Source organism: Myxine glutinosa, chromosome 3 (assembly GCF_964187855.1).
Source record: "Myxine glutinosa chromosome 3, kmMyxGlut1.1, whole genome shotgun sequence".
In the NCBI taxonomy this organism is placed as follows: Eukaryota; Metazoa; Chordata; class Myxini; order Myxiniformes; family Myxinidae; genus Myxine; species Myxine glutinosa.
Genome location: NC_136263.1, coordinates 31953165 through 32097343, shown reverse-complemented (window position 1 = coordinate 32097343; position 144179 = coordinate 31953165). Strand labels below are relative to the sequence as shown.

Genomic DNA, 144179 nt, shown 5'->3' with positions numbered 1-144179 from the left:
TGTGTGTTCGTGTGTTTGTGAACAAGATATCTGGACAAGTTCTGAACGGATTTGGATGAAAGTTGGTGGGATGATTGCCCTTGGGATAAGGAAGAATTGATTAGTTTTTGGTGAATCTCAGGATATTATTCCGGATCCAGGAATTTTTTTGGGGAATTTTTTACCATTGGAAGATCGGGCTCATTTTTTAACATTATCTTCTATATATTCTATATTTAACATTGTGATATGAAAATAGTTTTTATATTTGTTGTAAATGTTTAAACTCGTGGTTATGCGTTAGAGCGGTGTATTGTTTAGCAGCGTCGTCTTCAATGTTCTTTTTTTTTTCTAATAAAGACATATTCTGTCATTTTAAAAACACCAAAGTGTGTATTAAGTTTCCCCGTTTCATAAAATGTATCGTTTGATACGTATAATGCTTTAAAACTGTTTTTTTTTCTTTTCTTTTACCTCAGAAGAGACATCAACATTTACCTCAGCGAATGTCAATCGCAGTGTCAGTATTTGATGAACTTATAAAGACTTAGGTGAGTTATAACAAATATAAGTGTGACGAACATGTGCACGGGATTCTTCCCAGAAGAATGAGTGGTCGCATTAGCTTGTACGAAGTAAAATGAGCGAGTTTTGTGTTGACGTTTGGGCCAGTTTTACATGTTGTATCCCTAAGGAATGAAACGAACGTTTTTCCTGGCTTACAATTTTATTTGAGGTCTCACACGCCTCAAAATACACTCACTTATATAGAACTGAACGCTGAATCCGAAAATGTAAGTGAAATTGCCTTACTTTTTTTTAAACATTATCTTCTATATATTCTATATATATATATATCTGTGCAGTGTCTGTCTTGTGTTGTCTTGTCTTGTTTTGTCACTGAACTACTTTCTCAAACCTTTGTGAAATCGTACTATTCCAACTTGACCCACGGCGGGAGTATGCGCTCTACTGAGTGGCGTACTAGTTGTTCCTGGTTTTAAACCACGCCAAGATATCAGAATGAATGTGGACATTATGTATCTAAAACTAGAACGGCACTCAGTAGAGAGCATACCTCCACCTGGTTGGCCATATCACTAAATGGTGAAGAATCACTTTAAAAATCTACTAGCTGGATCCGGGTCTCACTGACAGACAAAAATCAAGTATGTCACTCTCTGCAGATCTGGAATTGATTAAATGATGATCTGACAAATGGAATATGTATTTCCATCCTGACAATTGTAAAATGAACCTCGAGGCCTCACCATCAGCCACAATCTCTCCAGGGCTGATCATATAGCAAAGCTGGCTTCCAAAGCTTGCCACAGACTGAGCATCCTCTGTTGTTCCATGTCCTTACTTGAAAAATCAGAACAACTCATGACCTAAAAGATAGGCCATCATCCATAGCCCAATGGAAACATTCATAGCTCAATCCTTCAAAGATGCGTGTAGTTCAAGGGTATGATCCAGATGCCCGAGGAAATCTGGACCCGGTGCCAGATTGTGGAGACCAGCTGAATTGTGAGAATGATGAATGGTGAATGGTTTCACTCACTCACCGCAGGCAGGTAGGTGGTCTTTCTGTCTTCTACCGACTCCTCTCCGGCCTTGCTCCCCCAGCTCTCTCTGTGCTCTGTCCCCCAAATATTCCTGCAGGTCGCACAAGATCTGCCTGCAACCCTCTTATGGTTAAACTGCCAAAATCAAGACTCTCTGCTCACCTTCACTCCTTCATTCCTCTTTTCTCCCACCTCTGGAACAAACTCCCTCACTCTCTTCAATCCCACTCCTCCCTCCAGGTCTTCAAAACAGCTGATCACCACCATCTCTTATCTTCCCCCCATCCAAAACCTTGATGTCTTCTACCCCCGTTAATTCACCCCAGATCCACTTTTTTTGAAATACCAACTTATTTCCTGGAAGTTCTAGCAGTGTCCATGTGTTTATACCTCTCCCAACACCCCCCTGACCCCCTTCCCATGCCACCTCCCCCCAAGCCCTCTCCCTCCCACGGATCTGCCGTTGTCCCTGTTCTCTGTTGTTGTGCTTGTGTGCTTCCTTCTCTCTCCCCATCTTGTCTCCCGCTCCCTTCATTGTATGTTTTGTGTGTCCGTTGTTTTTTTTTGTGATTGATGTTAGCTCTTGCACGAGCCTCGATCTTGTATACAAAAAAAGGAAAGAAAATAGAACATGTACCCAAGAACGTGTGATTTTAGTCGGTTGAAACGCATTACCATTGTTTGGCTGAGGATGCCTCGTTGATCCTCTGAGCTCTATTTGCTCCATACACATCTCTGTAATTAGCTCTCTTAGGATTCATTTTTCCTTGATCCTGACGGGTGTAAGTATCCCTATTGGGTCATAGATGGAGCTTATGGTGGCCAAGACTCCCCACCATGAGAACTGCTTCTCTTGCAGGTCTACCTTGAAGGTGAAGGTGTTGAGCTGCAGACATCAATGGATGCCCAATGATCATTGTGTGGGCGGTACTTATTGGTTGAAGTCCAGGCTCTGCAGGTAAGTTCTCTGATACAGTGTTCATCACCTCCTTGCCGTTGGAGACTAAGTGGACATTCCTAGCAGCCTGTGAGTCTCATTCTCTTGAAGAAGCTGATGTTCGCAGTGTTCAAGGGCCGGGAGGTTTATCCATTGTCGACCTAAAAGTCGGTGTACATGAATTCCTTAAAGTTGTCTCTGAAGGTAGGCTGGCCTTCATTGGCGATCATCTTCAGACCGATAGTGGCTATAGCAGGTGAAGAGACATTCCCAAAAAGGTGAACGTTCATCTGGTATTTGATAATTGGCTTCTCTGGATGGTTATTTCGAAATCATAGTATTCTCTGTTGACATGAAAACTATGGAACATTTGCTCGGTCTCCCATTCCAGCTACCACTTCATGTCTGAACCTTAGCAGGATGCCGAGAAGGCTATTTATTTGATCTGGTCCTGGGATTAGTACATCGTTCGGTGAGATCCAGTTGAACTTAGCACTGGAGTCGAACAGGACCTTCATATGTGGTTTCTTCAGATGGTAGACCCCAAAGTGTGGGAGGTACCACACTCTGGACTGCTGATTTAGTATGGGGACAAGACGAGTGTTTTTGTGTTATAAGGCTTTCTCCATGAATTCTAAATACTGTCATCTATATTATAATAGCCGTAGATGATTCTGTCTGTCTGTCTGTCTATCTGTTGGGTGTCTGTCCGGGGTGTGGCTTACTCGGTTTGCAGAGTAGCTCCACCCATAGCTCCACCCATTCTGGGAGTGGCTATAAACAAATATCCACCATTTTATTAACTCGCATAGCTTTGAGTCCTGTTTTGTAGGCCCGTGGTGTCTTGCTCTCCCCCAGTTTTATTTCAAATCAAATTCGATAAATCATTTCATTTTTCACAGTCGCTAACATAGTTTTAGACTCGGTTGAAAAAAAACGGGAAGAAAATCCGATGAAAGTTGCCGTTTATAGAACGAAATGAATTCTCAAAGGCCTGTAACTTCAAGGCCATTGAGTCTCTCTCACGCCTTTATCTCCAATCTAACTCACCATATGATTTCATTTTTATCGATGGTTTTACTTTTAGACTCGGTGTCAGCAATAATTGAGAACAATCCACACACGCGGGAAAATGCAGAGATATATTTTTTAAAATCGCGTCATGGTGTATCATACACCGCCCAACATGACACCGCCGGCAATGTGTCGATATATATTAAAAATTCGCTTTTGCTTTTCCGTTATGATATATTACTATTTCGTTTGATGATAGTCGTCACAAAAACGTCAACAATGATGCCGACATATATTTCTTCGTTTTTATTTCATTCAACATATTAGCCGGAAGTAAAATATGTTTCAGGAAATTACCGAGATATTTCTTCGTTTTTTTTATTAGTTATGTGCGCATACACTTTAAATAGGTTTATTTGAAATCTTTAATTTTCCACAATATAATTTACTTGCCATTTATCATTTGATGATTACGAGACAAATTCCTCTTGAGGATCGTGACAATTCATGCGTTGCGTGGAAACTTCCATTTCCAAAATGAATGAGACGATCGATGAAGAACGACTCGGTGTCACCAACGCGGGAAAATGCAGAGATATATTTTTTAAAATACACCATATCACCGCACAACACCGCCCAACAGCCAACAAGTATCATACACCGCCCAACAGCCAACGAGTATCATACACCGCCCAACATAACACAGACAGCAACATGTCGACATTATCGCTTTTTCTTTAAACCGAGTGAACCGAGCCGAACCGAATACACCGCGTGAATTCACCGAGCGAATTTCAGCCAATTCCACCTATTTCTTCGTTTTTATTTTATTCGTTACCAGCAGAAGTACCCAGCGTTGCCGGGCGGGGGAGGGGGGAAGGGCACGTACACTTTAAACATGTATATACATGTGGGATGTGGGATATATACATGTGGGACATGTGTACGTGTGTGTACGTGTGTACGTGTGTGTGTGTGTGTGTGTGTGTGTGTGTGTGTGTGTGTGTGTGTGTGTGTGTGTGTGCGCGTGAATATGTGTGTGTGTGTATATATGTGTGTGTATGTGTATGTAGGCTAACCCCCGCTCTAGCAGGGAAAATGGCCTTAAAATGCATGTTGTTGTTGTATGTGTATATGTGTCTGTACGTGTGTGTGTGTGTGTCTGTTTTGTGTGTGTGTGTGTGTGTGTGTGTGTGTGTGTGTGTGTGTGTGTGTGTGTGTGTGTGTGTGTGTGTGTGTGTGTGTGTGTGTGTGTGTGTGTGTGTGTGTGGAGATGTATATATGTGTATATATGTGTATATGTGGATACATATGTGTATACATATTTGCATATGTGCATATGTGTATATGTGTCTGTACGTGTGTGTGTGTGTGTGTGTGTGTGTGTGTGCATGTGTGTCGATGTACGTGTGTGTGTATGTGTATATGTGTGTGGGTGTATATGTGTGTGTGTGTGTATATGTAAACATGGGCCGGTGTGTGTGTAAAGTGTGAGGAGGTATTGGAGAGGAAAATGCAGAGATATATTTTTTTAAATCGCGCCATGATGATAAACGAAAATACACCGCCTAAAATAACAGTCGACATATATTTGAAATTCGTCACACACATCCATGCCCGTGGGAATCCCACATGGATGTGTGTGACATTTCGACATATTGAGTTACATGCTGCGCCTGCACATTCAGTTATATAAAATGGTTACTGGCAATTGATCACATCCACAAATGATGTAATCCACACAACTTATGTACTTTACATAACGTTAATAGGAATACATGCCCGTGTAGATGGGAATGACATATAATTCACCGAAAACGTTGAAGCAACCGCATAATATTACGGTGATGTTTAACTCTGAGTGAGAATAGTTCTAAATTTAAAAAACTTTCTTCTGATATTTGTGATTTATTTCAAACAAACTGTATTTCCCAGCTACACGGGCATGTATTCCTATTAACGTTATGTAAAGTACATAAATTGTGTGGATTACATCATTTGTGGATGTGATCAATTACCAGTAACCATTTTATATAACTGAATGTGCAGGTGCAGCATCTAACTCAATATGTCGAAATGTCACACACGTCCATGCCCGTGGGATTCCCACGGGTGACCCCGCTAGTAGTGTCATAATCTCTGGTTTACAACGGAGCTGGCTCAGGGGTCTGTCGAGTCGGCCCGCAGCGAAAGGATGGTTGTTTGGCAGCCATACTGGTTCGAAGCTGAAGGGAAGAGGTAGTTAGTTAGTTCTACCTTGCCTTCGGAATTCACTTGGGCACCCTGATGCATCAGCTGGCAGAAACATTTGTTTTCCAGAGACATAGCTCTTCTGTTATCATTTGGAATTTGTCTGAAGACATCTTCACCGAGCTCCTTGCTGCTCAGTCTCGGTCAGATGTTATTTTACATGGATGTGGTGTTCACACTTTGCTTCTTGTCTGGTGTATTTTGTTGCATGGTACCTACTTTCTATATCTGCATGAATTGAAACCTCAGTAGTGAGTGGTACTGAGGCTCGGACTATGCCTCTGGGGCCCTGTACGTACACTTCGCCCGATACTGCCCATCCTTGGTCGGTGCATTCTGCCCAAGGTGAGATTACTGGTCCATTTATTGTGTCGGGGATCTCGAGGGACTCCAGGAAGTTTCTTCTTACAAGCAATGATATTCCTATCTCTTCTTGGTGCTCCAGTATTCCTCTCATGATGGGTTTGAGGTGGTCAAACATCTCGCACACTGCTGGACTCGGTATTTCCTCTTCTGTTGTTGAAATCCTGTCGTTGTAGGATGAGCAGTGGAAACTTCCTTTTCCCATTGATGGATTTGACAACCAAACCAAAACCTCGTCTACCTTTTCTCAACTCTCTGGTTCTGCTGTATGTGGATAGTTCGTAGTTGAGTTCAGGGCCTTGGATCTTTAATATGTCAAAGACACAGATGTCCCCCATACATGTGTTGGACTGGTGGTCTAGCACAGTGTACGTGTGTATGAAGTCTGTCGGGCTGTTTTGTCTGTAGACTTTGATGGAATTATTTTGCCACAGGAACGTCCAGACAGGCACTTGGTGACTTTTGCACATTTCACAATGGCAGCCTCAGTTACCTCTTATAGTTGCTTGCAAATTCGAAGATTTTCAAGTACGAGGTGTGTTCAAAAGGTATCCGACCTTTGTTCATAAAAAATACTCGTATCCAGATAAAACAAACTTATACTAATCTCCTTCAAAGTAGTCCCCTTGGGCTGCCACACACTTCTCCCAACGGTTCTGCCACTGTCGGAAGCAGCGCTGGAACGCCTCTTTTGGGATGGCGCGCAGCTGGTCCGTCGCATTCCGCATGATGTCTTCTCTGGACTGAAATCTGGTCCCTTTCAGGGGCATTTTCAGCTTGGAGAAAAGCCAGAAGTCACACGGAGCGATGTCGGGAGAGTAGGGAGCCTGACGAAGCACAGGTGTGTTGTGTTTGGCCAAGAAACTCTGTATCAAATGTGAAGAATGGGCGGGTGCGTTATCGTGATGGAGTTGCCAATTGCCCGCTGCCCACAGGTCCGGCCGTTTGCGTCGCACAGCGTCATGAAGGCGAAGCAGAACCTCTTGGTAATACTCCTTGGTGATGGTTGTGCCGTGTGGTGCGTACTCGTGATGAACCACGCCACTGGAGTCGAAGAAGACGGTCAGCATGACTTTGACATTGCTGCGGACCTGCCTTGCTTTTTTTTGGCCTCGGGGATGTTGGATGCTTCCATTGTGATGACTGCAACTTGGTTTCTGGGTCGTACCCATAAACCCAGGACTCATCGCCAGTGATCACTGTGTTGAGGAAGCTGGGATCGCTGTTCACAGTCTCCAGCATGTCCTGTGCGATCTCCAAATGGAGTTGCTTCTGCTCAATCGTTAGCAGCTTTGGTACGAACTTCGCTGAGATTCTCCTGAAGCCCAAATCCTCCTTCATAATGGAATGAACGGATCCAATGCTGACGCCCACCTCGTCTGCAAGTTCTCTGATCGTGATTCGACGATCCTGCATCACCAGGGTCCTCAATTGGTCAATGACGATCTCATTTCGGGATGTTGAGGGCCTACCTGAACGTGCTTCATTCTCCACTGATGTGCGGCCATCTTTGAAGCGGTTGTACCACTCCTTTATCTGTGTGGTGCTCATTGCTTCGTCCCCGAAGGCCTGTTGAATCTTGCGGATCGTTTCCACTTGGGAATCGCCAAGCTTTACACAAAATTTGATGCAGTAGCGTTATTCAAGTTTTTCCGTCATTTTGTCAAAAACGAAAATCCGATGGCGCTCACTTACACCTCCTCACTCATCGGCGGTCTGTCGTCGAATGACAGCTTCTGCAGGTGGGGAAAAATTCACGCGTGCGCATTAGGATCGCCTACATACGTGCACCAATCAACGCCTCCCTAGCTTCATTTGTTTACGCACGACAAATTAAGGTCGCATACTTTTTGAACACACCTCATATATTGGTCGGTTGCGTTTGTGGTTCTGTCTGTCTGTCTGTCTGTTTGTCTGTCTGTCTGTGTGTTTGTCACCGGCCTACAGGTCACAATTCTAAACCAATCGTCACGAACCTTCACCAAGGTGTATAGGTCGTCCCAATTGAGAAGCCTATTGTTTTTGGGGTCAAAAGGTCAACATAGGCCAAAGGTCACCAACTTTGCCAAATTTCTAAAATCCTCAATTTTCATCCGATTGACTTAAAATTTGAAGAGGACTTGCATATCTGGTCACGGAATTCAACCACCAAGTATATTTGAGGTCAACATAGGCCAAAAGGCCAACATAGGCCAAATTTCTAAAATCCTCAATTTTCATCTGATTAACTTGAAATTTGAAGAGGACTTGCATATCTGGTCACTGAATTCAACCACCAAGTATTTTTGAAGTCAACATAGACCAAAAGGTCAACATAGGCCAAATTTCTAAAATCCTCAATTTTCATCCCATTGACTTGAAATTTGAAGAGGACTTGCATATCTGGTCACTGATTTCAACCACCAAGTATTTTTGAAGTCAACATAGGCCAAAAGGTCAACATAGGCCAAATTTCTAAAATCCTCAATTTTCATCCGATTGACTTGAAATTTGAAGAGGACTTGCATATCTGGTCACTGAATTCAACCACCAAGTATATTTGAGGTCAACATAGGCCAAAAGGTCAACATAGGCCGCATATCTAAAATCCTCAATTTTCATCCAGAAATTTGAAGAGGACTTGCATATCTGGTCACTGAATTCAACCACCAAGTATCTTTGAGGTCAACATAGGCCAAAAGGTCAACATAGGCAAAATTTCTAAAATCCTCAATTTTCATCCCATTGACTGGAAATTTGAAGAGCATTTGCATATCTGGTCACTGAATTCAACCACAAATTATATTTTAGGTGAACATAGGCCAAAAGGTCAACATAGGCCAAATTTCTAAAATCATCAATTTTCATCCAATTGACATGAAATTCAAACAGGATTTGCATATCTGGTCACTGAATTAAACCACCAGCTATTTTTGAGGTCAACATCGGCCAAAAGGTCAACATAGGCCATGTTTCAAAAACCCTCAATTTTTATCCGATTGAATTGAAAATTAAACAGCATTTGCATAACGCCTCACTGAATTGGGAAACCAACTATTTGGAGGTCAAAAGGTCAAAGGTCAACTCAAAGTGAAACTTCTAAAATCACCAATTTTCATTTGAAAAATCGTCGTTTTCTTCATGTTGACTCGAGCTTTGATCAAGATTGTCAATTTTAATCTGGATGAAATGGACAATTTGATGGATCAATGGCATCCTTTTTTGGGGGGTAGGGGGGCGGATTTTGCAAGTATCGTGCTCTGCATGACGTCTTCTTGTTTTTCACATTACTTGGATTAAAGAAGGTTCCCACTGGACTTACCGCGGCCTGCTTTTGTTCAAGTATTAGTGTGTATGAACAAGACCTCGCCACATTAAAAAGAAATATGTCAAAGCGCCAGGTGGCCTGCATTTACTAAATGTTTACCACATTTACATCCTGCACTCTTATAATATAATAATAGCCTGGTGTTGGCTAAGTGGTTAGGGTGCCGGCTTGGGATCCTAGGATCCTGGGTTCGAATCCCGGTCGATCGCTGAATTAACACCAGGGGGGTTGACTCAGCCTGTCATCCTTCCGAGGTCGGCAAATTGAGTACCAGCTTGCTGGGATGAATGATCCCGGTGTGTACCCCGGTTTAGAATAGGTACACCGTATCCTTGCGCATCGTAAGAGGCGACTAAGGGTTGGCGTCAGGAAGGGCATCCGGCCATAAAAACATTGCCTCAAACAGGGAACCATGATTGTCATGGGGCCCGCAAAACTAACCCCTTCAAACCTTAAAAAATGGCCTTAAAACGATCATTCATTCATTCATTCATTCATTTTCGCTCTTAGAATATAATCTGGAAAATCCGCCCCGCAGGAGCGAAATATAACTCAAACCATTGCGGGCATTCAGCACAGCGGCCATATTATCATCATAAATAACTCCTTTGAATTTTGTAGAACCCAAGACTATCTATCACCATTCACCATTATTGGCATATTTCTCAACAAGGCCAAGGCACTTGGTTTCCTCCTGTAACATTCACCATAAACTAGAACGGCACCCAGTAGAGAGAGCATTCCTCCGCCAGGTGAACAGTTTACGTTTTGTATCCCAGAGTAGACCAGAAAATCACAATACAGAATCACATTTAATCAAAATAATTCGGCCACAACTTTTTGAGATATCCTGATATATATCGTTTTTGTTCTGTCTCCCAATGGTGAAGAATCACTTAAAAATTCTACTAGTCGGATCCGGATCTTCAATTTAAAATTGAATCGATTCTTCCTTGTCACACAGACAACCTACCCACCAAGTTTCATCCAAATCCGTCCATAACCTTTTGAGATACCCTACTATATGTTGGTTTTGGCCCTATCTCTCAATGGTGAAGGGGATCACTTAAAAAATTAAATAATCCTCATATCCGAATCCATATTCAGATCTTCACCAAAATCGAATCTATTTGTCCTTGTGACACACAACCTGTCCACCAAGTTTCGTCCAAATCCGTCCATAACATTTTAAGATATCCTTCTACTTATCGTTTTTGGCTCGATCTCCCAATGGTGAAGAATCACTTTAAAATTCCAGTAGCCGGATCCGAATCCGGATCTTCACCAAAATCGAATCATTTCGTCCTTGTCACATACGCTACATCTCTGCCAAATTTTGTCCGAATCCGTCCACAACATTTTGAGATATCTTGTTCACAAACAAACGGACAGACAGAAAGACAAAAAGACAGACAGACAGACAGACAGACAGACGTGAAAACATAACCTTTGGTGGCGGAGGAAATAAACATCCAAAGAATATTGTTCATGTTTGACTCAATAATTATTGTTTTTATCTATACTAATCAAAATGAAGACCATATACTGCATTGGAGTCATCAGAAGGAACCAGAATAAGTAAAGAGCAAAGATGGAGTCATCATGAGGAACCTGATAAGTCTGTCTGTCTATATCTGTCTCCATTTTTCTCAGAGATGGAAGAACGGATTTTCTTCAAACCATCAGATGTTCTGTAATGAGTGCCAGGGAGTGTTTGTGGCAAAATAATTTTATTGGAAAATGTGATAATATAAAAAACTTAGGCCCCCGAAATATTAGTGTTTTTAGGCCCCCAATCTTAGGCCCCCAACAAAAAAATGTTAGAAAACAATATTAGATTTCTTCCAAATGCAAACAGGATTAGAAAAGCTGAATTGCAGGGTACCAATGCGAGTCGTATACCATATTTGTCATTTTGTGCTATTATTATCATTCCTGTTGGTGTTAGTAATATTTCCTTTTCTCCAATTCATGTCTAGGGCGTCCTTGGAAGTTGAAATTTATATAAAAGAAAACGTTAGGACCCACCCAAACACTTTTACGTAAATACTTTAGAAAACGGTTGTAAAAATTATCGGTTGTTAAACATGTACTGATTGGCAGTTGCAATGTCCCTCCCGCTCCATAACACAATTGGATCGCTGTCGCTGTTGGATAAAACATGGCGCTCAGTTGCCGCTTGACCGAACTCTTCCGATTTTCGGATAGCTGTCGATTTTCCACTCTATTCAGCGCATCGCTATCTGATTTCGTTTGAATGACGATTTAGTGCAGGTTTGTCGGGCAAAATGTATTTTCATTCTGCTTAAATGATTGAAAAATATATATATATATATATATATATCAGTTGAGGTGCTTACGCCGGTTACACCGCCTCAACGGGGAATTATACATCACAACTCAAACGGATTTAGATACGTAGTGATTGAATGTTTATCTTTTTCTTTCAAGGTAAAATTGAGAAATAGACAGACGGTAATCGGTATGAGCATGCTTTACAGTGGAATGTGAAACATGTAATGTATGAGGTGATCGCTTGGCGGAAGTGTCGGTAATGTTTTTACGTTGCGAGGGGGGAGGATGTTCCGTTAAGCAAGCCGCGCCCAATATGGCAGTCCCCGCTGCCTGTTGTGGATTGAAGTAGTCTGTGGATCAGGTACCGAGTAACTATGACGAGCCTGGTTTATCGGCCGTGCTACAGAAGTTCCAGCTAAACCATGAATGGTCCTCCGGCTACTTGCGGGCGGAACGTTATTCTGGCGTGTGGCTCCAGGCACAACGGACGCTGTTGACGATGGAACATGAAGAGGTTAAGAGGAAGAGGAAAGTAAGTTGTTAATTATAAAGCTTGTTTTTTTTATACTGGTGAAGGAAAACTACCTTGTGTTTTTTTTTTTTGAATTCGACTCCTGATATGGAGAACGCGCTGCAATCTTTATACACCGCCTAGATTTCCTTGTGGCGATAACGTGTCGACCGACGGCCGACGCATTTCGCGGTTAAACGGTAACTGCGTGGACTTCACCTCATCGCCAGATGGGAAACCCTGATCACCGAGGTGTCCACAACCCATCCTGTGCCTTGGGTCGAGAGTTCAACAGGCGCGGTTTTAACTGATTACGTCATCTCGTACTCGAAATTGTACAAATTTATTCAAATCAAAAGATCCTTAAAAATTATTTTTGCAATTTTTCACAAGTTTCTTCAACCTGGAGTGTCAGTGTGTAGCATTCTGTGTGTTTTATTTTTCAATATTTATTTGTTTATTATATCACTGTATTTCCCCTTGACCAGATGGAATTGTTATTTATTTATAGCTATATTTTTCTAAATGAAACAGTTCCTGATTTTATTAACATCAGTGATAAAAGTTTTGCCACACTGGGTAACCCTACATAGATATTCTGCAAGCATACCTATGTTGTTCTTACTGCAGTCAATCAGTTTGAGCTGTCTCGTATGGGTTCGATTCCCGCCAACTTCCAAAATAAACTGGTGCTTCTCAGGCAGGGTGTTGAATCACCGTCTCTTTGATGGGCCTTAAGCCGGGTGTCCGTCTGCTAACATTAGCTGGGAACGTTAAAGATCCCACGGTGGCTTTTTCGAAGAGGTAGGTAAGTTAATTTATCATCAGCAACCTGAAAAAAAAAATCAATTTCTATTCATTTCTCGAAGAGGTAGGTTAGTTATCGACAACCTGAAAATAATAATCAATTTCTTTTCATGTCACAAAGAGGTAGGTGAGTTAATTATCATCGGCAACCTGAAAAAAAATCAATTTCTGTTCATTTCTCAAAGAGGTAGGTTAGTTATCATCGACAACCTGAAAAAAAAAATCAATTTCTGTTCATTTCTAAAAGAGGTAGGTTAGTTATTGACAACCTGAAAAATAATGATCAATTTGTGTTCGTTTCTCAAAGAGGTAGGTGAGGTAATTATCATCGGCAACCTAGTTTCTGTTCATTTCTCAAAGAGGTAGGTTAGTTATTGACAACCTGAAAAATAATAATCAATGTCTTCATTTCTCGAAGAGATAGGTTTGTTATCGACAACCTGAAAAAGAATAATCAATTTCTGTTCATGTCTCGGAGAGGTAGGTGAGGTAATTATCATCGGCAACCTAGTTTCTGTTCATTTCTCAAAGAGATAGGTTAGTTATCGACAACCTCAAAAATAATAATCAATTTCTGTTCATGTCTCGGAGAGGTAGGTGAGAAAATTATCATCGGCAACCTAGTTTCTGTTCATTTCTCAAAGAGGTAGGTTAGTTATCGACAACCTCAAAAATAATAATCAATTTCTGTTCATGTCTCGGAGAGGTAGGTGAGAAAATTATCATCGGCAACCTAGTTTCTGTTCATTTCTCAAAGAGGTAGGTTTGTTATCGACAACCTGAAAAAGAATAATCAATTTCTGTTCATGTCTCGGAGAGGAAGGTGAGTTAATTATCATCTGCAACCTGAAAAAAAAATCAATTTCTGTTCATTTCTCGAAGAGGTAGGTTAGTTATCGATAACCTGAAAAGTAATAATCAATTTCTGTTCATGGCTCGAAAAGGTAGGTAAGTTATCATCGGCAACCCGAAAAAATAAAATCAATTTCTGTTCATGGCTCGAAAAGGTAGGTAAGTTATCATTGGCAACCCCAAAAAAAAAATTCGCTTCATTTCTCGAAGAGGTAGGTTAGTTAGCATCAACAACCTGAAAAATAATAATCAATTTCTGTTCACAGCTCGAAAAGGTAGGTAAGTTATCATCGGCAACCCGAAAAAATAAAATCGATTTCTGTTCATTTCTCGAAGAGGTAGGTTAGTTATCGATAACCTGAAAAATAATAATCAATTTCTGTTCATGGCTCGAAAAGGTAGGTAAGTTATTATTGGCAACCCAGAAAAAAAAATTCGCTTCATTTCTCGAAGAGGTAGGTTAGTTAGCATCAACAACCTGAAAAATAATAATCTATATCTCTTTATTTCTCGAAGAGGTAGGTTAGTTATCATCGACAACCTGAAAAAGAATAATCAATTTTTGTTAATTTCTCAAAGAGGTAGGTTAGTTTTCATCGACAACCTGAAAAAATGATAATCAATTTCTGTTCATTTCTTGAAGAGGTAGGTTGAATAATAATCAATTTGTGTTAATTTCATGAAGAGGTAGGCTAGTTATCATCGACAACCTGAAAAATAAAAAATTTCTTGATTAAAATTGATTATTATAATAATCAATTTCTGTTCATTTCTTGAAGAGGTAGGTTGAATAATAATCAATTTGTGTTAATTTCATGAAGAGGTAGGCTAGTTATCATCGACAACCTGAAAAATAAAAATTTTCTTGATTAAAATTAATTATTATAATAATCAATTTCTGTTCATTTCTTGAAGAGGTAGGTTGAATAATAATCAATTTGTGTTAATTTCATGAAGAGGTAGGCTAGTTATCATCGACAACCTGAAAAATAATAATCAATTTCTGTTCATTTCTTGAAGAGGTAGGTTGAATAATAATCAATTTGTGTTAATTTCATGAAGAGGTAGGCTGGTTATCATCGACAACCTGAAAAATAATAATCAATTTCTGTTCATTTCTTGAAGAGGTAGGTTGAATAATAATCAATTTGTGTTAATTTCATGAAGAGGTAGGCTGGTTATCATCGACAACCTGAAAAATAATAATCAATTTCTGTTCATTTCTTGAAGAGGTAGGTTGAATAATAATCAATTTGTGTTAATTTCATGAAGAGGTAGGCTAGTTATCATCGACAACCTGAAAATAATAATCTATATCTATCTATAATTCCAGTAATCTCTGTCTGTACGTTTGTACGTTTGTACGTTTGTCTGTCTGTGACCGCTGTTTCTCGACAACCACGGGTCCGATATACTTTTCACTTGCCAGGTATATTGCTGGGGACCCGAGGATGTGCCTTTTCAAGGTTTCATATTAATCGGACAATTACTTACCGAGCTATGTCCAAAAAACGATTCAACCAATCAGAGAGCAGCGAACGATCGCGTGTGCCGAACGTGGCGGGCACACTCTGCCTCGGATGGCACATTTGAGAGCGTATTCATTTATTTCACGTTTGCAAACTATGTTGGCGTTAAACTATGTTTTACAACTAATAAAAACGAATTTGCGATTCATTCGCTTTCCTGCGCGTTTGTGCACGCGATGGCGATTTCTTTACCAAACTCCGGAAGCCGTTCGCTTTGGACCAAACCATTGCATGTAAATAGAGGGGGGGGATTGTCACCGTACTCGCAAGCCGTTCGCTTTGGACCAAACCATTTCATGTAAATAGAGGGGGGGGATATAATTTTAGATATATATATAGTACGGGCAATGCCCTAGTATCTATTCAAATCCCATTGAGTCAAACGTCAGAGATGGCCAGATTTTTGCAAAAGACTGGCCAAAAAAAACCGTTTTTGTACCCGATTGCACAAGGTGGGAATAATTGTAGGTGTTAAAAGATGTACTTTTAGTATTGCTATAAGTATCTACGCCACCGAAGGTGGACGGAGGTTATGTATTCACCCCTGTTTGTCTCTGAACAGGATATCTCAAAAAGTTGTGAACGGATTTGGACAAAATTTGGTGGAGAAGTTGGGTATGTGACCAGGACGAAATGATTAGATTTTGATTAAGATCCACACCTGGATACAATATTTTTTTCAGTGATTCTTCACCGTTGAGAGATAGAGCAAAATGATATCGCACGATATATATCAAAAAGTTAGGGACAGATTCAGACGAAACCTGGTGGGCAGGTTGGGTGTGTGACAATGATGAATTGATTCGATTTTGCTGAAGATCCAAATGCGAGAATTAAAAAAAATTTTTAAAAGTGATTCTTCACCATTGTTGACAGATAGGGCCAAAAACGATATAAAGCACGATATTTACCTCCGCCACCAAAGGTGGATGGGGGTTATGTTTTCACCCCTATCTGTCTGTCTGTCTGTTTGTTTGTGAACAGTATATATGAAAAAGTTATGGACGGATTCAGACGAAATTTGGCAGAGATGTAGCGTATGTGACAAGGACGAAAAGATTAGATTTTGGTGAAGATCCGGATCCGGCTAGTATAATTTTTTAAGTGATTCTTCACCATTGGGAGATGGGGTCAAACACGATATACAGCAGGATATCTCAAAATGTTGTGGACGGATGATTTTGATTAAATGTGAATCTGTATTGTGATTTTCTGATCTACTCTGGGATACAAAACGTAAAGTGTTCACCTGGTGGAGGTATGCTCGCTACTGAGCGCCGTTATAGTTCAAAAGGTTATGGACAAGTTATGACAAAACTAGGTGGATAAGTTGGTTAGGTGACGTCGTACATCGTACCATCGTAACAAAAAAGACATCGTACCAGTGACATACTCTATTCCCCTCATATCATGATACATATCACGTTCCTCTTCATTGCACTCTGTTTCATGATCAACCAAATTTTATATCCCAGCACAGACGCCTCTTTTTGAATTATCGTCGACACATTGATGTGAAGTGGTGTCATCAACCTCTTCAGCAGTTAGAAAACCTCTCCTGGGCTGGTTTTTCATTTTGGGGACGTTATTAAGAATAGCAAGGACTTATTGGTGAATTTTCCATTCTACATCACCATTAACTTAACAGTTTGTATGTCTTATTTGGGTTGGGAGGATTGCTTAGAGGTACACACACTCACCCCTAAGCTGCCTAGCTTGGGTTTGAATCCATACCCACCTATAAACTGCCATCCTGGTGTTTCACAGGCACGGTGATTCATCAATGTGTGTGCTATCCATCGGATGGACAGTGAACTGGCATCCGGTCTGCCGGCATGAGTTGGTGGATGTCAAAGATCCCACGGTGTCCTTGGCAAAGAGTAGGCGAGCTATCACCGGCACCATGAGCAAATTACAAATTCCTGACCTAACTACTGCTGGGAAGACAATGGCAAATTACATAGTATACCCCTCGCCAAGAAACTGCTTTGGCGGTACCGACGCCCTGTAACAGAGTATGGTACTCGTAGATGAGAATGTCTGCTTTACTGAAGCGTTCTGCTATGGCTACTTCCTCGGTACTCGATGCAATTATTTTGATTTGTGAAACGAAGTGTATTGTGAGAAATGTATTTACCAGATGTATCATTAAATAGTGAGACTCATGTCCATTGTCCATCTATTATGGTGATCACCTCCACCTCTGTTCATCATTTGTACTTCAAAGAAGTAATACGTTTAATAGAAAATAAATAAGTATTAAGATGTGGGGATGGCTCACAATGCCAAAAACTAGAAACAAGGTAGGGAGTATTGTATATCCACCAAATGAAACACAATTTCTTTATAACTATGTCTGCATCTCTGTCTTTATTTTTTTATTTTTTTTATTTTTAATACTTTCAATGAAATACGGATAGGATTCTGAACCATTACCAACAGCCGGATGTGTTGGCGATTGCGGTGGGTTGTGCGCTCGTGTTGTGATCACATGGAAAGTCAGTTCGGGAGCTTTCATCATGAAAAAGGCCGGGTGACTGATTGGAAATGTTTGCACATTTTTCATTTACATTGTGAGTGGTAAATACACCTTTTTATCTCCTCCTCAATGGTTTTGCAGAAATTCACCAAACTTGTTTTATATTGTTACGTTTGTAGGGGGTGGGCAATACCTTAGTCCAAGTATAATTGTATAGATTAGTGTGCTCAGACTGTCGTGAAGAAGAAGAAACCTTGATGTATCATACGTAGGAAATTTGTGTAGACCGGATGTCGTGTAAGTGTATCTTCGTCCCCATGAGAGGGGTGGGGTTTGTTAATTAGCGAGGGATTATGGGTAAATTAATCCCCTGTATGTAATTGCCTTTGTAATATTTTCCTGTGTTCCTCATGACACTGCACTACAGACACCTAGTAAGAAATCGGCCATTAACCACACTAATTAAAAACCAACCAGAAACCAGGCATCAAGCACTATCGCTGATAACACCGACTTGGTGAGCGCAGAGGCACAAAAGCTCCGTGAAGCCACGCCTCAAAGAGCAGTGATTGGCAGGGATTCGATTGGCACAGAGACTGCTAAGATGAGACTCGCTGATAGGAGTGGACACGGAGACGTCGTGGGATGACATCAGAGCCTGAAGTACAAAATAGGTGGAACGGCAGACATTCTCCCTTCTCGTTTTGAATCTGGTGGTGAACGGTCATGTGCCGACATTTTCCCTCCTCGTTTTGGCGCGCCCACGCAGTGCAGCAAGTGGATTTTCCCGCCAAGGCCTCTGACGATTCCTGACGAGATACAACAGCTGATTGGAGATAAGTGCCACAAATCACACCTATTTATTTTCCAGTTATTTTATCCTTTGTCTGGATTCGGGTCTGTGTGGGCGCGCTCCAATTAGGAATATAGTTTTATCGTGTTTTCTTTGTTACTGACATTTTCCTGCATAAATCCGGTATTTTTGTACATTTTAATTCCGTGTTGTTTGAGTTAATTTATCCAGGTGTGAAGTCGGGTGGAGGCCGTCCAGGTAAGTTCGTCATCCCCCTTTCCCTTGCATTTCTAACCAGAGGAAATAGTTGGACAGACTTCCCTGTGGACTAATTTCTGTGCCATTTATTCCACGCATGCAGCCATAGGCCGAGTGTGTCAGTATTGCGATGATCCCCTATGTGTATTTGTTTGCATTTGTTGGCAGAATATTTCGACGAGGGCGGTTAGAATCGCCAAATTTGGCACAGAGCTTCATATTGTGAATATCTCAGACTAATTCAACGTTGAGCTCACGAGGAAAAATATAAAATGAAAATGATTGCAGGACTATATTTGCTCATGACTTGGCCACATGGCAGTATAGGTTAGCGCCCTCTGGAACGGTATTTGATATTGCACTAAGAGAAACCAACCTCCATTGATTGCATTCTCGTGTCTAACTGCTCACAGGTCAGTTGCTTCCATTTCCAGTTTTTCTGCAAACAAGATTTCAAATACATTGAAAACTAGAACGGCACTCAGGAGAGCGCATATCTCCGCCAGGCTGAACAGTTTATGTTTTGTATCCCACTGATAGGCCAGATCTGGATTCGGACCTGAACCAAAATCGAATCGATTCGTCCTTGTCACACACCCATCCGGTCCACCAAGTTTCCTCCAAATCCGTCCATAACTTTTTGAGATGTCGTGCTGTGTATTGGTTTTAGCCGTGTCACTCAATGGTGAAGAATCACTTAAAAATTAAATAATTCTCGTATCCGAATCCATATTCAGATCTTCACCAAAATCGAATCGATTTGTCCTTGTCACACACCCAACCTGTCCACAAAGTTTCGTCCAAATCCGTCAACAGCTTTTTCAGATAATGTGCTACATATTATTTTTGGTCCTATTTCTCAATGATGAAGAATCGCTTTCAAAAAAATTATAGGATCTGGATCTTTGCCAAAATCGAATCAATTCGTCCTTGTCACACACCCAACTTGTCCACTATGTTTCATCTGAATCTGACCATAACTTTTGAGACATCCTGCCCACAGACAAACAAACAAACAGACAGACATGGGTGAAAATATAACCTTCCTCTACCTTTGGTAGTAAAGGTAATAAATATACTTCTGGTCTAAGCATTCATCAAGCAAGGTAACTAGCTCAAACCCATGAATGAAAGTGGACCTGATATTGAGCAAACTGAATGTAAATATGCAGATAATCACCTTTTTTGTACCAGGTGAGCTTAAACCTGTGCTCATCTGAAAAATAAATTAATTTGCACATTGTCTGTAGAACATCTCGCAATAAAGCGATTCGGCGCTATTTATCGTATCCTCTGATTGGTTGTTGGAGCAGTTTTTGCACACGGACAAACGCAAGGAAATTCATTTCTGCAGCCATTCCTGCATTGTCGTGTTACAGCCAATAACTGATAAACTTCCCATGACCCTGTATGTGGCTTACCAATACTTCAGTGTTAACCTGCCAATAGTGATGAGGTCTTGTGTGGTTTACCAATGTGGTGGTCTTTACTTTTCTCGTAAAGATGTGTGAATAGCAGATTGTGTGTTGGTCTTAGTCACAGTTTCATCGGTGTCAAACCTGTGTATCCCTTTCCTCCTTCCCAAAGAGCTTTTATTTCGATTTTGAAGGTGCTAAAAATCAAACGGTGTCCCATGTTGAATAAATAACGATGAACTTGTAAGGAAAATATAAACAAATAAGTTTGTTTATCAAAAAGTGTCATTTGCTGACGATCATGCTTTTGGCCTTGTTTGAGTACAATTCTGCAGAAAATATAAAGTTTTGCTTGGCAACTTGAAATTCAGCAACCTCTTGTGTTTTCTTGGCTTTATACAGTAGCTAAGACAGGGTGTGGTCTTCTTGGTTCCTCTTTGCCAGCTGTTTATTTTCTATGCAGGAAAGCAGCTTTGTTATGTGCCGGCTAGTTGCCACTAAGGCGACTACGTACCTTTGTCACAGTTGGTGTTTTTTTTCTTTTCTTTGTTGAAAAGCTTTCCAAGTCAGGGATAATTGATAAATATGCGGTTGAACTGAAGTCGATGAATGAAGTTGATGAAATTTCAATTTCTCTATTCAAATTTTAAACAAGTTTTAATCGTATAATTCATTCAATTTTTGTACTTAACTGTTTAGGTAACACACTATTTACCTCTTTCAGCTTGGTAATTGTGATGTGGTTATTTCTTTGTTTTCCATTGATATTTATAATTTTAGTCTTTAAGTGTAAAAAGTATGGGTTCTACATGCTGCCATTTCTAGATTATAGGGGCATATTCCCTTCAATTTCAAATGTTAAACTTATCTTTTAAAACAAATCAATCAAACAAGGAACAAAGCAAGTGTTATTTTTCTATCTCAAAAATATATTATACATTAGCAGTGATATATATATATATATATATATATATATATATATAATCAACGACATAACAGCGTGACGAGCGCTGTCCCGATCTCCTGTGGACCGAAGTCCTAGACCAAAGCGTCACCTCCGTCCCCTGTCAACAGACAGAGATTTATTCTTTGGTCCCCATTGGCTAAACATCAAGCAGAGCCGCCAATCCAGATTTCGGGCTTATTAACCTGTTTTGGGGCCACAGGGAAGCCCTGCCTTTTTTACTGTGAAAAAAGGTAAAAAGTCAAACATTTGAACAGCCTTGGACGTGCACCTTGACCCCATGGTCAAGGCACAACGTCAACAAGGCTGTCCCCATAACAATACACATGCACCTCAACCCCGAGGGGGAAGCACATGGTCATTCAAACGCATGCATCATGCCCCCCGAAGGGCCACAATGCATGGTCATACAGTTGGGACCACTCCTCTTAATAGGAGTGAGACCCCTTAATCCACCGGCAGGGCATTACTCCTGCCAGGTCCGATTTGCATGCAGTTCTACGCGTGTTTAGGGCCCACACGGAAGGCCTGCCTTTTTTACGATGAAAAAAGGTAAAAAGCCAAACATTTGAACAGCCTCGGACGTGCACCTTGACCCCATGGTCAAGGCACAACGTCAACAAGGCTGTCCCCATAACAATACACATGCGCCTCAACCCCGAGGGGGAAGCACATGGTCATTCAAACGCATGCATCATGTCCCCGAAGGGCCACAATGCATGGTCATACAGTTGGGACCACTCCTCTTAATAGGAGTGAGACCCCTTAATCCACCGGCAGGGCATTACTCCTGCCAGGTCCGATTTGCATGCAGTTCTACGCGTCGCGACAGGGCGGCACACTGCAAAAAATCTAACCAATGAGGACCAAACTCGTCTATTAAGTTGATCAAGGCACCTCCTAGCTTTAATGGTGAGCACCAGCCACAGATTATGTCTCACACGGTAAAAACCACATAACCCGCAAGGAACCAACAGCCTGTCTGCCACACAGACCATCGTTCCCGCCAGTGCAAACCAAAACCAGGGGGTGTGGTGCGATCGGTGGGGATAATAATCAACGACATAACAGCGTGACGAGCGCTGTCCCGATCTCCTGTGGACCGAAGTCCTAGACCAAAGCTTTGCCACGGATTATGTCTCACACGGTAAAAACCGCATAACCCGCAAAGAACCAACAGCCTGTCTGCCACACAGACCATCTTTCCCGCCAGTGCAAACCAAAACCAGGGGGTGCGGTGCGATCGGCGGGGATAATAATCAACGACATAACAGCGTGACGAGCGTCCTAGACTTCGGTCCACAGGAGATCGGGACAGCGCTCGTCACGCTGTTATGTCGTTGATTATTATCCCCGCCGATCGCACCGCACCCCCTGGTTTTGGTTTGCACTGGTGGGAACGATGGTCTGTGTGGCAGACAGGCTGTTGGTTCTTTGCGGGTTATGCGGTTTTTACCGTGTGAGACATAATCCGTGGCAAAGCTTTGGTCTAGGACTTCGGTCCACAGGAGATCGGGACAGCACTCGTCACGCTGTTATGTCGTTTATTATTATCCCCGCCGATCGCACCGCACCCCCTGGTTTTGGTTTGCACTGGCGGGAACGATGGTCTGTGTGGCAGACAGGCTGTTGGTTCTTTGCGGGTTATGCGGTTTTTACCGTGTGAGACATAATCCGTGGCAAAGCTTTGGTCTAGGACTTCGGTCCACAGGAGATCGGGACAGCACTCGTCACGCTGTTATGTCGTTGATTATTATCCCCGCCGATCGCACCGCACCCCCTGGTTTTGGTTTGCACTGGCGGGAACGATGGTCTGTGTGGCAGACAGGCTGTTGGTTCCTTGCGGTTATGCGGTTTTTATTGTGTGAGACATAATCCGTGGCTGGTGCTCACCATTAAAGCTAGGAGGTGCCTTGATCGTGTGTGTGTGTGTGTGTGTGTGTGTGTGTGTGTGTGTGTGTGTGTGTGTGTGTGTGTGTGTGTGTGTGTGTGTGTGTGTGTGTGTGTGTGTGTGTGTGTGTGTGTGTGTGTGTGTGTGTGTGTGTGTGTGTGTGTGTGTGTGTGCGTTGCGTTGCGTTGCGTTGCGATGTCACTGAACTACTCCCTCAAACTTTTGTGAAATCGTACCAAACTTCTGGTATGCACCTATCTCTCCCGTCGGTATGTCCTAAGAGTATTCTTTTTGAAAAAAATTCCAATTTTTTTTTTGGGGGGAATTTTTTTGGGAAACTTTTTTTTTTTAACTTAAGTTTTCAACTTCAATTGTTTATAAAATGTAATATCACGTATATCACAAATACTTTTGTGCATTATGATTGTTTGAATTATGATTGGTGTAAACCATGACAAAACAGCAACTCAGGTACAGTCATTTATCTATACTAGGGCATGCCCGTACTATATCTATATCTAAAATTATATCCCCCCCCTCTATTTACATGAAATGGTTTGGTCCAAAGCGAACGGCTTGCGAGTACGGTGACAATCCCCCCCCCCCTCTATTTACATGAAATGGTTTGGTCCATTCGCAAAGCCAAAGCGAACGGCAGTTACGAATCGCAGTTACGATGAATCGCAAAGTAGTTTTAATTAGTTTTAAAACATAGTTTAACGCCAACATAGTTTGCCAACGTGAAATAAATGAATACGCTCTCAAATGTGCCGTCCGAGGCAGAGTCTGTTCGCCACGTTCGGCACACGTGATAGCTCGCTGCTCTCTGATTGGTTGAATCGTTTTTGGACATAGCTCGGTAACTACTTGTCCGATTAATTTCAAACCTTGAAAAGGCACATCCTCGGGTCCCCAGCAATATACCTGGCAAGTTTAAAGTATATCGGACCGGTAGTTGTCGAGAAACAGCGGTCACAGACATACAAACATACAAACATACAAACAAACATACACACAGAGATTAGTGGAATTATAGATAGATATCTACATATCTGGGCAGTGTCTGTTGTCACTGAACTACTCCCTGAAACCTTTGTTTCCATGGTTGTGAAGTGTTTTTAATAATCTGGTGGGGTTTTGAATCATGTGGTGGTGAGGTATTTTCAATTATGTGGTGGTGAGGTGTTTTTAAATGACGTGGTGGTGAGGTGTTTTTAAATGACGTGGTGGTGAGGTGTTTTTAATTAGTTGGTGATGAGGTGTTTTGAATTACGTGATGGTGAGGTGTTTTGAATTGCTTGGTGGTGAGGTGTTTTTAATTACAGTGCATTCAGAAAGTATTCAGACCCTTTCACTTTTTTCACATTTTGTTATGTTGCAGCCTTATGCTGAAATCGTTTAAATTCATTTTTTCCCTCATCAATCTCCACTCAATGCCCCATAATGACAAAGAGAACACAGGATTTTAGAAAGTTTTGCAAATTTATTGAAAAGGAAAAACTGAAATATCACATTGACATACGTGGAAAAGTAAGTACACCCCATGTAAAGTTTTGACTTTTTCAACATATTTCAACATACAGCTATTTGATCTTCATTTCAACAATATTGATAGATAAAGGTGATTATAATATAACAAATATCATGAAACATTTACATTTTGTAGTCCATTGTATAATTTAAATAAACATAAATGCAAATTTCGCATGTGGAAAAAGTAAGTACAGCCTTGGCTCCAATAGGTGGTATTGCCCCCTTTGGCAGAAACAACCTCAAGTAGGCGTTTCTTATAACTGTCCACCAGTCTGACATCGACTGGGAGAAATTTTTGCCCACTCCTCCATGCAGAATTCTTTCAGCTGTGCGGTTTGAGGGGTTTCTTGCATGCACAGCTCGTTTCAAATCCCCCCACAACATCTCGATGGGATTTAAATCCGGGCTTTGACTTGGCTATTCCAGAACCCTCAATTTCTTTCTTTTCAGCCGTTCCTTGGTGGATTTACTGGTATGTTTAGGGTCATTGTCATGTTGCAAGGTCCACCTTCGGTTGAGCTTCAACTTTCCAACAGATGGCCTCACATTATCCTCAAGCACCCTCTTGTACAATGAAGAATTCATAGTGGATTATTTGATGGTGAGCTGCCCAGGCCCTGATGCAGCAAAGCTGCCCCAAACCATAATATTTCCACCACCATGCTTTACCGTTGGTATCAGGTTCTTATGGTCAAATGCTGTCTTTGTTTTTTGCCAAAAATGTCTTCTGGTACTGTGGCCAAATAGCTCTACCTTTGACTCATCTGCGCAGAGCACATTGTTCCAGAAGTGCTGGTCTTTGCCGAGGTGTTCATTGGCAAACTTTAGTCTTGCCCTGATGTTCTTTCTGGACAGCAAAGGTTTCCTCCTGGCACACCTCCCATGTAGATCAAATTTGTGCAGCCTCTTTCTAATGGTAGACTCGAGCACTTTGACATCAACAGTGGCAAGAGCTACCTGTAGGTCCCGTGATGACATTCTGGGGTTCTTAGAGACTTCTTTCAGCATCTTGCGGTCTACTCTCGGGCTGAACTTGCTGGGGCGGCCTGGCCTGAACAAGTTGGCAGTTGTTTGGAATCTTCTCCACTTGTAGATGATCTTCCGGACAGTCGAATGATTGATTTCAAATTGTTTGGAGATCTTTTTAAATCCCTTCCCAGACACGGAGGCATCGATAACCTTCTTTCTGAAGGCCTCAGAGAGCTCTTTTGATCTCGGCATGGTGACGCCGCACACTTCAACAACAAAGAGCAAACCAAACGAAATGTCTGAGGTTTAAATAAGACAGGTTCCTCCAAGATCCTCTCTAACGATGTTCTAATCATTTGTACCTGAGCTGGTGCACCTGATTCTAATTTTAGGTATTTGAAGTGGTGATAAATGTAAGGGTGTACTTACTTTTTCCACATGTGAAATTTGCATATATGTTTATTTAAATTAAACAATAGGACTACAAAATGTAAATGTTTCATGATATTTGTTATATTATATCACCTTTATCTATCAACTAGACGACCCATGACCCGTTGGGTCAATGTTATTATATATAATTAAGGGGTTACCATGGTTACAGTGGGGGTCAAAGGTCAACCTATGGCGAAGATATATAATTTTCTCACTTTCTAATAGAGAGGCAAAATGCCATATAAAACTAAATTTACTGGTTCTAATTGCTTTTATTTATCAATCCCCACATAGAAGAGCAGTTTTTAGTAATGAGCAGTGAGGAGAAGACCCCTCAGCCAATGATGCCACCCCGCAGCCAATGATGCCGCCCCGCAGCCAATGATGTCGCCCCTCAGCCAATGATGTCGCCCCTCAGCCAATGATGTCGCCCCTCAGCCAATGATGTCGCCCCTCAGCCAATGATGTCGCCCCTCAGCCAATGATGTCGCCCCTCAGCCAATGATGTCGCCCCTCAGCCAATGATGTCGCCCCTCAGCCAATGATGCCGCCCCTCAGCCAATGATGCCGCCCCTCAGCCAATGATGCTACCGCTCAGCCAATGATGCCACCCCGCAGCCAATGATGTGACCCCTCAGCCAATGATGTCGCCCCTCAGCCAATGATGTCGCCCCTCAGCCAATGATGTCGCCCCTCAGCCAATGATGTCGCCCCTCAGCCAATGATGTCGCCCCTCAGCCAATGATGTCGCCCCTCAGCCAATGATGTCGCCCCTCAGCCAATGATGTCGCCCCTCAGCCAATGATGTCGCCCCTCAGCCAATGATGTCGCCCCTCAGCCAATGATGTCGCCCCTCAGCCAATGATGTCGCCCCTCAGCCAATGATGTCGCCCCTCAGCCAATGATGTCGCCCCTCAGCCAATGATGTCGCCCCTCAGCCAATGATGTCGCCCCTCAGCCAATGATGTCGCCCCTCAGCCAATGATGTCGCCCCTCAGCCAATGATGTCGCCCCTCAGCCAATGATGTCGCCCCTCAGCCAATGATGCCGCCCCTCAGCCAATGATGTCGCCCCTCAGCCAATGATGTCGCCCCTCAGCCAATGATGTCGCCCCTCAGCCAATGATGTCGCCCCTCAGCCAATGATGCTACCCCTCAGCCAATGATGCCACCCCTCAGCCAATGATGCTACCCCTCAGCCAATGATGCTACCTCTCAGCCAATGATGCCACCCCTCAGCCAATGATGTGACACCTCAGCCAATGATGCTACCCCTCAGCCAATGATGCTACCCCTCAGCCAATGATGCTACCCCTCAGCCAATGATGCTACACCTCAGCCAATGATGCTGCCCCTCAGCCAATGATGTCGCCCCTCAGCCAATGATGTCGCCCCTCAGCCAATGATGTCGCCCCTCAGCCAATGATGTCGCCCCTCAGCCAATGATGTCGCCCCTCAGCCAATGATGTCGCCCCTCAGCCAATGATGTCGCCCCTCAGCCAATGATGTCGCCCCTCAGCCAATGATGCCGCCCCTCAGCCAATGATGTCGCTCCTCAGCCAATGATGTCGCTCCTCAGCCAATGATGTCGCCCCTCAGCCAATGATGCTACCCCTCAGCCAATGATGCTACCCCTCAGCCAATGATGCTACCCCTCAACCAATGATGATGATGATGCTACCCCTAGACGACCCATGACCCGTTGGGTCAATGTCAGTTTGAATAGATATGAGAATAGAACTAAAGCGAACGCTGGACATCATCAGGGAGATTATTTGGGCCAGCAAGCCATAAGGCTCACCTCTCCAGCGTTCTAAATCACTTACCTGTGACACGTGATTTCGGCCCTTATCTCCGATCACGTTGACGGAAATCACCACAGCATATCGTCAAGATCCCTCCAAAAGGCTCGTCTTTGTCACATACATCACGCAACGTGCGATCCACAGCCTCAAAACTCTCTCTCCTGATCATAGGACACTCATCCCACACGATGAGTTTTGTACTTCGAAAGAGGTCTGCGATAGTGGAATTTTTATCGATGTTGCATACGCCATCTTCCCTCGGTGTCAGAGGGATTTGGAACCTTGAGTGCGCTGTTCTTCCACCAGGCATGAGGGTAGCAGCTATGCCAGATGAGGCCACCGCAGGGGGCAACTTCTCCACTCGCTCTCACTTTAGAGAGAATCAGGTTAATAAGAAACGTCTTCCCTGTGCCTCCAGGCGCATCAATGAAAATCATTGATGACTGATTCGTGCGGATGTTGCTATTCGCGTCCATAGACGTGAGGTGCGATTCGTTGTCCGCGTCCGTAGCGCCGTCGGAGGGTTGATACGACATTCTTCCTGCAAATAGTATTGTGTTTGTGCTATCGTTTTGTCGATCATCAAATGACAAATAAATTACATTGTGAAAATTAAAGATTTCAACTAAACCTATTTAAAGTGTATGCGCATATAAATAATTAAAAAAAATCGAAGAAATATCTCTCGGTAATTTCCTGAAACATATTTTACTTCCGGGTAATAATGTTGAATGAAATGACGAAGATATATACTGTATGCCTGTTATTTTAGGCGGTGTATTTTCGTATATCAACGTGGCGCGATTTTTAAAATATATCTCTGCAATTTCCCGTGTGTGCGTGAATGTTCTCAATTATTTCTTTTACCGAGTCTAAAACCATCGATAAAAATGAAATCAGATGGCGACTTAGATTGAAGATAAAGGCGTGAAACAGACTCAATGGCCTTGAAGATACAAGCCTTTCAGAATTCATTTCGTTCTATAAACGGAAACTTTCATCGCATTTTCTTCCCGTTTTTTTTCAACCGAGTCTAAAACTATGTTAGCGACTGTGAAAAATGAAATGATATATCGAATTTGATTTGAAATAAAACTGAGAGAGAGAGCAAGACACCACGGGCCTACAAAACAGGCCTCAAAGCTATGCGAGTTAATAAAATGGTGGATATTACTACTCTCTCAAAGGGGTAAGCCACGCCCCTGGACCGATCGAATGTTACATACAAACACGCAAGATTTCAATTTTATAATTATATAGATAGATATTGTTGAAATGAAGATCAAATAGCTGTATGTTGAAATATGTTGAAAAAGTCAAAACTTTACATGGGGTGTACTTACTTTTTCATGTGACTGTAAGTATTCATACCCTTTTGCTATGACACTTGAAATTTACCTCAGGTACCTCCCATTTCAAGGCTTCGTTCAAGCGACGACTCTATGACCTTAGAGCCGCCCGCACCAGCACCAAGTCGTTTGGCGAGAAATCCTTTTCCTTTGCTGCACCTCTGCTCTGGAATGACTTGCCTTCCTCTGTTCGACATGTTGACTCTCTTCCTGCCTTTAAAACCTCCCTCAAAACCTATCTCTTTCACAAGTCTTTCAAAGTCTAAGTCATGTTTTCCCTTTGGTTTGAGGTGGGACAGAGATCGAGAGTATGTCTGTGTACATGTGCGGGGGAGGGAGGGGAGGAGGAGGGGGAGTACACATCTGTGGGTTTTGAATGGGGAGGGAGAGGAATAGGGCAAGAGTGAAGGTGTGTCTGTTGTGTGTATGTTTGTGTGTGTGTGTGTGTGCGGTGTGTGTGCGTTCGCATGATAATGTAAAGCGCCATGAGGGTAGTTTACTCTGCTTGATGGGGCTATATAAGACTCCTTTATTATTATTATTATTATTATTATTATTATTTCTCCTGATCATCTTTGAGATGTTTCTACACCTTGATTGGAGTCCACCTGTGGTAAATTCAATTGTTTGGACATGATTTGGAAAGGTACACACCTGTCCATATAAGGTCTCACAGCTGACGATGCATATGAGAGCAAAAACCAAGCCATGAGGTCGAAGGAACTGCCTGCAGAGCTCAGAGACAGGATTGTGTCGAGGCACAGATCTGGGGAAGCCTACAAAAAAATTTCTGCTGCATTGAAGGTTCTCAAGAGCACAGTGGCCTCCATAGTTCTTAAATGGAAGAAGTTTGGAACAACCAGGACTCTTCCTAGAGCTGGCCGCCTGGCCAAACTGAGCAATCGGGGGAGAGGGGTCTTGGTAAGAGAGGTGACCAAGAACCCGATGGTCAGTCTGGCTGAGCTCCAGAGATCCTGTGTGGAGATGGGAGAAACTTCCAGAAGGACAACCATCACTGCAACACTCCACCGATCTGGGCTTTATGGCAGAACATAATACTGTTATGTCGGGGGTAATGGAATAGCTAGAGCCAGGTAGATCTGTACTGTATAGGTAACATGCTTCGACTGTCGCGATAGGGAATCTACCCTGTAATAAGTTCTATGTGTAGTCCGGTTTGTCGGGATAAGCTGTATTGATGTTCCCGCTATGAGGAGCAGGGCGTGCTAAATAGTGCAGGGATTATGGATAAGATTCCTTTGTTCATCGTCCCCCCTGTCGCCAAACCTTTGTCCCTTATGGCAATGCATACCCATATAAACACTTCGATAGGCCCATAGTGCAACATTAAATAATTCCCCTTCCCTTGCAATGACCTTGGAAGAATACGGGCAGGAAGCCAGATCAAGGCACCGCCGGACGGCCGCCGCCAGCCGCACCTGGCAACATCGCATGAGACGAGCTGTAACCACGCCACAGGGAACGTGTGATTGGTTGGCGCGGAAGGCGTGAGCCTGGAGCCAATCAGTGCGGAAGGCACGAAGACACAACTGAGAAGCATATGGTTGATTGGAGGGAGGTGCGGCGGGGACGTGGGGAGGCGCTAGAAGGTTCAGTGGACGGCAGGAAGCTACGAGGCTCTGGTTGGTAGCGCGCCAGAACTGACGTCACATGCCAGGTTTCAAAAGGACTCGCTGGCAGGATTCTGGAAGCTTTGCTCTGGGGGATTGTGTCGTGCTGACGGTTCGCGCTTGGATTGCGTCGTGCTGATGCTTCGCTCTGGGGGATTGAGTCGTGCTGGTCCTTCGCTTGTCATTGTTCGTCCTTGGCTCTTGGCTCTTCGTCTTGAGAGGTCCTGGTAGTCGTTGGTTCGTCATCTGCGTGGTGCTTGGAGCAGTCCTTCTCGGTTCTTCGGAGCTTGGAGTGGTGCTGGGGCCTCGTATGCGATCGGCTTGGAGCGGTGCTGGCCGCGCGGGCCTGGCAAAGCGTGCGAGCGAGGCGGACGGAGGGTTCCTTCGCGCCGGAACTCGGAGCCGTGTTGGACGGTGGACAAGACTGCTGACAGATGAGACCGCACCACATTTCACACATACACGACGGACAGTTATTCTTGCAATTCATTCCCCTGTCTCGTATTTGGAAGTCGGTGTGCGGGATCCCGATTTAGGACATTTTATTACCGGCGCGTATTTCCCTGTCCCGCGATTCCTTGTAAATAAACCCTTGCATTATTTTCCCTTTCCATTCAAAATCTTGTCTCCGTTTTGAGTTAATTCCCCTGCAGGATCGGAGCTGTGGTTGGATCGCTATCGGTAAGCGCTTCCGCCTCTTCCTCTTCACTTCTTCCTCCCGCGGTTGATAGCAAAATCCGCATTTGGTCGTCGCCTCAGTTGAAGCCGTTCTGGTCATTCGCGAGACCTGGTATTAACCGGAGGGCATTCGCACGACAACTGGTAGTCAGGGGTGGGATAGAACCCTGTTATAAATTGGTGTCAAGAGTGTGGAGAATTTGGACGCAAAATTTTCATGGTCGGAGACGATAAATTTGGAATAGTTGATCGGTGCGCGGGACGTGAACAGCGCGTCAGTTAAAATTTAAATTTTATTCCTGGTAAAAGCCACGCGGGAAAGCGACCTCTTCTTTACGGATGGAAGAGGTGAGCGGTATGGAAGAAAGGATGGAAAGTGCGGATAGCCTTGGGGGTGAGTCGGAGGTAGTTGGGGTTGAGCATAGCGATGGAGCTACCCCCGCTATCAAGGCGGTCCTGAACGATAACCAGGCCTTAATGCAATTTATGGAGCGAATGAACGAGCAATTGAATAACAATATGCGGGAAATGAAAAATGGATTGGAAAATAAAATGTACACGATGAGTGAGCGATTGGAAAATCAAATTGACCGAATGATTAACAAAATGGATGCCCGGACGAATGAAGAATTAGAGGAGGATCGAAAGAATGCTGCCAACGGGGCTCAGGAGGAGCCAAGGGTGGCAGAATTTGAATCAGAACGGGGGAAGCCAAATTGGGAATTGCACCGGGAATGGCAAATGAAGGAAATTCACAGGTAAATGCTGGCCTGGAGGTTTATCGGGACCGGGTGGATGTCACAACACCTCAACAGGGGGATGAATTTGGAATGGTGCAGTGCAATAGGGGGTAGAGGTATTGGGGGTCCAAGTAATGGAACCGGACCGGGTATTTATTGGGAAAGAAGGCCTGTCGGAGCCAGAATTGATGGGGAATGATTATGAGGATGATGTGATACAGCGGCTGGGGACCTCGGACAGTCCCATGGAGGACAAGTTTGATCAGGCCCAAAGGATATCAATTCACGGACGGTACTGTGTTAAACTTCTGTACGTTTTCCAGAAGTATCTCTTTATTTTGCAGATTAGCCAAAAAAAATTTCAACAAAAACAAAAGCTAAATTATGACTGGGATTACGGACAGTAAAATTACAGTTCAGTACTTCGTGTAACCCCCACGAGCATTCAGGAGAGCACGTACACGTCGAGGCATGCTGTTCACGAGATTTGCCAAGGTTTGGACAGGAATCGCTTGCCATGCAGTGACAATAGTCTGCTGCAGTGCACGCACAGAGGTGGGCTGCTTGTCCAAGTTGTCGATTTGACACGTTAATTCTGCCCACAAGTTCTCTATCGGATTCATATCCGGGGACATGGCAGGCCACTCCATATGCTCTACACCACGGTCAGCAAGAAAGTGTTGGATCATGCGAGCACGATGAGGCCGTGCATCTTGGAAGACAAAGTTTCCTCGAAAGGCTGCACGAGCAAATGGAAGCAATGTTTCTTCCAGAATGACCCTGTACTTGAACTGGTTCAGGTTTCCATTCAGAACAACCAGGTCAATTTTGCCCCCTGCATGAAAAGCAGCCCAAACGGTCACCCCACAACCTCCAGCTTGGACTCTTGGCACTATACAATCTTCGTTGTGGGCTTCATGCACTTGTCTGCACACTCGGACGCGGCCATCTTGACGATAGACCAGAAATGTAGACTCGTCACTGAAGGTCACATGATTCCAGTGTCCTGGCTGCCATTGACGGTGCTCTCTGGCCCACTGCAATCGGCGCTGGCTGTGTTGTCTGGTCAGGCGTGGCTTTCTCAGGGGACGCCTGGCACGATAGCCTGCTTGAACCAGTCGTTGGTTGACTAGCCTTCTGGATACAGGCACATTTGTCAGTTGCTGCCACTCAGCCCTAAGCCGATTAGCTGACTTGGTACGGCCATTGCAGACTAACCGGTGCAGCTGGCGATCATCTCTCCTTGTGGTTCTGCGTGGACGTCCTGGCCTCGGTATTGGAGTAGGGACACCCCTCTGAGCATTTCGTTTCAGGATCTTTGACACCTGACCTTGAGTGATGCCATACTGCCGAGCAATAGCACGCTGTTTCATGCCAGAATTTAGTAAAGCCACCACTCCATGACAAACAGCATTGTCAAGTTGACGGACCATCTCCAGAGGAAGCGGCAATAACTTTTGTAGACGTGCAGCAGTTGTTTTCCACTAATACAGAACACAACAGCCCTTATATACCCGATTGTGAAGCCAATCGTCAAATGTACCTGTCCTTACATTTTGTCACGCCACCTGTGATATAATCCTGTTATTGACTTCTTGCTGCGAAAGACAATCAGTGACATGGTTCTTTCAACAAAGACATCACTGAAGGGTAAAAGAAACTCACCAGATTGATATACTGAGTTCAGAAAGTAAACCCAAGTCAAGAAAAAAAAAATATTCCATATTAAATGCCAAGTCTGTACATGGAGATTGTTTCTTCTTTGCGTTACACGGTCCATACTAAAACCTACACATTCTGAACTTTCTCATGAGATATTTCATGCCTACCCCCACAGATGTAACAACAAAAAAAAAATTATATATATTATATATATATATATATATATAAATAATTGAGCTCGTGGAGCAATGCGGAAGAAAGTCTTCCGGTCGCCTTGTTACAGAGCATATAAGAATTACTAACAATCTGGCACTTTCATCACCTTCTACATGTATTTTATCATTGCACATTTCAACCCAGCTTTGATTAGTTTATAGAATAACCAGCAGGAACCTACGGAACATCCGCACCTGTAAAATGTTCATTCAAGTCCTCAACACCCCCCCCCCCCTCCCAAACCCCAAGTCCTCAACCTCCCCCTCTCAACCCAAAGGCCATTCCAAGCTCTCAAATCCCCTCCACACTATTTTCCCCCCAAAACTCCTTAACCTCCCCTCCCACACCCACCAAAAGTCCTTAACCCCTGCCCCCCCCCCCCCTCCCAAGTCTCAAACTCTCTCTCTCAACTCGGTCCCATTTCCTCTGCACGGGTTGTAATCAAAATGTACCTTTATTTAATGATAGAAGACGAGTTGTTTGGCCTTCAAATGTATACCAGCGGCCTGAAATGTGAGGCCTACAAGTAGTGATCAAAATGGCGATTGCCAGGTGACAATTGTGGGTGGAGTCAGGCCAGCTGTCCAACCAATGGACGGATAGAGAGAAACAGATGGAGAAATTTGGCTTCTTTAATATGTAGATCATAATTTAATTCCTTGCAAATTTGCTTTATATCATATAGCCTGCTGATAAATATGCAAGCCAATTACGTGGTCATGGAAGGAATCCTCCATTTGCATTTGTTGGTCATTTTAATGATGGTTATAGCTTCTCGAATGAAATACAATGCAATTGAATTTTAAATTTCCTTTATTCTCTGAATGAAATGATGTGATGTGGCAAATTATTTGAAAGAAATTCAGTGCTGATTAAATCCTTGTTATGAATGGCTATATTTCACTCGTTGCTTTTACTCTATGTATCGGTTGCATAGCCATTTATTTATTACTTGGAGAAGAAATGTAATGTGACACTAAGTGTATGTTTATGAGTCCTGGGAGACATAAAGCAATTGTAGTGACTAATGGTGTTGTGACAACCAATTAGCACCTACAACAAACATGAAGAGCTTTAAAAAGAAAAGTGATCCATCAAACTAGTGTAAATGACTAATTGCTTTGAGGACAGTTTAAGGGAAAACGCTTATACAACCGGTAAAAGAAGAGGACAATGCCTGCCATGTACACATAGCTTTATTACACAGGAAGTCTTTATCCTCTTCGGGTTGTGTTTTTCTTTATGTGGGAATGTGCATGCTCTGCTCCTACAGCTTCTAAAGCTAAGATTACCATTCCAAATTATCTTGTCTAACTTATCGTTTGTGGCCTGCACTGTGAAATGTTTCAGTACTTATTGTCTTGTCTCTTTGTACATATTGTCACATCAGACGGACTGTTAACACAGACTGACTGAACAGGTGGTTTGATAAAGGCTTCTCTGCATTCCAAAACAGTGTTTAAATTTTCACGTTCAATTTATGCAGTTTTCCCAAAGGATTGCCCAAATTAAAGCGGAACCTGGCAGCAAAACGTGCAGGAGGCAAAAAGGTCGGAAGACGCTACTTATAATTAAAATTGTTTATTTAAATAAATGAGACACGGGGAGTCGAGACAACAATACATGGACATATATGGTACACGAGGACAAACAAATGCGGAAGGTAAGGGGTGAAAAGTCACAACTCGTGTGTAAGAGAAATAAATAAAGAACCCCCTAATGGTGCCAAAATACCGGACTCTTACATTAAGTATAAAGGGGTAGACGATGGCTTGTGGCAGGCACCAGTCAATATGTACGTACAAGTCTCCCTAACACAGAGTGAAGTGCAGCTCGGAGCAGAAAGGATGGCAGGAGCGATGCTGTCAGGGGACGAGAAGATTGCGGTGTCCACATGTCGCGCACTAGTGCGGCCACGGCCCTCATGAACCCTGAGACCACCTAATGCACAGCCGTATGGGCAGCACTATCGTTCGGGCTGTGCAGCAATGCAGGGTGGCCCCAGTAAAAAGCCTTCCATCCCTCTCCAGGACTCTATAGCCGACTTTGTTACCATGCCTTGCGGTTCACTAGCCAAACAGCCCGAGTAATGTTCCTTTTAATGCACGAAGCACGTTCCATTCCTCTTGTACTCGTAAGTCATCCACCTGGCCTTGCCTGTTTTATAGGAGGTTTTACATAACGCAGCCTTACTCTATGCCACTTTAAGGTGCCGACTCCTCGGCACACGTTTTACCAGACGACTTCCCTCTCGACAAATACCCTTATACAAGGGGAAATCTAACCCATGCGACCGCATAGTCGATACTAAAGTCTGAACACGATCTAGTTTTGGATCCCTCCACCACCCTCACCCCCAGTGATGCAGTGCCAAATTTTGAGCATAAAATTATTTTTATTTTCAGCTGATTGCCTTTATTTTAAGGTAATCAGCTTAAAATAGAAATGCAGCTTTTTGTATACATAGTTCAGGAATGAGCTTAAGCCTCGTGGAAGAGCTATAACACAGAATGGATCAGGATGCAACAGAACAAAAGGAACAGCAGCAAGAGAGGGTATACGCCAACAACACGGCCGAGGGACAAAATTGACGGAGACAGACAAACAAGGGATGTGGGTAAGAATGAGGGGTCGGGGAAGATGCAGGGGGTGGACAAGATGGATACACTATACTTATTTTGGCTTCTTCAAGCTGCATAATATAAAAGACTGTAAAACAGTTTGCGTCCACATATATGGTCAAGTAGGCCTGATAGCATTATTGCTACTCTTGGGTGTTAGAAAGGAAGAACACTTTAGAATATTGTGCCAGCGGTCTTGGCCTTTTTATGTAGATTATGATATAACCACTTTGTGTTGTGGATGGAAGGACTGTGTGACAGTAAGCATGAATGAGGGAAAAGCTTCGCATCCACTATAGGTAGGCTCCTGCTTGCTAACCTTACACAATTGTAATCTGCTTCAAGGAGAGAGCAGAAACTCTAGGCCTTTACGTTTGGGTGTGTAAATTTTGCAATCCCCATCTTCACGTTTTTGGTTTTTCTTACTTCCTTAATTCTCTCCTGGCATTTTTTTTTCCATAGGTTGGACTTTTTCTGCCATTGAAGCGAGCAATGGGCCGAAAGGATAAAAAGCTGGACGAGCAGACTGGTGAACGGCGGCACTTGCACACAATTACCCTCTCCCCACCTGGTTACAATCTCAGCCCGGATATATTGCTCGGAGATTTCATCGAGAAGGAGGCCAAGGTAGGAGTGCAGGAGTGCTTTTTCGGCTTTGTTTGAACGATGGAGTATTTTTATGCCATCGACGATGGCATTATGTTTTCAGGTTGTCCGTCTGGCTGTCTGTCCGTCCGTTCTGTGATAGATAACTTGAGAACGGCTGAAGGGATCTTAGTCAAACTTGGTGCAGGTATGTATAATGAGGTAAAGATGAACTGCTTAGATTTTGGGGTCACTAGATCAAAGGCCAAAGGTCAGAGGTCATGTTAGGTAAAAATGCTGTTACCACGATAACTTGTGAACCAGTGATGGGATTCTGAACAAATTTGGTACAATTATGTAGAATGATGTAAAGATTAACTGCTTCGATTTTGGGGTTAAAAGGTCAAAGGCCAAAGGTCAAAGTCTGTAATAGGTCTATAACTTGAGAACGGCTAAAGGGATCTAATTGAAACTTGATACAGCTTTGTATAATGATGTAAAGATTAACGTATTAGATTTTGGGGGTCCCGAGGTCAAATGCCCAAAGGTCAGAGGTCATGTCAGGTAAAAATGTGATAACTTCTGAACAGCTGAAGGGATTTAAATCAAAACTTGGTACAGGTATGCATAATGATGTAAACATGAACTGATTAAATTTTGAGGTCAAAGGTCAGAGGTCATGTCAGGTAAAAATGTGATAACTTCTGAACAGCTGAAGGGATTTAAATCAAAACTTGGTACAGGTATGCATAATGATGTAAACATGAACTGATTAAATTTTGAGGTCAAAGGTCAGAGGTCATGTCAGGTAAAAATGTGATAACTTCTGAACAGCTGAAGGGATTTAAATCAAAACTTGGTACAGGTATGCATAATGATGTAAACATGAACTGATTAAATTTTGAGGTCAAAGGTCAGAGGTCATGTCAGGTAAAAATGTGATAACTTGAGAACAGCTGAATGGATTTAAATCAAGTGCTTGGTACAAGTATGATAATGATGTCATAATGTGGGCGGAGGCATATCGGCGTCGTGACGTCGAAGAGTGTTCTAGTTTCATCTAGAACAGTTTCATAGTGTTTATTAAATATTTTGTTGTTTTATTTGGGCTTGCTTTGCTTATTGCATATTTGCGTATTCTGCAGACACCACAATGCTTAATGCATCTTCAAGAAAGTATTACCACCTACCTGCTGTATGCATGTAGGATAATCTAAATCAATCAATTGGTGAAGTTCAGCATATGTATTACTGAAAGGAGCTGCGTCCGTCCGTGTGTCACGCTGAGGAGGAGAAGCAGGAAGAGGAGGAAGAGGAGGAGGAGGGGGAGGAGGAGGAGGAGGATGAGGGGAGGAGGAGGAGGAGGAGGAGGAGGAGGAGGAGGAGAAGAAGAAAAAGAAGCAGGACCTCGAGCTCCAATATAGCAGTTCTTGTTGTCGTATAATAATAAGAACTGGGAATGTTGAAAAGCTAATAATAGATTTACTTGGAACAAAAATTCGTATCTGTTTAAACATAAACATATCTGTTTTAAAAGCACTCTTTTCGAGGTTGATGAAGAAGAAGCACGGCTCAGAGCTTAATGCAGGAGTTCCGGTCGCATTTATTATTCTACGACAGCAGGAACCCTTTGGAAGGACACAGGAGCACACAAACTATATATTTCTCGAAGCAATAGAAAAAAATATAAAAGTACATGGAAGTTGCATAAAAAACAACAACGACAACAGCAGCAGTAACAGCACAACTCAGTGTTTTATAATATCCTCTTTTATGCCTGTTTCACTTCATTTTACATCGTCATTGACATTCACAGATAGATGTGCAGCATGCTTGTGAAGTACTGTATACCATGCTGCCTTTTGACTAAACCCGTCAGAGAAGTGACTGGTAGGCACGTCTAGTATTTCATAAACAGTATTATATTCAAAATCTCATGTCAATTAAATTGTTCTCACTGCGGTTTTTTTTTTTGTCTCATAAAAAAGCACCAGGAAATAATGATTTAATTTTGTGTCATTAATGAACCTTGATGATTTGTTATTGATGTCATGACATGTTTATCACAAGGAATTCTGGGGGAAAATCAGGGATTCACAAAGAAATACGCAAGAAACTTGTACGCAGGTGGAGGCCATTTGGCCCACCAAGCCTGTGCTACATCTGCATCATCTTAATTCATTTTAACAGTTTATCAATGAAAAATAAACTGTGGGGAAGGGGTGTTGAGGATGGAGGAGTGGGAACGAGATCAATAGAGCAAGCACTGGCATTACCAGGGTGTTTTATATACACACGTGATATGACAAAATATTTATTATTAATATTATTATTTAAAATGATACAATAATTAAATTTGTATTTTATTTATCTTATTAATATCTTGTTTTTGGGGGGAGAGGGATGACAAACACGGTCCTAGGGTAAGGCAAGAACAAACACAGGCAGGACACCCCACCCACTGATGAGACCCTCCTATGTGCACACAATCACCCATCCATCCTTACCTACTATTCCTGCCAATATCCATTTCCCCTCTATCCCCAATGCTTATACGCACCTATATAATTCCAGTTTCCGGATCGTTCTGCATCCCAAATTCTGTTTCCAATACAAGCTAACCATTTACTCTTTGAAAACGTGTCTAAAGTGACCTGCTGCATACCCAAATGCATTGCAACCACCAAGATAACTCCCTTGTTACCTTTTTATCCATTACTATCCATTCCTAAGATGTGGGGTTTATGAGTGAGCTTGACTCACTCGGAGTAAATATCGATGCCTTTGCAAACAGTGTCTGGAAGCAAAGATGACGGATCAAAACTGCGCTCCCTCCCCACCCCGTCATTTTCTTTAATCTGAAGTTCTTCTTCATGTTGCTTGTTTCCTCATTAATTTCAATGAATATGATAATTCCAGAAATACCACTTTTTGTTTTATTTTATTTTTTGCAATGGCCAGTTTTAGGTGTTCAAATTGTGACTTAAAAGTTTTTTGTTTTTTTTGCAGTCTTGCCACTTAAGTAAGCAAAATATTTTAGACAAATTAATTTTTTTCCTTTGAAAAGGTGGGGAGGGGGATGTGAACCCCATAAATGTACTGCTACTGAGCACGGAGGGGTTATTTGCTGCACCACTGTTAAGCAATGCCATGCAAGGTGAGTTTTCCCCCCAATTTACAGAGCTGCTCTCAGAATGCATTGTGATAACAGCATGACTTTAATTGACAATCTTATCAAGTACAGCGCCTCCAGAAAGTATCACACCCCTTGACTTTTTCACATTTTATTGTGTTACAGCCTGAATTGAAAATGGACTAAATTGAGATATTTTTTTGTCAATGATCTAAACATGAATCCCCATAATGTCAGGAGAATTTTAAAAGATGTTTTTTACAAAAAAAAGAAAAAAGAAATACACAAATATCTAATTTACAAAAGTGTTCAACTCTCTGGGTCATTAATTCTTAGAAGCGCCTTTGGCAGTGATTACAACTTTGAGTCTTTTTGGGTATGTCTGTATCAGCTTTGCACATCTGGATTTGTGGAGTTTCTCCCATTCTTCCTTGCAGATTTGCTCAAGCTCTGTCAAGTTGATTGGGAAGCAATGGTGAACAGCAATTTTCAAGTCTTTCCACAGATTCTCAGTGGGATTCAAATCTTGGCTTTGGCTGGGCCACTCAAGGACTTTCACATTCTTGTTCTGAAGCCATTCCAGTGTTGCTTTGGCTGTATGCTTGGGGTCATTGTCCTGTTGGAACACAAATCCTTGCCGCAGTCTGAGTTTTTTTTGCACTCTAAAGCAGGTTCTCCTCAAAGATTTGCCTGTATTTGGTTCCATTCATTGTTCACTCTATCCTTACAAGTCTCCCAGTCCCTGCTTCACGGTAGGGATGGTGTTAGATGAGTGATGAGCTGTGCTCGGTTTCCACCAGACATAGCGCTTTGCAATCAGGCCAAATAGTTCAATTTTCGTCTCGTCAGACCACATAATCTTTTGCCTCATGCTCTGAAAGTGTTTCACATGCCTTTTTGCAAACTCTAAGCATGCTGTCAAGTGCCTTTTTCTCAGGAGTAGCTTCTGTCTGGCCACTCTCCCGTAAAGCCTAGATTTGTGAAGTGCGACATAGACTGCTGTCGTTCCGGAAAGTTCTCCCATCTCAGCCTAGGAACTCTGTAGTTCTGTCAGAGTGCTCATTGGGTTATTGGTCACCTCCATTACGAAGATCCTTCTTGCCCCTTTGCTCAGTTTGCTCGGACGGCCAGCTCTAGGATGAGTCTGGGTGGTTCCATATTCTTTCCATTTCCTAATGATGGAGTTCACTCTGTTCTTGGGAACTTTCAACACTCTAGAAATTGTTTTATACCCTTCCCCAGATCTATGCCTCCTCACAATTCTATCTTGGAGTTCTATGGAGTTCCTTGGAGTTCATGGTAGAGTTTCTGCTCTGACATGCACTGTCAACCGTGGGTCCTTCTATAAAAAGGTGTATTTCTTTCTAAATCATGTCCAGTCAATTGAATTGGCCACAGGTGGACTATAATCAAGTTGTAGAGACATCTCAAGGATGATCAAAGGAAATTTGATAAACCTGAGCTCAATTTGAAGTGTCATAGCTTTGGGCTTGACTTTATTGACTCAAGACATTTCAGCTTTTCATTTTTAATTGGTCTTATAGGGTAATTCTAGAGGGTTCTAAAGGGTAATTCTAAAGGATTCTAAATGATAATTCTAAAGGTTAATTATAAAGGATAATTCGAATGTGTTTCATTCGTTGCTTGTCTTTTCTTATTTAATATTTAAAATGCCAAACCGAACTGCCTCCTTCAGACACTGGTGCAATTTTTTTAGTCTGTCTGCATGTCCAGCAGTCAAACAAATTTGAAAATCATTTCAAACAGGAAACCTCCTGTTTCCAATGATGTCATAAAGGACACAAACAACAGGCACGAGGAACTAATGTAACGTATTAAATAAGGTGGTGTAAGCGAAACTTCCTCAACGGCAGTAAACTTGCAAAAAAAATAATTATCCAACCTTTATAAATCTTTTTTTATTTCAATTGAATCATATAATTGAAGACTATAGAACATAAATCGCCTTTTTGGCACTTTCAAAAACCTTCCGTATAGTAGTACATGTACAAAATATAATGGCATTATTACGTCATCTCACCAATTAAATTTGCCACTCGCAGACCCCGCCCATGTCCTTTTTTCTCAAGACTTTTCTCAAGACGTGATGGCGCGTCTTCAGCCCGTCCGTCAGTCCATAAACACTTGAAACTTCTTCTCCGAAACCGCTGAAGGGATTGGGACCAAATTTAGCACAAATTATATTTGTTGTGTTGTGACTAAAGTTTGTTCATGGCATTAAAAGAGTCGGGGTGTAAGGGGGTCTACCGGGGGTGAAAGTGGATCCAGGTTTGACCCCCCCCCCCCAAAATAGGAATTTGCTTTTTCCTCTGAAACTACACACAATATTTCGATGGAACTTGACCACAACCTTCACCACCCTTGATGTACCAAAGTTTGTTCACAGCATTAAAAAAAAATCGAGTCCTGCGGGGGTCTACTGAGGGAGTTGACCCCCAAAATAGATATTTGATTTCTTCTCAGAAACCACACATACAATTCTGATGAAACTTGACCACAACGTTCCATTCATCACCCCTGATGTACCAACGTTTGTTCAAGGCATTAGAAAAATTGGGGTCTGAGGAGGTATATTGGGTGGGGGGGGGGGGGGGGGGGGTCGTTTCCCCCCAAAATAGGTATTTTTTTTTGTTTGTTGAAAGTCTCATGCTTACGTCAGTATGATTGTACGTGCTGTCGTCTTCTAGCAACCATTGAAATTTGTTAAAAATACCGTGATACTCTTTAAAATACCTTTAGTCAGTGTGGTATACTGCTTTATTCTACCAGGTGAGTGCCATGGGGTATTGCCCCTATTTTTCTTTTATAGTTCATATTTTGCTAGCAGTGGATCAGATTTAGCTTCTTTCAAGTTGACTGCCAACAACAAGTGCTTTCTCAAGGAACTAATTTTCAAGCCAGCATTTATCTGCTTTCCTCTGCTTATGAATGTTCAAATATCTGCAGCACTTTTCACAAAGATTTGGACCAAAATCCTGGATAAATTTCCAAGTTTGGCACCATATGTTATCACTATAATCCTTCTAATGGGAGCTCTATAAATGCTGAGTCACCTACAGGATATCGGCTTGCGTCCGATCGGTTTATTTATTTATTTATTTTTGCATTGTATTTCGCATCATTTTGGATTGTATTTTCCAATGAATGATTTGTTTGATGTGATTCAATATGGCATGATATGTTCCTATTGTTTGACAGTTTCTGGGATCTCTATCTGAAGTGTCAGCATCTCTTGACCCTTCAAGTCGCACAGAGATCCTTCGGATCCTGGACAAAGCAAGGGTGAGTTTGTGTCCCGTAGATTACAAGTGAAAGTTGCATTTCTCAAATACATGCGTGTTCAAATGATCCCGATAAGATTTGCTTCTGGTGTCTGAGCTTACATACTGTCCTGTCACCAGCGATTAAGACTGCTGGATGACGAATAGCCGAACAGTTTTTATACTCCCGAGGCGACCAGCCGAAGATGATGGTTATTTTTGTCATTCGCGGGAATGAAGGAATGCCAAGTGTTTATCTGAACGGAACACACGGGTTTATTCCGAAACCACAAAACATGCAATCACCACAATAAATTCAACAAGAATGATTTTAATGTAAATAAATGAAGGAATGAAAATATCGAAATAAAAATGAGGTAAATTAATTTCCTAATGTGAGGATCCTCCACACAGATTTACAACACACAACAGGGGAATGATAAAATAAAATAAAATCCCTTTTTAGTGCACTTAGCTCTTCCCAACGAGTTACTCTGCCAGGTTGGCAGCTGGGGACGAGGCTCACAGCTCGATGTCCCTCTGGCGGGAACCCGGCACAAGATGGCGGCGGCACCGCGCTTGACGGCGCCACGAACATGAGGTGAGTTGTTGAGACCGGCCCTCTTTCGCTCTCCCTAGGACGAAAGGCACGGCCTTCAGTACACTCAAACAGTTGCAACCCCCTCCTTCACAGTGTCTCCAATGCAGCCCAGAGCTCCTCTTTCTCAAAAAGTGCGCACAAAAACCCCAATGCACAAAATGGCCAGCCTTCCTGTCCGAGCCAAGATCGAGAGAGAGACGCGCTCTTCTTCCTCCTCTTGAGAGCCAATCACCAAACGTCCCTCCCAGTTCGTCCCGCGCACAACCTCTGGGCTAATCATGTCCCTCAGGGGCGTGGCCTGTTTCCTATTAGGTCCTTTAAAGGCGGGGCTTAATCTGATCGGCTCTGCTTGACTTTTGTCGGTTGTTGTTGTTTAACGATTAATTTTATGGCCGGCCTTGTTAGCAAAACGTAAAGGGAAAGTTACAGAGGGAAAATCATGTACTGGGGAAAACGAATCTTGATCCCTTCACTAATTAGCACAACACCACCCCCACCCCCTCCCGTGTGGTGTACATATAAACAACCTTATGCTACAGTTTCCCTACTTAAGTACTTCGAGATTTCTCCTACACGTCCATGGTCCATGCTATAATTATACAATCCTACCTTTCCCTACGGTATCCTTTCATCTACCCCCATAAACGTAACACAGTCCCCCCCCCCCCCCCCCCACCCCCCTTCCCTCCCAGAACCGCAGCTCCTGCAAGGTTAAATGCAGGCGTTACTATTCCAGTCTTACCACTTACCGACTCACACCTAATTAGCCTATGAAATACATTAGGAGGGGCTGTGGGAAGTGAGCCGTAGCTAACTTATCTGTTCTCCTTAATGTTCTACCGCCTTAAACACAACAATTCAAATATTTACAAATGTTCTTTGGTTCCTAGCTCCTATCTCCTGGGGCGGGTAAGAATGGTTCAAAACCAACAACAAAAACCTACCTTATCAGACACAAACCATAGTCCAAACTCATCAACGTTTGTACAACCCCTTTTCCGCGACTGCGTTCCCCGGTGGATGCCACAATACCCAACGTTACCTGTGGAGCCATCCCAATTTGCCTAATCAAAAATTTTGCAGGCCCTGTCCTTCTGGTACAGTTTAGTGATATGGATCGGGTGGACCTTCCCCTCACACATTCACCCATAACACCAATATCCAAAGCATTCATTCCAATCCCTGCAAGACCATGGCATAATTCTTATTACACATATGTGTGATTCTCAATTAGATAGTGGGGAGTTCTTGCACAACCAAGATGGTGGAGGCACTTCAGGCTGTGGTGCCCGCAGTCCAAAAACAAGTCACTCGACTTCACGACTTCGTCACCCTCCCCCTCTCCCCCACCCCTTCAACTACTCGGACCCTGATAGCCAAACAGCTCCTTTGCTGTACATTCCACCTGAGAGGGTCTCCACTCCACACAGGCTCCCTTGGCCTCTCCTGGGTCACCAGGGGTCTCCATACCCACTGGTCACCCAACCAGACCCCTCTCCGACCGGTCCCCATTTCCAGACACCACTGGCTGCCAGGGACGCAGTCACCACTCCTCCAGAGCTTGATCCGTATCTGCGGACACACACATCTTCCCCACCCACAAAATCCCAAATGTCCTTCCCTCCCCCTGCTGCCATTCAATTCTCAAAGAACGGTAATGTGAGATAGTGGTTGTTCCTAACTGCCATGGCTTGAATACATGCTATGATCCACACATCCACACCTCCAAACACAACTCGACTCTTTACACATAACAGACATCAACCACAATACATTTTTGGTTTCTCAAACCGATCCACTTTCCGACCATTGGCGGTCACACTCGCCCGCTCCCATTACAATTACCCATGCCCCAATTTCTGAGCAAGACTGAACACTTAGGACAGTAAGCCACAAGGCACCTTACCTTAAGTGCAGGTCGTCGCAGGTTGGTCGGGTCCAAGAGGGTCATCCACCACTCCAAGTTTCCCTGATTTATCCATTATAATCCAATTGATCACAGGGCTCTCTTTCCAAGCCGAGAGCCAATAAATCACAGCGGATTTTATAAATCACTTGATTCTGGATTACATTCTCTCGCTGTTTGTACTTTGTGTTCTACGGTAACAATAGACAACATGATTTGTTTCTTCCATAAAAGGGGCTCCGTTTAATCAGCACTGACAAGTGAGAGAGGTAATTATTTAATTTATAATTCCAGCTACTCTTTGAAACTTCTCATGAAACTCCAGACATGGTGGTACATGGCAAGCCTCCTTTGGTCATGAGCCATGTAGCAGTGGTCGATGTGATGTGTGATCCACTGTCACCGGAAGTTGGAAAATTCAATTAATTTGTATGCTTGTTGGAAAAGGGGGCTTCGGAGGGGGGGAGGGGGGTGTGGACAGGGGGGAGACCATGAGAAAACGTGACAGAAAACTAGAAGTTTGAATGTTTTCATTATTCTTACTGTGGCTGTAGTTTAGGTTTATACTTTTGAATAATATAACCTACTGCCATCCTTATTATTAATATTATCTCCTCATCCCTTTAATTGTACCATACTTTCCTTCACTCCAGCACCATCGGAAGTTGCCCAGTTGGCCCGGACCGGAGCATGCTGCTGTTATCAGCTTATCGGCTCACAACCTGCGACTCGCTGCACGTGCAACAGACGTGCTTCTTGCTCGCATCTTCATTCATGACATCTCTGCAGTCTCGTATGTGCGTGACGATTCCCTCCATCTCGTCATTCTCAAGACTGGTGAGATTTACTGTGCAGCTCCTTCCTGTGACTTCCCGGTGTCCATTTTTAACACCAGGGCTTTGTGATTACTCTTTGTGGAACTGTTTGTTTTGCTATTTGCTGATCATTCATTAAGTTTATGTTGGATGTTTTATTTGTCAATTGTATTTTATTAATTTATTTAATACTGTACTGGAGTGAACACTGAGATAAGAGTTGGGCAACACAAGGAAAGAGTCCAACCAACAAACAATGATGCATAGCAGATCAGGACAAGGCATAGACAAAGGGCAAGATTACAGATATGCCAGCATGAATACACTATACACATGGCACACATTAAGCAGAAGAGGATCTGTGAATTAGGAGCATTCAGAGAGATGGCATAAGCGACCATGGTTAAAAAAAGTCGACATATGATAGTGTCTCTCGACCATGAAGGACTGGATGGAAAAGCAAGACTGGAAGGAATCAAGAAGACGATTACACAGATGGGAGAAAAGGGTTGACGAAAGAATGAAGGTGAGCAGTGAGACTAGATTTGTGAAGGGTAACAGGGTAAGATGGCGTTGCTGAATGAGTGTGTGTCACTTGGCGTGGCTGAGGATGGATAAAGGGTAGAAGAGGGGGGAACGATGTGAGACCAAATTTAAGGTACTACAGGACCACAGGTCCACCAACCAGTCTGATCTGAGTATGTGAGAATCTACAATAGGATAAAAAGCCGTCCCTGCATTTCATCATCATTCCAGAAAATATCAATTGCCCTCAGGGCTTTGATTTTCGTTGCCTCTCGGAGTGAACAAGATAAGATTCAGTAGCACCGGCCCGCTGTTGGGAGCTATAAATCAGACGCACTGCGAAAGAACACCCATTGTACCCTCAAGTGCTGATAACATCCATTGCTTTCTTTGCTCTCTTTAGAATTTCAATGCAGCGCCGAGGTCTTAGGAAAAACTTGGAGATGTGATTAACATATGATGCATAACTGCTAATAAAACAGAGGAATTCTACGATTATAATTTTTTTTGTATACATAGTTGAGACTCGTGGATGAGCTAGCACACTAAACGGAGCAGGAGGTAACAGACAAAACAAGGATGCAAAACACGCATACATGGAGAAGGAAACTCCACGGAGGGAAAACTGGAAGGAGGAGTGGAGTGGGGTTACCGAGGGTCGAAAAGATTATGGTTTAGGATTGGGGACAATCTGATGTGGTGAACTGTTGTGTTGAAGACCTGGAGGGAAGAATGACATTGAAGAGTGTGGAATTTGATGCCACAGCTGGGGGGGAAAAAAAAAAAAAAAAAAAAAAGGTCCACCAAATTAAAAATGTTAAAACTCTAAGGATGTCAAATGTTAAAATTCACGCATAAGGAAATTAATTGTGGTTTGCCCAAGAAAGATCATGGCTGATAGTGAGACCCAGGAGTTTGAATGATTGAACTTCCTCAAGAGGATTGTTAAGGAGTAGATGGGAGGGTTTGCCAGACGGTTCTTTCGGAGAGAGATAGTGATAGTGAGAGTGTGAGATTTGTCATGGGTACATTGATGAAAATGAGGGTTAAAAGATTTTAAGTTCGTTGCAGACAAGGAGTCAAAATTTTACTATAGGTTCACGGCCTGTGTGGGTGAGATACTCACGTGATTTAGGGGATCAGGCTGTAAGGGGAGAAGAGATGAAATGGGGACAGAAGGGTTGTCTCCTATCGGTTTTTCTACAAAGACACTGTTTAGATACTTTAACACATCATGAGCCATGTCCACCATAACATTAATCTTAAGCATAGGGATGGAAGAGGCACATGTTTCTGGCACAAACATGATCATTTGTCATGAGGCCTTTAAGTAAAGAGAAAACTGACAAATGTGCCATCAGGTTAGCCTGGCTGTAGATTCTGGTTCTTCTACGGATGTACTACGGATGTATCCTGGCGTTGACTTAGCGGTTAGGGTGCCAGCTTGGGATCCTAGGATCCTGGGTTCGAATCCCAGTGATCGCTGAATTAACACCAGGGGGGTTGACTCAGCCTGTCATCCTTCCGAGGTCGGCAAATTGAGTACCAGTTCACTGGTAATTCCCTGTGTGTCGCGAGAGACGACCAACAGGGTTGGCGGCAGGAAGGGCATCCGGCCATAAAACATTGCTTCAAAAAGGGGACCAAGGTGCCCGAAAAAGGCCAACCCCTGCTCTGCGGGGAAAAATGGCCTCTAAAGGTGGTTCTTCTACGGATGTACATACACATTTCAGGCATTGGTGAGTATTCAAGGTTTCCTTCTGTGTTGGCTTTCTGACTATGATGGAGGGATGCAGGTGGGAAAGAGGCAATGGGGTGGGGCGACACTTTGGAAGGCTGCAACACGGTAGAGAGTCACATGGGAAGATGCAACACGTGTTTCGTTGGTTGTGTTGCAGAACGGAATCACAACTTTGAGATTCCTTATTTTTTCTCAATTTTATGATTTTTCTTCAATCATAAATAGGGTTAGAAACCACAATATTGGGATATTTTATTAACTTCCTCATTGATTACAGTAGAAAGGGTTTTGATCGTCTTGTTTTGAAATTCACCAACACAAGTGGACCACCAGACCAGTCTTGTTTAGCTTTGTTGTTGTCCTATGTGTGATGCATGTTTAAGCTCCTTCATGAGGCTGTGCATATTCTTGTATTAAATTGTTATTGATGTTGTTTTGCCAAATTAAAATCATTTGTGCTCTTTGAACATGAATTTGCAATTTGTGGGTGGGTTCTACTTCTTTGACTTAAGTGCGATAGTAAACGTTTAAGACTAATAAATGATAAAAAATGGGGGGATTTTGTAATCGTGTCTGTCTGTGCGTCCGTCCGTCCGTCCGTCACGCTATCTCATCCTAAACGGTTGTGCAGAAATTCACCAAACGTGGTAGTTTTTCATTACCACATGGCAAGTAGGTGCAAGGGCAGTATAGTTTTTGGATCCACCCCCTGGGGCTGGGTCACAAGGTCAAATACCAAATAATGCAATTACGGGCACCTTTTAAACATTTTTAATGACACTTTGTGTATGCAAAAAATATTGCAAGACACATGGAATATGTAACGATTTTTTGAATTTTACCACCGGTTCATGTCCCAGGGGTCCGGACTTAGGATAACAGGGGTCAAAGCAGAAGATTTTTTTTTAAAACTCCAAATTTGATATTGGGTCGTTCTTGGTGGAACTGTTTGACATCTTTCAGCCTTGCTTTAGGTGGGAAGTATGGGGGATTTGCGATGCCGCGCCATCGACTTTGCTTGTGCAAAGAATGATTTTGTTACAAAAAAATGCACCTTTTAAAAAAACTTGGTGGAAAAAAAAACCGTTTTCAATGCTTGAAGGCTCAATGCAGAGTTTTCACCTATTATTGCATGAGGGGTTCCCGTTAATGCAGACCCTCTGCACTTGATGTCCAAGACCAAACGATCCTGCAACCTACTGCAAGCAGACAGCACTTGCTTATTTATCCATGCTCTAATAGCAGGAATACTTATTGCAATATAATATTCCCCAAAGGCCATTCAAACATGTTCTGAAACTGGCGGTTGGTTGGTCTGTGTGTGCAGGAATACAAGAAGGTGGGAACACGTTTCTTACAAATAAAACGGTTTACTGTAGTTTACTTAATATTTGCAGGAATTATCTTTCCCGGTTTTACTTTCAAGCCATTTTTACGGGAATTAGAATTTGCGGAAAATGTATGTCTGTATATATATTATCATTTGTGGATTACTGTCTTAAAATGTAGATTTTTTTTTTGTATACTTGGCGCAGCAGATGTACACCACGCCGCCATGGCCACTGTTGATGTCAATCTGCTAAAATGACACAATACACGTGCTTTGTGCATCATGGCCACATCAAAAATAGTGTTAAGACCTTAGTAAATTTTGATCAGCTATTAAAGTGTACCAAGTTTTCCCCTCCCTTTCCCCTTATCCCCTCACTCCCCCCCCCCCTCCCTTTCTCTCCCTCCTTCTTTTTTCTTCTGTGTTGGCAGAATTAGCTGTAAGATCAAGTATAAATTCAGCCTGGACTAAGTGGAAACAATGATGAAGCATAAACATTCCATTTTCTGTAAAAGTTAGTTTATAAAGCCTGTAACAGACGCAGGTATTGATGTGTGGAAGCAATACAAGTTTATGGATCCGGAACGGTGTTCTATGTCACTTTTCCCCACCCCATTCTCTCCACCCTCTTCACTGCCCCTCCCCTTTCTCTTCCCTCCCCTCCTCTCTCCCCTCCCCTCCTCTCTCTCTCCCCTTGCCCCTCTTAATATTCCCGTCAGTGAAGTGACCCTACGTTGCCCGGCAACGCCTAATACCTTTACTAGTACCAGTAATTGATAAAATACAAATTTCATTTTTGCATGACAGGAATTGTAGTAGTCAGGATGTGCCATTGTTTGAAGAAGGCAGGCAGCTGGTGGAAGAACAGACAAATAGCTGCTCGTGATTTACTGATGTCAGGATCAATCAGTTTTATTGTCCTGAGCTTGATGAATGTTCATTGATGTGCATGGTGTTTAGTTTAATATTCTAAGAACATTCTCCAACTCTCATGGTTGGCAGATGTTGGTATAAATGCAGAAAGCTGCGTTTTCATAAACCCATTTCCTTTTAAATTTGATTGTTTCTGTGTGGGGCCCAAATATGAAAGTCTATTTTGTCCCAAATATTTCGTTATCCCACGTCTATAGTTTATCCGTACGCCATATTGTCACCTGAATGGGATGCCCATGCCTATAGGTTATTCATGTTGTAATAAGTGCAATTTGTGTCGTGGCTTTCCTTGTCTTTAACATAGGTGCACTAGTTAAGGTCTTCGTGTTATTAGTTATATTAAGAGTATTACGCAGGTGGAACAGCGAGCACTGAAAACCATCAATAACTTGTATTAAAAGATCGATGTTTAAATATATAAAGGAGGTTGTATTCAATATAATGATTATTATGAATGATTTTTCATGGTTGCAGGTTGGGGAGGATCAGAATTGATGGAGCAAGAGATTTTGCAGTCTCAGCTCTCACGATCTTCATCACAGCTGGGAACAGGATGCAGACCAGAAAGATATTGCAATCTTGTAGTTCTTTCAGTCGATAGCAAAGTGAGTTTTTGGCTTTTGTCTGCTGTCGACATCTTTTTCTACTTTTACGTTTGCTTCTTTTTTTTTCTTCTTTTTTTTGCAATATCGATGAATTCAACTAATTTGTCCACTCCTCACGCCCCTCTGCCCCGCCCCCTCCCCCTCTCAAGCCCACCTTCTTCTTGCTCACCATCTTTGGGGATTTTTCAAACTTTGTTTTCAAGGAAAGATATTTTAATTCTAGCAGTATTCAATTGAATAATAGGATCAATTGAAGTTAATAAAGGATCAATTGAAGTCCACTAGCACCTATTGCAATTCATAGATCTACCATGCATAAAAACCACCAATCAAATATGAGCATAAAGTCATGTTCCTTCATGGAAAATAAAAGAAAACGCACCACATTTTTCTTTTCTGAAAAAAACAAAAGAGAGCTGTAGATAGCTATGGTGAAATAATGCTCTTTGGGTGGTATGGCAGGTAACCCGAGAGGGTTCCCGGCACCTTTATTCTATTCCTAAAGCCGAAAACCAGTATATGAAGTGCTTCCTTTGAAGGTGAGCCAGAACAAATCGGTGGGAAGGAAGAGTCGGTATTTTGACGACCGAGTGTGCCTTTAAAAATATCGCTAAACCAAAAATGTATTGTTATAGAAATCATTGCAAAAATTACTTCTGTCATTAAAATTACTTCTCTCCGTCTGTCTGTCCCACCTGTGGTTTTCCAGACTTTTTTTTACGATACCCTTTAACATATTCAACTGAAATTTGATACATGGCTTCATTATGATAAGTTCCAGAAGAAATTTGAGTTTTGTGGCGTTTCGCCAATTTTTCACGGAGTTATGCCATTTGTGCTTGGAACAAGAACATTCATTGGGACCGGTTGGGGACATGTATTGAAAAGCAATTCTCTCTCTTGTTTTATTGTTATGACTCTACGCATGTGAAACGAAAAGCGGGGGTTAGGCAATTGATTCACTTTGCCTGTCTGTCCACAAATGTGAGTTTATGATCAAGGAACAAATTCATTTCAATTGAATGTTATACGAGGTTTTTTTTTTTTTTTTTTTGTGTATACAGAGTCGAGGCTCGTGAAAGAGCTAACATTTATCAAACAAACAAATCAAACAAACAAGCAAACAAAGTATATAAAAAGGGGAGCGGTCTACAAGATGGGGAGAGAAGGGGAGGAAGCACACAAACACAACATTTGAGAGCAGGGACATCGGGAGATGTTTTTGGAGGGAGAGGGCCTGGGGGGAGGCAGGATAGGTATAAAACGCAAGGACACCAAGGACTTCCAGGAAAGAAGTCAAAAGTCACCTCAAAAAAGTGGATTTGGGGTGAAATTAGTGGGGGTAGAAAAGATCAAGGTTTTGTTATTGGGGAAGATGAGAGATGGTGGTGAACAGCCGTTTTAAAGACCTGGAGGGAGGAGTGGGATTGAAGAGAGTGAGGGAGTTTGTTCCAGAGGCGGGAGAAAAGAGGGATGAAGGAGTGAAGGTGAGCAGAGAGTCTTGATTTTGGCAGTTTAACCATAAGAGGGTTGCAGGCAGATCTTATGCGACCTGCAGGAATATTTGGGGGACAGAGCCCAGAGAGAGCTGGGGGAGAAAGGCCGGAGAGGAGTCGGTAGAAGACAGAAAGACCACCAACCTGCCTGCGGTGATTAAGTGAAAGGCCCTCGGAGATAGCGTCATCGCGGGAGATTCCAATGATTCTGAACGCTTTGGTTTCAACAGCGTGAAGACGAGCTAGGTGTGAGGCAGGAGCACCAGCCCAGAGGGGAGAGCAGTACTCCATTGAGCTGCGGATGAAAGCCTTTTATGTGGTGAGGAGCTCAGGTGTGCCAAGGAAGGACTTCGCACGACGGAGGATGCCCAGTCGGCGACTGGCTTTGGAGGCCAGCTTGGAAATGTGGTTTTCCCAGGAAAGATCATGGCAGATAGTGAGACCCAAAAGCTTGAGTGACAGAACTTCTTGGAGAGGATTATTCAGAAAGTAGATGGGAGGGTTGTCCAGTCGGTCTTTTCGGAGAGACATCGTAAGAGTGTGAGATTTGTCAGGATTGAAAGACATGGTCCACTTGTTTGCCCAGTCTGTGATTTTGTCCAGGTCTGCAGAGAGTGAGGAGGCTGCAGACTGCCGATCTGAGGGATGAGGAATGGAGCGGCAGAGCGTGGAGTCATCAGCAAAGAGATAGAGAGGATTTTCAAGAGAGTCAGAGAGATCATTGATGAAGACCAGAAAAAGCACAGGGCCCAGAACACTGCCTTGGGGAACTCCAGCCTGAACAGGAAGAAGAGATGAGAGAAACCCATTCAGGGCCACACGTTGACGACGACTAGAGAGGAAGTCCGCCAGCCATGCGTGGAGATTTCCATGGATACCAAAGGAGGAGAGTTTGGTGAGCAGAGCGGGGTGCCGCTCTGAGGATTCATTTTGGATTCATTTTGCACATTAATTTTGCACATGAATCAGAAAACAAACCTGAGGTTTAACTGTACTTTGGCTCTAAATTCGTCCCGATTGAGATAATTATTATTGAGATAATAATAATGAACATATGGAGAGAGGGGCGAGATAATATTTTTACTCTGTCAGACAAAAATGGAAATCATTCCAAGCAGGAAACCTACTGTTTTTAGGTCGTCTCATCTCGATTCTTAAACAGATGATGTTGACATTATAAAATGGGTCATGATGTCCGGATGTCTGTCCTGTCGCCTTTATGCAAATTTTATTTTTATGCAGAAGGTGAGCCCTTCTGGTCATCCGTCCGTCCATTAACTTTTTGCTGTTTTTGCTACTCCTCCCTTGTCACCCAGCTGATTGTTCTGAAACTTTACAAATGAAAACAAGACAGTAGTCCGCACAATCGCTCGGGCTTTGATTTTTAGATTTCGGATCATGGTGGTAGCACCAATGTTGGACATGGGGTTACCCCCTGAAACTTCGGATCCCTACCAGTCCATTATTTACCAACTGATTGTTCTGAAATTATATAAGGCCCTTCTACTTGATGGTCCACAGGATCACTCGGGCTTTGATTTTTCAATTTTGTAGCAGGGGAATCAGGGGGTCTTATAGAGGCGGTCCCCCAAAATCAGCAGAGGCCTGAAATACAACCTCGAGAGATGACCGTCAGCGCACTCGGTACTATTTTTTTTGAGGACCTCACAAAGAACACAAAATAACATGTAATGTGTTAAATAAGGTGGTGTAAAAGATGCTGTGACAATGGTGATAAACTTCCGTGAAAAGTTTTTTTTTCTTCAACTGTTAAAATTTTTATTTTATTTCAATTGGATAATATACTTAACCACCGTAGAACACAAATCATCTTTTGGCACTTTCAAAAACCTGTATAAATTCAGCCTGGACTAAGTGGAAACAATGATGAAGCATAAACATTCCATTTTCAGCACTTAGTCAAAATATTATGACATTTTACGTCATCTCAACCAATCAAATTTGTCACTCCTTGTGTCAGACCCTCACATGTCCCTTTTTTCTCTCAAGACTTTTGTGGGGTATGGTATTCTATGAAGTCTTTATTCTTTTCTCTTATTTTTCAAGATTAAATACAAAAATTAATGTTCCTGAACTCAATTCAATTTCGAAAAGGTCAGATGTTCTTATTACCTTGGAGATGGAGGAATCGAGAGGAGCAGAATTAGCCGTTAGATCAAGTATAAATTCAGCCTGGACTTAGTGGAAACAATGATGAAGCATAAACATCCCATTTTCTGTAAAAGTTAGTTTATAAAGCCTGTAACAGACGCAGGTATTGATGTGTGGATGCAAAATGTGGGGTCTGCGGATTGAAGTTGTAAAAATAATGGCAAAAAAAAACTGAGAAGAGAATGATACGATGGATGGACGGGTTTCTTTGAATGAAATAATCTGAATGATGAACAAATTTCAAGTGCTGACTAGTTTTAGGTTTTAGGTTTTAAGACTATTGATGCGGCATCATGCCAAGAAAAGCTGGGAAATTGGAAAATAATTCTGAGATTGATTTATTGTACAATAGTATCGTATTTTGAGCAAGCTATCCATCTTCAAACTGTTATCGGCCCCCGTTGTTGGATCGAGGGATCTTTGTCAAGGTAGGCAGAGGTGATTGAACATCTCAGATCTGTGAATTTGTGCAATTGTGTGTTTATTTTTTCATGAGTTGAGCTCACTTTGTGTTTTGAGTGTGTCAAGCCATATGTTTATATTTAACTCCATCACCGAAGGTGGATGTGGGTTATGTTTTCACTTTTGTCTGTCTGTCTGTGAGTAGGATATTTCAAAGATATGAAAAGATTTTGATGAAACTTGGTGGACAGGTTTTGGTGTATCACAATGATCAATTGATTCGATTTTGGTGAAGATCCAGATACGGATACGAGAGTTTTTAAAGTTATTTTTCACCATTAAGAAACGGGGCCAAAAACAATATATCGCACGATATCTCAAAAAGTTGTGGACGGATTATGACAAAACTAAGTGAATAAGTTGAGTAGGTGACAAGAACAAGCTGATTAGATTTTGGTTAAGCTCCGGATGCGAATCCGGCCTATCAGTGGGATACAAAATGTAAACTGTTCAGCCTGGCAGAGGTATGCACTCTACCGAGTGCCGTTGTAGTACTTAATTTGTATTATTGTTACTTGCAAAATCGAAGATTTTTCAAGTATATTGATTGGTCTTGTGCGTTATTACTTGGGAAAAAAACTTTTTTTTGACAAGCATGTTCATCTCTCTGGTTTGTGTGTCTTTGTGTGTGGGTTTGTCTGTCCACTCATTTATACTTGACTACAGGTCACAATTTTAAACCGATCTTCACGAAACTTAACCAAATGGTAAACTGGGTAATAAGGAGCCTATTGATTTTGAAGTCAAAGGTCATCTTGAGGTCAAATTTCTAAAATTGTCATTTTTCATCAGATTGGCTAAAGATTGAACAGCATTTGCATATTGAGTCAACAAATTGGGAAACCAACTATTTTTAAGGTCAAAGGTCAACTCAAGGTCAAACTTGTAAAATCATCAATTTTCATCTGAAAAATCATCAATGTTAATCCGATTGACCCAAGCTTTGATTAATATCGTCAATTTTAATCTTAATGAAATGGACAATTTGTTGTATCCATGGCAACTTGTTTATTTTGGGGGAAGGGTGGATTTTGCAAGTATTGTGCTCTGCATGACATCTTCTTGTTTTGAGTATTCTTTGATAATGTGTAACAATCATCATCATAATACTTGTTGCCATGGAGTGATTCTCATCACACAATCTGTTATTCCATACCTTAATTGATTGTTTTATTTTCTATGGTTTAGATTGTACCTGTTTGACTTCTCTCTTGGTTGCTGCTCCATGTCATTATTTCATTGCCCCAATTATTTCCACGTTCTCGTGGCGTTGTTCGGCGAAAGCTTGGCCCAAGTCTTTCATTCACACTGGATGGCCCAGCCTGACGTTTGACGAAGTAGGCCAGCGCAGTGTCCAGGGTTTTGGCGGTAGCTCTCCTGCTCTTTGCGAAGGACAGCGTAGGATATTTAAACAAATGCCGGCAGACTGGTTTACCATTCATCTGAGGGACTGCACTTTTTTTTTTTTCTTGATCTTGCCTTTCTGCCAACCCTTGGGGATTACGTATGAATAGTAATTTGAGAATAAATGAATCTGCTTGAATTTGTGAAAATTAACATTTAATTCCCATCATGTTGTGGTGACTTTACCAAACCAATCAGTGAGGAAATATAATGTAGAGTTTTCTCTGGGCCTCAGGGAAATAATAGAGTGCAGGCCTCCACAAGTATGAATGCACATTAACAGGCAATCCCTGAGAACATCCCACTTCTCTAGAAAAACAAAACTGATTGTAGTTTTTCCTTTGGATGACTGATGCCAGAACTCAACTATAAGCTATGGAAGTTAGAGCAATCGAGTCGCGTTCTCCGTTTCCCTGGATTAATTCTCTCCCTACCCTCGTGCAGCCTGCAGCTGAAGAGCTGTGCTCCATCATCAGTCAGATTTTTCAAGTAGTCTACACAGAATCTACCATCGATTTCCTGAACAGGGCTATCCTTGACGGATCCTCGACACCAACTAAACATTCATCTGTCAACAGTGGTGAGTGTGTTTCGAGTAGTGCTGGATGGAGAATAAAATTAATTTATCAACACATCAATTTGAATCACAGACAAAAATTTTAAATGGCCTAAATAACTATAGCAATAATTTCTCTACTAGGAACTATTTGATTCTTGATTTTGTTCTTCTTCTTTTTTTGAGCTAGTTATAAGAATGGTTCAAAATAAACAATTGGCATTGTTGGTGTGCAAAATATATTGTTTGGCATCCGTCTAGCTTTGTCTGTCCCTAACACACCCTGGTTAATCATTCCTGCAGCCTATTCCAGCAGAGATGTGAAGAAAGATGAAGACCCTGAGAGCTTTGCGTAAGTGTTTATTGGAATACGTTTTCACTTATTGACAAGAATATTTGCTCAATTTTTTTGAAGAGTCTAATTCCAAAAGGTGATAATTGCCAATACACATTTTTGGGAGTTGCTGGAAGTTTGGCTGTTATATGGTAGTCGTACTTCCTGGTAGGGTTTGTTAGGGGCAGAAGGAGTAACAGCAGGAATTAAAGAGTAAAAAAAAAACTAAAAAAACACTGATTGCTTCAATCTGCATGATGTAAAAGTTGCAGGCCTTTTTTTATTTGACCTATTTTGTGAGTGACACCAGTGATATTTGAAGAATTGAAGAGTGTCGGAGAAATGCAGTCGTACAAAGTCGTACAAAGTCGTACGAGTATTCTCGTACAAAAGATTACGCTATTGTATCGCAACTATCTCCTGGCAGTTTGGTAAACATAAATCGATGTAACAATCATCGTCATCATTATCTGTCTTCTTGAGAAGTTTTGCCACTTAATCTGCATTCACACGTACCATTTTGAAGGGTAATGACCAGTAGCAAAAAATAAAAGACAAGTGGTACTCGGCCCACGATCTCCCGTTAGCAATGACCTAATACCAATGTCGATTCGGTGCTAAAAGAATCCTACGAGATATCTCGTACCCAGCATACGGAATTGAAAATCTTGCCCCACTAACAGCACAGTTTCCCAAGCATTGCATAAGAAATACACTTAGATTTGCTCATGGAAGAGTAAAATTTGAAAATAAAGTATATGCACATGCATGCTTGGCAAATGGGAGTCGTGTGTATTGTAAGAGTTGGCAGTCAGCGTGTTCATATCCAAAGACAAAGTAACTCTTAAAAAAAAAAAAAAGAAGTTGTTAATTAAATACCTCTCGAAATAGATGTTCGAGTAATGTGAATTTATTTTATGGATTGCTATTATATTGTCATTTTCTAAGCTAGACTGATGTAGTGTTGATATTTGATTGATGGAACTCCCGTTTGATCGAAGCTCTTTGTTTCGTGTGACAAGAAGCTGTCTAGACAGATGGCGACCGTCTCAGTCTGCATTTAGCCACCAATACCATGATTGGGTGCTTTCAATATTCAGGCTTTTGTTCATGTGGAGAGTAAGCAGTTATTGATTATTGTAGAGCCATGCACCAGAATTGAACAGGCCTTCATCATTAACCAGCTTTATTGAATACTGAAGGATGCGATGCTTTGCGTTCAAGCTGTTTTATAAGCCTTGGAATTGAAAAGGTTGTGGAGGTGCGAGTGGCGGAGTGAGGCCTACACAATAATAGTTTGTTTTGAAATTTGTGATATATTTGTTAACTTCAACCACAACACTCGAGTTGTCCATAATTGGTTGTGAGTAACCTTTCGATTATCCCTCCCTCTCCCAATTTTAATCTCTGAAAGTTACCGTTTGATTGACAGTTTAATAGTGCACAATGATAACTTACTATGATCTGTTAATATTTACCGCACTTGCTGCTTACTTACGCATGATCCGCCCTGCTGTCCCTACTTTCTCATTTCCCCAATGACGCGATGCTTGCATTATATTAACATTGATCTTCCTTCAGCCTCTCAGCCATACTTTAGCCCATTTTAATTTCCTCATTAGAAAACGTTTTGTCTAATGCAAGTTGGATGCCAAAAAGGGAGTGTGGTACAATTATATTTGCACCAGTGCACCAAACAATAATTACTTTAGCTGCTCCATGGTGCAATTGACCAGAATCGGCCGTGTAATGGTTAGAGCATCCGCTCCGAGTCTGGGAGGCCGGTGGTTCAAACTGAGTCGTAAGAAAGACTTTAAGAATGGTAGGTGCTTCTTTCTTGCTTGAAATTCAGCATTTATAAGGATAAGAGCATGGACCATGGGGAGGAGGAAGTTTCTTCTTGGGAAATGCCCTGCTGAGTGCGGTGAGAAAGGTGGCGCCATTGTTGTGGTGGCGCTGGTAGTCATAGTGACCCGGAAGTGACGGCACTTCCCCCAAACTCTGTGGTTGTTTGTCTCATCTGACAGTCACTTGTGTGCACGAGCGCATCAGCTCCACTGTGAGCCTTGTATTTTGTAAACCAAACAAATTGGTAGTCGTTTGGGTGTGAAGACGGGAAGAGGTGTTGGAGATGAAACTATTTGTGGATTTATTTGGCTGTCTGCAATTTATACACTTCAACAAGTCGTAATGGTGGTATGGGTGAATTAGCTCGCACTATTGGCACCCCTTCTGGTGCATGTACCAACAGAACAGAATGCAAGTACGAAAGCGGTGCCGGGGATATATCTCCCCCATCGACAAAGATCCAACATAAAGACGGCTCTGGGAACGGAACTTTCATCCCTCCAGACACCCAAATGCTGGATGAATACATGACGACGGTGAGTTCCTTTTTGATATTTTAATACAAAATTATGGGTTCAAATTGTATAGCGGTGCAATTTTTCTTGATGAGATCGGTGCTGTGATGAAATTAGTCCGTTCATGATTAAAAAGGTCCTTTTATATTTTTCATTTTTTCTTCTGAGCACTCTCCAACCCCAAACTCAAACGTATCTCCTGCAGTTACGGACCAAGCTCTCCACGCAGGAGATACAGGAGTTTGCCACACTGCTCCGTGACTACCGTACGGGTTCTTCAATCCAGGAGTTCTGTCAATGTCTACGGCAGCTTTATGGAGAAAGCCGGAAGGTCTTGCTGCTCGGTGAGACTTTCCATTTATGAATGAGGAAAAAAAGAAAAGGTGTTTGCAAATCATCTTCTGGGCTGACAGGATGTGCTGGAGCAGTGGTTCCCAAACTTTTTTGTCCACGACCCAAAACTTGAAATCGCATTCGCCTCGTGAACCAAGTGGTACCGGTACCTACTTGTTTGTACATATATAAATACGTACATAAAACGTTGTTGGAGAAAATGCTTTCAATGTGAAACCCACCTCAAAAACCAGGATATTGCGGAGGTGTTTTCAAGTTTGTGCCGTTGACCCTGGGTTTGAGAACCCCTGGCCTGGAGGTACCCACACTCTTCTCTAAGCGGTCGAGCCTGGGTTTGTATCTCGACCCAGCTATAAACTTCCATCCCAGTGTTTCACAGGCAGGGTGATTCATCAATGTGACTTTCGTTGCGTCGTCCCTTGGGTGGATGTTAAACTGGGCATTCGTTTGTGGACATTAAAGATCCCACGGTGTCCTTCGCGAAGAGTAGGCGTGCTATCATTGGCATGATGAACAAATTCCAAATTCTGTCTCTAACCTACAGAGGGCATTGCAACAGCAGCACAGCTGTGACCTCAGCCAATGATGTTACCCCGCAGCCTTGTGCTGCATCCAAACAAAGAAGCGCATGTGACTTTTTTCAGAAAACCGTTCCTTTTGATTTTTCTAGTCTTTGTACACAGCAATGTTATGAATAGAAGGCAGCACCTGACAATTTATCACAATTTATTATTTTTTTAACCTTGTGTATGAAAAAGATTTGGCCTCCCACCAAATAACTCCCTCCCAACTTTCTTTCTCATGCTTATATCCAGGAATGCGTGATTTCATCCCCGAGAAGGACAGCCAGCACTTTGAGGCATTCCTCGAGACGGTTGGCGTGAAGAATGGTTGTGGCATCATAACGGACAGCTTTGGTCGTTGCAAGCGGACACTAAGTAATACATCAACCTCCACAATCAATGGCAGGGGCAGCGTGGGTGCTATCGGCGGTATGGAATCGCCCTTGATTCTTCCTGATGCTGACGACTGGGATCGCAAGATATCTGACATTAGTCATGACCTTGAAAGCCTGGGATTTTCTGTGGACCTGAAGGCCTCGTGACAGTTGCTTTTTGTGTGTGAATGTTTTCCTTCTCTCTTTTTTTTCTCGAAAATTTGAAGGGAATTTTTATTTTGAGTGATTTGAGGTCTACGGAATGCTCACATCGCCAGCACAAAACTAAAAAGTTATTCTTTGCTGTGATACAAGGTGTTTAGACACGAGAGGAGGCCACATGCCCCATCCACCCTGCGCTATATTCAAACCCCGTTAACCCTATCAATTTGCGTGTGACTTTGTGCTTCTCTGTCTCTTTCGACTGTATAGACTGACTGAGCATGATGCGCACTGACTGCTTATACACCACCAAGATAAATAACTTGATTTTACTTTTTGGCTATCGATTAGTAAACCCAGTCAGCCTTTGCATTCGAAACGGGCCACAGGTTTATTGAAGTTACACGAGTAGGTCAAAGAGCGACGTCTGTTCAATATTCTTTTTTTTAAATGATGCGTAGACTATGAAGAATTTAAATTATTTTTCTGCTTTGGTTGCTTTGCTGTTCGTTAAGCTCACTCGGATTCAAGACACCTTTTTATGCAAATAAGTAGCTACATCCAACATATCTCGAATCCAATATGTTGTGGCGGGCTACTGTTTTATGAATTTATTTATACCGAACATCAAGACTGACACTAAATGTCCTGTTATCGGGCCTTCTTCAGCTTTCACAGCAAAGTGCGGGAGATTGTAGCTTTAGAAGGATTTTGATATTTTTGCTAGACTTTGATATTTTTGCTCGCCATCAATGAAGGTGAGCCCTTTAGGTGGAAAATAATTGCCTGTGATGTATTCGGTCGACTCCTATGGCGTGGCTCTGCGTGGCGCAGGTTGTGGTGACTTTGCCGCTCAAAGGCCAAGCTACTTTTTTCTTCTTCTTCTTTCGATGCTTTTCATTGCATCCTATAAAACAATATGGGATGAATACTAAATAGTGTCTACAAGCAGTGTCTCCCATTGCTGATCTTTAAACACACGCACGCTGGCTGGCACATACATTTCTAAATAGAGTTGTTATTTTTCCTTGTTTGTGCGGTTGCAGGGCCGATCAATACTTCTGTTTATTTTAATGTAATTTTTTTTTCTTTTAGCGAAATCTTTGCTCACTCACTCAAGTAGTTGTTATTCTTAAATGCTGCACAGACTGTGTTTGCTTTTGTTTGAAATCGCTGTTACAGCACCACATTTTAAATGTCACAACAAATGTTTTTCGCTTTGTCTATCCAGTACTTTTATCGGTTAAGTTGAGGACTTTGAAGTAATGTAGAAACAGTATTTAGCTTTGTGTGGAATTATTTTAGCTTGCTGTTAAAACATTGAAATGTTTTGCACACTGAAATGTGAATACAAACATAAAATGAGGGAACTTAGAAAAAGAATTACTTTGGAGGGGTGGGGAATGTTTTCTTGTGTCGAGACATTTTCTCATTGTTGGAATATCCTGGTAAGCTTGCCTTCATAGCAGTATTTTGTGTAATTTGTTTTAATCTCTTGAACTGTCTTTACTTTGACCTTGTATTTTGCAATGTGGAGGTTTTGTTGCTGTTGTTTTTTAAAGCTGACTTGCACTGCTCACAAGTAAACTCTCAGCAATGAGTAGTCTTCTGTCCCTTCACTCTCCCTTCCATTTCTCCTCCCCCTCCCATCTCTTCCCACTCCCATTTCTCCTCCCCCTCCCATTTCTCCTCCCTCTCCCATTTCTCCTCCCCCTCCCATTTCTCCTCCTCCTCCCATTTCTCCTCGCCCTCCCATTTCTACTCCCCCTCCCATTTCTGCTCCTCCTCCCATTTCTCCATCCCCCTCCCATTTTTCCTCCCCCTCCCATTTCTCCATCCCCTCCCATGTCTCCTCCCCCTCCCGTTTCTCCTCCCCCTCCCGTTTCTCCTCCCCCTCCCATTTCTCCTCCCCCTCCCATTTCTCCTCCCCCTCCCATTTCTCCTCCCCCTCCCATCTCTTCCCACTCCCATTTCTCCTCCCCCTCCCATTTCTCCTCCCCCTCCCATTTCTCCTCCTCCTCCCATTTCTCCTCCCCCTCCCATTTCTACTCCTCCTCCCATTTCTACTCCTCCTCCCATTTCTACTCCTCCTCCCATTTCTCCTCCCCCTCCCATTTCTACTCCTCCTCCCATTTCTCCTCCCCCTCCCATCTCTTCCCACTCCCATTTCTCCTCCCCCTCCCATTTCTCCTCCCTCTCCCATTTCTCCTCCCCCTCCCATTTCTCCTCCTCCTCCCATTTCTCCTCGCCCTCCCATTTCTACTCCCCCTCCCATTTCTCCTCCCCCTCCCATTTCTGCTCCTCCTCCCATTTCTCCTCCCCCTCCCATTTTTCCTCCCCCTCCCATTTCTCCATCCCCTCCCATGTCTCCTCCCCCTCCCGTTTCTCCTCCCCCTCCCGTTTCTCCTCCCCCTCCCATTTCTCCTCCCCCTCCCATTTCTCCTCCCCCTCCCATTTCTCCTCCCCCTCCCATCTCTTCCCACTCCCATTTCTCCTCCCCCTCCCATTTCTCCTCCCCCTCCCATTTCTCCTCCTCCTCCCATTTCTCCTCCCCCTCCCATTTCTACTCCTCCTCCCATTTCTACTCCTCCTCCCATTTCTACTCCTCCTCCCATTTCTCCTCCCCCTCCCATTTCTACTCCTCCTCCCATTTCTCCTCCCCCTCCCATTTCTCCTCCCCCTCCCATTTCTCCTCCCCCTCCCATTTCTCCTCCCCCTCCCATTTCTCCTCCCCCTCCCATTTCTCCTCCCCCTCCCATTTCTACTCCTCCCATTTCTCCGCCCCCTCCCATTTCTCCTTCCCCTCCCATGTCTTCTACCCCTCCCGTTTCTCCTCCCCCTCCCGTTTCTCCTCCCCCTTCAATTTCTCCTCCCCCTTCAATTTCTCCTTCACCTCCTATTTCTCCTCCTCTTTACAGATGGTACTTTGTTTAAAAATAGGGAAGAGCCACCATGAAAGTTTTGATCTCTAATTTGAACTTTGCAATCATGATAAAGATGTATGAACTTAAAATGTCTGTGACTTGCACCTTTCCCAATTTTGAGTTTTCGTTGTGATCATGCATAACTATTCTTACCTCCTCCACCAAAGGCAGACAGAGGTTATGATTTCACCTCTGTTTGTCTGTCTGTGAGCAAGATATCTCAAAACGTTGTGGACGGATTTGAATGAAATTTGGTGGGCAGGCTGGGGGTGTGAGAAGGACAAACTGATTAGATTTTGGTGAAGTTCTGGTTCCAGAAACTAGAGTTTTAAAAGGTAATTACTCACCATTGAGAGATAGGGCCAACAAAACAATATATAGCATGATATCTCAAAAGGTTATGGAAGGATTTGGACAAAACTTGGTGGACAGGTTGGGTCTGTGACGAAGACGAATTGATTCAATATTGGTGAAGATCCTAATCCGGATAAGAGATGTATATATTTTAGGTGATTCTTCCTAATTGAGAGATACGACCAAAATTATATATAGCACGATATTTGAAAACGTTTTGGACGAGTTATGACAAAACTTGGTGGATGAGTTGGGTTCGGTGACGAGAAAAAGCTGATTAGATTTTGCTTAAGATCTGGATGCAGATCCGGCCTATCGGTGGGATACAAAACGTAAATGGTTCAGCCTGGCAGAGGTATGTGCCCTACCGAGTGCTGTTGTAGTTATATCGTGTTTTGAAAGGTGGGACACTTGGTCGTCTGCAAACAGAACAGGGAAGGAGTTAAAGGATTATACAGTAGAAATACGTCCACAGACCAGAAGGGAAACTTATTTGTACTCGGAAGCTTAGCTGATTTGGTGAAGCTTACAATCGATATGGAGACTGCGAAGCCCTTTAAACAGCCAAGGTGACGACTCTTATAAAGGAAGCAGATAACTAAGGAGGAAACAAACCTAATTCTTATTTTGGGGGGTCAAACCTGGATCAACTTTGACCCCCGGTAGACCCCCTTAGACGCCGACTCTTTTAATGCTGTGAACAAACTTTAGTCACAACCGAACAAATATAATTTGTGCCAAGTTTGGTGACAATCCCATCAGCGGTTTCGGAGAAGTTGCAAGTGTTTACGGACGGATGGACTCTGTTCCGGGTGAGCTAAAAGTAAGACCACGGGTCCTGAAGCTCACTTGGATCAGGAGCATCAGTAATAAAAAAAGTGGAAAATTTTGTTCATGCGCACAATCTGGTCACGTGATTGGTTGAATGGAAGCCCACTCGATGCTGATGAAAGCGACACATGTTTTACAGGCTACATATGCCATGTTTTTTGGCTGAGGGCATGGCTGTGCTGCTGATTCATATCTGTGATGGTCCATACAATGTAAACCACCTGGGAGTCAAATAGGCAGGTGGTTAGAGAAATTTTAGGCATATATGGTTTTGAACTGGCATATCGGTTGTCATGAGAACAAACCACTGTGGATGCTTCATTGTGTAGTCCTTGTTATGAGCGGCAATGTTGGTTCTGTGAGCGACGAGAAAAGAATAACAGATTTGGAGCATACCTGCATTGGTGGAAGAGAAATGCACTCCATGGGGGAATGTGTTGTCTTTTTTTCCTTTTTTTTTCTCTTTTTTTTTGTATACAAGATCGAGACTCATGTAACAGCTAACATTAATCACACAAAAAAACGGACACAAACACAACAAGCATTCTGAGTATTGCGCTGCAATACATGTCACGTACCAAAGTTCAAAGTGCCATACCTTTGTCAAAAATGATCGAATATGCAAATTTATGCACGGTTGATGCTGGTTTTCAAACTTGATCTGAGGTATGCTGAGACACGTGTGGCACGCCTCGCCTCGTTGATAAGCCCGCAAGGTCGCTCCATGGAGCGGCCTGCACGTATTGCACTGTGTGAATCATTACCAACTCAGTCTGAGGTACTAGCGGTTCAAGAGATATCCATTTTTAAAAAAATATTTTCGTTTAATTAACGATATCTGCCAAAACACGCGCCCTATCGCAAATTCCAAAAGGACATTTTAGTAGACTGACATGCTGAACAGATCTGTGAAGTTTCCCCTCGATTGGATCAAAAACGAGGGAGGAGCTCAGTTTTAAAGGTTCATGCTGAAAAACGTCATAACTCTGAAACCATGTGACGCATGACGTCATGCTCGCTGAAGTTTTTGTTCGTCATGGCTATGCGATTCTGCCTGCAAAGTTTGGCCTCGATCTGTTCAGCCGTTGCAGAGAAAAAGGGGTTTTCGTGTTTTCACGAAAAACAATATGGCGGCCGAACCACGTGACCCGTGACGTCATGATTACCATTAAAATATTCTACAGACAGAGTCCCCCCTACGGTGAAAATTTGATCTCCATCGGTCCTATTATTGCAGAGAAAATCTTTTTTAAAGGAAATTAAAACTTAAAATGGCACTGAGTTAAGGATCATCAGAATTATCAGAATTCCCAAAGTTCAAAGTGCCATAACTTTGTTAAAAATGGTCGAAACGTCGTGAATTTCGAACTTGACCTGTAACTTATCATGAGGAAACCGTGTGCCAAGTTTGAAATCATTAGCTTTAAGAGTTTAGAAAAAAAGTCCGGAAAGCTGTTCTTTGCGTGACGGACTGACGGACTGACGGACGGAGGGACGGCGTGCAAACCTATAGTCCCCTCCGGTGTACACCGGTAGGGGTCTAATAAAGGGAGCGGGAGACGAGATGGGGAGAGAGAGGGAAGCACACAAGTACAACAGTAGAGAACAGGGACAACGGGAGATCTGTGGGAGGGAGAGGGCTTGGGGGGAGAAGGCATGGGAAAGGGGGGGGGGGGGGGGGGAGGGCTCCCCAGCTAATACAGATATGCTCATCAGCAGTCACTCCCTACCAGTAATCCCAGAAAGCCTTTGACAATTCAAATAGAGGATTTTGACCTGAGTTTATGAATTACATTGGAAGAGATCTGTCAGGTATCCAATTGGGAAGACATTTCTCCCCTGGGATTAGCAATTAAAGCATGGTATGGTGGGCAACCTGGAATATAACAAAAGTGGATGGTAACATCGAAGGTAGCTGGTGTCCGTGACAAAAAGTTTGGTTTTCAGAGTCGGAATTGTTAAGCTTAAGGTATCATAACACGTATGCATCATTTAGATGTGGCAAAAGAAAAAAAAGGTAAAATTTTACCTGATCTGTTGTTCGAAAGGTGTTGTAAGATAGTGTTGTAACTGAAGTTTGTGCTGCTTCGAAATGTTTCCCAAGAAGGGGAAGCTGCACCGTTACAATTATACAAGGTGGTAGCAACCAGGGAGACGTTGAATGACAAATGCATGCATTTTTAGCTCACCTGGAACGAAGTTCAGGTGAGCTTATGCGATGGCACGTCATCTGTCCGTCCGTAAACACTTGAAAATTATTCTCCGAAACCGCTGATGGGAATGTGACCAAATTTGGCACAAATGATAATTCTTGTATTGTGGCTAAAGTTCACGTCATTAAAAAAAATCTGTGTCTGAGGGGGTTTTACCGGGGGTCATTTGGGTCCAAGTTTGACCCCCCAAAATAGGAATTTCCTATTTCTTCTGAAGGTTTTAAACAATATTTCGATGAAACTTCACCACAACCTTCATCACCCATAAAGTACCAACGTTTGTTCACGGAATAAAAAAAATCTGCCCCTTTGGGGATCTACAGGGGGGGGGGGGGTTGCCCCCCAAAATCGGTGTTTGCTTTCTTCTCAGAAACTACACACGCAATTCTGATGAAACTTGACCACAACCTTAATCACCCGAGATGTAACAAAGTTTGTTCCTGGCATTTAAAAAATCGGGGTCTATGGGGGGGGGGGGGGGGGGGGCTTACCCTTTTGAAACCATTTTGAAATTGGTACTCTCCTCTAAATGCTGAAAATTATGTTTAAAAGACTATTTGAATCAGACATTTTGCACCAGCAACGGCGGATTAATGTGTCCGGCGAGCCGAACTGAGTCAGTGTAAATACACACACACAGCGCATGCGTAAAAGCCCTCATTTACTATTCATACGTCATTTTGAAAGACTAGGGCATGCCCGTACTATATATAAGCTAGGACGTGCCCGTACGTGGGTGCCCGTTCCTTGCCAAAAAAAAAAAAAAAAAAAAATTTGTGTAGGGGTGTGTGTGTGTAAACATCCTAGGGCGTGCCCGTACGTGGGTGCAAAAAAACATGCGTGCAAACAACAACAGCAAAAAAAAACTTTGAAACCACGTGGCAGTAACGACCACAGAACCCCCCCCCTCTATTTACATGAATGGTTTGGTCCATTCGCAACGACCACAGAACCCCCCCCTCTATTTACATGCAATGGTTTGGTCCATTCGCAACGCCAAAGCGAACGGCGAACGGCTAAATCGCCATAGCTCGGTAAGTACTTGTCCGATTAATTTCAAACCTTGAAAAGGCACATCCTCGGGTCCCCAGCAATATACCTGGCAAGTTTAAAGTATATCGGACCCGTGGTTGTCGAGAAACAGCGGTCACAGACAAACAAACGTACAAACGTACAAACGTACAGAGATTACTGGAATTATAGATAGATGTATGTGGTCTAAGAAATCCCCTGTCGTCACGGTGATGCCAATTATGTGGGCCAGATGTCTAAACAACTTGCGACACAGTTGACTAGCAAGCAGTAGCATGCGGAGACAAGATTCCGCTGATGGAGGCACATTGTCACAACCAACAACACACCTTCGCGTGGGAACACACAGTTATCAAAACCTCAGCACCTGTCCTGCCCAGCCAGGAAATCCTCTATATGTATGGCTTTCAGACACACTGGTCAAATCAAACTTCACACTTCCTATGGAGGATTATGTAATGACTCACATCCCCCACCCCTGCCCCCACTTGTGGGTGTGAAGGTCTTACCCGATAACCAAGGCCAAGGGCAGACATGAAACATGACATCAAATCGATGATCCAGACATCTGAACTGGAAGCAGATCCATCCTCCAACTCCAACCTCTATATTAAATATATCCCAAACCTCATGCCGATCAGTGCCGATCGGTGACATTTTTGTGATATTGATGATATTATTTATTTGTAATTTATTTGTAATATTGGTGATATCATTTATTTTTAATATTGGTGATATTATTTCTTTGTAATTTATTTTTAATATTGGTGATATTATTTCTTTGTAATTTATTTTTAATATTGGTGATATTATTTCTTTGTAATTTATTTGTAATATTGGTGAAATCATTTATTTGTAATTTATTTGTAATATTGGTGATTTTATTTATTTGTAATTTATTTGTAATATTGGTGATATTATTTCTTTGTAACTTATTTGTAATATTGGTGATATTATTTATTTGTAACTTATTTGTAATATTGGTGATATTATTTATTTGTAATTTATTTGTAATATTGGTGATATTATTTATTTTGTAATTTATTTGTAATATTGGGGATATCATTTATTTTTCATTTATTTGTAATATTGGTGATATTATTTATTTTGTAATTTATTTGTAATATTGGTGATATCATTTATTTGTAATATTGGTGATATTATTTATTTTGTAATTTATTTGTAATATTGATATCATTTATTTGTCATTTATTTGTAATATTGGTGAAATTATTTATTTGTTATTTATTTGTAATATTGGTGATATTATTTATTTGTAACTTATTTGTAATATTGGTGATATTATTTATTTGTAATTTATTTGTAATATTGGTGATATTATTTATTTGTAACTTATTTGTAATATTGGTGATATTATTTATTTGTAATTTATTTGTAATATTGGTGATATTATTTATTTGTAATTTATTTGTAATATTGGTGATATTATTTATTTGTAATTTATTTGTAATATTGGTGATATTATTTATTTGTAACTTATTTGTAATATTGGTGATATTATTTATTTGTAATTTATTTATAATCTAAAAAGGTCCAAGTGGTGTAAAGCTCTAAATGGTCAAGGGTCCAAGCTGTCTAATCAGTCTGAAGGGTGTAAGGGGTCTAAAGAGACTAAAGGGGCATAAAGGTATAAACGTTATACTAGGTTGGAAGGGTGAAATAATTTAAAGGTGTCTAAAGTATTGAAAGGGTCTTAAAGGTAAACGTGGTCCTAAGGGTCTTTGGGTATTTTGGGTCTTTAAGGGTCTTTAAGGTATTTGGGGTTTTCGGGTCCTCTGGGTCTTTAAGGTATTTTAGGTCTTCGGTGTCTTTTGGGTACTCTGGGTTTTTTAGGGTGTTCCGGGTCATTTGGGTCTTCGGGATCTTTTGGGTATTTGGGGTCTTTAAGGGTCTTAAAAGGTATTTTACCTATTTTGGGTTTTTATTTTATTTTCATATTAAATTATTTTTTGTATGGATATTTAATTAAATTTTTGTTTTTTCTTTTGTTTACATTTTTTTTTGTCTAAATAACATTTTAAAATGCTGCAATAAATACTCCGCACCGTTTCATCTCCAGTGGTATTATGATTTGTTTATTGTGCCGACATCAAGTTAAACACATCCGACTTGCGCTGATTTTTGAGGCCATAATACTTGCTCTTATCGGTAGATACCCAATGGCAATGTAAACGACATGTATACAGCATGTATAATACATTAATACAACATGAGTTTGTAGATACTGATAGATATCATACAACCCCCTCTATTTATTTATTTTTATCTTCACTGTCCTCTTTTTTTTGAAATTCAAATATGGTAACGGTTGGTTTGTAAAAGGAACAAATCTTACGAAGGAAACGTCATATATCGTGGATTACACAAAAACAAACTTTGAACACTCCTGCACCACGTGGTGACTGGAAAGCTGTCATTTGATGATACTAGGGCATGCCCGTACGTGGGTGCCCGTTCCTTGCCAAAAAAAAAAAAAACGCTACCCGTACGCTCTACCCCGCCCGTACGCCCGTAAACAAAAAAAACAACGCTCTTCGCTTCCGCCCTTCGCTCTGACTGAATTGGGAGAAATAATGCGCATAAGAAATCGAGAAATTATTATTTTCTCCGGAAGAAATCGAATTACGAACCGTAATGGCGCAGGCTCTCGGGCTCGCAACAACGCGTTCTGTGATTGGCTGCCGGAAGTGAAGTCTTCACTGTCGCAAATGTGAAGCGATGAATACGATGAATCGCAAATTAGTTTTAATTAGTTTTAAAACATAGTTTAACGGCAACATAGTTTGCCGACGGGAAATAAATGAATACGCTCTCAAATGTGCCATCCGAGGCAGAGTCTGTTCGCCACGTTCGGCACACGTGATAGCTCGCTGCTCTCTGATTGGTTGAATCGTTTTTTGGACATAGCTCGGTAACTACTTCTGCGATTAATTTAAAACCTTGAAAAGGCACATCCTCGGGTCCCCAGCAATATACCTGGCAAGTTTCAAGTATATCGGACCGGTAGTTGTCGAGAAACAGCGGTCACAGACAAACATACAAACATACAAACATACAAACAAACATACACACAGAGATTAGTGGAATTATAGATAGATTAAGGAAGGAAACATTATTTAGTGAAAGGCTTTACGTAATTACCTTTGGTTAAAATTTCATTTTCTTCATTACATAACTTTATAAATACCGTTTGTAAAACGTAATTACAAAAGCTGCATCAAAAAACACAGAAAGTGCATTTGTGTGTATTTCCTGTTTGAGGAAGGGGACATTCAACATGGGTCAAATATTTAAACGGTTGTAATACCTGACGGTATAATCTGTGGCAGTAGCACTCATGATTATTTTCACGCGATACCACCGAGTTTCAAAATTCCTGAATAATTAACATTATTTTGCTTGGATTTGATTCAAATTCTATGTTTGATGCCAATACGGCGGTTTCCTTTGGTGACCCAACAATTACAACTACCATACAGTATTATTTTCGTCAAACAACAACAACAACCACCGATATTCCTTCCGGTTTAGATGGTGTTATTAACGATGTGAAGGTAACATGCATAATAAGAATGAAAGATTGTGAAACAAGACAAGGGGAAGCTGTGCCGTGCCGTGCCTGCAGTCGTAAGTACACGTGCCGTGCTCCTCGCTGCTGAGATAGTGTATGTACTTGTAGTGTTGTAGACCACGTGCTATGTATGTAATAATGTATGGGTTGTTTCATAAATCATAATGCAGCGAATTTAAGAGCAATCACATCGTCACACTTGTTTCATTTGGAGTCGCTTTTTGAAAGCTTGTAAGGGTTTATTTTTGGCACAAAAACAATCCGAACATCCATAGCATATTCTAAATGGCAAGTTCAGAAAAGGTGGTTATCCCTGCACGGAGAGCGGAATCTCCCAGGAATCCTTTTTTTATTGTTGTTCCCCCATACTCCACAGATGAGCCATCGCAGCAAAGATTGGTATTTCAGTCAGAGAAGCGACGGGTCTTATATTATATTCTAGTATATATAAAGGTGCCATGATTCTTCCGTTGCACATCTGCACCTCAGAGGTTTTATTCGAGGGTTTTGGGATTTCATACATTTAATATTTGCAGAGGATGCTCTGACTGTGCATTTTATAATTTTAATTTGAATCCACTATGATTATCCATTTTTAGCTCACCTGGAGCAAAAGTTGTTCAGTTGAGGTATGAGCGGAGTCCATCAGGCGGTCAGGCTGTATGAAAACACTCAGATCTTCTTCTCCGAAACTACACACAATATTTCGATGAAACTTGACCACAACCTTCATCACGCGTGATGTGCCAAAGTTTGTTCACGGCACTAGAAAGAAAAATCAGGGGTTTACCCCCAAAATTGGCATTTACTTCTCCATTTTTTTTAATTTTTTTTTGTATACTGAATCGAGGCTCGTGAAAGAGCAAACATTTACTTCACAAACAAATCAACCAGACAAACAAAATATATAAAAAGAGGGAGCGGAAGACAAGATGGGGAGAGAAGGGGAAGCACACAAACACAACATTTGAGAGCAGGGAGATGTGTGGAAGGGAGAGGGCTTGGGGGGAGGAGGCGTGGGGTGGGGAGAAGTATAAAACACAAGGACACCAAGGACTTCCAGGACAGAAGTTGGTATTTCAAAAAAGTGGATTTGGGGTGAAATTAGCGGGGATAGAAAAGATCAAGGTTTTGGATGGGGGAAGATAAGAGATGGTGGTGAACAGCTGTTTTAAAGACCTGGAGGGTGGAGTGGGATTGAAGAGAGTGAGGGAGTTTGTTCCAGAGGTGGAGAAAAGAGGAATGAAGGAGTGAAGGTGAGCAGAGAGTCTTGATTCCATTGCATATTTTGTGGGTCATCCATGCCGACCAGTGATTCCCTGGTTCTACCCCTATTTTTTCAGGGACATTGCCACTATTTTATATTAAATAGTATCCTTTTTCTAACTTTGCTGTAAGTGTTGTGCATACATTTAGCATTATATCTGATGGCATCATCAAACGGTCATGAAATTTCCTTACGTTGTTGTCTAAAATGTCCATGTGATTACTTGGCTTATGCAGAGTTGCTGATTCTTTTCAGGATGTGGCTGTGAAGATGAAGTCTTCACCTGAACAATGATGCTGGGGGTTTGGAATTGCACTGCGGTGATCACTCTGTGCCTGGAGGGAGTGCAAGGAATTAGTTGTGTGTGCTCCCGTGCTCTGGTGGGGTACGAAAACCTACTCCGATTGCGTGATATACTGCTTCAGTCGTTTCACTATTCTTGTTTATCGATGTATCTTGATTAACACTCGGAGGTCCAATTCCACTCCCGTTCTGAAATACGATTGGCTGCTCATGCACGTTAAATACACAAAGCCATTATCACGTTAAATACACATTAAATACACCCCTTTCTCCTTCACCCCTCCCTCACAGAGAAATACGTGCATTCCCATTGTCCCCCCCATCAAAAGCAATGGTCTCTGATCTGATGTAAATCCGTGATTGACTCTCCCGACATGTCTGACTGGTTGTTGTGGGTTGAGCGCTCCACTGAATGACCACCTCAATTTAGGTATGGCTGTTCTTTGGTCCAGCGATACTTGAAGGCTGACACAATTCTAGCATTGGGGTGTATCAAGGTTTGGCAGGTGGGAGTCTCTTTGTACGCCAATGGGCCACGACTCAGGCCACGGTTTGTTTTCCCTAGGCCCTTGGTGTATTGCCGATTTATTGATGGTGAAACGTCTTGTTACATTCCCTAAGGTGGTGACTATTTTTCCGAGACAGCCGGTCATCCTCTTTTGAATGGCTTGATCCTCTGTGGGAGGGCGGGGGGTGGAGACAACTTACGATTTTCACCTGTACATGTGCTACAGCACAAGTGATTTACTGACCCCTGCTGCAGACATGGGAGGGGAGGATTAGTCAGGGTACAAAGTATATTTGTCCCCCTGTCACTCACTGTCACTCCCTCCCACACATCCTTATATATTAATTTATTTAATTAATTAATAAAGCAAGGTGTGTATTTGTAATACATTTTAATTATTTTTCTGGTGTGTATTACTGCGATTTATTTTCTCAAGGGACAGGGATTTGACTCGCTGTGGTCTCAAAGGGAAGCTAACGGAGTACGAGAATGAGCAGGATGTCGAGTCGAGTAAGTCGCACACATTGTTGAGTGCAAGTACTTTGTTCGGTAATGTTTCGCAAAAGCTGCAAAATGTATGTGTACAATAATATTTGCATACTTTGAAGTTACGTTATCATGTAAGAGTTAGTTCAGAGTAAATGTGAAATTTCAATAGCTGAGGCCTTTGTGAATGCAAAGGGGAAAAATTGCCAAGATGGGTGAATTTTTTTTTTTCTCCAAGAGTTGATGGGATCAAATGAAACTCGCACAGGCGCAACTTCAGGGTGCACTCATTAATCCCTGAAAGTTTCAACTTCCTAGATCAAATCCTCCTGGAGGAGTAGGTGAAATGGGCAATATACTTTCCCTCCATTATATATAGATTAACGAAGAGTTTATTTGTCACCTGGATAGATGCGTACGTCACATGGATGTTCGATCGTTTTTTTTTTTTAACCTTAGGTTCCGATGATGAAGTCTTGAGTGCTGGAGAAAGTTTGATTCCGACGAATGGCAAGGAGTGTTTGGAGCTGACGGAAGTTGAACGTATGAAAGCCATGGGACTCCCATTGCAGTTCAAGTCTGGCTGGAGAAGTCTCAAGGTTTGATGGGACAAATGTTGTGGTTACTTTGGCAATTCTAATTATTTGAAAGTGATTATTTGTACATGTATCAATGACCTGTTTTTGAGTTGGCAGAAAGGGCACTTTTCACAGGTTGAAAATGGGACATTGGGAAGAAAAAAATCAGTTGTGGACTTGTGTGGTGGGTGGACGCTCATCCTCTTGGCGCAGAGCATTGAAGAGTTCCTGACGAGTCGTAAAATGCTTCAAGGCTTGAATTAATCATGACAGATCACTACTCCGCCACTTGGTACTCGATTAAAGTTTAACATCCATTTTTGCGGGATTGGTCACTTTGTGGTGCAACGCCATGCCCGTAAAGCATATACCTGACAGCTTATAGGTATTGTCACACTGAGAGTCCAATCCAGGCTCGACAATCAGAAGTTTTAGTGTGCTCGAAGTCCATCGTCATTGTCATCACAATCCTCTTGAGCCATGTTATATCCTTCGTATGGGGTTTGCAAACCATAGAGTTTGTAAAATTAGCCAAGGCCTTTCACCAACTGACTGGCTAAGCCTGACCTCAGGTGTAGCTGGTTAGTGCAGGAATTAGAATTTGGCCAGGGTGATGCTGCTGCTGTTGGCTTAGCAGTTACGATGCCGGCTTGGGATCCTAGGATCCTGGGTTCGAATCCTGGCCGATCGCTGAATTAATTCCGGGGGGGTTGATTCAGCCTGTCATCCTTCCGAAGTCGGCAAATCGAGTACCAGATCACTGGTAATTCCCTGTGTGTCACAAGAGGCGACTAACAGGGTTGGCGACAGGAAGGGCATCCGTCCATAAAACATTGCTTCAAAAAGGGGACCACAGTGCCCAAAAAAGGCCAACCCCTGCTCTGTGGGGAAAAATGACCTCTAAAGGCGGTTTCAGGGTGATGCTGCCAACAACGCATTTAGTCGTCTTCGAAAACACAGATCTTTAAAGTCTACCAGATAATGCTCGAAGACGATTACACAGCCTAACGTCCATCTGAGGGACGGCGCCTTTATTAGCCCTCTACTCGGAGGGAACTATAGGTTTGCTCTCTGTCCATCTGTCTGTCGCACCGGTGGTTTTCTTCACTTTTTTTCCATACCCTTGAACATATTCAACTGAAACGTGATACATGGCTTTATTAGAATACGTTGCAGAACAAGCTTAATGGAGGTTATGTTTTCATATCTGTCTGTCTGTGAGCAGCTCAAAAGGTTATGGACCGATTTGGATTAAATTTGGTGGACAGGTTGTGTCTGTCACAAGGAGGAATTGATTCGATTTAGGTGAAGATTCGGATCCAGAATGAGAATTTAAAAAAGTGATTCTTCACTATTGAGAAGTCGGACCAAAATGATGTATAGCATGATGTTTCAAAAAGTTACGGACGTATTCGGACGAAACCTGGTGGACAGGTTGGGTGTGTGACAAGGACGAATTGAATAGATTTCGATTCAGGTCCAGATACAGATCCAGCCAATCAGAGGGATACCAAATGTAAACTGTTCAGCGTGGTGGAGGTATGTGCTCTACTGAGTGCCGTTCTCGTTCTTGCTGCTTTCTCAGTTTTTTTTTTTTTTTTTTTTTTTTAACATCTGGAAATTGTACATATTTTGCACTTTTAAGATGTGTACATGAATCCATGTAAGCTTCAAATATGCAGAAAATGAACGACAGTAATTCAACTTATTTTTCCTGTTATTGCAGATGCAAAAGTATCATCGAGATCAAGAATGTTACCAAACCAGCCTGGAAGGAAGTCCTTGCTTGGCAGAGGTGAAGGCAAAGAGTGAAACAATAACATTTTCTGAAAGTAGTGAAATCTGTGACTCTGATGAGGCTTCAGAGCCAGTATGCAGTGCTGATGCCGTCGTGGATCAGGAAGTTAATCCCGAGAGGGATTTGCAAGGTGAATGGGAAAGCTACTGGCAACAATATGGTGAAGAGCTAGTAGGACAAAGTTGGCTGGCGAGTGACAACGATGGCGGATGTATGAAGATGGCAGAAAGTCCTGTACCGCTGGATGATGTGGAAAAATTGCCAAACTGGAAAGAACACTGTTGGCATCAGTATTGGCTCTATCGGGAGCAATTCTTTTACTGGGCGCAGGAGGGGTGGGGTGCTGGGCCAGTCTTAGTAGATGGTGATGAAACACACAAAGTTAATGAAGTAGTAGAAAGTGAGAAGCGTGTTGAAAATGACCAATTTGACACAACTGTGGATTGCATTGCAGAGGAAGAGGTGATGAAGCAAGGCCCAAGTGAGAAGCGTGTTGGGAATGACCATTTTGACACAACTGTGGATTGCCTTGGAGAGGAAGAGGTGACAAAGCAAGGCCCAAGTGAGAAGCGTGTTGGGAATGACCATTTTGACACAACTGTGGATTGCATTGCAGAGGAAGAGGTGATAAAGCGAGGCCCAAGTGAGAAGCATGTTGGGAATGACCATTTTGACACAACTGTGGATTGCATTGCAGAGGAAGAGGTGACAAAGCAAGGCCCAAGTGAGAAGCGTGTTGGGAATGACCATTTTGACACAACTGTGGATTGCCTTGGAGAGGAAGAGGTGATAAAGCGAGGCCCAAGTGAGAAGCGTGTTGGGAATGACCATTTTGACACAACTGTGGATTGCCTTGGAGAGGAAGAGGTGATAAAGCGAGGCCCAAGTGAGAAGCGTGTTGGGAATGACCATTTTGACACAACTGTGGATTGCCTTGGAGAGGAAGAGGTGACGAAGCGAGGCCCAAGTGAGAAGCGTGTTGGGAATGACCAATTTGACACAACTGTGGATTGCCTTGGAGAGGAAGAGGTGACAAAGCGAGGCCCCCACGAAGGGGAAGCACTGTATCGTAACCTTTCCGAGTTATCACTGAATGAAGATGACCTCACAGACCATAATTCCAGCATAACTTTCTACTCTCTGGCTGGGAATGAACAGAGTAGTGAAGATGTTAAAGGTTCATCCAGCAAAGGTTTGTTTTCCTCTTGGAACTGTTTCAACCTATTAAACAACACTTCTTTCAATTGGGTTCCAAAACACAAAAACATTTCAACTTGGTTCTCATGTAACGTCGCCTCCAACCCGGGGGATTCAGCCTGGCTTCTCCATAATTTGGAAATTTATATGGTGGTCATTGGTTAAATATCAAAACAGAGCCACCTATCCGGATTTCCCGCTTATTTGCTCTCATCACTACGCTATGGTTGCTATGTGCAGACGCTATTGTCTGCACATGTGTGGGAATCGGGAGGAGCACTCGTCACGCTCCATATATCTCATCTATTCGGCCTGATCGCACGTACTTTATGGTTTCTGTGGTTTGCATTGGTGGGAACTAATATGTGTGTGGCTGGCACATGATTGTTTCTTGCGAATTGTGTGGCGATTGCCGAGTGAGACATAATTTGTGGCTGATGTTCTCCGTTGAAGTCAAGAAGTACCATTTCTATTTAGTTGACGAAGTGGGGGACATTGGTTAGATTTTAGAATAGTGTGCCATCTTGATGAGTGCAAATAAGCACAAAATCCGGATAGGCTTTGATATTTAAATCCAACAAGCATTTTAAGGCCATTTTCCCTGCAAGAGTGGGGGTTTCGGTCCCCATGACAATCTTCTCCATTTTGCCTTATTTTCTGCATCTCCTCTTGTTAACCCCCATGCCCGCATTTCTTCTTCCACCATCTTTAGCCAAGTCATTCTTGGTCTTCCCCGTCCCCTACTTCCTTCTGCATTCATTTCCATCACTCTTCTCAACCAGTCACTTTCATCCTTCCTCAACACATGACCAAACCATCTCAACCTGTTTCTCTTCACAGCATCAATCACAGGCTCTATTCCCATCATCTTTCGCAATTCATCATTTGTCTTCCTCTCTCTCAACGATACTCCACACATCCACCGAACCATTTGCATTTCCACCCTTTCCAGCCTTCATTGCTACTCTATGTTCATCACCCATGTCTCGCTCCCATAAATCAAAACACTTCTCACACATGCAGCATACACCTTTCCCTTCAGCTTCAACGACACTCCCCTCATCATCAGCACGCCACTCAGTTCCTGAAACATCTTCCACGCACATCTCATTCGAGCAACCGTTGCCGAGTCTGATCCACCTTCTCCATTCAGCATGTCTCCTACGTAACAAAATGTTTTCACACCTTCCAGCTTCACGCCGTCTCCAAGATCCAACTCAACATTTCCTCCATCTGCAGCTCCCTCTGTGCACACCTTACACTTGAATGTAGCTGCCACACTGGTTAATGACCCTCTCAAACCACTAGATATTTGATGAACCCACTCAGCGCACATTGCACATTGAATGGAGTTCACTCCGACACCCTTCCTGCACACAGCACATGGCCACTTCCCAGTTCTTTCCACCTCACCACATGCTTTACCACTTGCCATCACCTTGGTTTTTCCGATATTTACCTTCATACCTTTTGTCTCCATACATTCCTTCCACTTGTTCATATTCTCCTTCAGTCCATCCATACTTTCTGCAATCATCACCAGATCATCTGCATACAACAACTCCCATGGTAAACCCTCCTTTACGTTCCGAGCCAGCACCTCCATCACAGCTACAAATAGTAGTGGACTTGGTACCGACCCCTGATGCACTCCCACCTTCACCTCAAACTCACCACTGTTCCCAACCTTTGTCCTTACAGCTGTGCGCGCTCTTTCGTACATTGCCATCACAACTCTGATCAACCATTCCTCCACTCCTAACTTCCTCAATGCCCATGTCACTACTTCACGTGGAACCCTATCAAATGCTTTCTCCAGAGCAACAAACCCAAGAAACAACTTCTTCCTCTTCTCCTGCAACTGCCTCACAATAAAAAGCGCGTCTGTCGTTCCTCTTCCTGGCATAAATCCAAACTGCATTTCGTCAATCTTCACTTTATTCCTTATCCTTCTCTCCAACACCCTTTCCAATACCTTCATTCCATACTCCAATAACTTTATCGCTCGATACGAGCCACAGTCCAGAGGGCCACCTTTCCCCTTGTATAGAGGGACGAGGGTACTCAGTTCCCAAACCACTGGAATGCGGCCTTCTTTCACCACCAGATTGCAGATCTCTGTCATTCTCTTCACACCCCAATTTCCTGCTGCCTTCAACATATCTCCCAAAACTCCCCTCGGCCCTCCCGCTTTTCTACTCTTCATTGCTTTTATTGCTTCCTCAACTTGCTTCTCAGTTATCTTCTCTGCCGGTCCTAAAACTGGGTTACTCTCTATGTTGCCATCCCATTCATTCCTCTGCATTCAACAGTATTTCCATATATCTTTTCCATCTTCCTTTAATTCCATCTGGGTCCACAACGATTTGTCCCACTCCATCCTTCAAGCAACTCACCCCCATCACATCACACCTCTCTTTCGCTATCTGCTTTGCAATCCTGAATGCCGCTCTCTGACCTTCCGAATCCACGCGTTCTCCGAACATTTTCCTACATGCCTCCTGCGCCTTTGCTACCTCTTTCTTTGCAGCCTTCTTGGCTGCCTTATTACTTTCATGCTCTGCCTTTTCTGCCCCCATACCCTTCGCCTTCTGCCACTCCTTGAACTTCTTCCTCTTTTCGTCAATTTTCTTTCCAACTTCTTCATCCCACCACCATGTTTCCGAGTGCCTCGGTGGTCCTTTTAGTTCCGAGCCAGCCTTGAACTTCTTCCTCTTCTCGTCATTCTTCTTTCCAACTTCATCATCCCACCACCATATTTCCGAGTGCCTCGGTGGTCCTTTTGTCCATCCACGTACCTCACCAACGGCTCCCAGCAAACTATCTTTCATTGACATCCAACCACTTTCAAGCTCAACCACATCATCCTCTAGCATACTCAGCTTCTCTTTTCATGCCTCCCTCTCTGTCACCTCTTTCAACCACAATATAAATCACTATATATAATATAAATACACAATATGAATCTCTATATTATGGAGTGGCCGGGCTGAAACCTTTGGGGTGGAGGTGATGCTATGGTCTGAGCTGTGCAGACGTTATTGTCTGTGCATGCGTGGAGATCAGGAGGAGCACTCGTCATGCTCCAATGCTCCATATATCTCAAATACATGTGTATGTGTGTGTGTGTGTTATATATATATATATATATATATATATATATATTGTTACAGACGCGGTTTTAGATGTTAGTTTACCGAGCGGTTTGGTATTACCGCGTCCGCACAGTTACTCCCCGATTAGAACCCTATCCCGCCCGATTCCACTCGACGTTGACCAAGTCGCGCTATGCTAAATCAATGAAGGAAAGGACACAACGGCGGGGATAAATGCAACGACACAAGGGGTACAGTTCTCAAGACCTCCGGAGGAGGATATAATATTGGTGATGCAGAAACGGGTAGATTACACGGTAAGAGGTAAAGCACAGAAAGATGGGCACTTAGACACAGTCTTATCTTATCCCCGACAGACCACAGACAAACGGGACAAGACTGACTTACACAGGGATTGATGGCAAGGAAGGGCAGGCAGTCGACAGCACAAGGTGCACCTTGGCTCAGGGGCAGAATCGACCCGGTCCGGTCCAGAGATGCGGGGAGGTATTCAGCGCTTGGAGGTGGCGTCCTCTCTCTCCGTGGTGTGGGCGCATCTGACGTCACCTCCCTCTCCCTGCGCATGCCCAGCGGGGAGTGACACGCCCTCGGCTCGTTAGCTCCGCCCCAGATGGAATCGGTCCGCCGCTTCTATTGGGTGCGGGGGGGTTACCGGGCTCCGCCCTTGACGAGGAGCTGACAGCGAGCCCCTGCGTGGTAACCCCGTCGGAGCACATGTTCAATGGCGGCTAACCAAGCCGGAGTGAGGACGCACACTCCCCGCGCCGCCGCCGCTGCTGTTGTTGTTGTTGTTGTTGTACCATGAGGAAGAGCTGCGGGGAGGTATTGGGAGGTCCTAAACTTTCTAACGGTGCCATACAATCACATTCTGGTGCAACGAAGAGTCAGAATTAATGGAAACGAGTCCTTAACTGACATAGACTAAGAATAACTAGCAAGATGTCCTATAGTTGTCTACGTGAGATGCGGTGAACCTGGATGCGACATTTAATGGGGGAAAAAGGGGGAGGTCGGGTCTACAGAGTGTTGTTTACAGAAAATGGGACTAGGGAATGGGGGATTGGGGATAGTTGGGAAGTATTGGGGAAATAGGGGAATATTTACAAGCGGATATGGATGGATCCAAATCCCATATCCGCAACATTGCACCCTTCTCTACCTCGGGGCGTCCCGACCCGATAAATTTTTACCTACTTTAGTGTGGCACTCAGATGTAGTTCCCTCTACTATTAACTCAACCCTGAGTGCGACAGTTTTACAGATGTTCACAAATGAGTAAATATGTCCCCCTGCGACGTTGCACCCTTCTCCTCACAGAAACACACCCACAGGATAACCGAATCGCGGAAAGCATCCTCAAACTAAACATACAGCCGGTAGGGAGCATTATTTACAATTGACGCTACTTTATTTACAAGACTAACCCAGGACCTGTGATTGTTCTTTCTGGGGGGGAGACAGTCTGCTCTGCATCAATGCACCATTAAAGCACCCAAAAACGCACCAAAGCACCCTCAAGCACCAATCGGTGCAGTCACCATTGTTCATGAAAATAAAAACAACAACCCCTAACCCTGCAGGTGTCTCTTGCTCTTCGGCTCCCTCTGCTGGTTATTATTATTGTCTTCCAGTTGTTGTCTTTCTTTCATTTTCTTACTGGCGGCCTATTTGCAATAAAGTGTGCCCAACGTGTCCATTTTATTTTCTTTATTTATGGCCCACAGGGCCGACTACGTGTGGTTCACCTGTGGGGCATCGGTGCCCTGTGGCCAAGGTCCGCCAGCAAGATTTCGGGCCCTCATGGCCGGTTCCAGCAGAGGGGCCATGCCCCAACCCATGGGGTCCATCAGTGGTGCTCGGCCACAGGCATGTGGTCCATAATGTGGTGCATCGATGCAGACAGCTGGTTCTGAGAGTGCCGGGCGCACAATGGCCGACTCACGCATGCTCCCCTCGGCACCCAATGGCGCACAGGTCATGTGGGAGACAAAAGGGGAAAGACAATGAGCGAGGGGTAAGGTCACAAGGGTACACATCAATAAGGCAATGCAAGGCGAAATGCGTACGGAGGGCGAAGTGAGAAAGCTCGTCCCTACCGTACGTCACCCCCCTGTCACCTACACTACCCTTGCCCTTACCCCATATGTACAAAATCTACACATTACCAATCCGTCGCTACTGTCACGTCTCCCCATATTTCCTCTATACCAAATTCGTCACCACAATCCCTCTATCCAAAATTTGCCATCACCCAATTCGTCATCAATCCTCATAAGGAGGAAGAGATGGAACAACAAAGCACAATGTCACACCCACGTCATGATGCGTCTCACATTCCAAACATCTGCACAATAAAATAACAAAACATGGCATGGTGTGGAGGTACGTCATCTCAGGTGAGTGCATGTAGATGGTGCGAGGAGACTTCAATCCTAACTATCCTCTAAATGACATTAACACACTTTACACTACCCGGGGTCTTTCCCTGCCAATCCATTGGCCAACTTACTCTATGGGTTCTAAAAACCAATTCCCATTGACCAAACTGTGGTGCTTCTCAATTTGGGGTCTCACTCCCCCGATTCATCTCCTGGTGCCCTCGCACAATTTCTGGGCCGTGACGTGTAGCTCTCCCAGCAGGTCTACCCACCTGCACACCTCCACCACTGTAGTTGCCACCCGAGCTTACCTGCTCCTTACCTTAACCTAACTAACTGGGGAAGGCCCTCTCGCACTCTCACCCCCTCAGTGCCCTCTCTGGCACGGGCTGCTCGATCCACACCCGGGATCCTCAGGCACCCACTGACACTAACGGCTCCCAGAGCCCACCTGCGGCCTCACCTGGCCGACATCCTCACAGTGGTGGAGTGCCCAAACCAACTACACACACTAACAGGCTACACGCCCAGCCATTTCCACAACACTAATGCACCCAGCCACAATACCATTCTGCAACCGCACCACAAATGCCAATATCCAACCACAATTTACCTATACCCTCTACCTAACACTTACACTACCCGCCCCGGCTACTCGTGAAAGGGGTCCACTCTTCCCCCATCCACACCTTCGCACCATGCACACCACTCCGTACCACTTACTCCAACTCTCTCCACACCACTCATTCCAATACTCCATGTATTCCACACACCTGTACTTGCACACCTGTGCTCTCACACCTGGTGCCACCTGCACCCTTCTCTCCCCAAGCGCATTCGCGCTGATCCACAACACTCACTACTCATACACTGCTCCACACTGCTCCACACTGCTCCACACACCTGTCCAGTTCTCACACAGCATCATCTCATCTAACTACTCCCCTCTGAAACTTGCGCTTCCCAGTCGTCCCTTTAAACTATTGCGCTCCCTCGTCATTATAATCCACACTAATCTACCTGCGTCCCCACTACAGGTATCAGTCACTAACTAACCTTAGCGTTACCTAATGTCAATCTCTTCTAGATCCCGACACACAAGATCCTAACCCACCCGGGCTAGTTTTCACTGCCATACACCCCATAAACTATAGCGCATTTGCCCCACCTGTTTGTGAGGGATGACAGAGTTGCCATCCCACCACATCGGGCATCTCCCACTACCACTTTTGCTTGTCCAAATTCCAACCAATTCAAAAATTTTCCATTTACTGCCAATTCTACCCACTATTATAAATTTCGTATCAAATCACTACTATCATCATCACAGTCCGCTATATCCTAGCCTCGGTGCGTCATGACATCATTAAACTCGGTTCGTAAAGCCGAGCAATGAATTCGGGTGGTTTGGTCGCCTGCAGGTTGAATCCGTCCAGCTTTCGGTTCAAGGGAGGTGGTTTGGTTGGACCGAGGCTCCACGCACCATCTCGGCGCGGCACCTTGCGGTCCCGGGCCCGATGGCTCAATCTCCCCCGGTCGGAACCCCGTCCCCACGAGGGGGCACCGTTCCGCTTCCTCCCACTCGCCCTTGAACCGGACCGGTCGCCTCGCCCTACAAGGCCCGGACTCGACCGTGCGGGGCGGGGCCAAGCCCGAATCGGCAACGACGCTTCGAAGAGAAGCGACGCAGCATCGATCCGCGCCGGGCCTCGCACCCAACAAAGCACCCCTCGCACCGAGTGCTCGCATCGGCTATCCGTCGCCCTAACCGCTAACCCGGTTACCGTCGATGCTTCACCGGCATGCTCACAAGCATACGCTACCCCTTTCACCCTCACAAACCCCGGCGTTCCAACGCCGTCCGTACATTCCACCAACGCTCTCCCTGTTACACACCACACCTCTCGCGCACACTCTTGCGCACACCTCTCCTCCGTTACGTCCTCCGTAACACTCACCATGGGCGTACACTCTGGCATCCACCCACTAACGCGCTCAGATGGGCTCTCCCACCCTCGCGCCATGACCCACTCAGGTGTGCTTCCTCGCACACCCTCAACCATTCCAAGCGTGCATTCTCGCTCGCACTCGGTTTCACTCCCACACTTTATAACACACCCACTCGCCGACGCACACTTTTTCCTCCCACGCGTGCCATTTCCACTCACACGGGACCCTTCACCAACGCCCGGATGCTTCCTCGATCCCAAGCGCGCGAAAATTCTTTTGTCGCTAAACATCCTTTTACAAAATCTACCCGCACAATATACAGCACGTCTCACCTTCGGGGTTCTTCTTCCTCCCTGCACCAAAACCTGCAAACTTCCATTCGGGTTAAGCACAGCATCGTGTTGTGAGCAGGGACTTTGCACATTTTCCATTTCTCCCTGCAATTCCCGGGCTACCTCCGTCATCTCTTCAATTTTAATTCCCAGCACTGCTTTTTCTTTATTTACCTCGACGACCGCTGGCTTTAATAAAACACCCTCTACCTCATCGGTCGCCGGCTTTTCCAAACCCCGTGTCGCTATTTCTACCCCCGTCATTGTACCCGTGCTTTCCTCCGCTTCGCTCAACCAGCGCTTTTCGACCCGCTTTACCTCCTCGTGCACCCCTGGGACCCTTTCGCCCACCATGCGATCCATGGTCTCCCCACATTTTTGCATGCGGTCACCCATTCTGTTGGTTATTGCTTCAATTTGGTTTCCCAATCCGTTCGTTATTGCTTCCATTTGGTTTCCCAATCCGTTCGTTATTGCTTCCATTTGGTTTAACAATCGCTCCCTGTTCCTGTCCAAAAGGGCCTCCATTTCAGCCATAATTAATTGCATGTCTTCCACCGTTGGTACAAAGGGCGCGGCAAAATTTGGTGCCGCTACACCCACATGCGCGAGGACGCCATTTTGTGCATCTGATACTCCCTCAACCACACCTTCTTTACTCTCCTCCACCATTTTCCCCACTTCTTCCCTGGGGTCCTGGGTCGATTCTACCCCACTCTCCTCTACCGGAACCCAGCCGTCTTGATCTGCCATAGCGCGACTTTCAAAATTCGGGTTTTTGTAAAACAAAAGCAAATTTCGGTACTTTATAATTTCGAGCGCGTGAAGCGCGCTTCGGGTCCAATCTCACTCCTCGACACCAATTGTTACTCTAATAGTACAATTGGTGTTCCAAAATTTGGGCCTAACAAATTTAGTCCCAGGTCCGAATCCAACTCCTGACAACCAATTGTTACAGACGCGGTTTTAGATGTTAGTTTACCGAGCGGTTTGGTATTACCGCGTCCACACAGTTACTCCCCGATTAGAACCCTATCCCGCCCGATTCCACTCGATGTTGACCAAGTCGCGCTATGCTAAATCGATGAAGGAAAGGACACAACGGCGGGGATAAATGCAACGACACAAGGGGTACAGTTCTCAAGACCTCCGGAGGAGGATATAATATTGGTGATGCAGAAACGGGTAGATTACACGGTAAGAGGTAAAGCACAGAAAGATGGGCACTTAGACACAGTCTTATCTTATCCCCGACAGACCACAGACAAACGGGACAAGACTGACTTACACAGGGATTGATGGCAAGGAAGGGCAGGCAGTCGACAGCACAAGGTGCACCTTGGCTCAGGGGCAGAATCGACCCGGTCCGGTCCAGAGATGCGGGGAGGTATTCAGCGCTTGGACGTGGCGTCCTCTCTCTCCGTGGTGTGGGCGCATCTGACGTCACCTCCCTCTCCCTGCGCATGCCCAGCGGGGAGTGACACGCCCTCGGCTCGTTAGCTCCGCCCCAGATGGAATCGGTCCGCCGCTTCTATTGGGTGCGGGGGGGTTACCGGGCTCCGCCCTTGACGAGGAGCTGACAGCGAGCCCCTGCGTGGTAACCCCGTCGGAGCACATGTTCAATGGCGGCTAACCAAGCCGGAGTGAGGACGCACACTCCCCGCGCCGCCGCCGCTGTTGTTGTTGTTGTTGTTGTTGTACCATGAGGAAGAGCTGCGGGGAGGTATTGGGAGGTCCTAAACTTTCTAACGGTGCCATACAATCACATTCTGGTGCAACGAAGAGTCAGAATTAATGGAAACGAGTCCTTAACTGACATAGACTAAGAATAACTAGCAAGATGTCCTATAGTTGTCTACGTGAGATGCGGTGAACCTGGATGCGACATTTAATGGGGGAAAAAGGGGGAGGTCGGGTCTACAGAGTGTTGTTTACAGAAAATGGGACTAGGGAATGGGGGATTGGGGATAGTTGGGAAGTATTGGGGAAATAGGGGAATATTTACAAGCGGATATGGATGGATCCAAATCCCATATCCGCAACAATATATATATATATATATATATATATATATATATATATATATATATATATATATATAATTTCAAAACGCACCTGGTCACACGTGTGCCTCATTGACCGTGTCCTCAGTCGAGGTCCTCAGCATCATCCTGTTTTGGCCCTTCAACCTCGATACGGTCAGCTAAGGTGGGCCAGCAGGGGCACATCCACATCCACATGCAGCACCTACACCTGGATGCGTACATACCCCCACCCCCAGCCAGTGAGAACACAGACTACAACAACAAAACCGCCTCCACTCCCAGATTCCACAGCCCCTCATCTGCTCATCCACACACCAAAAACAAACAAAAAAACCAACCGACCACCTACCCTTGCAACATGCACCACTCAAACAAAAACGCATTCATGCCACACACACACACACACACACACACCCCACCATTCACACATCTCCATTTCTCTTCCACACTCAGTCACTACCCCTTTAGACTGAAATGAACCACCACCCACAACCTCAACCTACACCGTTCGACGTACCTCCATAAACTTCCTCCATATCCAAAGTGAGCCTTTGAAGGCAACCTGGGCCACTCTGTCACACAGCCTCCTTCCCTCTGTCCCACACACTCCAAGCCGAGCAAGAAATGCAGAAAAGGAATTGCCAATATACCCTCTACACGCCACCTCAAATGGCTGACAAACTCGCCAACCCTCCTGCCGACACTCTGCCTCCAGCTCACTGTACTTTCCTCTCTTCCTCTCGTGCACCTCCTCCATGTTCTCTTCCCAAGGTACAGACCATTCCCCTAAGATGACCTGTCTTGTTGCACCTGACCAGATGACAATGTCAGGTCGCAACCTTGTCACACAGATCACCTCGGGGAATACCAATTGTGACTTTAGGTCTGCCATCACCTGCCAATCACAAGCAACTGACAGCCCTCTTGCTTTCCACCTCCTCCTCTTTCCACCTCTTACCACTTGGCCCTCTTTGACAAACAACAACTCTCCCCCATCGGTCTCCTTCTCCACTCTTCTCTCTCTTTCGATCTCAGCACCTCTTGTTGCACCATCTGCACTACCACCACAAACAAAAAACTAGAACACTACTCAGTAGAGCGTATACTCCCGCCATGGGTTTAGTTGGAATAATACGTTTTGTTTAACATCCCCTCTCCCCAAAACAATAAATGAAAAAGAAAGTAGGCCCTAGCTGTCAAAGAATTTATTTTGATATATCTCGGAATTCGAGTAGAAAAACATCATTTAAGAATAAGAATAAAAGCTTTAATGCAGTAAAAGAGAAAAAAATCTTTTCCAAAAAAAATTCCTGGATCGGGAATAATATCCTGAGCTTCACCAAAAACTAAGCAATTCTTCCTTATCCCAAGGGCAATCATCCCACCAACTTTCATCCAAATCCGTTCAGAACTTTTCCAGATATCTTGTTCACAAACACACGAACACACACACGGACGGACACGATCGAATGCGTTACTCCATGGCGGGAGTAATAAACCTGAAAATCGCAGAGCCAGAACCAGAATTATTTATTTGGTCTGGGAAGCCCATGCGGGGTTTCTTCTTCTTCAGCCTCACAACCCTGGGTGAATATGCGATCTTTTTTTTAAAAGTTGGAATTTTGCCAAATGTGTTTTATTCGTTTGTTAATATACCTCAGCCATTGACAAATCTGGACCTAAGTCTTTATAAGTTCATCAAATACTGACACCGCGAATGACATTCGCTGAGCTAAATGTTGATATCTCTTCTGAGGTTAAAAAAAAAAAAAAAAACCCGTTTTAAAGCATTATACGTATCAAACGATACATTTTATGAAATGTGGAAACCTAATACACACTTTGGTGGTTTTAAAATGACAGAATATGTCTTTATTAGAAAGAAAAAAATGAACATTGAAGACGACGCTGCTAACAAAATACACCGCTCTAACGCATAACCACAAGTTTAAACTACATTTACAACAAATATGAAAACTATTTTCATATCACAATGTTAAATATAGAATATATAGAACATAATGTTAAAAAAAACAATGAGCTCTATCTTCCAATGGTAAAAAAAATCCTTCAAAAATTCCTGGATCGGGATTAATATCCTGAGCTTCACCAAAAACTAATCAATTCTTCCTTATCCCAAGGGCAATCATCCCACCAACTTTCATCCAAATCCGTTCAGAACTTTTGCAGATATCTTGTTCACAAACACACGAACACACACACACGGACACGAGTGAATGCATTACTCCCTGGCAGGAGTAATAAGAGTCCATATTTTAACCAGCACCTGATCATGCTGCCACTTGTATTTTCCTGCTGAATCTACGATGAAAACTCCACAGTGTGGTTCGGCAAGGCCAAATATGATTATAGTATGTCCCCAAAATAATTTTGATAATTTTTTTACAGCCTGTCTCAGAAAACATATCACCTTTAATGGCTCACCTAAGGTGGGCTGAGATGGGAATTCCCACCTGCAGGGCAGGAGTGTTGATGCAAGTAACACTGATTGAGAAATGATTACTACTCAAAACTATTCTCCATTTTTAGTGCCATTTGCATGAGTTTCCAAATTGGAGAGATGAGACCTTTAACGGAAATAATGTAACTTGGTGTTTGGTTTAATAAAATCTGGGCCATCATAAAGATGTTTCTTGATCTGAATTTTAACCGTTGATTTATTTTGGAAATGTTTTGATTTGTGTTGAAGAATCTGATGGTTGTCTGCCTGGAGGGATGGGGAGCACTGATAACCAAGTTCGAGGCCTGCCCATGAGGTCGGCATCATTGGTCTCTGGCAATAGCGACAGCAGCGACGACCCCCCGGAAGAGCAGCCAACAAAGCTCAAGAGAAGGTGAGATCACAAACGAGTAACATGGAGTAGATTTGCTCTTGTGTGTTATGTTATTTAACATTATGTTATGTAATGTGTTATGTGTGTTTTGCCATGTTATTGAACTTTCCAGGTTATTTCAAACTACTTGAACTCAGCACAACTACACCAGTCCAATATTGGTCAACAGGTCTTAAAAGGATGAACAGAAGCATTTGTGCAAGCTGCTAGGTTTTTCCTTCTGCTTCTTCTTCTTCTGCTTCTTCTGCCTCTTCTTCTGCTTCTTCTTCTTCTTCTAAGAGAGCCATTTGATTTTAAACTAAATAACTGAGTTGTTATGGTTAGGGTTAGTAGAACTTCCCTTTTTGTGAAGCCTCTTATTTCTAACTCCTATTACATGTACAGTCATGTGAAAAAGTAAGTACACCCTTGGCTCTAATAGGTGGTATTGCCCCCTTTGGCAGAAACAACCTCAAGTAGGTGTTTCTTATAACTGTCTACCAGTCTCTGACATCGACTGGGAGAAATTTTTTCCCACTCCTCCATGCAGAATTCTTTCAGCTGTGCGATGTTTGAGGGTTTCTTGCATGCACAGCTCGTTTCAAATCCCCCCACAACATCTCGATGGGATTTAGATCCGGGCTTTGACTTGGCCATTCCAGAACCCTCCATTTCTTTCTTTTCAGCCATTCCTTGGTGGATTTACTGGTATGTTTAGGGTCATTGTCATGTTGCAAGGTCCACCTTCGGTTGAGCTTCAACTTTCCGACAGATGGCCTCACATTATCCTCAAGCACCCTCTGGCACAATAAAGAATTCATAGTGGATTCTATGATGGTGAGCTACCCAGGCCCTGATGCAGCAAAGCTGCCCCAAACCATAATATTTCCACCACCATGCTTTACAGTTGGTATCAGGTTCTTGTGGTCAAATGCTGTCTTTGGTTTTCACCAAACATGTCTTCTGGTACTGTGGCCAAATAGCTCTACCTTTGACTCATCTGTTCAGAGCACGTTGTTCCAGAAGTGCTGGTCTTTGCCGAGGTGTTCATTGGCAAACTTTAGTCTTGCCCTGATGTTCTTTCTGGACAGCAAAGGTTTCCTCCTGGCATACCTCCCATGTAGACAAATTTGTGCAGTCTCTTTTTAATAGTAGACTCGTGCACTTCGACAACAGTGGCAAGAGCTACCTGTAGGTCCCGTGATGACATTCTGGGGTTCTTAGAGACATCTTTCAGCATCTTGCGGTCTGCTCTCGGGCTGAACTTTCTGGGGCGGCCTGGCCTGAACAAGTTGGCAGTTGTTTGGCATCTTCTTCACTTGTAGATGATCTTCCGGACAGTCGAATGATTGATTTCAAATTGTTTGGAGATTTTTTAAAATCCCTTCCCAGACACGTAGGCATCGATAACCTTCTTTCTGAAGGCCTCAGAGAGCTCTTTTGATCTAGGCATGGTGATGCCGCACACTTCAACAACAAAGAGCAAACCAAACTAAATGTCTGAGGTTTAAATAAGACAGGTTCCTCCAAGATCCTTTCTAACGATGTTCTAATCATTTGCACCTGAGCTGGTGCACCTGATTCTAATTTTACGTATTTGAAGTAGTGATAAATGTAAGGGTGTACTTACTTTTTCCACATGCGAAATTTTCATTTATGTTTATTTAAATTATACAATGGATGACAAAATGTAAATGTTTCATGATATTTGTTGTATAATATCGCCTTTATCTATCAATATTGTTGAAATGAAGATCCAATAGCTGTATGTTGAAATATGTTGAAAAGTCAAAACTTTACATGGGGTGTACTTACTTTTTCACGTGGCTGTATGTTGTCATGAGCTAGCTGAGTCTGCCTCCCAAATGGATCCATGGCTTGAGGCCCAGATTCCCCGAGTCGTTGAGGATAGTATTACACAGTGGTACAATTGTACACATATTTTCCCTTTGTTTTAATTGCAGCAATGGTGGGTAAGTCGATGCCTCCATTGGGGTGGTCCACAATTTTTTTGTTGTTGTTGAAATGTCATGTTCTCACCCTCCAAAACTGTTCCAATACCTAAAAAAATTGAATAATATTTATGGGTAGCTCATTGCCATCAAAGTTTCCCCATATGGGCTTATACCAACGTCTTACAATACCATGGACACGACACTGAAACAGTTTCTGATTGTCGCATACTTTTACAGGAATTTTAAGTGGAGTTATGAATACCCTGCATGGCTTGTTGATGTTTTATGAAGGAAAATATGTTTTGAGGGGTCTATGCAGTATGCATTGTACCCTATAGAGTAGGCTGGCCGGAGCATGTGTATTAATTGAACAAGGACTGGGCACCGAACTGCTATTTCCTGCTTGTCGCCACCACATACCTGAAATTGTGATTGGAGCAGTGTTTGTGAGCTGCATGGGGCCCTCTTCTGGACCAGAGATCTTAATCTTCAAATGATTCCAGGCTCGCTGGGAATTTCTGGATCAGGATAACTTTGATAATGCAACCACAGATGAATTGGTTCGTGAATCCCTTTCTGATATCAAGGATGATGTTCTGCTTTTCGTTGGGACTCAGCTTGCTGAAATCCAGCCAAGAGATGATTATCGGGAATTATTGGAACTGTGTGTAATCTTTCTGGGTGGAGTTCCTGCAAAAGGAGTCCGGTTCATGGCCCCAGGACCCATGCACCATGCCCGTTGGATGTCAAATGTCAAAGGTCACCTATAGCCTGAAGGTTTGGATGTTCAGAAGTCAGTTCAAACTCACTAGCAAAGAGCAGAAAGGACTGAGAGACATTACCATCTTCACCATCCATATTTACATCAGAGCATGGATGACAGCTCCTCTTGCGGCTTCTGCCCCAAACAGCGATTTGCTTCTTCTAAAACCTCTGGTGCAGTACAAAGATGTAAACCAAGCAATTTCGAAGGCAGCAACCATGAAACTAGCAGGCCATCTGTGGTACTTATCAGAGGACCTGATTGGTCTTGCATTTTTTGACAAGAATGTGCCTGCAGCAGTGAAACGACAAATGATCCTCGCACTGGAGAATGAAGGACAAGAAGATCCTCCGAAGCGCATCCAAGTTGATCTGGGAAATATTCAGGAAAGTGGTTTGGAAGACTTTGTTACACAGAAATCCTGCATGCTTTTTGAAATGATGGACCTTCCTGACAGTTTTCTGGAAGCAGACCCAGAGACTTGGGAAGACTGAGACGATTTTAAAGCAGCGTGTGAGACTGTGAAGGCCATGAAAGTGGTAAATGACCATGCGGAACGAGGAGTTGCACTAATTCAGGAGTTCAGTGGACTGCTGACACATGATGAAGATCAACCTCAGCTCCTGCTGCAGGTTGTGCAGGAACACAGGAAAACATTCCCTGACAGCAACAAGAAGACCCTAACTGGAAAAGACTGAATAACCAGCTGGTAGATGTGTTTAGAATTTGTATGTACTGTATGTGTAATTTGTGTATTGCGTTATATACCAATTTCACCTGTATAGTGTATAGACTATATATACTGAAATTTCAAGTTAGTTGAGCTACCGCTAGATATTAAAATAGATCCCTAAAACTTCACATAGTGTTTTTATGACCAAAGGAACAATTATGGATGGTGAGAACATTAAAAAGTTGTTACAATCTTTTTTCTCATATTATTCTGGACCACCCAAGCCTCCATATTGTTGACTTAAACACAAATGAATTCCTATAGTAATCAGACTGCATATGTGATAACTAGAGAACATTAAGCAATCCAAATTCTCTGAACTCACAATTCTGACTGGACCGACCCATACACAGAACCTGAAACACATTATCTTAACTACGTGCCGCACGCCGTACATGAAGTACGCAGTACAAGGGTAAGGAAGAAATGTTGGCGAAAACAACAAATATATATATATATATAATGCATGGACAGATAATGTAACTGCAGGGAAGGTAGGCAGGAATGAATGACACCACTCGGCTTTGAGGCCTGTTGCCTTCGCTGACCTGACCGGTTGGAGCTCTTTGCACACTTCTGCATGAGTGTCTTGGGTTATGTCGGCCGCTTGGGCCTTGTGGTGTTTGGGTGTCTGGCTCTCTCATGCTCCACACCGTGGAACTCAACGCAGATCCAGCTGTCCCGGCACAACAACCCCAACCAAATTCAATGCAGCTCATAGTTTGGTTAATCATAGTTTGGGAGGATGTGGGGAACATTGTCTTGCGGCCTTGCTTGCTTGCTTGCTTGCATCTTCCTGAACTATTTAATGATCAATGTTCCTGAGCACTATCCACAAGGCTGTATTATCTCAAAGTCTGTACTACTATTTAGTATTCATAAAATCCTGTACACAGAGACAAACACACGCAGTTTTTTTTTTTGTATACAATATCGAGGCTCGTGGAAGAGCTAACATTAAACACAAAAACATAAACGTACACATAAAATGTATAATAAAGGGAGCGGGAGACAAGATGGGGAGAGAGAGGGAAGCACATGAGCACAACAACAGTAGAGAACAGGGTCATCGGGAGATCTGTGGAAGGGAGAGGGAAGGAGGGGGTACACGGTAGAAAACAAATTGACACAACTAGTAATTTCAGGAATAAAGTCGGAGTTTGAAAGAGGTGGATTGGGGTGTTTATCGGGGGTAGAAAAGATCAAGGTTTTGGTTGGGGGAAGATTATTGATGGTGGTGAACAGCTGTTTTGAAGACCTGGAGGGAGGAGTGGGATTGAAGAGAGTGTGGGAGTTTGTTCCAGAGGTGGGAGAAAAAAGGAATGAAAGAGTGAAGGTGAGCAGAGAGTCTTGATTTTGGCAGTTTCACCAGAAGAGGGTTGCTGGCAGATCTTGTGTGTCCTGCAGGAATATTTGGGGGACAGAGTACAGACAGAGCTGGGGGCGCAAGGCTTTAGATGAGTCAGTAGAAGGTAGAAAGACCGCCAACCTGCCTGTGGGGAGCAAGTGAAAGGTCCTCAGAATCGGCTTCATCGCGGGAGACACCAATGATTTTAAAAGCTTTGGTTTCTACCGCGTGGAGCCGAGCTAGGTGTGAGGCAGGAGTACCAGCCCAGAGGGGAGAGCAGTATTCCATTGAGCTGCAGATGAAAGCATTGTATGTGGTGAGGAGCTCAGAAATGTCCAGAAACGACTCCGCACGACGGAGGATGCCCAGACGTCGACTGGCTTCGGAGGCCAGCTTGGAAATGTGGTTTTCCCAGGAAAGATCATGGCTGATAGTGAGACCCAAAAACTTGAGTGACAGAACTTCTTCGAGAGGATTGTTGAGAAAGTAGATGGGAGGGTTTTCCAGACGGTCTTTACGGAGAGACAAAGTGAGTGTGAGATTTGTCAGGATTGAAAGACATGTTCCACTTGTTTGACCAGTCTGTGATGTTATCCAGGTCTGTAGAGAGTGAGGAGGCTGCTGCCTGCCGATCTGAGAGTTGAGGAATGGAGCGGCAGAGTGTGGAGTCATCAGCAAAGAGATAGAGAGGATTTTCCAGAGAGTCGAAGAGATCGTTGATGAAGACCAGAACAAGCACAAGGCCCAGAACACTGCATTGAGGAACTCCAGCCTGGGCAGGAAGGGGAGATGAGAGAATTCCATTCAGGGCCACACGTTGTCTGCGACTTGAGAGGAAGTCTGCAAGCCATGCATGGAGATTTCCATGGATACCATAGGAGGAGAGTTTGGTGAGCAGAGCTGGGGTGCTAGACCATATTGAAGGCACGTGATATGTCAAGGGAATATGAATGAATGAATGAATGATCGTTTTAAGGCCATTTTACCCGCTAGAGCGGGGGTTAGCCTTGCGGGCCCCATGACAATCATGGTTCCCTGTTTGATGCAGTGTTTTTATGGCCGGGTGCCCTTCCTGACGCCAACCCTTAGTCGCCTCTTACGATGCACAGGGATACGGTGTACCTATTCTAAACCAGGGTACACACCGGGAGAATGAGCTTCAACTTCAACTCAAGGGAGACAGCTCTAATTTCCTGTGTGACATTGAGGACCTTCATCCATTGTTGAGACAGCAGAAGCAGCATGTCCAGAGTAAAATGACCTGGTCTGAATCCAAATTGATGATCAGAGATCAAGCCATTGGAGAAGAGGAAGGATTTGATATCCGAAGAATGATGGATTCCATGACCTTGCTGATGATTTCCCTCGTTACTGCAGTGCCAGTTCTCAACCTTCATGTTATCTCTTCACCCTCCCTCACCCGGGTTTCTATCGTCAAATATACGGCCAAGTGTTTCATTGAAAAATCATAGCGACTCGGTCGACAAGGCCTTTGTCTGTAGCTCAATGGAGTACTGCCTTCACCCCAGCGTCACTTTTGTCTCTCCTGGATTCTGTGACATCCATCGTTCTCAACATGATTGGAATATCCTGCAATAGGGCTGAAGCAGAAGGTCTGCTCTCAGATTGTAGGCAGGTTGGTTGCCTCTACACTGGTTTGGTCCCTCTGCTCTCTCAGCCCTCTGACCCTCCCCATCAATTCCAGGATGCACACGTTCTTCCAGTATCCCCAACTTTATAAAACCTCCAAAATATAGGCTGACTGCACACCTGAGCTCTTTTGTTCTCCCATTCTGTATGTAAAACTACTTTCCATAGGAAGGGTAAGCCTCCTCGCACCCACGATCCAATGATGGCCATATTCTTTTCAGACCACCATATGACCTTGAGCTTCAACATTTAGCAATAGAGTGTAAATTAAGAAAATGCATCCCCATTTCCAATCAATCCATAAAACTCGACATCATGAAAATCAATTTAAAATTATTCAAGTTATGATAAAAAGGTGTTTTTATTAATTGTCACAATTCGAAAATGTACGTGAAGGACACGAACATTTTATCAGGTGCACAATTATCAGGTGCACAACGTCATTGCAGGTACACTATTGTGATGCAAGAACATCTTGGAAGGCCAAGCGGTCTTTAGATTCCGTATTTGCAAAATTCAGCGATGACAAAAAAAACGCGCTATTTTTTTCAGACTGCCATTTAACCTTGACCTTTGACTCAGAGGGGTATGACATAGATTAAGCGTAAATATGCCTTGCACTCGGCTATCTGGAGAGGGAAATTCCATTACGATCGGACAAACCTTTGTCGATTTATGGTGAATTTTTTTTTTCCCTATAATTATGTCATGACCTTAAAGAATAGGTCAAACTCAAAAAATGATGTCAACCCCGTATACGTTCTATTCCCATTACTGTGCAAAATTTCATTCCGAATGGTGCAGTGGGCTCCGAGACACAGCTCGGACATTGTCAAAAAAAACCCTAAATGGTGGTTTAGTACTCTGAGGGGGGCCTAAAGAAACTCTGAAGTAGCATTAAAAATTGGGTGCACTGATTGTAGAAGCAAACCGACACCGGGTGCACATCCTATAGGTGGAGGCTTAAATATGGGACCAAACAATTTTTTATGGAATGCCGGAGTGACATCATTGATTGATCTTCAGGATGCATGCATTTGCAGACACGAGTTTGATGCTGAGGAGAACCAAACGGTCTTACTTGAGGAAACGTATGACTTGTTGGGATTTCGAAGGCTTCCACCATCAAAATGTTCCAGGTAAGACAAAATAAAATTTGAACAAACATGTTTTTTATTACCTGGTTTGTCATGATAAAATAATTTTCGTTTTGCTGCTGTTTGTCGTAAATCAATCGTGTAACTGATGAGGGAAATCACTTGAATTCCATGAATTCGCGGGCTCATTCATGGGTGAAACTCTTCCATATGTGTACGGAAATCCGTATTTTTGTTACAACCTATACAGAGGTTCCCATATTTTAATCGTCAGAAAAACATTCCATGTTTATTGGGAATTGGTGTGCTATTCTGATGTGCAGATTCATTTTTTAACCCATTTCATCAGGATAGGGCATACGGCCAACACGCATGTGTTCCTACATGTCATTGCCTTGATTATGTAAATTCCCTCCATGCTAGTTTTCCTTTTACGCAGTATTTTTGTGGAAGTTAGCTGGATACGAAAGGTTGCAAGCACGGTTGCAATTATCAGATGTCAACCAGGCAGGGGAACGTCGGTCTATATCAGTGAATACGTCAGGCCACGGAAATAGCGTCCATTGTCGTATTTCCCATTGTCCTCCCCTACTGTGAACTTCATGTAAAATACCGAAGTGCCTTTTTCACATTGCAGTGAACTTTGTGACCATGTCCATATGAGACCAATACATCTTAACAAGGAACTTTGACGCAGGAAGAGGTCATTAAGGCCCATCATGCCTGCGCTGCACCAACACCACATCTTCATTTTCGTTCATATGCTGCTCAAGGTTGTGGGTGTGCTGCTGATGCATCGCCCGCCCTCTGCTGGTTAGGGCAGGAATTTGAAATTTGGTCAAGGTGCCCATGATAGCTCGCCGACTCTTCATGAAGGACATGGGTGGATCTTTAGCATTCAACAATGAATGCTGGCAGATGGGGCTCCCAGTTTAACATCCATCTGAGGGACGGCAAACACATTGATGAATCACCCTGCCTGTGAAACACCGGGATGACAGTTTATAGCTGGGTCGGGATACAAACCCAGGCTTTACAGTTCAGAGGCAAGTGTGTGTACCTCTCGGCCATCCTGTCAGCCCACCAACACCACATTAAAAAAAAAAGAATATGTCAGCCACTAGACTCGTTTTCACTAAGGGGAAGGTGAAGAGGGGAGGTGGCGATGAGGACAGTGAGGTAGAGGTAAGAACAGGGGCGTACTTGGACATGTTAAATAAGGTGGTATGTAAGACTGCATCAACAGTGCTTTTTTATGACTTTTTATTTTTTTAATCTGCAGGAGATTAACTCTGTAAAACACTGAGTGGGAAGTGAGTGCTACTATGTTGTGTAGTAGCCATGGCAAGGCGATATTACTACTAAATAATTAATTTAGTTTGCACAACAAGATTCGTGGTATTCTTGTTCCTCTATCAGTAATCTAGTCACACTGGAAGCGACAGTTTCAACTCGCACCATCCGTCGCCAACTCATTGAAAAAGGGTTCTATGGTAGGAGACCTAGGAGGACCCTGCTGTTGAGAGGGAGACGAAAGAAATCCCAACTGGAGTTTGCCAAAACACACCTGAACAAGCCAAAATCCTTCTGGGAGTATGTCCTGTGGACAGATGAGACCAAATTAGAGCTTTTAGTAAAGCACATCATCTCTGTGTTTACAGAAAACAAATTGAAGCCTTCAAAGAAAAGAACACCTTCCCTACAGTTGAACATGGAGGAGGTTCAGTGATGTGTTGGGGTTACTATGCTGCCTCTGGCACTGGGTGCCATGAATGGGTGCATGGCATCATGAAATCAGGGGATTGCCCAGGCATTCTGGAGCGCAATGTTCAACCCATTGTCAGAAAGCTGGGTCTCTGTCGGAGGTCATGGGTCTTGCAGCAGGACAATGACCCCAAACACACTTCAAAAAGCACCCAGGAATGGTTCAAGACAAAACGCTGGACTGTTCTGAAGTGGCCAGCAATGAGTTCAGATCTAAATCCCATTGAACACCTGCGGGGAGATCTGAAAACAGCAGTTGGGAGAAGGCACCCTTCAAATCTGGGATAACTGGAGCTGTTTGCACAAGAAGAGTGGGACAAACTGCCAGCGGAGAGGTGTAGGAAGCTCATTCATGGTTATAGGAAGCGTGTGACTGCAGTTATTTTGTCCAAAGGTTGTGCTACCAAATATTAAGTCCAGGGTGTCAATTTCTTTTTTCTGATTTAAAAGGATATATTAAGTTCTGAATCAAAAACAAAGGTTCTGTAATATTAACAGTGAAATAAATAATTGTGGAGACCAAATACTTTCGTGAATTTCAACTTCTTTTTAGAGAAAAATGTGAGTTATTTGAAAAAAGTGCAAGGGTGCCAATATTTTTAGCCACGACTGTATATTGTGGTGTTGAATCACCGGGCTGCAATTTTCATCACATAATCAACTTGATATTGTGGAGAAGCAGGACTACAATTAATATGAAAATAATAATAAGAAGATCCTCTGGTAATGACATCGGGTCGTCAGTCATATTGAAATCGGGAAATTTTTTTATTGATATCGATATTCATTCGTATCTTCTTCCTCCCCAATTTATAGCAGGGTATTTGGCAAGATCTGTCCTCGACCATCATCTTTTGCATCACGAACACACCCCAAATTACTAAACATAACCTTTGCAGAGTTTCAGCTGTTTGCCTCGACCAGTTCTATTATGAAGTGCTTCATGAACCTTCTTCAGATTCCTCCATCCAGCTTGTACTGAAGCATGGAGTCTTGTTCCAAATTTTCACATGGAGTATCCTTCTCTAGACCTCAATTTGTAACATGCTTACCATGTTGTGACATTGCAGCCTTGGGAGCTATGGCTGGATTTGCACTCCTTCTGTGGGGCATAGACAGAAGCTGCCCATGACCCAACACTGGGTCTCCACGGCACGTATGCAAAATTTGATGGAGATAAGCAAAGCCGTTTTCGATTATATAGGGTTCAGACATACATGCCTACATACATACCGATTCCATAGGCTTCATACATGCATACAGCCTATCAGTACAGAGAATTGCCAAATTTTAGTATGATATTGCAGGCGCCATTAAGATGGAAGTCAAATAATGTTTCTCCAGGTACAAAGACTTGCCGACATATCGAGACGCCCGACTATCCTACGTTGCGCCCAAACTGGCAGAAAGTACTTCCCATTTGGATATCCATGGTTCCAAGGGTAAGAAGAGCTCTTGTGTGTTCTCATCTGACAATGGAGAAGCACTGCAGCTGAAAGAAAATAACGTTCTCAGCAAGGTGTGACCTTTTATTTTATTTTAATTTTTAATTGTGGCCTACTAATGTAGACTTCCCTCATCCATCCTTGTTTAACGCTGTTACTGTTCTTTGTACATCATCCATCCTGTCACACTATAAAGTGCTTCATTTGCGGCCATACTCATTGGCTACTTGAAAGTATCGATTAATCTTTGTAGACTGGCCTGTTGTTTTTGGACTCGGTTATTTACGTACCAAACTCTAACTTTATTGACGTGAGCCAACAAGAAAGATCGCTTACTAGTTTGGAAAAGTAAAATCTTAACATAAGGGCAGCAGAGCAACCTTTTGGCTGTTGTATCACCGTTGGCAGGTTTCACAGTTAAAATTATTGTTCAAGCCGCCATTGCATGCCCTTTGCCTGGCAAACCTCAGTCTACTGATGTCCAAAAAGTGGTGAAACAGAGAAGCCGGTTAACTTTGGGGGTATCTGTGGGGATGCGGCGTGCGTCCGTATGCTGATGTCTCGTGCTAGTAAAACTGCCTCTGGTGGTACAGCTCTGCAACCCTTTAATGTAAAATGCTCGCTTTGCTTTAGATTCAAAGTAATTTTATTTGTAATCCTGGTTGCAAATGCCTGTGGTCAGTAATTGAGATTTCTTGCCAAGTGTTGCCATCATTGGTTAGAGAAATCATTGACATGAAGTTTATGATGCCTTGCAATTATTTTGTATGACCGACAATTTCAAAAAGTGTGCATGCGCCTTTCTGTTCCTTCACATAGTTGATAAATTTGTCCAATATTGTTTTGCATGTTTTTCTACGTTCACATTTTCTCAATGGGACTGACATGTTGTATACGTGCAAATTCTTCCTAAATAGTTTCCATGCGAATTCCTAATTTATATGTGCGGATTTGAACAAGTGAAAAAACAGTTGAATGTGGGCAAAGTTGCCTTGCACGTTTTCTTTGTTTTGCATTTGCATTTTTGGGCCGCAATATACAGTGCACTGAATCATAATTATCCCCACGCTTTTTGAAAATAAAATAGGAGGATATTGTAATCGGTTCCGTCTGTCACAGTATCTCCTCCTACATTAGTCGTTCTCAACTAGTTTCAGTCCACGGACCACCAGGCCAATCAATTTTTTCGTGGACCACCTCCTTCTTTAGATGTGATAAAAAAAAATAGTAGACACAAACATTTTGGTTTGAAATTTATTTCTCATGCCGTGTGACTTTGGACAATGTTTCTGTGGACCACCGAAAAAAGTCACCATGGAGCACCGGTTGAGAACCACTATCCTAAATGGATGTGCCGAAATTCACCAAACGTAGTAGTTATGATCACCACATGGCAAGAAGGTGCAAGAGCAGTATAATGTTTGGCTCTGCCCCAAGGGCCCCTATAAGCGTGGGGATAATGATGATCCAGTGCATTGTATATTGGGCCAAAAATGCAAATTCAAAACAAAGAAAACTTGCCCACATTCAACTTTTTTGGTCAGATACCTGGCACATTTTCAAAATTTTCAAATTAAACTTTGAGTATGCAATCAACATTTGGGGATGCATTCAATATGTAAAGATTTTTTGGGATCTGACCCCAATTTTTGGACCAGGGCAAGAACTTAGGATGATGGGGTCAAAGCAGGAAAATTTTTTAACCAAAATGTAATATTGAGACAATCTTGGTGGAGCTTTTTGCCATATTACAAATTTGCTTTAGGTGGGAAGCGTGGGGATTTATGATGGTGCGCTATTGACTTCGCTCTAATTAGCCCGTCTCGTACACAGCAGGAGATGGGGTTTTGCAAGCGTGTGCGTCTGCGTCTGCGTCATAACTTTTTTTAACGATTTGAGTTTTGTCATCACGTTTTCAACAAATCTCTATTATGATAATATGGAGAAGGCAAATTCATAATTTTGTCATAAGGTTAAAGGTTAGCATCACATAAAATTGTCAATTTTCATCTGATTGAAAGGAAATTTAAATAATTTGCATATCGGGTCACTGAATTGGTTCACTAACCAAAAGATAGTAGTCGATTGTTTTCAAGCTCAAAGGTCAAGTCTGCATAAAATCATCAATTTTCATTTTGTATTTACTACCTCTGCCACCAAAGGTGGATGGAGGTTATGTCTTCACCCCTGTCACTGTTATTTGACCCCAATTTTTTTTTTTTTTTTGCAAGTATGTTGATCACCGGTTTGTGTGTGTTTGTTACTTGGCAAAAAACAATTTTTATTTTGCAAGTATGTTGATCACTACAGTTTGTGTGTTTGTTGGTTTGTGTGTTTGTCTATCCGCTCACTCTTGCCTGCAGGTCACAATTTTAAACCGAGCTTCACAAAGCTTCACCAAATGGTAGAGTTCGTGCTCCGACAAAATCCTATATATTTTTGAGGTCAAAATGTCAACATTGGCCAAAGGTCAACCATTTTTTATCGAATTTCTAAAATCCTCAATCCTCAATTCTCATCCGATTGACTTGAAATTTGAATAGGATTGTCATATTAGCTAACTTGATTCAACCACCCACTATTTTTGAGATCAGCTTAGGCCAAAAGGTCAACATAGGCCAAAGGTCAACAACAATTTCAAATTTCAAAAATCCTCAATTTTGATTCGATTGACTTGGAATTGGAATAGGATTTTCATATCAGCGGACTGAATTCAACCACCAACCATTTTTGAGATCAGCATAGGCCAAAATATCAACATAGGCCAAAAGTCTATGTTGAGTATGCAATCTATTTATTTTTAACTCGAAGGTCACAAGAAACTCATTTTGCAATAAATGTTCGTTTCCCATAAATCGTACACTTTCAAAAATCCAATCTCACCCCTCCCCTCCAAATCTTCCCCATAACCCCTCCCCTCCAAATCTTCCCCATCACCCCTCCCCTCCAAATCTTCCCCATCACCCATCCCTTTCAAATCTCCCCCCTTGCCCCCTCCCTCCTAAACTACCCCCTCACCCCTCCCCGCCAAGACGCCCCCTCGCCCCTCCCCTCCTAGACTCCTGCCTCACCCCTCCCCTCCAAATCTCCCCCATATCCCATCCCTTTCAAATCCCTCCCCTTGTCCCTTCCCTCCCAAACTCCCCCCTCACCCCTCCCCTTCAAATCTCCCCACCCTCATTGCTTCTCAATTTCCCCCCTCTCACTCCCCCTCCTCAAAGCGTCCTCCCCGCTTCTTCCCCCTTCAAACTCTCACCTCCATCTCCCCCAACCTTCTGCCTCGCTCTTCCCCCTCCTCAAATAACACCTCATTGTGGCTCACCCAATCACCATCAAACCTTTTGTCCGCCCCATCCTTCCCTTTCTCCGAGCTATTCTGAAATCTCTGACACACCTTCAACAGCTCTCCCTATCTCTTCCACCTCTTCCACATCTTACCCTACCCCTCCTCCCCCCTGTTCTGTATCTGATGCTCCCCCTTCCTCTTCATTAACGGTATGGACCTCAAACATCCGGGGCCTTCGTTCAAACTTAACTGATCTCTCCATACAGGTTGCTTCTGTCAAACCAGACGTGATCTGCTTAACAGAAACTTTCCTCCTTTATGATGTCTCTGATTCCATAGTATCTCTCCCGGGCTACTCCCTCCTCCGGTATGATAGACCTGAGCCTCGTCCTGGAGGCGGGGTTGCTATCTTTATCAAAAACTCTCTTCCTCACTCGCCCTGCACTGCACTCTCTCCACCTCACCCCCAGGAATACCTCTGGCTACGGCTTCCCCTTCGCTCCCACCTCTTGTTCATATGTGTGTTGTACCGTCCACCAAACAGTGATGACTCCATCTACATCTCGCTGTCTGATGATATGGACCAACTTCTATCTACTCATCCCAACTCTCTCTTCCTCATATGTGGTGATTTCAATTGTCACCATGCCAGTTGGCTGGGTGTGGGTACCTCTCTCACCAGCCATGGCTCTTCAGCAAAGGACTTCTGCGACTCACTGGGACTGACACAATCTGTCAATTTCCCGACCCGGATCTCAGTCAACGGAACATCTTCTCTTCTGGACTTGGTTATGACTAACTTCCCTGAAAATGTCTGCTGCTCTTCTTCTGCTCCGATCGGATCATCTGATCATGTCCTTGTTAAAGTGGACATCTCTCTGACCATCCTCAGGGAGCCTGCTCAGCGTCGACGAGTCTGGCATTTCACTCAGGCCAACTGGCACGGTCTTCAAGCAGCCATCAATCATCTGGACTGGTCTCCCATCTCTACCACCTCTGACATCAACTCATCCTGGGAATTCTTCCAAAGTAAATTGCTCTCTCTCATGCACAGATTTATCCCATCTCGTCTTCAGTTGTCATACCCTTCCTCCTGTCCATGGTACACGGAATCTTGTGGTGAGGCTGTTGCCCAGAAACAACTTGCCTTCGTCTCCTGGAAAGCAAATCCAACGGAAGGAAATCTCATTTCCTTTCACAAAGCCCGAAACAAGTGTGTGTCCACCCTCCGGAGAGCCAGGAAACAATATCTCTCCGTTCTCAAGACCGAACTCTCTTATCTGTCTCCCTCTTCCAAATCCTGGTGGCGTCTGGTCAAATCCGTTTCTGGTGTTTGTTCCCCCTCCATCCCCTCCCTTACCTCAAACGGCTACACAGCTGACTCCGCACGTGAAAAAGCTGAATGCCTCAACTCTGTGTTTGCCTCTAAATCTTGTGTCCCAAACCCATCCCTCTCTGTACCCACCATACCCAGTCGTACCCTGCTGCTCCTGGACTCCGTGTCCTTTCCTCCTGACAAGGTGGAAAAGTTTCTGTCAACCCTCGACTCTGATTCTGCAACTGGACCCGACGGCATCAGCCCACGGGTCCTAAAATCCTGCTCTGCTGCTCTATCTCACCCTCTCTCTGTTCTCTTCACCCTCTCTTTTGCTCAAGGTCAACTGCCATCTGCTTGGAAATCAGCCAATATCACCGCTTTGCACAAAAAAGGTGCAAAAACAGATCCTAGCAACTACAGACCAATCAGCCTTCTCCCAATTATCAGCAAAGTCATGGAATCCATCATTGCTTCGGATATGAAATCTTTCCTCTTCTCCAATGGCTTGATCTCTGATCATCAATTTGGTTTCAGACCAGGTCACTCTACTCTGGACATGCTGCTTCTGCTGTCTCAACAATGGATGGAGGTCCTCAATGCCAAACAGGAAATTAGAGCTGTCTCCCTCGACATATCACGTGCCTTCGACACGGTCTGGCACCCCGCTCTGCTCACCAAACTCTCCTCCTTTGGTATCCATGGAAATCTCCACGCATGGCTGGCGGACTTCCTCTCTTGTCGTCGTCAACGTGTGGCCCTGAATGGGTTTCTCTCATCTCCTCTTCCTGTTCAGGCTGGAGTTCCCCAAGGCAGTGTTCTGGGCCCCGTGCTTTTTCTGGTCTTCATCAATGATCTCTCTGACTCTCTCGAAAATCCTCTCTATCTCTTTGCTGATGACTCCACTCTCTGCCGCTCCATTCCTCTTCCCTCAGATCGGCAGTCTGCTGCCTCCTCACTCTCTGAAGACCTGGACAAAATCACAGACTGGTCAAACAAGTGGAACATGTCTTTCAATCCTGACAAATCTCACACTCTTACTATGTCTCTCCGAAAAGATCGACTGGACAACCCTCCCATCTACTTTCTCAACAATCCTCTCCAAGAAGTTCTGTCGCTCAAGATTTTGGGTCTCACTATCTGCCATGATCTTTCTTGGGAAAACCACATTTCCAAGCTGGCCTCCAAAGCCAGTCGCCGACTGGGCATCCTCCGTCGTGCGAAGTCCTTCCTCGGCACACCTGAGCTCCTCACCACATACAAGGCTTTCATCCGCAGCTCAATGGAATACTGTTCTCCCCTATGGGCCGGTGCTCCTGCCTCACACCTAGCTCGGCTTCACGCTGTTGAAACCAAAGCTTTCAGAATTATTGGAATCTCCCGCGATGAAGCTATCTCTGAGGGCCTTTCACTCACTCACCGCAGGCAGGTAGGTGGTCTTTCTGTCTTCTACCGACTCCTCTCCGGCCTTGCACCCCCAGCTCTCTCTGTGCTCTGTCCCCCAAATATTCCTACAGGTCGCACAAGATCTGCCAGCAACCCTCTGATGGTTAAACTGCCGAAATCTCGGCTCTCTGCTCACCTTCACTCTTTCATTCCTCTTTTCTCCCGCCTCTGGAACAAACTCCCTCACTCCCTTCAATCCCACTCCTCCCTCCAGGTCTTTAAAACAGCTGTTCACCACCATCTCTTATCTTCCCCCATCCAAAACCTTGATCTTTTCTACCCCCGCTAATTCACCCCAGATCCACCTTGTTTGAAATTCCAACTTCTTTCCTGGAAGTCCTGGCAGTGTCCATATGTTTTATACCTCTCCCACCGCCCCCTTCCCATGCCCCCCCCCCCCAAAGCCCTCGCCCTCTCTCAGATCTCTCGATGTCTCCATGTCTCTCGGTCCCTGCTCTCAAATGTTGTGTTTGTGTCCTTCCCCCTCTCTCCCCATCTTGTCTACCGCTCCCGATGTTATATGTTTTATGTGTCGGTTTGTCTTTCTGTGTGATTAATGTTCGCTCTTTCACGAGCCTCGATCTTGTATACAAAACAAAACAACAACAACAAAAAAAAAAAAAAGAAAAAAAAAAAAGCGACAACAATTTCGAATTTCTAAAATCCTCAATTTTCATCCGATTGACTTGAAATTTGAAGAGGATTTTCATATCGGCTTACTGAAACCAACCACCAACTATTTTTGAGGTCAACATAGGCCAAAATGTCAAAACAGGCCAAATTTATAAAATTGTCAATTTTCATCCGATTAACTTACACTTTTGAAGACGATTTGCATATCAGGTCACTGAATTCAATCACTAATTATTTTTGAGGTCAAAAGGATGCTCTACTGAGTGCCATTTTACTTTGTTCTGTTTTGCCAAGTGTCACTGAGTGATTTTTCATCTGTCTGTTTGTTTGTGAACAAAATATCTAAAAAGGTTGTGGACGGATTCAGACGAAATTTAGCAGGGATGTAGCGTATGTGACAAGGACGAAATGATTAGATTTTGGTGAAGATTCGGATTCGGATTCGGATCCGGCTACTAAAATTTTAAAGTGATTCTTCACCATTGAGAGATCGGGCCAAAAACGATACATAGCAGGATTTCTCAAAAAGTTGTGGATGGATTTGGACGAAACTTGTTGGACCGGTTGGGTGTTTGACAAGGACAAATAGATTCGATTTTGGTGAAGATCTGAATATGGATTTGGATATGAGAATTATTTAATTTTGGTTGTGATTCTTCACCATTGGGAGATATAGCCAAAAACGATACATGGCAGGATATCTCAAAAAGTTGTGGACGGATTTGGACGAAACTTTGGACGATTTGGATGAAACACCACCATCTCTTATCTTCCCCCATCCAAAACCTTGATCTTTTCTACCCCCGCTAATTTCACCCCAAAGCCACTTTTTTGAAATACCAACTTTTCCCTGGAAGTCCTTGGTGTCCTTGTGTTTTATACTTCTCCCACCCCCCCCCCTTCCCACACCTCCTCCCCCCAAGCCCTCTCCCTCCCACACATCTCCCGATGTCCCTGCTCTCAAATGTTGTGTTTGTGTGCTTCCCCTTCTCTCCCCATCTTGTCTACCGCTCCCCTTTTTATATACTTTGTTTGTCTGTATGATTTGTTTGTGTGATAAATGTTAGCTCTTTCACGAGTCTCGATTCTATATACAAAAAAAAAAAAACTTGGTGGACCGGTTGTGTGCGTCACAAGGACAAATAGATTCGATTTTGGTGAAGATCTGAATATGGATTCGGATATGAGGATTATTTAATTTTTTAAGTGATCCCCTTCACCATTGAGAGATAGGGCCAAAACCAACATATAGCAGGATATCTCAAAAGGTTATGGACGGATTTGGATGAAACTTGGTGGACAGGTTGTCTGTGTGACGAGGAAGAATCGATTCCATTTTAAATTGAAGATACGGATCCGACTAGTATAATTTTTAAGTGATTCTTCACCATTGGGAGATGGGGCCAAAAACGATATTTAGCAGGATATCTCAAAAAGTTGTGGACGAATTCTTTTGATTAAATGTGATTCTGTATTGTGATTTTCTGGTCTACTCTGGGATACAAAACGTAAACTGTTCACCTGGCGGAGGAATGCTCTCTATTGCGTGCCGTTCTAGTTTTTAAACTGTTTTCATTATTTTGAGCTTGCAGAAGAAGGCGAAGACATCTGAATACAAACGGAGATGGACGGGCTTTGCATTTTCAGATGTTTTTTAGTAGTTATAATTATTTTATTATTTTTTGAAGGATTTTTAAAAACTTTTGTAGCTTCTCACACTAAGTTGTACATCCTTGTGTTAACTGAAGGACGTGATTATGATTAAGCATGTGTCATTGCTTTTCAGTACACAATGTGCTTTTCCTCCTCTTCTTTTGAAGGTGAAATGCTTTTTAGAGCAAGTAAAACAACAGAAAGAAGTGCCACTGAAACAAGATGACACGAAATGCATTGCATTAGTGAAGAAAAGTGTCGTCTTCGCGAACAATGGCAACGATGAGGAAGAAGGCTGCCAGAATGCTTCATGGATCTCTAAAAGTTGCACTGAAGAACCCACTTGCTCCACTAAACTTGATTTGAAGAACAATGTGGCACATAATGACTTGGCCGATCACAGTGATTTGGCAAAATGTGCAAAAAATAAATATTGTGGAGTAAGTGATTTGTTTCAGGAATTTGTTTGTTTTGAGGAAAATGAGAGTAGGGAATTGCAGTGCCTTGAGATCCCCGACTACCTTCGACCTGAAGAACAAGATAAAACAGAACAGAATACATCTGAACCGATTAAGAAAAGTAGGTTTTCCATGTTAGAAACTGATTCTAATCGCATACATATGTCACAAATACTACAATTACACGTGAGCAGTACTTTTTATAATGCTTTTCCACTAGCAACTATCGAACAAGCTCAGGTCAGAATTAGTGTCTCGACTCGCCAGAATTACACGCTACTTGATTCTGAACCCACAAAAATTCTGTATAACAATGTAAACATGAACTTATTCGATTTTGGGGTCAAGAGGTCATGTTAAGTAAAAATTATGTTGCCGCACCAACTTGTGAACAAGTGATGGGATTTGGAAAAAACTTGGTGTGAGTATATATGATGCAAAGATGAATTGATTGGATTTTGACATCAAGAGGTCAAAGGTCATGTCAGGCAAAAATGTGATACTTGAGAATAGCTGAATGGATTTAAATCAAACTTGGTCCGAGTGTTATAATGATGTAATAATGTGGGCGGTGGCATATCAGTCGATTTTGTGACGTCAAACATTGTCATTACCTCCACCACCGAAAGTGGATGGAGGTTATGTTTTCACCGCTGTCTGCTTGTCTGTTTGTTTGTCTCTTTCTGAACAAGATATCTCAAAAAGTTGTGATGGATTCGGACGAAATTTGGCAGAGAGGTAGTGGATGTGACACGGACGAAATTAGATTTTGGTGAAGATCCGGATTCAGATCCGGCTGCTATAATTTTTTAAGTGATTCTTCAACATTGGGAGATCGGACCAAAAACGATACATAGCAGGATATCTCAAAGAGTTGTGGACGGATTTGGGCGAAACTTGGTGGAGAGGTTGGGTGTGTGAAAATAACTAATCGATTTGATGTTAGTGAAGATCTGAATATGGATTTGGATACGATAATTATTTAATTTCACGTGATTCTTCACTGTTGAGAGATCAGGTGAAAAGTGATATATAACATGATATTTAAAAAAAGTTATGGACGAGTTATGAATAAACTTGGTGGATGAGTTGGTTAGGTGACAAGAACAAGCCGATTAGATTTTGGTTCAGGTCCGAATCCAGATCCGGCCTATCAGTGGGATACAAAACATAAACTGTTCCGCCCAGTGGAGGTATGCGCTCTACCGAGTGCCGTTCTAGTTCTAGTTCTTTATTTTGGTCCAGAGTTTAGGTCCAGAGTTTAGGTCCAGAATTATTTTGATTAAATGTGACAATTTTTTATTTGTTTTGACAATTTATTTTTTTTGTCAATCGATGTTGGGTTTGTTGGGACAATTATATAACTGTACAATTGTTTTTGGTGCTTGCGGTAGAAATGGATGGTAAAGAGATTGGATGCGTTTGAAGGAAATGGTGAGGATAAATGATTGAGATAAATGGATTAAACATTAAAGGGTTGCATTTTATTTTAAAGATAAATGTTCTTCGAACTTTTTTTTACCGAAAAATGCTTCACCAAATTATATGATTAAAACGTCACTGAAAAAGTGCATTTTACTTTTCGTACATATATTATTTAATTTTCCCATCATGGATAGGTATTGATTAATTGTTAGCATTTTATATTAGACTTGTTTACTGCAAAAAAACAAAACGAAAAGCATTTAGCAAATTCATTTATTGCTAAACATTCCATCCCACGTATGAAAATAAGTTTCTAACTTTGAACTTTGTTGTATATGTGTGCAGAAAAGCGAGGCAAGGTCCGTAAGCGTCGGCCCGCAATTTCCTTCCAGTCGGCATGTGCTCAGCCCGAATTGGCCAAGTATTGGGCTCAGCGCTACCGTTTATTTTCTCGTTTTGATGAAGGCATTCGTTTGGACAGCGGTGAGTTTCATCATCAAAATGGGCTCTTTTCATGACTTTTTTTGTGAGAGCGATAACTTGAACCACTGAAGAAATTTCAACCAAAGTCCAAGGTCTTTAGCTATTTTGTTGAAAATCTTTGTTGCCACGATAACTTATAAACCACTGATTTCAACCAAAGTTGGCACAATTATGGACTGCTGTATGGACAACTAAACTGTGGCTCCACTAATCCAATATCAGTTACATTGCCTTTTTTAATTTCTGTCATCTCATTCTTACATGAGCCTAGATTTTATGTACAAACAAATCACGTGCATCACCAAATTATGTAGATAGTCTCCTGTGAGTTGGGTTGATGTTCTTTTTCACAAGGAACATTATGATATATATATATATATATATATATATATATATATATATATATATATATAAAAATATATATAAATAAATATATATATATATATATATATTGTCGCGTACCCGTGGTTAACACCACAGTTACGGATGACCGATTTGCGAGACTTTAACTCCCGAGGCGAACACTCAATGGCGGACTCAAGTTCAACACCAACGCGCGGAATGGCGGGACGCAGCGAAGGCTCCGCAACCTTATCTATTAAAATCAAACACCCAGGAAAACTGCGTTCAGATATTATGTACAAAAAGTAATATAAGGGTTTATTAGGAAAAGTAAAGCCAGTGAAAAAGCCCGCCGGTAAATCTAATAACTCTAATAAACCTAAATCGGGACGTCCCCACACGACTGACAGCAAACACAAACGAGGGAGATTAATCACGAAAATAACACGTCCCGTCGTTCAAAATATACGCGGAGATCGGGCTTATCTGTCTTTGTCGTCTTGTATTGTTGGTGTCCAGCACCGCTCCTTCCGGCCCGATCGCACACCACGAGGCCCCTCGCTCCAAGCACCACGCGTCCGACGCAGGCCAGCGGCTCCACTTGACCAGGGACAGGAAGGACTCCTTTCAACTCCACTCGACTCGACGCGGGAGTGCTGGCAGCCAAGTGCCAACGAACTGCTCAGTGCCAACTGGGTGTGCTCTCGTGTGTCTCCTGCGACTCCCTACAACCCGAACTGCACTCGAACTGCGACTGGAATGGCGTGTCCTCTCCAACTCTCCACCACCGCTCAACTCTCTGGTGCCTGCCTGCGTCTGCCCGAACTCAACTCAACTCTTGAAATGGCGTCCGACCGTCGCCTCCAACTCTCCACCACCGCTCAACTTGAACTGGCGAACTAACTGCCGAAAATGGCGTCCGACCGTCGCCTATATTGGTGGCCGATGACGTCACATTGGCGCACTCCTCAGCCAATCAAAGCCTCCCGCGACTCCTGACATCTCCCCCCTCCGCCACCCTGCGGTCCCGGCATAACACGTGCCGGCCAGGTTTGTAGGCCTTTGGAGGTGTACACGGTGGCGGCCAATTGTGGCGGTGTTTTTGACCTGGTTTCCTGTCAATTTAATACGAAGTCCTTGTCAGGGAAAGGGGGTTATTTAATGTTGCGCTAAGGACCTAACTAATGTTTATGTGGTTTGCAGTGCCATAATGGACAAAGGTTTGACTACTAGGTGAGACTCACAGGGGCGTTACCTTTAATCCCTCACTATTTAACACTCGAATCTCCAGGTAGATCCACACTCATACATCTTACCCCGACAACCGCCTGAACATCAATAACTTATTACATGTAGAGTCCCTGTCACGACAGCCGAATACCTACCTATTCAGATCTACCTAGCTCTAGATGTTGCATTACCAAATTCATAACACAGCCCCCCCCCTGGAACCGTAGCTCCTGCAAGGTTCACCGCAGGGCTACCATTCCAGCCTTAACACTTACTGTCACACACTTAATTAACCTATGAAATAAATCAGGAAGGGCTGTGGGAAGTGAGTCGGACTACCTACCTACACTTCCTTAACATGCTGAACCCCTTAACCATCATGCAAGTATGTACATCTTCTTCGTTGTTCCTGTGGAGGGAGGAAACAACAACACACAACACTAACTTAACCACAAAACTTAACCATCTTTCCAAAACTCAAAACTCTAACCTTTGTACATACCCCGGTCTACAGACCGCGTCCCCCGGTGGATGCCACAAGACACAACCTTACCTGCGGGGCCATCCCCAATGCATCCCCCTAAATTTTCCACGGCCCTGTCCAGATGTTACAGGTGAGTGACACGGCTCGGTGGATTTCGCCCACATTCATGCAACACAGACCCCTTAACCACTCATTCTCATTCCATAGGTCATCAAGGCATTGCAAAAATCAACGAAGCACTTATTCCCAATACACCCCCTGCAGGACCATGGCATTGATGTCATTCACGTGTGTGTGCACTCCTCAACTAGGCAGCGGGGAGGTACCGCACAAAAAGATGGTGGGGGCGCATCAGGCTGTGGTGCCCGCAGTCCCAAAAACAAGTCAACCGACTTACAAGTTCATTGCCCCCCCCCCCCTTCACCTCTTGGCCCCATGACAGCCCAACAGCCCCTTTCCGCCGTTACCTCGCCGGTGAGGGTCTCCACACACACCAGGCTCCTTTGCCTCCTGCTTTCGCGCAGCAACACGGGTCACCGGGGGACTTCCTCACCCCGCGGCGCCCAACCAGACCCTCCACCGACGAGCTCCAATTTCCAGTTACCACCGGCTGCCAGGGGTAATTGCCGCAGAGGGGGGCCCGCAGGCATCGCTCCTCAGAGCTTGCTCTGTACCTGCGGACACACACACCTTCCCCACCCACAAGACCCCAAAACACACTTCCTCCCCCACTGCCATTCAATTCTCCACACAACTCAGCACAATTCAGTACAATTCCATAGATGGTGTAAAAGGTGTTACAAGGCTTGCCATGGCCTGCTACATGTGAAATCCCCCAGTTCACATTTAAACCATCACATCTTCCCAAAAGCACATTTCCAAAAGCACAATTATCACCCCTCATTATCTCCAATAATCATCACTCACTCTCCAGGTTCCACTCTCACGACCACATCAAAACACCTAACCACAACACAAAAACATACGCCACCCACAAGACACTGTGGCTCCCATTCCATCCCCTCACCGGCCATGTCATCACTCGCTCTCACCTCCCAACTCCAAATTACATGTCCCCAATTTCCCAAAGCAAATCCTGAAGCCTGGGACAGTACTCCTCAAAGCACTCACCTTAAGTGCAGGTAGTTGCAGGTTGGTCAGGTTCAAGGGTGTCATCCACCACACAATCCCAAAATTTCACATTGGGCCTACCAAATACTTCCAAATTTCTCTTTTGTCCCCACTACACTGGCAGGTATGTGGATCCGCATCCAACGGTGATCATCGCTACACAACTACCTACAGCCACGTCAGCTCTGCACCTCTACCGTGCAAGGGTCACCGGGACAAGGTGAGCAGTCAAAACGCCAACATGGCCCATGAGTGTCCATAAGGGTGCGACCCACCATCCATCCTTCGGCCCCCCTGCGAGGAACACAGCTGCAGCAGCCCCAGCTGGCCAATGTGGTGAGCACTTGCTGCCACAACACACACTACCGCACACACAACCTCGGCCCTGGGGGGCACGGTCGCAGTGCGTGGCATCCCTACAGCCACGTCCCCTGCACCTCCCCATCATCCCCCAGTCCGACTACAGAACTGCAGCCCCCCCAGTGCTCACCCACACTTGACCACACCAAGGTCCAGTCAACAGCCATGCTCCACCAGGAGACCCACCCAGAAGACATGGTCCACACACCTCGGACACGCACAGCACCACGTTGACCCCCAGGCTACACAACTACATCCCCATCATCCCGCGTCCCAAATATCAGCACAGTTGCCCCCGCAACCAGTTGAAAGCTGTGTCTTGCTACCCTATTAATTTTTTCACAGCCTCCAACACTTTGGTCTACACACCTGGATCAATAATGGCGTCACTGTACAGTGTCCACCATGACATTTCAAAATCCACCCTTAAATTTCCATCTAACCCACAGATTACCCATGCCAACCATTTGTCACATTTCACTCACCTCACCAAAGAAGGATGCTTTGCCATACACATGCCAGCCGAGCATGGCCCATATGCTCGGCTCGTCGTTACACATCTCCCGATTCACATCCCCATGGCTCTTTTCCCAACCCGAGAGTCCATAAATCATAACGGAGCATCTGTGGAAGGTCACTCACACCATCACGTTCCACAGATGCCCCAATGGTTGTCCGGCAGGCTATCTCCATCCCTGTCCATTCGGTTTGACCCGCGTCCATAGACCAACCACCATGCCAGGTCACCACATGCTGGTTGTCCCAGAGTCCCTGGAGGAGAGTGCCAGGCCGCATGCCCGGGTGGTCACCACATCAGTCCCAAGTTGGCCGTCCGCAGTGCCACCACCAAAGCGCGACCCACAACACCTCCCCCTAGTGGTCCTCAATATTTGCCATCCCAGGCTTGAGAAACCACCTCGGACCTCCCTGGAGGTCTTAACCCCCACCAGGGTCCGGTGACCCTGCCGGCCCGAGCCACCAGCTCGGACGGCGCCCCGACGGACAAGGGACGCCACACTCCACCAGACCCCCCGTGGGACCCAGGTCGTACCTCGACACCCAAGGCTGGACCCCACGTCCAAATCTCGCCATCACAGCCCCCCAGCTGGCCGGCATACCCAAATTTTGAAAGGGGCAACTTTTGCCCGAGGCCATCACCCATGACCTCTCCATGTCCAAATCCCGCAGCCCGGGGACCAATCCCCACCATGGCTGCTCCAAATCAATTTCCCATTGTAATTTTATTTTACATTTTATTTTACAAATTTTCATTCCCATTGCCAACGCGCAGCTGCAGGGAACAACCTCTACCACCGGTTGTTCTGCCCCTCCCTGCAGTTGATCCAAATTCCTTACAGGGACCAAATCTCCAGAAGCTCTATCTCCCGATTCTCCAAGATCCAAATCCAGCCCGGAGCCAACACACTCCCCCAACTGGTTGTCCAATTTTGGAGCCTCTGTTTCCAAATAGCAGTGTACAGTGAGCGTCCCCTCGGTCATTCCAACCACCTCCTTGGACCAACTCACCTCTTCCCCCAGACTCCTTTGGGCCTGAACAAGCTCTACCTCCATGGGACTGTCACAGGTCTCCAGCCGCTGGATCAACTCATCCTCATCATTAGAAATCATTCCTGGCCCCGCCAGGCTTTGATCAATATCCCCAATAAATACCCGGTCCGGCTCTATCGCATGGACCCCCAAAAACTCTACCCCCTCTTGCTCCGCACCACCGCCCTGGTGCTGCACAATTCCAAATTCATCCCCCGGTTGGGGTGTTGTGACATCCACACGGTCCCGATAAACAACCAGGCCAGAATGTGGGAAACATTCCCCATTACAACTCTCACATTCCAAATTTCCTTCCCCGCTCACCTGTGGACACTCCACGTTTACCTGCAGGCATTCCCCATCTACCTGTACACATTCCCCATCCACCTGTGCACCTGCGGTCTCCCCATCATCCCCCATTTTGTTTGCCAGCCCATCAATTTTAATACTCCATCGATCACTCATTTCCTTCATTTTGTTTGCCAGCCCATCAAGTTTATCCTCCAATCCACTTTTCGTTTCTCCCACTAATTCCTTTAAAAATTTCATTAAAGCCTGGTAGTCTCTAGGGGCCGTCCCATTTGTTCCCGACTCCCCGGTAGGGGAGGGGCATAAGTTGGTGCTCGGGACGAGGGAAGCTCCAAGGCTCACCTCCGCATCAAATTCCCCCATTTCCGGCTCACTCCCAACGCTGACGGAGGCCTCGCTGCGTACTTCCATTTCGTCGACCTCCGACATCCGCTTTTCGGAAGGTCGTTCCCCGCGCGTGTATTTATTTTAATAATTCCTGAAACACAATTTAAATTTGACGAAGACGCGATATCGCGCTCCGTTTGCCCAATTGATTATCAAATTTCTCCGCCTCAACTATAAAAATTTTGCGTTCGAACGTCGAGCGCAATGTACGCCCGACCGTGTCGATGTTGCCCCGCGGACAAAAAAATTTGTCCGACCGTGTCGATGTCTCGCCGCGGACAAAAAAATTTGTCCGACGGGTTCAAATCCTACACTCCTGACACCACTTGTCGCGTACCCGTGGTTAACACCACAGTTACGGATGACCGATTTGCGAGACTTTAACTCCCGAGGCGAACACTCAATGGCGGACTCAAGTTCAACACCAACGCGCGGAATGGCGGGACGCAGCGAAGGCTCCGCAACCTTATCTATTAAAATCAAACACCCAGGAAAACTGCGTTCAGATATTATGTACAAAAAGTAATATAAGGGTTTATTAGGAAAAGTAAAGCCAGTGAAAAAGCCCGCCGGTAAATCTAATAACTCTAATAAACCTAAATCGGGACGTCCCCACACGACTGACAGCAAACACAAACGAGGGAGATTAATCACGAAAATAACACGTCCCGTCGTTCAAAATATACGCGGAGATCGGGCTTATCTGTCTTTGTCGTCTTGTATTGTTGGTGTCCAGCACCGCTCCTTCCGGCCCGATCGCACACCACGAGGCCCCTCGCTCCAAGCACCACGCGTCCGACGCAGGCCAGCGGCTCCACTTGACCAGGGACAGGAAGGACTCCTTTCAACTCCACTCGACTCGACGCGGGAGTGCTGGCAGCCAAGTGCCAACGAACTGCTCAGTGCCAACTGGGTGTGCTCTCGTGTGTCTCCTGCGACTCCCTACAACCCGAACTGCACTCGAACTGCGACTGGAATGGCGTGTCCTCTCCAACTCTCCACCACCGCTCAACTCTCTGGTGCCTGCCTGCGTCTGCCCGAACTCAACTCAACTCTTGAAATGGCGTCCGACCGTCGCCTCCAACTCTCCACCACCGCTCAACTTGAACTGGCGAACTAACTGCCGAAAATGGCGTCCGACCGTCGCCTATATTGGTGGCCGATGACGTCACATTGGCGCACTCCTCAGCCAATCAAAGCCTCCCGCGACTCCTGACATCTCCCCCCTCCGCCACCCTGCGGTCCCGGCATAACACGTGCCGGCCAGGTTTGTAGGCCTTTGGAGGTGTACACGGTGGCGGCCAATTGTGGCGGTGTTTTTGACCTGGTTTCCTGTCAATTTAATACGAAGTCCTTGTCAGGGAAAGGGGGTTATTTAATGTTGCGCTAAGGACCTAACTAATGTTTATGTGGTTTGCAGTGCCATAATGGACAAAGGTTTGACTACTAGGTGAGACTCACAGGGGCGTTACCTTTAATCCCTCACTATTTAACACTCGAATCTCCAGGTAGATCCACACTCATACATCTTACCCCGACAACCGCCTGAACATCAATAACTTATTACATGTAGAGTCCCTGTCACGACAGCCGAATACCTACCTATTCAGATCTACCTAGCTCTAGATGTTGCATTACCAAATTCATAACAATATATTGCTGCGGTTTTGAGATTGGCACATTGTAGTCGTTAAAGGTTTTCCCCCCATAGTTAGTCACACGAGCAACATATAGGCCCATTTGTAGTATAGTTATGTCTTAGTATGTGTAAGAATCGGCCATTTCCCCTCTTTGTACCTGCGTTGTGTAAAGACAGGAGAATAGGCCCCCAATCATTTTGCTCCAACCTCCATTCTACCTCTATGGGCGCAATCCATCCCACGCCCCATTTGGCTGTCCCCTAGTCGAGTTAACACGAGGCAGGGCCTCGAAAGGTGAAGGAGGGGAGCGGGGTCTGGGTGAGCAGCGTGGGGGGACGGTAAGAGCCACCAGCCAATCAGAGCTCGAGCGGCATGGCGTGAGAGGGCGTGGTGAGGAGAGTCTGGTGAGTTCCAGAAGGTTCGCGGGGCGGGTCTATATAAGCCCATACAAAAAGCCCTCGAGATGACTCGCGGAGGGAAGGACTCACGTGCACACGGCAGTGGCAAAGGACTTACAAGCAGGACTTGCAGAGGATAAGCGCGCTGTCAAGGAGGACTGGCACCAGAGGTGCGATAGGACGCGAGGAGAAAGGACTGGGCCAGAGAATTTGCATCACTCGCCGTTGTTGAACTTTGAACCGTAAATGTACGCGGGCGCAGCCAGACGCGCCGGTAACGCAGATAGCGCATTTCGGCCACGCGAGTGAACGCGGCCATAACCGCGAGTGAATAACGGCCAGTCGCGCCAAAGTCCGCCCTCTACCGTGTGCCCAAAGATAACCTGATTGTTCAGGCGACACGCTACGAGCTCCTGCCTTCTCCTGCCTCCATCTCCACGGGACGTGCCGGGGACCGGAGAGAGCTGCACGAGAGCCATCCCTGGACGAGCTGGTGAACATCATCCTGCTCATCTGCAATCCCCGTGTGAGTGTGTGTGAGACAGGCCCGTTTGTCCAGGGGTATTAAGTAAGACTGTATAAGGCTGCTCTGTGTCCCTTTCCTTCTGCCAATCCTTGTATAGTGTAAATAAATTCTGTTCTTCCTTCTGATTCGATCGTTCCTGTGATTTCTCCATTGGCTAAGCGTGGTACGAATAAGATCGCTCCAATCGGGTCTAGTAAGTAATAACAGCTCGGATCACGTGTACGCAAACCACTCGGCGTATCCTCATCACACGTGGTTCGTGCGGGGCTTATTTCCTCGCTTCCAGGGCAGCGCTAGTACTTAGGTAACAGCGACTTTGGTCCTGAAACCCTATTTAGCGCTGTCCGGAAGGGACATAATCGGTCCCGGGTCGCGCCAGGTCAGTAAAGACAAGGGGACTAATCCCCTCTTGGTAAGGGAAGAAGGCTGGTGGCAGATCCGCAACAATATATATATATATATATATATATATATATATATATATATATATATATATATATATATATATATATATATATATACATATTAGGGTGGTGCTCAAAATAATTTAAAAAAAATATTTACTGGGACATGGCTTTATGCTGTTCCTTTTGTTCCAAAATGAAAAGACACCAAATATGAAAGCAATCTGATTTTATTTAGTGGTGCCACATCAGCCTTCAAACTAAAGGTGTCGCCAAAACTTTTCTATATATGGATCGAAAGCAAAACCAGAAGTTTGTTTTATGAAAATCCACCCTCCACTCACTTTCTTTGTATTCTAGCAAACACAAGTTACAATAGCTGCACAAATAGCACTATATTGCTATGAAAACTCAAATTCAATGATAACAATCCAAATGTTCAGTTCATAAAATGAAGAGACACCATATCACATAATATAAAAAAACCCAAATATAATGAGAAATGTAACTCCTATTTCTGGGCCTGTTTCACCACTGTTGCCTTCTTGGCATCGGGGTACATCTTCCTGTGAGCAGCAACAACTTGGAGCAGAGCTTGCTTTTCCTCTTCATCCTTTGTAAGGAGCTTATTGTAGTCTTGTATCAATGCGACACCCCTTTCTGCCCTGTCGTTCACCACGACTAAGCCCCTGGCGGCTTTCTTTGCTTCCTGAAAGCTGGTTTCTTGCTCTCATGAACCAGGATCCTTATCCATCCAATCAGTTGGGGTCCCTAGGATGCTGAAGAAATGCTTGGTGTGTTTTGTTATGAGGCCAGCGATTGACAGGGCGGTTCCTCGTTTGATAGCTGGTCTCTTTGGAGAGGGGTTTTCACCGTCATTTTTCAATGCTTCAATCATATTGATCTTGCTTTCTTTGTCAATTCTGGTGTCAAAGAATGCAAATGCCACTAGTACTGGGCTCATGTACCACGTGTGGCGGCCAAGTGCCTTCAAGGCTGCCTGAGCCATCTTCTGATTGATTTGTTCAAACTTTTCCAACTTCTTGAAGAGGTTAATGTCATTCAGGGGAGCCTCAATAGCTTGTGGAGCCCAAAACCAAGCCTGTACATACACAAGGCAGACAAAAATGTTGAAGGCTCGGAGTTCTCTCGCCTCTCGAAGTGTCAAGTGGAACTCTGACCGAAACATGAACACCTGTAGTGAATATAGTGCTTTTGCCATCCATCTGGCTCTGTGCATTGCTCCTGGAGTCATGATCCGGATTCCACGAGGTGGGATTCCTCCCATGTAGATGACAGTCAGTTCTAGGAGTTCATGATAATCATCTTGTGGCTGCTGATCTTTCAAACACACAAGAACGTTTTTGCTTCCAACACAGTGTCTACAGATCCCATTGAAGCCTTCCTCTCTGAGAATTGATCGTGAAGAAACTTCCTGTCCTCGGGGTTGGTGATTATGGCCTCCGAATCTGCATGCCTAAGATCAAACGTCTTCTCCAAGGAGGCCTTGAAGGATGCTTCCTTTTTCTCTTGGGTCGCACCACCCCGCTTTGCACCTTTTTGGAGGCTCCTCCATTCTTCATATAGCCTCTCCAAACGATGGATGCAGTGCTGCTTCATCGTTGTAGGTAGATGAGCTTTTTCCCAGAACTTCACAACCTCTTCAATGGTGAGGGTTGCACTCTCCCGGGCAGTGCGATTCTCCTTCTTCAGGTGATGGAAAAACAGGACAAGAGATTGATGCACAGTCGGGAGCTTGGCACCTTTGATGGCATCTCCAGAAGTGGACCCAATGAGATACACATTATCCTGAGCCCGAGTTTTCAATGAAACACTGGTACTAGCACATGCCATATCTGCAAAATAAGCAAGAATGTGGGTAAAATCCTGTTAATTCTTACTCCACAGGGTCACTCTCTACAAAAGAGCCACAGTCAATAAGTTAGGCCTACATATTACACACTAAAAAAGCGTACCCCTGACCCCGGGAACCTGTACAAAACATGCATGAAAATTGCCCAGATAGTGATCATAGGAAGTCTCAAAACTGTATGTATAATATATTGTACATATATAATGTATAATGTGTATTTATGTATATTTATTATTTAATGTATATTTACTATATATTTATTTTTAATATTATATTTAATGTATATATATAATTATGTATTTATTTTGTGTATATACAGCCCAAAAAATGGGAATTCCTATTTTTGCATGGGGGAAAATTCATCACTGATGTGGCACCCCTAAATATTATTGGATTCCATTCAAATTTGGTGTGGTTTCCTTTGACACCAAAAGGAACAGAAATAGACCATGTCCCGGAGAAAATCAGCATTTTGATTTTTTGAAGCCCACCCTTATATATATATATATATATATATATATATATATATATATATATATATATATATATATATATATATATATATATATATATATATATATATATATATATATATATATATACGTATATATATATATATATATATATATATATACAGTGAACCCTCGTTTATCGCGGGGGTTACGTTCCAGAACCCCCCGCGATAAACGAAAATCCGCGAAGTAGCGACCATTTTTTTATATATATATATATATATATTTTAAAGCATTATGAACTCCCCACACTCTTATTAACCTTTCCCATACTCTTATAAACACTTCCTATACTCTTAAACACTTTTTACACTCTTAAACATACGTAATTTTAACAACATATAAAATTCTAATGGGTACTCACCATTGAAGATACTGTAGCTACCCATGGGTTCCCCAAGCAAGACCAGCATCAGAATCTCCTTGCTCCAGCCGGTGACGTCACCGGCGGGGATTCCCGGCGCGAGAGTGGCTGGTCACGTGACCGCTAAAGCGTGCCGCGCTTTGCGGGTATAATCAGCTACACCTGTTGATCACGTGACCACCGATTCACCGAAGCACGCCACGCTTGAGAGGCGTGGCTTTCGGTTTCTGGTTGTGCTTTATAATGCAGCCCGATAAATGGGCTTTTCAGTGTTCCCGAGTTGGTTTTGAGAATAAATATCTTCTCGGACGAGTTTGTGTCTTGCCCGTCATTTCGTCCGTATCAAGCAAGAGCCCCGGCTCTTCAATACTACAACTTGCGTGATGAAGATGATGATGAATTAGCTGTGCAGTACTGATGACGATGAAGGTGATGACGATGATGAATGTACTGGCGTTTTCCATACGCACGACTCTTTGTCTACCCTTCTACTGTACACTATGTACAGTATTTTATTTCTTGTAATATGTTTTAAATACTGTATTTTTCTTATTTCTTTACGTTTTTTAATTTTTTAGGCTAGAAAATGCTTATTTTACCACAAAAATATTTAAAATAATAGTATATAAAAATACATTTATACCGCAAAATCCCGCGATATAGCGAAAAATCCGCGATATAATTTTACATATACTAGCGAGAAAAAACCGCGATGTACCGAATCCGCGAAAAGTGAACCGCGATATAGCGAGGGATGACTATATATATATATATATATATATATATATATATATATTGTTGCGGTTTTCCGAAGCCCGTTCCCTTACAAAGGGGAGATTAAGCCCCTTTTTCTCCTTGGGTCTTCGAACCGCGAGACAGTCACCACTTCCGGGCAGACGTGGAAAAGGGTCTCGGGACAATTTTGCATGTACCTTGAGTACCCACGCCACAGCGGAAGCGGGGACCGAGGCTCGCATGAACCACGCGTAATTGAGTACACCCGAGCGGATGGCGTACCACGTGACCCGTGCTGTTACCTTTCTTATTGAACCCGATCAGAGCGATCTAATTCGTACCATGCTAAGCCAATGATGGAAAACACAAGACAGTCGAATCAAAGGAATAACGCGATTTAATTATTATTTACACAATGTACAATGATTCGGTAGAAGAAGAGACACAGGGCAGTCTTAATCAGTCTTACTTATTTCCCCCGACAATGGGCCCACTTACACACACAGGGAGATGAAGGAAGAATGTCCACGCGCCTGGTTCGGTCGCTCCAGGAACAGCTCACCCGGCGTGGCCCTCTGGCGGTCACAGCACGTATCCCGGCGGAGGCAGGCAGGCAGGTGGGAAAATCCTCGCGGCGCGTATATCGGCAAAGGCAGGCAGAAGGAAATATGCGCGACTGTGGCCCGGCGCGGATCGTCTTTACAGCCGCGATTAATACTGCACGGAGCGTGGGGAGCAGGGCAAAGTTCATATACGCGGAGTTATTCAGTTCCTCCGATCTGACTCGGCACAATGCAATCTCACGCGCGTCTTCTCACAACTCCAATTCGTAACTCGTCTCTTGGGCTGCGCAACTCATCTCTTGGGCTGCGCAACTCATCTGCTGACTCACCAACTGAGCGCTCTGGTCTCACAACTGAGAACTCAACTCAACTTGCCCAGTGCTCATCTCATAACTGAACTCAACTCAACTCAACTGTGGGGGCTCTGGGCACAGGGTTATATTGCCCCGCCCTAGCCCGAATCGAATGTTCCAAACTCCGCCTTTTGCCGCAGTGGTAAGTCACTCCCCTCGAGCCCTGATTGGCGGCTCGCACTTACCATCGGCTCCTCCTCCGCCTCCCTTTGGCCTTGATCGACTTGTTCAGGCCTGCCTCGTGGTATTTCGCGCAAAAAACAAAAGCATGGAGGCATCGTAAGGGGACCTAATTCTCATTATCCTACTCAACGCAAAACTAAACACAGGAAAGGTCTACGCTTACATTTACTAAGAAATAACTGAGCTTAAATGAGGCTACATGTTGTAGTGTAACTAAACTAGGAGGGGAAATTAACCTTTATTATAAAAACACAAAACCGCACAATATATAATATAATATACCTGTTATCCACTGCACACCTATGTTGGCCATCATCTTTGTTTTATCCAGAATGATTTTACCAACATCGATATCACTTCATTCTGCATCTCTGTTTAGTGTAGCTATTTACATTGCACAAAATTTCAACATTGTAGTTTTTACACATCTTCCAATTGGTAGTCGACAACAATCTTAAATCACCCTCGTTTAATCCTATGACCATGAATACAGCTATTAATTCTTTTTTTTATGCTAGAATTGCCCTTGAAAATTCAGTTGTTTATTTACAAACATTTGAACATTTCACAAGAGAATTGTGCAGTGATTGCTTCCTCTGACAGTCCGAACTGTTTTGGTTTGAGATTAGAACCTCAATGGTCCAACACTTTCTTCCTGTTCCTTACCCAAACAGAAGGGTGGTTCTCAGTGACTCCAGAGCGCATTGCAGAGCATATTGCTCAACGCTGTCAATGTGACCTCATCATTGATGCATTCTGTGGAGTTGGTGGCAATGCTATTCAATTTGCATTCACTTGTGAACGAGGTGGGTGCAATGAGGTTCCAAAGAGGAATTCATTAAATTGTGTGCATGTCGATGTATGTGCACATGCTTTTTATTATAATTAGGTCTCTCTTCTGCATGTTTTGTTTTTGGCTAACCTGGAACGAAGTTCAGGGGAGCTTATGCGATGGCATGTCGTCCATCCGTCAGTCCGTCCGAAAACACTTGCAACTTCTTCTCTGAAACCGCTGAAGGGATTGTGACCAAACTTGGCACAAATGATATTTGTTGTGTTGTGACTAAATTTTGTTCACGGCATTTTTTAAAAATCGGGATCTAAGGGGGTCTATCGGGGTCAAAGTGAATCCAGGCTTGACCCCCCAGAATAGGAATTTGCTTTTTCCTCTGGAACGACACACACTATTTCGATGAAACTTGACCACAACCTTCATCACCCGTGATGTACCGAAGTTTGTTCAGGGCACTAAGAAAATCGAAGTCTAAGGGGGTCTATGAGGGGTCAAGGTTGGTCCAGGTTTGACCGCCCAAAATAGGTATTTGCTTTCTTCTCTGAAAGTACACACACACAATTTCGATGAAACGTGACCACAACCTTCACCACCCGTGCTGTACCAAAGTTTGTTCATGGTATAAAAAAAAAAAATCTGCCCCTTTAGGGGTTTACGGGGGGGTTGCACCCCAAATTAGGTATTTAATTTCTTCTCAGAAACTACACACGCAATTTTGATGAAACTTCACCACAGCCTTCATCACCCATGATGTGCCAATGTTTGTTCACAGCCCCAGAAAAATTTTGGTCTGAGGAGGTATACAGGGTGGGGTGGCAGGGGTGAGGAGGGGGGTAGAATAGGTATTCATTTTTGTTGGTTTAAAGTTTTATGATTATGTTAGTATGATTCTGCCTGCTGCTCTGTGTTCTGGCAACCATTGAAATTGGTTTAAAATACCTGAAGTCTGTGCCGTATACTGTTTATTCTACCAGGTGAGCTCCAGTGGTATTGACCCAATGTTTTGTATACATCGTCGAGGATCGTGAAAGAGCTACACTTAGTACACTGAATGGATCAGGACACAACAGGACAAAAGGAACATTTGAGACAAGGGGAACACACCAACAGCAGAGTTGAAGACCAACATAGAGCGAGACTTGGACAAACTAGAACGACACTCGGTAGAACGCATACCTCCGCCAGACTGAACAATTTATGTTTTTTTATCCCACTGATGGGCCAGATCTGGATTCGAACCCGAACCAAAATCGAATTGCTTGTTCTTGTCACCTAATCACCTCATCCACCAAATTTTGGCATAAGTAGTCCACAACCTTGGGAGATATCGTGCTATATACCAGTTTTATCCCTATCACTCAATGTTGAAGAATCACTTTTAAAAATTCTCTGATCCGGATCCAGATTTGAATGTACACCAAAATGGAATCAATTCTTCTTTGTCACACACTCAACCTCTCCACCAGGTTTTGGCCAATCCTTCCACAACTTAATCCTTTTATGAGTGTATAAAAGATAATGGTTTTGGATTGGGGACGATCTGAGATGGTGGTGAATAGCTGTCTTGAAGACCTGATTGAAGATAATGTGGAAGTTGGTTCCACAGGTGGGAGAAAAGAGGAATGGATAATGAGTGGATGTCAGCAGTGATACTGAATTTAGGTAGTTTAACCAGGAGGTTGATAGTGGACCATGTGAGCCCTACAGAAACCTGGGATAGGGGATGTGTGGAGGGAGACAAAGCAAAGACCAGAAAGGAGGCGGTAGAATACGGAGACCATCGACCTGTGTGGTGATAGACCTATAGACTCAGCTTCATCGTATGAGATTCCAATAATCTTGAAGCCTTGTTTTACACGGCGTCGAGTTGAGCAAGGTGTGAGGCATGGGAGCCAGGCAAACCGGAAGAAACCAAGAAAAACACCCAAAAACAAACAAGAAAGAGCAATCAGAGATTGCAGACCCTCGCCAGGACGTGTTTTTAGTGGTTTTTAAGGCTTTTGTGTTGAAACAAATATGGCGGCCAAAACACGTGACTGATGACACCACCATTTTTTTTTTCTTCACCAATTTATCCATAGATGACCCTCAATAAATTTTGATTGGATGAAGTTTTGTACTTGTCAAATTATGACGTCCTAATGGAGATGACGTCAAGATGGCGCCTGTACCACGTGACCTAAGACGTCATAATTATCATTTTAAAAATTCTACAGGTAGAGGCGCACCGATGGTTAAAATGTCCTGTCAATCGGACCAAAGGTTGCAGAGAAAATCCTATTTATTCTGTGCGGACAAACAGACAAACAAACAAACAGAAAAACAAATGCAAATCAAATGCAATACCCTCTTCTCTGGCGAGGGTAACAAGTGGAGCTACATTCATAATGTACCACCCCTATGCGAAATAAATTAATAACATGTCCTCAAGCGCGCGACATTGCCGGGGGGCCTTCGGTAACTTTTTGAAAAATAAGTCGTTAATCGAAAAATTAATTAATTGATCATTAAATCTAAAATACGCTTTATAGCCAAATCATTTGGTCACTATTGTGCCCAAATTTCAGCTTCCTAGCTCAAATGCTGACTGAGATATCGCCCGAAGAAACAAACAAGAAAGAAAGCAAGAAAACAAATGGAGTGAAAACTGAGTACTCCCGTTCGGCACGCATCAGGATGTTGTGCAGTGCCTGGAGATGAAGTAGGGAAGGGTGGTGTACAAAAAGTGACCAAATCATCCACATCCCAAATCGTAGCTTTGAAAGGTTGCGTTCTCGCCAGCAAAAGTTGAACAATTAAATGACTAATTAAATGTCAAGTTATACAATATCAGAAATTAAGTTTACGATGTCTAAGCGTGTATTATAAAATTGTAACTGGGCACCGCACAGTGTACGATGGGCTGAGTAAACATTGCAAACATGTACGATGGCTGAGTCCTCTTGCATAGCTCATTCGCCTGGGATCTATCAGAGTTCCAAGGGACTCTACACCTAGTACATCGTTGAGTTTATTATATCGGGGATGAAACTGTTCAGTATCAAAACTGAAATGTCAGAATATATTTGTGGAGAAAACTGAAGATAAGACTGACGTATAATTTAACACGACATCAAATCGGTTTTGCCTCGTTGCATCTGCTACCGAAGGTGAATGGAGGTTATGATTTCACCCCTGTCTGTTTGTCTGCCTGTCTGTGAGCACGATGTATCAAAAAGGTATTGACTGATTTGGATTAATCGAGGTGGACAGGTTGGATGTTTGACAAGGCCAAATCTATTCGATTTCAGTGAAGATCCGAATCCAGATCCAAGATTTTTTTTCAATTTCGCAAGTCATTCTTCTCCATTGAGAGATTGAGCCAAAAACGATATACTGTATAGCATATTTCAACAAGCGTTACGCCTAGGTCCCCCGTCGGTAAAGTGATGTGAGTTGACAAAGTGGAAGACTCAAGGCGGCCATCTTGGATTTTGACGTGGCGACCCAATTTTCAATAGCTTTCTTCCTTATGCCGAGATACACCCACACACCAAATTAGAAGTTGGTACTTCGCTTATTGTTCAAGATATTCCGCTCAAGGTTCAGACATATATATGGTGGCAGCCATCTTGGCGTTTGACGTGGCGACCCAATTTTCAATAGCTTTCTTCCTTATGCCGAGATACACCCACACACCAGATTAGAAGTTGGTACTTCGCTTATTTTTGAAGATATTCCGCTCACAAGGTTCAGACATATATATGGTGGCGGCCATCTTGGCGTTTGACGTGGCGACCCAATTTTCAATAGCGTTCTTCCTTATGCCGAGATACACCCACACACCAAATTAGAAGTTGGTACTTTGCTTTCGCACGCACGCACGGAGGGGAAAACCATAGTCCCCCTTTCGCTCCGCGGTGCGACGGGGGACAAAAAGTTGTGGACGAGTTATTGACAAAACTAGGTGGATGAGTTGGGCAGGTGACAAGAAAATTTTGGTTAATGTTTGCATGCAGATCAGGCCTATCATTGGATACAAAATGTAAACTGTTCAGCGGAAGGCAGAAGTATGCGCTCTACCGAGTGCCGTCCCACTTCTTCATGCGACTCAGGGTTATTTAACAGCAAATGGAAATGCTAGTAAAAATGATTTTATGTCACATCATCTTCACTGGACACAGGTGTGATAGACAACTTGTGAATGCTTCCTTCACATCCTTTCACACCTCAGTGTTGTGAAGGACACCGACGTTAATGCAAAAAAAAAAAAAAGCTAACCTCAAAATTATTTCCTGAATCACGCCTTTGTAGTATCCCAGGTTAAAAAACATGATGATGATGATGATGATGCGACTCCAGGGGATTTATTGCTGTGATTTGGTTTGCCTGTTAATGAAACACCAATCATCATCATATTGTGATTTTGTGCATGTGAAAAGAGCTTGAATGTGATATTGTGTGCTAAAGAGTGTACAAAACAAAAGGTAACAAAATGTAGCCCCCATAAACAACTTCATGGGGGCTACTTTTTCCCTGGAGGGGCGGGGGACAGGTGGTATGACGGGGGTGGGTGGCTACTTAAAAAGAGCCCTCCAAAAAAATGGATTTTGACTCCTGCTTCCTACCTGTAGATGTTTACCTTTCTTGTTGGAGTGTTTAATGTATTGTCATCTATTCATAATGCTCATGTTTTTGCAAATAAGTTAGTCAAACACATGCACACCTGTGGCGTACATCTCGGTCCTAGGGCAAATATTTGACAATTCATATCTTGCAAACCTTGTTAGCTGTAGACCTGAACATTTGTATGCTTTCATCTTTCAATCAATCACACCTCCTCCCTCTGTGCAAAGTTTCTTTAAAATATGAGATGAAGTTTTGCAGGTGCATCGATGATTTCACCTGCAATGATTGTAAACGAAAGCAACAGCAATCTGATTTAGCCCAAGTTGAACTATCCCAATGGCAAGGGGAAATTAATTTCATTTAAATGTTGCCTTGCTGTTCCGAAACTGACTGAAGGCACGCGTAGCCAAATTATAGGGGATATTGACATGGGCCGTATGAAGACGTCATGCTTGCATGGTCTGTTGGAGACGTGGTTGGCAAATTAATTTTCAGGATCGCTCAGTTCATGTGACGATAATTGTAATATTACATGTTGCATATCCAATTTCCTTATTAGTCCCCTACCGGTGTACACCGGAGGAGACTATAGGTTTGCACTCCATCCCTCCGTCTGTCTGTCAGTCTGTCCGTCCGTCACGCAAAGAACAGTTTTCTGGACTTTTTTTCTAAACTCTTAATGCTAACGATTTCAAACTTGGTACATGGTTTCCTCATGATAAGTTACAGATCAAGTTCGAACTTCACGACGTTTCGATCATTTTTGACAAAGTTATGGCACTTTGAACTTTGGTAATTCCCCCAACAGTTTTCCGGACGACAGACTGCCGGTAGGGGACATGTATTGCAGCGCAATACTCAGAATGCTTGTTGGATTTATTTATTTAATAGCCAGTGAGTGTTGTAAACACGTGACTAAGAACTTTCTGAACTGTGACTGCAGTTTATTTCAATTTTAAAAGTTGGTCCTTAAATTTATGAATGTACATTCTTTTGAAGTGACACCTTTTTCTTTTCTATTCCTTTAATTTACATCTTTCTTTCTGTCATCCCTTTCTCTCATAAAATGATAGTCATTGCGATAGACATTGACCCAGAGAAGGTGGCGCTGGCCCGGCACAATGCTGCTGTTTATGGTGTGGAGGATCGAATCGATTTTATCACTGGAGACTTCTTACTTCTAGCCCCACATCTCCAGGCAGATGCTGTTTTCTTGAGCCCACCTTGGGGTGGGCCTGACTACCTAGCTGCTGACACATTTGATCTGCAATGCATAATGGCACCTGGTGGATATCCTTTTTATGTTTGTAGCAAGTTTTGACCTTTTTTGCAACAATATTTTGAATTGACTTGTGTTCTTATGAAAGGTGGTATATAGCTGTAGGTTCTTCTCAAGGATTTGCCTGGATTTGGCTCCATTCATTGTTCCCTCTATCCTTACAAGTCTCTCAGTCTCTGCTGCTGAAAAGCATCCCCATCGCATTATGCTTCACGGTAGTGATGGTGTTAGATGGGTGATGAGCTCTGTTCCATTTCCGTCAGACAGAATATTTTGCGTCATGCTCTCGGTCTTTCTCGTGCATTTTTGCAAACTCCAGGCGGGCTGTCATGTGCCTTTTTCCCAGGAGTGGCTTCCGTCTGGCCACTCTTCCATAAAGCCCAGAATTATAAAGTGCTGCAGAGACTGTTGTCCTTCCGGTAAGTTTTCCCATCGTGGCCAAAGAACTATGTAGTTCTATCAGGGTGGTCATTGGGTTATTGGTCACATCCTTGACCAAGATCCTTCTTGCCCGGATGCTCAGTTTGTTCGGATGGCAAGCTCTACAAAGAGTCTGGGTAGTTCCATATTATTTCCATTTCCTAATGATGGAGCTCACTGTGCCCTTGGGAACTTTAAACACTAGAAATTGTTTTATACCCTTCCACAGATCTATGCCTCCTCACAATTCTATCTCGGAGTTCTATGGGCAGTTTCTTGGACTTCATGGTAGAGTTTCTGCTCTGACATGCGCTGTCAACTGTGGGACCTTATATGGAAAAGTGTTTTTCTAAATCATGTGCAATCTATTCAATTGGCCACAGGTCGACTCCAATCAAGTTGTGGAGACATCCTAAGGATGATCAAAGGAAATTGGATGCACCTGAGCTAATTTTGGAGTGTCAAAGCAAAGGGGATGGAAATTATACTTATTATACTTATTTCTTATATTTATTCATAAATACTTATTGAAATAAATACTTATTCAGATTTTCAGCTTTTCATTTCTAATTATTTTGCAAAAAATTCTAAAATAAAAAGCCCACTTTGACATTATGCGGCATCATGTGTAGATCGGTGAAAAAAAAAATCTAAAATTCATCCATTTTAAATTCAGGCTGCAACAAAACAAAATGTGAAAAAGTCAAGGGGTGTGAATACTTTCTGACGGCACTGCATGTGCTTCATTAGTTACCAAATGTGATTTTTTTGTGTTTTTTCTTTCGTATGCAGCACAAGGTTGCTGGGTAGCATCATTGGCCGAGGGCACAGCTGTGCCGCTGATGCAATGCTCTCGATAGGACAGGGCAGAAATTTGTTCATGCTGCCAGCGATAGCTCGCCTACTCTTCGGGAAGGACACCGTGGGATTGTTAACATTCATCAACTAATGCCGGCAGACAGACACCTTTTTAACATCCATCCGAGTTGTATTTGATGGCACACACATTAATGAATCACCCTGCCTGTGAAACAAAAGGATGCCAGTTTATAACTGGGTCGAGATTCTAACGCAGGCTAGACAGCTTAGAGGTGAGTGTGCGTACCTCCATTGGCCATCCTGCCAACCCCAACATATGGATTATTCCAGGCAATAGAACGCCTGCCTCCATTTCGCTCGTCCATTTGCCTTGGTCCATTATCACATGTTCCAGAATCTTCGAGTTCACTACCACATGATTCATCCAAAGGTTCATACCTTGTGATTTTTATATCCTTCGAGATTACCAAATTGCACACTTTCCTCACACATTAGCATCATCATAGATTTTGTTTTAGTGTTGGGATGGATTGTGGCATAGGCTGGATGGACAAAATTACCGTTTTCCACGTTTGTTCTGCATTTTTTGTATTGGAACAGTGGCTTTTAGAATCGACATGTGCTTCAAGGCAAGTGTCTCTTTAAGAGTTTGATTATCTGGTAATTGGGGCAGTGGGTTCATGTATTTTTTTATGACTCCACCGAATAAATCGCCAAGAGGCATTTATTTTTGGGTTGTCCATCTGGCTGTCCATCCGTCCGTCCGTGTGCCTGTCCGTCCGTGATCGGTTTTCGTTACCGCGATTAACTTGAGAATGGCTGAAGGGATCAAAATCAAACTTGGTGCAGGTATGCAAAATGTGGTAAAGATGAACTGATTAGATTTGTGGGGTCAGGGGGGCGAGGTCAAAGGTCAGAGGTCATGTTAAGTAAAAATTCTGTTATCATGGTAACTTGTGCACCAGTGATGGGATTTTGACCAAATTATGATGCAGAGATGAACTGATTCGATTTCTGCATCAAGAGGTCAAAAGTCACGTCAGGTAAAACTGTGATGCTTGAGAACAGCTGAAGGGATTTAAATCAAACTTGGTACAAGTATGTGTAATGATGTAATAAGGTGGGCGGAGGCATATCGGTCGACATCGCGACGTCGAAGAGTGCAGTTCGAGTTATTTTCTTGTTTCCTTGATTTGCTTTTCACATTTGAAATTTTTAACATCGGTCGGAAAATCTCGAACAACATCGCCTACTTCCTTCCTCGGAATGCAGACATAAACCAGGTGAGTAAGTGAGGTATGGTAAATGCACATCACTGTCTTCAGTCTCAGCACAGCCAAGCATCTGTTGTAAAATACGAGGCTGAGCTGATGGCTCATTCACTCTGAACCAACAGCTTCCAGCCAAGATGGTTGACCAAATTTGACTTTCAATAGGAGTCTTAATAAATTTTCCTCCTGGTTTGGATATTGCATAATATTGCAGCATTTGGATATACTAGGGCATGCCCGTACTATATATATGCCCGTACTATATATCTATCTAAAATTATATCCCCCCCCCTCTATTTACATGAAATGGTTTGGTTCATTCGCAACGCCAAAGCGAACGGCGAACGGCTTGCGAGTACAGTGACAATCCCCCCCCTCTATTTACATGAATGGTTTGGTCCATTCGCAACGACCACAGAACCCCCCCCTCTATTTACATGAAATGGTTCGGTCCAAAGCGAACGGCTTCCGGAGTTTGGTAAAGAAATCGCCATCGCGTACACAAACGCGCAGGAAAGCGAATGAATCGCAAATTCGTTTTTATTAGTTTTAAAACATCGTTTAACGCCAACATAGCGCCAACATAGTTTGCAAACGTGAAATAAATGAATACGCTCTCAAATGTGCCATCCGAGGCAGAGTGTGCCCGCCACGTTCGGCACACGCGCTAGTTCGCTGCTCTCTGATTGGTTGAATCGTTTTTTGGACATCGCTCGGTAAGTAATTGTCCGATTAATATGAAACCTTGAAAAGGCACATCCTCGGGTCCCCAGCAATATACCTGGCAAGTTTCAAGTATATCGGACCCGTGGTTGTCGAGAAACAGCGGTCACAGACACACAGACAGACACACACACACACAGAGATTGCTGGAATTATAGATAGATTTACCTCTGCCACTGAAGGTGGTCTTTATTTGGCTCTGCCACTGACGGTGGTATGTTTTAACCCTTGGTATGTCTGTCTATTTATTTGTGAACAAGATACTGTATCTCAAAAAACTGCAGATGGATTTGGATGAACTTTGGTGGACAGGTGGGTTTTGTGATGAGGCCAAATTGATTCGATTTTGGTAACGATCTTGATCCGGATCCGACAATTTTTTAAGTGATTCTTCACCATTAAGTAATAGGGCGAAAATTGATTTAGGTTAGGGTTAGGGTTAGGGTTACGTGACGTTACGTTACGTTACGTTAGGTCTCAAAAAGTTACGGGTGGATTCGGACAAAACTTGGTGGGCAGGTTGGGTGCGTGACAAAAATGAATCGATTAGATTTTGGTGAAGATCCGAATAATTTTCTAATTGATTATATTCACCATTGAGTGATCGGGCCAAAAACGATATATAGCATGATATTTCAAAACGTTATGGACGGATTATGACAAAACTTGGTGGATGAGTTGGTTCGGTGACGCGAACAAGCGATTACATTATAGTTCAGGTCCGAATCCAGATCCAGCCCATTAGTGGGATGCAAAACACAAGCTGTTTAGCCTGGTGGAGGTTTGCGCTCTACCGAGTGCCGTTCCTGTTTATGATGTATTCAGCACTGCATGCCTACATTTCTGTGTCTGTTTTCAGTGTATTTGTGTATGTACGTTTCCATCTGCGTGTCCTGCAGATTACATCGCTGGCTGGTGCAGGTGGCAAGGTGGAGGTGGAACAGAACTTTCTGAACAGCAAACTCAAAACAATAACTGCGTACTTTGGTGATCTCATCATGGAAGAAGATAATTTATCATAAGACCTTCAAAGATGGATGGAAGTGAGGGGAGAAGCATTTCCTTCTATTCACATCACAGCGGCAGTATAATTTGGTTACGTGAAGCAAGCTTGTTTTCAAAAGCAAGTTTGTGGAATACTGTCATACGATATATATATATATATATATATCTTTTTTTTTGTTGTTCTGCCTTAGTTTCTAACGGCACACATCCAATGCACACAACTCATTACCATTACACAATGATACACAAGGATTTTGATGCAGGAGGAGGCCATTTGTTCCATCAAGACACCACATTCATTCATCTAACACTTTATCAACTTGAATTCACATGGGGGGGGGGGGGAATGGGAGGGAGGGGAAGAGGCACGGGACAAACACAGTACATTATCCTTTTTAGGAGACCATCTCACAAATTCCAGCAGCTAGATGGAAGTGTTCCCCACTGAGGCTGAAGTAAATCCAAATGGATATGCTTTGCAAGGAGACACGAAATTAGCACCATTTCTTAGCATCACCGCATTATCCTGGACTTGTATTGTCTACTTCTGCTGTTGTTTTCTCCTCTGCTTCACAATTGCCTTAGTTGTACAATTGTTGCAATTGTCACTACTGCTCACTACACCTTCAAGTTGGTCAGCATGTGCTCGATACCATGCATTAACATGCTCACATACTGTGAATGCTGCCCTGGTCTCACAATCATTGTCCTGATGCATTTTGATAAAGTTACTTTTGTGCATTTGTTTTGTTAAAGATAGGTTTAAGGTAATTTAGGGTACAGTGTGTATATTGTAAATGTAAATAAATAGTTTGTTTTCGATTACCGCCATTTTGACGAGTCCTGCTTCACTTACATTTTGTTAAACAGCCATATGGTTTATCATTGATTACTTTGTTCTTTTGATTTGGGATCAAAGGAGCATCCCCATGTCCATTTCTGGGTCACAACCTGGCCAATGAACGCCTGTGGATGACATTGTATTACAGCTGTGAAATTTGCATATTCGTACTCTTGTGCATTCATCTTGAAATTTGAATATAATACCTGAACTATAATATATCAAATCATCCCTAAACATCATACCCGAACCACCACTCCCAAAATAAATAAATAACATATCTTCCAGCACACGGCATTGCTGGGGTGCCTTCCACAAGCAATGATGCCACAGTGCAGCACATCGACACGGAATTGGAAGAGAACAGTGTGCAATAATTGATTGATTCATTGATTAACTACGAAATTAAAATAAATAATAAGCGTAAATTGAATGAAGTAATCAATCGAATAATTAAATGATTAATTGATTAATCAATAAATAAAAAATACCCTTTATAGCCAAATCACTTGGTCACTGTTGTGTCCAAATATCAGCTTCCCAACTCGAAAGGTGCCTGAGATATTGGCCAGATGAGAAAGAAAATAAATAAATGATTAATAATGAAAATAAATAAATAGTAATCGTAAAATAATTGATTTATTAATCAATCGGCTAATATCATACCTAAACCACCAGCGTTTCATCCAAAACTAACTTTTTGAAAATTAATTAATCACAGAATTAATTGTGTAGTTGAACAATTAATCGATAAATTAATTGATTAATAAATTAATTAAATTAATCGATTAATCAAAAAATACTGTTTTGCCAAAGCACGTGCTCACTATTCTGCCCAAATTTCAGCTTCCGAGGTCAAAGGATGGTTGAGCTATCAATCGGACAAACAAACAAGAAAGAAACCGGAGTGAAAACAGTATTCCCTTTTGGCATGTGGCGATGACGTCATGCAGCGTCTGGAGATGGAATAGGAAAGGAGCGGGGTATAACAAACAAGAAAACGAGAAAGACGTCACACGATACTTGTGAAATCCCTAAAACAAATATGACCCTAAAAATAATTGGTGGTTGAATTCAAAGACCAAATATGCAAATCCTCAAGTTTCAATTCAATCCGATGAAAATTGAGGATTTCAGAAATATCACAAGTTGTTGACCTTTAGCCTATGTTGACCTCAAAAATTATTGGTGGTTGAATTCACTGATCAAATCCTGTTCAAATTTCAAGTCAATTGGATGAAAATTGAGGATTTTAGAAATTCAAAAAAAAGTGGTTGACCTTGGCCTCTTTTGGCCTACGCTGATCTCAAATATAGTTGGTGGTTGAATTCAGTAAGCCGATATGTAAATCCTATTCAAATTTCAAGTCAATCGGATGAAAATTGAGTATTTTAGGGGTTTGAAATTGTTGTTGACCTTTGGCCTATTTTGACCTTTTGGCCTCGGCTGATCTCAAAAATAGTTGTTGGTTGAATTCAGTTAACTGGTATGTAAATCCCATTCAAATTTCAAGTGAATCGGATTAAAATTGAGTATTTTAGGGGTTTGAAATTGGTGTTGACCTTTGCACTGGTGGGAGATGCTAAAACCGAAAATAAAAACACAATGAGTAAAAGCGAGGCCTAGCCCCCGGATAACACGTGATCACGTGATAAAACTGTAAAAAGGGGTGCCAACCTAGAGCAATCGATAAAAATGTGAAAAATGTTTTTTGTGGCACAACAGAAGGGACACGATTCTGTGTTATCGGAACATATACGGTGAGATAAAACTGGAGGGTAAAATGTGATGTGCCAGTCTGAAGTCTAAAGTCTCCGGAGTGCTTGGCGACGGGTACTTTGTACAAAGCAAGCCAGTTGATCGAAGTGGAACGAGTAGTCTGGAGCATTCTCCTCCAATGTGCTTGTGGTTCTGCGGGTCTATCGGGAACAAGGGTTTTAACACACATACAATATACAGAAGATTTTCCCATCAAATGAAAAGAGGTGAAACCTTGAAAATGAAGCAAAAGCTCTGGAAAAGGACGGTGGGATAAGAGAGGGCCAGCTTCCACCTGTGGAGCCCATTTTAGCTTGGTTTGCTTGAAAAAGCACAGAATCACAGAAAAAAATCCTCCCAATGACTCGAATGGACCTAACTCCAGTGGCCACAGCAACGTCAGCAGCTGGTTTCCACTTGTAAGGAGGAGGCGTTCTAAAATCCTTAACCTTGGTGCATCCAACATCAATAAACTTTTGCATAAAGGTACGATCACTGCAGACCCCTTCAAAAATGGGGTTTAAAAAGATTGGCTCGTTTAAAAACTTTTCAAGAGAGTAGTTACAGTTATCACTGCACACGGTAACCGCCTGCCATGCCTCCAGCACACTCCTGTAGAACAGGGGGACTGATGCAATATCTACTTTCTTGGTGTTAATGAGGAACAGTTCCTGATCGTAGCCGAGTTTCCCTGTATGCCGAAGCAGGCAGTGAGCCAAGGCCTTCCACGAGACGTCCGTATACAGCAGTTGACGAAGCGACAGGAGGCGAAAAGCCATCACTTTGCTGGTAATGGCGATCAGGCCCTGTCCTCCTTCAGCAACAGGAAGGTTTAACACACCAGGTCTGAGCCAGTGCTTTCCCCCCCAAAAGAAGTCAATAAAAATAGATTGTAGTTTTTTAAAGAATAAAACCCGGGGGCTGCAGTGCCATGAAAACGTGCCAAAGCATTGATGCTGCGAGGTTATTTATAACGAGGGTTTGGCCCCGATAGGAGAGTTGACAGAGTAAGCCCTTCCATTTTAGCAGCCGCCTCTCAGTTTTATTTATTAGAGGTTCCCAGTTTTTCAAAATGAAGTTTTCAGTACCAAGAAAGACACCTAGATAAAAAAAATTCCATCCCATGCCCATTCAAGTTGCTCAGGTAGAGACGGAGGAGTGGCGCCATTTTGCGGACCAAGATAGAGAGCTCTGCTCTTTTTCCAATTCACTTTTGCGGAACTTGCCAAACTGAATTCTTGAATGCTTTGGACCAAGGCCAAGACGTCCTCATCCGAGTGAATGATTGCACAAAGGTCGTCTGCATAAGCAATCACCTTAAACGGGTTCGCTGTCGGTTGGGGAAGGAAACCGAGAAGACGTGCATGCAACCAAACGAGCAAAGGCTCAATCGCGACAGAGTACAGGAGGCCGGAAAGAGGGCAACCTTGATGAAGGCCTCTACTAGCCGGGAAAGGCTGACATAAAATGTTGTTAACTTTTAGTAGACTAAAAGTGTTATTATACAGTAGCTGTACGTGAGAGATAAAAATTTTCCCCAAAACCAAACCTCCTTAACCCTTTGTGTATGGGATTTTTTAAAATAAAAAATACCCCCGGTACGGGATTAATTTGGCATTTTGGTACGGGAATGCAACCACGTACTGACGATCTATTTATATTGTTACGGTTTTTAGAACCTTCACTTTGTAAAATAATAATTCTTGTAAATATCCCCCTTTGTAAAGTTCGCACCCTAGTTAGGCCATATTGCAACACGTAGGACACCATAGATTCTTCTTTAGTTATTTCATTAGTATGTGTTTCAGGTAAGGATCTGTTTCCAATAGTTTGACTGCGTTGTATTAATCAAAAAGGATAGGCCCCTTCAATTATCCCCAATCATCTCTCTCTCTTCAAAATGCCAGTAGCTGTATGGCAGCGTTCGCTGCCCTTTTGGTTTGTTTGCTGGCCCCAAGCCGCCATTACGCACGCGGTCAGAGTGGGAGGAAAAGGGAGGAGCGGCCAGGAACACAGGCCAGGAACAGTGGCCCCATCGACGCGTCACGAGGGGAGGTACAAATGAACCCTTGTGACCAATCCGGGCCGAGGCGTGTTCACGGGTAGGCGGAGCAAAGCGGACGCGGCTTAATACGCGAGGCTTCCAATAAAAGCGGGAGCGCAAAGCCTTTTCACGCAGACCGGAGAGAGGCAGCAGATGAACACGACGAGTCGTAAGGCAGGAGAGTGGGTCCATTGACGGTGACAATACCGCAATATATTCGCATTGTCCGACCGAGTGAAACCGATACATGCAGCTGCCGCCGGGTTTCGTCTCAAGCCCGGAGCGTGACCTGGAGTGGACCTCGACGCTGTGCCATCTGCCCAGACCTTCCTGCCCTGCCATCTGCTTGGACCTTCTCCCCCTTCCAGCCATTCCTTCCTGCCATTCCCTATTCAAGTCTGTCTGTATTGTCCTGGGAGTGTTAATATAAGTGTCTAAGGTTGCCCTATGTCCTTTTATTTCCTCTCCTTGTATATTCCCTTCTTTCGTTTCCTCTTGTAGATAGTAATAAATCATAATTGTTCTTCCTTTACCCTTCATATTCTTTGCTTCCTCTCGTCCGATCGTCTTAGTCTTTTCCCCATTGAGTACCTGTGGCACGATTTGGCCAACCGCTATAATCAGGTTTAGTCCTTTTGATAACGGCCTGAGTCGTGGCTCGCTTCGCTCGGCGTGTCCATTACAGCCGCGGCTCGGGCGGGGCTCATTTCCTCGCTTACGGAAGGCGCTTTCCGGAAGGCGCTGGTAATTAGGTAATAGGAACAATTGGCCTACCACCCTATTCAGCGCTGACCGGAAGTGACGTCATAGCTCCAGGACCGGAGACGGCTAGCTTAATAGACGAGGGGATTAACCCCCCCCCTCCCTCGGTAAGGGGAGTGCCATACTCCGAGATCCGCAACAATATGTATAGTCGATGACGTGTAGTAACGTCATCCCATCCGTACACAAAACTTTTTCGCGGGTTGCGGCACTGGACGTCATCCGTACTCAAAGGGTTAACACAGAAAAAAGATTTAAATGATCAATGGTATCAAAGGCCTTTTCTTGATCGAAGAACACCAAGCCAACATTTCTTTGTTGGAGAGAACAGATATCAATCATGTTACGCACAATAAATATAGTCATGAATTGTCCTTTTTGGGATACAGTAAGATTGATCTGGGTGTATGATCTCCCCAATAACGGCTCTGAGCCAGTTGATGAGAGCCTTGGAGAGTATCTTGTAGTCCGCACAAAGCAGTGAAATGGGATGCCAATTGTGGGGTTACTGAAGGTCTCCCTTTTTTTGGATAAGGGCGAGAACAGCCCGAAGGCAACTTAACGGCAGTGAGCCTGATCGTCGGCCGTCCATCAGAACCTCAAGTAGCTCTGGCCCCAGGAGGTCCCAAAAGGTTTTATAAAGTTCTGTAGGAATTCCATGCAGGCCGGAGGCCTTACCAGAAGGTAAAGTTTGTAGAGCAGCATGGAGTTCCTCCAAGGTTACTTCCTTGTCCAGTTGTAGGAGTGCAGATTCTGACAAGTTGGGTAAGGAAGAAG

At 43.6% G+C, this 144179-nt stretch overlaps 2 protein-coding genes across 2 annotated transcripts; both read left to right on the top strand.

Moving 5' to 3' along the window:
- The first annotated feature begins 11962 nt into the window (after positions 1–11962).
- CCM2 (CCM2 scaffold protein) lies at positions 11963–62877 on the top strand. Its single transcript, XM_068111132.2, has 10 exons — positions 11963–12245; positions 37313–37477; positions 43788–43871; positions 47010–47193; positions 52175–52305; positions 58284–58419; positions 58699–58747; positions 60981–61113; positions 61298–61436; positions 62262–62877. Exons 1-10 carry the CDS (start codon positions 12213–12215, stop codon positions 62549–62551), a joined length of 1344 nt encoding a protein of 447 aa, XP_067967233.2. The 5' UTR covers positions 11963–12212; the 3' UTR covers positions 62552–62877.
- Positions 62878–73431: 10554 nt separating this feature from the next.
- Positions 73432–138828, top strand: TGS1 (trimethylguanosine synthase 1). Its single transcript, XM_078773799.1, has 14 exons — positions 73432–73547; positions 75014–75143; positions 76006–76079; positions 76515–76654; positions 78360–79623; positions 92160–92304; positions 99776–99871; positions 102938–103112; positions 111539–111950; positions 113600–113737; positions 127754–127885; positions 133554–133772; positions 136205–136281; positions 137892–138828. Exons 2-14 carry the CDS (start codon positions 75049–75051, stop codon positions 138012–138014), a joined length of 3090 nt encoding a protein of 1029 aa, XP_078629925.1. The 5' UTR covers positions 73432–73547; positions 75014–75048; the 3' UTR covers positions 138015–138828.
- The last annotated feature ends 5351 nt before the right edge of the window (positions 138829–144179 follow it).

Excerpts from the sequence above, each read along its gene's own strand:
- TGS1 (XM_078773799.1), top strand. The coding sequence starts at position 75,049 with ATGATGCTGGGGGTTTGGAATTGCACTGCGGTGATCACTCTGTGCCTG. Across the intron at positions 133,773-136,204 it reads CATAATGGCACCTGGTGGAT|TTGAAATTTTTAACATCGGT; the intron begins ATCCTTTTTATG and ends TGCTTTTCACAT. Across the intron at positions 136,282-137,891 it reads GGAATGCAGACATAAACCAG|ATTACATCGCTGGCTGGTGC; the intron begins GTGAGTAAGTGA and ends CGTGTCCTGCAG.
- CCM2 (XM_068111132.2), top strand. The coding sequence starts at position 12,213 with ATGGAACATGAAGAGGTTAAGAGGAAGAGGAAA. Across the intron at positions 58,420-58,698 it reads ACATTCATCTGTCAACAGTG|CCTATTCCAGCAGAGATGTG; the intron begins GTGAGTGTGTTT and ends TCATTCCTGCAG. Across the intron at positions 61,114-61,297 it reads TGGATGAATACATGACGACG|TTACGGACCAAGCTCTCCAC; the intron begins GTGAGTTCCTTT and ends TATCTCCTGCAG.